Genomic DNA, 138,048 nt, shown 5'->3' with positions numbered 1-138,048 from the left:
TGAGTGAAAGGACGTAGAAGGAATCACATGACAAGGTGAAGAACATTAATACAACAAACAAATAATAGATATATTAGATCTCTGAAGGCTTTCCCAACCTACTGAACTTTTCAGATATATTACAACTACAATGCCCAGAATTCCCAGGCAGCCTGGTGACAGCCCTACGAGGCAGACAAGACCAAGAATCAGACTCCACAGAAGACTAAAAACGACTTTTATTTAGATTGGCTATAGTAACATAATCTTGCAAGTCCCTCCCTCCCTCCCTCCCTCCCTCCCTCCCTCTCTCTCTCTCTCTCTCTCTGAATACTTAATACTACTCTGCAAAAGTGGAGCCAATGACTGCGGCAAAGACCAACTAGAGCGGTGAGTAGACCGATTCCTTGGAACCTCTCTGGATAAGGAGAGAACGGGAGATCACCTACAGTCCAGATGACTGCTCCCCATGAGGAGACTGCAGGATAGTGGGTTTCTGCAGGTTTGAGCAGCGGGAGATGATGGCAAGTCCCCCTCTCTCAAGGTCATCTTCTTTACACACTCTATATGGAAAAAGGCTGATGTGATAAATTCCTAGTTTTGATACAGCACCAGAATGCATCCTAAAGCATCTGAGTGTAATGGTTGCCTATTCTAAAACACTATCAGACTCATGAGCAAGAATTCAAAGATATCTGATTTATTAAAGAATAGTATGCAGGATCACAGAGAAAGCTGAGAATGATAAAACCACGCCAAATGCAAACTAAAAACCCTCAGTGTAAATGAGATCCCTCCCCCTGTAGAATCTTCCCAAGTTCACAATCCCAGGTGCTCCTAACGGTTTCTGATGGTCTGCGGGAAAAGTCCTTGAACAGAGAACATAACCCAAACACATTCCATTGTAATGAACACAGATACAGAGCTTGGTACAAGGTTTCACAGCAGCTCCCTCCCAAACAGAAATGCGCGTCAGCGCCATGGCATGTGAGACGTTACGATGTATACTATACATTGAAACAGTGAACATGACATACTGCCCCCCAAAAAGAAAGAAAACACTCAGCAGAAGGCTTTAAAGGATAAGCAAGGTGGAAACGGCGAACTAAATCAGGAGCATTAACATGGCAAGCAGACACCCATTCAGGATGAGGAAAATGTTTCCATCGGACCAGATACTGGAGGGTGCCGTGAAGCTTGCGAGACTCAACGACCTCTTTGACCTCAAAGTGCTGTTGGCCATCAATCATGATCGGAGCAGGAGGAGGAGGTTGGGGATGCCAGTGGGAGGAGTGGTGGACAGGCTTGAGCAAGCTGCAATGGAAAACAGGGTGCAAGCATTTCAAATTGTGAGGCAGGTCCAATTTAACAGTAACTGGATTGATAAGACCAACAATAGGGAAAGGACCAATGAACTTGGGAGCAAGTTTTTTAGAGGGTTGTGGTGACTTGATAAATTTGGTAGATAGATACACCTGATCCCCAATCTTGAAGTCATGTTGCAAGGAACGATGCTTATCAGCTTGAAACTTGTAAGCAGCCTGGGCATCAGCCAAAGCTTGTTGAATCACCAGCCAGGAATCAGCCAGCTTAATAGCCCAGTCAGAGGCAGAACATGTTTGGGAAGGGGGTTGTGGCAGTTCAGGGATGGGAACAAAGTCGTGACCAGAAACCACACGAAAAGGGGTTTGCCCAGTGCTTTGATGGACAGCATTGTTGTAAGCCACTTCAGCAAAAAGTAGTAACTCCACCCAATCATCCTGATGGTAGTTAATGTATGCTCTAAGAAATTGTTCAAGAGTGGAGTTCAAAATCTCAGTAGAACCGTCAGTCTCAGGATGGGAAGACGTGGATAGTGCTTGTTTGGTGCCAATCAATTTTAAAAATGATTTCCAAAACTGGGAAGTAAACTGTGTCCCGCGGTCACTGACCAAATGGGAGGGGCTACCGTGGAGGCGGTAGATGTGGATGAGAAATAGGCGCGCCAATTGCGGGGCTGATGGGACAGATGCACATGGAATGAAATGTGCTTGTTTGGAAAAAAAATCTTTTACAACCCAAATGACAGTTTTCTTCTGACTGGGAGGAAGATCCACAATAAAATCCATAGAAATCTCGTCCCAGGGATGGGACCGGCTGGCCACGGGCTGTAGAAGCCCCTGTGGTTTCCCCCCCTTATGCTTTGACATTGCACAAACAGGACAGGAAGCCACATAGTCTTTTACATTGTGTCTCAAGGTAGGCCATCAGAATTGACGACGAACCAAATGTAATGTTTTGACAAAACCAAAGTGCCCAGCAAGTTTATCATCATGGGAGCGCTGTAAAATCTCAGCTCTTAAAGTTTCGGGTACATAAAGGCGGTGTTCCACCCATGCCAGACAGTTTTCGAAGGAAACAGTGTCTTTATTAGCTAGCAATCAAGTGTCAGATTTCAATGCCTGGAGAAAGTCTTTCTGTAACTGACAAGGAACTTGCACCTTCCACTTCCCAGACTGGGCTGGGGGCGGGGTTGCTTGCACATGGGTCTGGCTCCGAGTGACAGCAACCAAACCCAGTTGTGTTTCAGTGAGAACAGTCCCAACCACATCTGCCCCCTGGTCAAAATCCTGAGGTAAATGTGACAAAGCATCGGCCAGAAAGTTTTTCTTTCCTGGGATAAATTTTAACTGGAAGTTGAAACGACTGAAAAACTGAGCCCAGCAAATTTGTTTAGGACTGAGACGCTGGGGGTGCGGAGGGCTTCCAAATTCCTGTGATCAGTCCAAACCTTGAAAGGGCATTTAGCGCCTTCGAGGAGGTACCGCCAGGCTTCCAAAGCGGCTTTTACAGCAAACGCCTCCTTTTCCCAAACATGCCACCGGCGTTCAGTTTCAGAAAGTTTTCTGGACAGATAAGCGCATGGTGTTAAGTGATTTTCAGAATCTCTCTGTAACAATATAGCCCCAACTGAGGAGTCAGAAGCATCAACTTGGACCACAAAGTGGTGTTCCGGATTGGGGTGCTGTAGAATAGGCTCAGCAGTGAAAAGGGTTTTTAATTTCTCAAATGCTGCCTGGCATTCAGGCGTCCAATTCAACACTGCCCCAGGGTTTTTTACTTTGCATGTCTCCCCCAAGCCCTTGGTATGGAGTAAATCAGTGAGGGGCAAAGCAATCTCAGCGAACCCCTGGATAAATTGGCGATAGTAATTACTGAACCCGAGGAATCTTTGCAATTGCCTCTGGGTGCGGGGATGTTCCCAACTTAAAATCGCCTGGATTTTTGCAAGGTCCATTTCAATGCCCTTGTCAGTCACCCTATAGCCCAGATAGTCAAGTTGGGTCTTGTGGAATTCACATTTGGAAAGTTTGGCATAGAGTTTGGCATTTCTAAGCTTGCGTAACACCTGTTTGAGGAGCCGTTCATGTTCTGTTTCAGTGTAAATGAGAACATCATCTAAATAAACCAGGACCGCTTTAAACAAATTATCATGTAATACTTCATTAATCAATTGCATGAAGACTCCGGGCGCCCCTGCCAACCCAAAAGGGAGGACTTTGTATTGAAATGAATCCAATGGGCAATTAAAAGCAGTTTTCCACTCATCTCCAGCTCGTATGCAGATGCGGAAATAGGCTTCACGAAGATCGAGCTTGGAGAAAATCTTGCCCTTAGACAAATGAGCTAACATGTCTTTCATGAGCGGAAGAGGGTACTTGTTGAAAATTGAGACGGAATTTAACCCTTGATAGTCCGTACAGAGTCGAAGCATGCCATCTTTCTTTTCCCTGAATAGCACAGGGGCCCCAACTGGGGAATTTGCAGGTTCAATAAACCCCCTTGATAGATTTTTGTCAATAAAGTCCCGTAATGCCTCAAGATCCTCCTGAGTCATTGGATAAATTTTTGGCTTGGGCAATTGAGCATTGGAAACCAACTCTATCGCACAGTCAGTTTTCCGATGGGGGGGTAGCTGATCTGCTTCCATTTCCCCAAAAACATCTGCAAATAATTGGTATTGAGCAGGCAAGCCTTCTCAATGTGCCAAGTTAGGGCGCAGTGTGGCAGCCGCAGCCCTTCCAACCCCTGTACGTGCAGCTCTCTCCGCTGTAGGAGCTTGGTAAAACCCATCTTTAAAAGTCACAGTTCTGTGTTCCCAGTTTATATATGGGCTTCGATAGGTCAACCAGGGGATCCCCAGAATTACCAAGGGATTGCCAACAGGTGCTACTATGAATTTTAAAGTCTCACGGTGGCTGCCCATTTGCATTGTGACAGTTCCAGTGAAATGGGTTGCCGGCCCCACCCTCGCCATTGAACCATCCAACTGTGTGAAGATCAAAGGCTGCTGGAGGGGGAAGCTAGGCAGGTCCAAAGCAGCAACCAGATCAGGGTGAATTAAACACCTGGAACACCCAGAGTCAACCAAAGCCCAGACCTCTGTAGTTTTTGTGCGGGAGCCCAATTTCACTTTTACTGCTAAAGTGGGACAGTCAGCACTCACCATAGCATCCTCGCACCCATCCTCCTCCACCTGCCTGCAGGCGCTCTTCATGGCAGGTGGTTGGCATTTCCTGCCGGCTCCTTAGAGTCGTCTTCAGCCTCTCCCGGGAAGTAGAATACTTCCTCAGCGTTGGCTGCGCCCTTGGCTGCTGCCATCCGCTGCGGGGGGGTGGGGACGATTTGGCCGGCAGCTTGCCTGTTCGATCTCCAGCCTTGGCTTTTGGGCAATCAGCTGCTCGATGCCCTTCCTTTCTGCATCAGAGACACTGACCCCTCGCGTAGTGCCGATCTCTCTCCTCATCCCAGGCTCTATAGCCTGGCCAGGCAGCAGTCACAGCACTTCGGGGTCCCCTTATGGTGGCTGGTGGTTTTTCAGGTCTTCTGGTTTGCGTGAAGGTATGCTGAGTGTGCTCAGCCTTGCCTGCCAGACAGATCCATTCATACAATGACTCTGGGTCGTCCCTACACAATGCCCACCATAGGATGTCCTGGTTGAGTCCCTCTTTAAACCGTTCTATTAAGGTTGACTGAGACCAGTCGGGGATTTTCCCAGCTAGAGCCTTAAACTCGAGGGCATAATCAGCTACAGACAGTTGGCCCTGGGTAAGATCCTTCAGCGCCTTCTTAGCTCTTGCCTTGGCCAGAGGATCCTCAAAATGTAACTTTAATGCCCACATGAAGTCCTCAAAATACTCAAGTTCAGGGGAGTCAGCCTCACTTAACTGAACATACCAGTCAGCTGCTCGACCCTTCAACTTGGTGGCAATGGCAGTTATCTTAGCCTCTTCGGAAGAGAAGTATGCTCCAAACTGCCTCATGTAACTTTTAGCATTAGTTAGAAAGAAAGATAACTTGGTTGGATCCCCATCAAACTTGACAGAAAAGTCTCTCACCCCCACTCCTGTTGGAGCAGAATCGGTGGCTGCTTGAGTGCTTGGGCCCCAGGTTACAGTAGCTCTCCCTCTTTGGGGTGGGGACACTGGTGATCGAACCCTGCAGGGTGGAGATTCATCCCGGAGCCGTCTCCGGCCCCGCTCCTCTGGCGGTCCGGATGGGAGGATGGGGGATGGTTGTGTGAAGCTGGGATCTCCTCCGCGCCTCCCCTGCCCCCCCAATGACAGAGACAGGTTTCTTAGCAAATACTCCATCGATTCTATTTTGGCCTCCACCACTCTTAGCCTTTCAGGGGTTTGAGATTCCTCCCTCCCTCACGTGTTAGGCTGTCTCTCTGTTGATACTGTGGTAGATTCTACGTCTGTGGTCAGCGGGAACCGATACTTCCAGGATGCCTGGGACGTCCGTGGCTGGGGTTCTCCCGCTTCATCCCAGGTGATCAACTCTGCGGGCGATTCGCTGGGTGCTGGTTGCTCTGGTTCTCCCCCATCATCAGATTCCTCTACCTCAGGACTGGAACTTGATTCCTCCCGGAAATCTGAAGGTTCTGGGGTGAGGCTCAGTTCTCCGCTCTTGACCGTCGACTCGGGCATCAAGCTAGCCATCTCCTCGAGTCCCCAGGTTGTGAATTTTGACTCAGCCATCGTTAACTATTTTCCCTCACAAGAGACTGATCTTGGTAGGAGCTAACTGTACAACTTCGGGGATTCTCAGCTTTATGTAATGGTTGCCTATTCTAAAACACCATCAGACTCATGAGTATGAATTCAAAGATATCTGATTTATTAAAGAATAGTATGCAGGATCACAGAGAAAGCTGAGAATGATGAAAGCGCGCCAAATTCAAACCAAAAACCCTTGGTGCAAATGAAATCCCTCCCCCCAGAGAATCTTCTCAAGTTCGCAATCCCAGGTGCTCCTAACAGTTTCTGATGGTCTGTGGGAAAAGGTCTTGAACAGAGAACATAACCCAAACACATTCCATTGTACTGATTTCACATACAGAGCTTGGTACAAGGTCTCACAGCAGCTCCCTCCCAAACAGAAACGCGCATCAGCGCCATGGCATGTGAAATGTTATGATGTATACTATACATTGAAACAGTGAACATGACACTGAGAAATTGACTATGTTCTGAGAGGCCTGAATAGACAGAATTCAGTTTTTCTTTCTTAAAAGAGTCTCTGTGATGTAATCCCATTTATACAAGGCAACTGGAAAAAAACAGACTCTGCCTTTACAATTCCATCAGAGGTTATCAGGAAGTGGGCTGAGCCCCTAGATGACCTCTGATTTGTTAGCTGGATCTAGCAGCAGAGATGGAGGACTGTCCTTGACTGGGCAAAGCCAGTCTTCCCCAAATCCTTGCAAATTCTGTAAAATTAAAGGTTCAATGCTTGGAGGGGACCAGAAAAGATTTGCCTATGAACAGCTAAACTGGAGGGCCAGATGTTGTCTCTGCAATAAACATGTGCTGAAATCTAAGAGTTTATCTAAGGAGGTAATAAGAAACTAGATTAGCTAGATTGATTCTATTGATTTTGTGTTAAGTCATTTGGCCTTTCCCCGTTCTCTCTATATTTCCCTTTTCTTAATACAACTCTCTTTTATATCTAAAGAACTGGTTTTCTAAGGAAATTTCTCATGAACCTGCTCCCCATGTGCAAAACTTCATGGTTATACAGCTACCTCTTTGGTTTTAGAATTGTCAATGGTTTGTGAAGTATTTCTGGGCTTTGAACAGGAAAGATCCAAAGCATTTTCCTTCCTAAGGCTTGGTTGTAGAGAGAAGTAACAGAGGGGAAGGTCTAAGGCAGTGTTTCTCAGTCTCAGCAACTTTAAGATTTGTGGACCAACTCCCAGAATTCCCCAGCCAGTTGAAGTCCACAGTTGCTGAGATTAAGAAACACCAGTCTAAGGGCTCCTCAACTGGGCAGGTTAGGGAGCGTAGGAACACAGCAAAACCTCCTACGGAAAATCAGGCTTTGTTTAACTGGCCTCTTTGATGATCCACCAGCATCATAATCAGAGTGTTTCATACTCTGTTCAACACACATCAAAACTTGGCTATAATGGTGGGAGCGGAACAGTTGCAGTATTCTGACCAGCCAGAAAGCACTTATGAAACATGAACAAGGGCTTGCAGAATTAGACAGAGCAGGGGATTAAACTTTGCAGACAATATGCAGAAGTATCGGCATGTCCTTGGAATGTTTTCTCCTGCAGATTGATCCCTACTCCAGAGAGAATCATGCTCTTTGAGAGTTCTTTATAGCAATTCATTAAGAGGTGCTTCACACACAGACTCAGGAGAGCCATCTTCATGGATAATCTCCAAGCTGGAGCACCTTCCCTGTCTGAATCAATTTCCTCTTCTCCTACAGCAGCATTGTTAGTGACTTTTTCAACCAGGCTAATACATAGTGAGCTGCATTATTCTATGCCATAAAGGGAAGAGAAATCCAGATTTAGGGTCCACAAGATTAGCTGCTGTTGAGGCTATAAAACAAACCTCATTATGGCTTAGCAAGTATGACCTCAGCCAGAATCTAATGCATAAATTAAAAAAGAAAGATGAATATTTCCTTAAGCTTTGCCTTCTTCTGACAGTAGGGGAGGATATTATACATATAATTGCAATGTTCTCTCCTGCTAAAGCAGAGAGAGAGGTCCAAATGGTTTCACTGGCTCAGTGGTACTACAACCTAATCTTTCTGAAGAAACTGATCTAATATTAAACTACAATGCAGCTCAGATGTTCTGGTTTCTTTGCAGGAGTGTTTGGCTGCTATGAGCCAGAGGGAAGACATGTTGGTGGCAGGAGAGAGAGAACCTGCAAAAAATGTGAGTGACAGCTACTAATGAGTCAGCAGTTGTCACCACTAACTCTAGGTCAGTGAGGAATTGGAGCAGATTGCAAGCTGGATTTATAGGTGACATGAGTCAACACCTTGCAACTCCCACAAGCCTTTTTTACACAGTGAATGTTTTCTGCACAGATGCTGGGCATTAACCTTTGTTCAGCATCCAAATAGGAGCTGCAAATAACTCTATTTGAAACTGAATTTCTAAGCATTGGCAGTAGGGCCACCAGCTGTTGAAGCAGCACTTTTAATTGGAGACTGCAGTCCTATGCAAATTGGTCTGGCAATCACGCTGAATGAATTCACATTGGAATTCACACATGCCAAGCAGTCACAACAAGTATTGTGTGAACTTGGACTCAACCACTGTGATCTGTAAACCATGGTTTATGGTTTAATGGATTAAGACTCAGACCACTAGGGAATACTGGGAGTTGTAATCTCATCTCAGATAGAAGGTTGGTTAAGAACGCTATGCAGTGTGTGGTCTCTTGGCAAAGGCATATAATGTACAAATACTAAAGTATTTATTTATGAGAGTTATATCCTACTTTTGTTCAGGAGCTCCAGGCAGCATACAGAATACTCTGTTCACCAATTATTCCCCACAACAACAACCCTGTGAGGTAAGTGGCCTAAAGTCACCCAGGCAGTTTCCATGGTGGAGGGGAGACTAGAATCTGGGTCTCTCTTCTAGTCCAACACTGGACCATGCTGTGGTTTTTTTCACTTGTTGTGATAATGTGATGAAGATGTGGTGTTTGGGTATTCAACTACTTAAACGGTTCAGCAACAGTCAGTTTGGTATAGTAGCTAAAGGCACCAGGCTAGAAACCAGGAGACCGGGAGTTCTGGTCCTGCCTTAGGCACGAAGCCAGCTGGGTGACCTTGGGCCAGTCACTCTCTCTCAGCCCTAGGAAGGAGGCAATGGCAAACCACTTCCGAAAAACCTTGCCGAGAAAACTGCAGGGACCTGTCCAGGCAGTCTCCGAGAATCGGACATGATTGAACAGATTTAAAAAAAAAGTTCAGTAAAACATAAAAGAGACAAGTACATGTAAGCGCATAGCAAAATACATATATAAATCAGATGGTGTGACTGAAAGGTAAATCCATTGCATGTTGGAAGATCTAGGCTGCAAAAACAGCTTCATGAATTTTATTTATTTATTTATTTATGGGGCTTATTCCTGGCTAAGTGTTACAGTTCAAGAAATGAAGGAGAAGGAAAGTATTGAACTATGTGTTGCTTTTTAAAAGGAGATGAGGGCTGCCATATCTGGGCTGCAAAACTCCAAATGGTGATTTGATGGCAGCAAAGCATTAGCGCTTTCTGTATCTCTTTGCTGCCATCTAGTGGTTGTCAAGCTTTTGCAGCTCCAATATAGGAGCTCTAAAGTGGGTAAGAGAGCCTTTTTCACCACCCGCCTCCAGACATTCTTGGGCAATAAGGAAGATCTGGGAAGATTACCTGGAACTCAGCTAATGTGCATAGCACAAGACATCTGCTATTCTATTTATAGTGGTATATGTACTAGAGGTCCCTGCATAGGTCATAGGAACTGATGATTCATACTAGTCAGTGTTTAACGTTAGTTACGGGTTCAAAATGTGAATTGCTGCCATCTTTTACAGTAATTATAACTCATGTAAGGCATAATTTTCCTGGTACTTTCCTGGTAGTTTCCCTAGCTGATCTACCCATCATTAATGCTATATTTATTTCTGTAACAACTAAACAAGGGCCATTTCATATATATAGTACTGCATATGAAAAATATATCACTTATGTTCACCAATGTATTTTAAACTATCATATACAATGAGAAGCAAACCAATGTATGTGAATGCTTAATTCCACCAAGCAATAAATTGACATATTCTGATAAATGTCTGAAAAAAAATGTTTGATTAACAATACAGCACAATCCTATTGTGCTTTACTTAGAAGTTAATCCGGCTTTGTAATCTAGATTAGCAAGAATACAGCCTCAGTTCATTAACTAAAGTGGGAAACATAAACTTCAAGTCCACTTGGTAATTACATTTCAAATGCAGTCATGATTAAATATGCTAAACACCTTTCTGTTTTGTTACATGGCTTTAGTTTGAAAATTTGCAAAATCTGTAACCAAATGTTGCAGATCTTATTAAAAAAAATGTATATACAATGGATTGTGTCCAGAAAGAAACATTCTCTAGACCAGTGTTTCTCAACCTCAGCAACTTTAAGATATGTGGATTTCAACTCCCAGAATTCCCCAGCCAGCCTATATTCCTTATTGTATGCTCCCTTTGTAATCCATCTGCATCTTTTGTGCCTGCATTACTCCTCTTTTCACAGTTTAAAAAACTTTTAACTCCCCAGTAAAAGAAGATGGTTATGTTTGTTGGCAGAACAAAAAAGAAACTGGTTTAATTTTGTACTTTAGCTACTTAGAAGAGCAAATAAAATTATATGAGTTTGGATGTACTTGTATCTTGACTGTCTTGAATCATCCAAAGAAACTGGTTCCTACTGCAGTTATATTACTCTGGTTACTATTTGTTTAGTGTTGAGTATTGAGTTGTTGAGTTTATTTTTAATCTAAGTTGAGCTCAACTCCTGGTGACTTCATAGCTGTACTCATTAATTTCTGGGAAATGATAGGAAGGGTTTTGACCCTTCCTTCTTCTAGGATTTTTCTTCCCCCAACTTCCTAGTCTAGGCTACAGCTCAGGATGTCCTGGTGGTCTCCCATCCAAGTACTAAGCAGGTCCAATCCTGCTAAGCTTTTCAAAATCAGCTAAGATGGCTAGGTAGTACCATGTAGCTCCACATATGGAAATTAGCATTAAAGATGCTCCCTCTATTTCTTTTTATTTATTTTTTTTGTAGTGCGATATGCTCTTTCCATACATGTACTAGATGTGGCTAAGGAGCAAAAGCTTAAACTTTCTGTCTTCATGTTATGCAATTATGCAGCATATGATGATTGATTGATCAGCCATCCCACTGTGTGATTTCTGATTAGGTTCTAAGAAGCATATTAGAAAAGGGTGATGTTTAGCTTGTAATTATTCCTGTATACTCTATGGACACAATCTTGGGTTGTGTGTGTTTTTTTTTTATAAAGTTACTTTAAAATAAATATACAAGACTGCCTTAAATTTAGTTTTCATTTAATGTGAAAATGAGATTGATACAGCAGAAATGCTGATTTGTCTTTATTGGACACCCAACTGCAGAGGATATTTAATTGGGGTGTATTACCTTAATGAGAAGTTGGAACCTTAACTAACATGGTTTGTGATTGTAATTAGAGCAATACTTATTTTACACATGAAAAACGGACATGAATATGAGGAATAGGGGATACATTGATTTAAGAAGGAAACAAACTGAGTATTTTCAAAGGGACTATGCTTTCTGTTTGAAACGACCAAAGGAAGATTATATCTGTCACTGGGTTTTAGCAAGTTGATTTATCCTATTTTATTGACTTTCAGTTGGGTTCATAATTAAAGTTCATAGAAAGACTGCTGTTGAAAGACATCATAAAAGGCATGTTAATGCAAAGTGCTATCACTAGCCGTGAGCAACCATCAAGGATGGAGTCCCAGCATAGTCTGGATAATTCTGTGGTGGGCTGATCTAACTCAGTGCTGATCTAACTCAAGATGAGTAAGATCATCCAGTGAATTTCATAGTTGAGTAGAGATCTGAACTATAGTCTTCATAGTCCTAGTCTGACAATTATTAAGGATGAAATAGCCTTACAATAAAAGTACTCTAACCAGTTTGAGAAGTTGGAGTCATCCCTGTGAATGCAGGATATTATACCTTAAGGTCACACACCCAAATCAATACCATTCAGAAAATGCAGTAATTAAATGCAATATCATAACATTGTAAGAGTGGTCTGAAAAATCCTGGAACACCAAGGCAAAAATCTTATGGCTTGACTCACCCACAATGTGAAGCCTTCATGTTCTTTGTTTAATTTTGACTGAGTGTAAATCTATCCATTATGTGCAAAATCAAACTGCTATCGTTTGTTAATCAACCCATGTTGAGAAAATCCTAGGCTATGTAAGAACCCAGGAGAAAGAGTTATAAGTACTTTTTTAATAGTAATTTTATTAAGAATTATAATTACAACAGTAAAAACTAATAAAAAACCTACAAGAATAAAAAGAAAAGGTGAAAAAAGGAAAAGAAAGAAAAAAAGGAAAAAAGGAAAAAAGAGAAAGAGAAAAGAAAGAAAAAATAAAATAGTAAAGAAAATAGAATATAGTAGAATTTGAATTCTTGAATACCTCCAAAATTCAGGTTGCTCTAAAAACAAATTCAAGAATATAAAGAATATAGTAAGGAAAAAGAAAATAAATATATAAAGAAGTGACTTCCCACCTTCATCACATCAAGTATAAACAATTTTAGTAACTTATCACCTTCTCTCAAAATACAACAAATGATTTCTTCTTCCCATATCCCATCTCTTATCTATAAACTAATCCATAAAACCTCATCATTTCAGTCCTGATGTCAGCAAAAGTCCATAATGGTTCAGTAAGTACTTCATGTAATGCACAAGTGACCGAGATATTGCAGTAATACGGGAAAATGCTAGTATAGGTCGTCTTATAGCTCAATTTTCCCCAACCCGTTACATTGGAATTATAAAAACGTAGAGTTGAGAAGTTCTGAGAGCTGTAGGTCCAAGGCATCCAGAGGAAATACAGTATGTAAGCAAACCATTATCAGATTCTTCATTTGATAAACCATGAGAACCTATCAGTCTGCTTCTGACATCTGTATTGTTCTGGAATGGTAAATTTACATTTGCATGCAGGATTTCATCTTTGAGCTGGGAGAAAAAGAGAAAGTCAATATTTGCAGAGAATTTCAAGCAGGGCCATCGACAAAACTCCATGGGATAAACAGCCAGTTAGGAAGCACTAAGTAATGTTGGCAGTAATGGATGAAACCATGAGTGCCACTGCTAAGCCTATTGTCAAACATCTGACAAGACTCAAGGATCCATAAAGGAGACCAGCAACTCTTGTAAGCTGAATTCTTGCTTCCAAAATGCAGGTTACTCTAAAAACAATTTCAAGTGGTAGATGCTGTCAAGAAGGGGACTCAGGCTAATAAAACACAAGGAGGTACTAACGTGTTCATGGAGAATTAAGGGCTTTCATGGGGTACTTAATGAAGACTGCACATTTTCAGAAATGATGGGATATTGAGTGACAGTTGGAGAAGAAGACTAGACAATTGGGATGGAGGTAGAAGGATGCACTGTCCTAAAATATGTTACAATAAGATAGCTGGCAGTATTCTGAGGTTTTTTTGGTATTAAGGCTAATCTCTAGATCCTTATTCCATTCAGTCTTTAAAATTTGCAACTCAAATCTGTGCATTGATAACAGATATTTATAAAGACTGATTGTGGGCTTATGCCAGCAAAAATAATATTTTGGACTTATTGGACCACATTGTATAGGAAAGGGAAGAGTAAACCATCATGTTGTTGATTTTCTTTAATATTTTAAAAATATTTTGAAAGAATATAAGAAAGAAATGTATAGTTAATGTAAAAGAAAATAAGATAGAGATAATTATTTCTCTTCGACTTTGAACAAAATGTACTTGGTTAACACAATACTAATCAGTGACAAAACTATAAACAGTAATTGATAGGTAGACAATCATGTTGTTGGAGATGCCACTAGAATAACATTTCATTAAAACAAATTTTTGCAATATCTTAAAGTTGTTATGATCCGGGAAGAACCAGGAGGAATCCAGTAGCTCTTTGTACAGTAACACATTTTATTAAAAGGCATTAGCTTTTGCAAGCTACAACTCACTTTTGCATGTATCTGATGAAGTGAGCTGTGGTTCGTAAAAGCTTATGCCTTTTAATAAAATTTGCTAGTCTACCAAGCTGCCACCAAACTTCCTCTGATCTTTTGGGTAACATAAACTAGCAAGACTCTCCTACAATGTTCTGGGCAGAAGTAATTACATATATTAATCTGACTTGGAGAAAAAATTTAGTATTTTGGGATGCAGATATTATTTTGAACTACATACCTATTATATGGAAATTGACAGCTGGACAATGGAAATGAAATCTCTCTGCCCTTATTATGGCCAAGAGATTAGTTCTTCAGCATTGGACAGACAAATTTGTGGCCCCAATTCCCAGTAGATTACTTGATGTTATTTGCAATTTATGAACATGTTGCCTGTAAAATATAGATTATGTATGGATGTTTACAATGAAACATGGTAACCTTTTACTCAAACTTATGTCATACATTTAGTTTCATTTTTTATGAGTGTACTAAGACTGCCAAACTGCAATCCAGCAATAGCAATTCATCCTGTACTTTTAAATCCACCAGCACATTTGGAAACAAAGTTGATTGGGGCTTCCAACCCTTCACTGGACATATTCAGTGTAGGCTGGGCAGCATCTTTTGGTTGTTTTAGTTTGGATTCCTGAAAGAAACCTGGTCCTATCCAAGTCTATAATTCTAAGGTTCCCAGCCCACCTCCTCTCTTCCCCCATTCTTTCATCTGATATGCCTGACCCCATAGTGCAATGTGCTAAAAGAAGAAAAAAAGAAAAATCAGCTGTTCCCACCTTAACTTCTGCTACACTGGTGGATTGTGGTCACAGTCTAGCAACTTGACAACGTCAGGAGAAAAGATCACACTGTTGGCTTTTTGCTTCCAACTCAGCTCTACCTCTGCCCATCGCTAGAATGAACTCCAGTGGCATAACTAAGCTAGAGACAGGCTAGTTGATGACCACGTTTTGACCGTACGGTACAGAATTCAGTATGTTAATGCATAGTGCTAAGCAATAATCTTGTTAGCAGTGTGTCAATCTAGTCATTGCGGTATTTATTCAGTCATGCATAGCCTCGTGTGGCGCAGAGTGGTAGGCAGCAGTATTGCAACCGAAACTCTCCCCACGGCCCGAGTTCGATCCCAGCGGAAGCTGGATTCTCTCGGGTAGCTGGCTCAGGTCAACTCAGCCTTCCATCCTTCCGAGGTGGGTAAAATGAGTACCCAGCTTGCTGGGGAAGGTGATGACTGGGGAAGGCAATGGCAAACCACCCCACTCTATAGCCTGCCAAGAAAACGTGAAAGTGGCATTCCCCCAAAGGGTCAGACATGACTCGGTGCTTGCACAGGGAACTTTTCACTTTCACTTTTCATTCAGTCATGCATGATTAAACAAAGCATGGCTTGGTGTAATGTATCAACCTGGTAATAGCCAGCAGCTGATGTTTGAAGGTCACATCATCTTGTGCTATGGAGTTGTTTTCAGACAGATCAGATTGGTTTGATTCTTCATCATTTAGTCTTTAGAGCAGTGACATCTGTGGAAGATGGAGATGAAATGGGCAAGATGGAGGCTGTAGCATTGCAATCAAGCCCTACCGCTTTCATATGCATCCTGTACACACACACACAACAGGCAGGACTTGCATTACAACACCATGTAACCATCTTGCTGATTTTGACCTCCCTTGTGGACATTCCTATAGTGCAATAAGCATCCAGGTCATCAGCACCAAACATTGCCCAGGTTTACACAGGGCATGAAATTTCAATGTTGTTTCTTGGTTTTGGCTTAGTGTCATGAAAGAATGTAGCCACTGTTGTTTAAACTGTGCGTTATGTTTTATAACATATGATTTAGTGACAGCAAAGACTTGGCACATGATCTTCTTTCCTGGATATTTCTGCAACAGACATTGAAAAATACATTTCAGTTTTTGTGAGCTAGTATCCCTTACAGTATATGTGAGCTCTTGACATGTTATTATGGTGGTATTCTTATGGAGCAGCAGAAATCAGGGTCACTTCAGATCATGCATCTGCCATTTTTTCCTGACCTATCTAGGTCCAGAATAGCTGAGTTGATGTCAGGACTTCTACCCACATATCTTATTCTCCATATCAGAAATAATAACAATAATAACAATAACAATAATCATGATGATGATGTTTCTAGAATTTGCACTAATGGCAGGTGAAACTTTAGATCGTCCCAAGTCTGCTTTTCCTGAAATATCTAGGGTCTTATGACAAGATTTAATGTTTGAAGGTCATCTCCTGCCTGTTTACCATTTTGCTTCTGGATTAGAGAAAAGGAAATAATTATTTTTTTATTTTTATTTTTATCCCGCCTTAATTATTTTTTATAAACAACTCAAGGGGGTGAACATACCTAATACTGCTTCCTCCTCCTATTTTCCCCACAACAGTGGCTCTTGTGCTTGTTATAGTCTTTTTTGCAAACGTAAATTAGGGTGCCTTCATATCCAACACAAGGGACATTAATAGCTCCCTAGAAGAAACCTAACCCAGCCATGATTCTCCTGAGTCATTCTTTTAAAAGCAAATTATCAAACATACTTTGTCTAAACAGTTGAATAGTTCATTTATTGATGATGAGAGGGTATTGCACATACTAGTGTTAAACTGAGGACTGAGGATTAATCAGCACTAAACATGGGCATTGTTTCAGTATTGGAAACAGTTCAGAATTGGAAACCTGTTCAGAACAAGGTCAGAATAAAGAGGGTCAGAAATACCCCCTTGATATATTGTTATCTGCTTATGCTTGGAGGGGGAAAAAAAGAGGCTGAATTGGAAAATCAGTGTCTAATCAGTATGCAGATGAAACCAAATGTTTTACAATATACTTCTGGCAGTTATAGAACACATGATTTGAAAAGTCTATATGTACAAGGATCTGTGCACACAGAGCTATGGCAAATGCAGTGCTGGCTGGTTCCTGAGAAAAATAGTGAATAATAATAATAATAATAATTTATTAAACTTGTATGCCACCTGGTTCTCAGTGACTCTGGGCGGCTCACAACAAGCAAGGAAATCACAATAAAATCAATAAAACATATGATGAAGATAAAAGTTGGCAAATGCAATGAAACAAGGGATCTATTTGGAGCAGTAGCCTCCACACATCTGGAGGCTCTTGGATAGTACGCCCAACACATCTGGAAGATCAGAACAATAGTCCCAATACATCTAACAAATAAATGATATGCACCTTCTGTAACCTGGTTGCCTCCTCCTGATATGTAGCATTACAACTTCCATTATCTTCAGCTAACATAGCCATTGGGTGTTAGTGCAATGGAGGACTGTTAAAATTTCTTCTACAATTGAGTAAAAAAATCCTTTAACCATAAGACATTAATATGGATTATGATCAGGAGCAGCCACCAGGAGATAGTCCAAAAAGTCAAGCTGGCAGCTGAAACTGTGTGACATTTATGCATTATATTAAAAAAAAAAATGGGGGGTGGGGGCTTCAACCACACATTCATAGCCACCATCTTTTGACTTTCTTGATCTTCCCTGTAGATGCCTCTGATAGGATCTGGGATCCTGCTGTTACTTCAACATTACAGACAGTTCAAGATACAATCCTATTTAAATTTATCTGGGAATAAGTCCCATGCTACTTTGGATAAAGTTGCCCAGGATTTAGTATCAATTCATTCTACTTTACTGTATTTTTTCTCTATTTAGATGTGTTCTTACTTGCTTTTTACTGTTAAAGCTACCCCAAAAGAGGGATCCAAGAATTTAAAAGTCCACAGGATGGAAACCCCATCCCATTGAACACCAGTACAGCAGTATAGCAGTACAGATTTAACCAAATCCATGGATGAATCGAAAGGTAATTTTCAGGTATGTAAATTGTGTAGCCTATTTCTTCACAATTTTTTTTATTATTTATCTAGATCAGGGGTGTCCATGCTGGAGGTAAAAAAGTCAAAATGGCAGCCACGACTGGGACTGAAGTGCTACCATGCACGATTGAAGCACACATGTAAAAAAGGGGTGAGGCTTCAATCACCAGGCATGGCTGCCATTTTGACTGTTTTGACACCTCCTATACGTGTCCCTGATCTAAAAGCTTATCAGGCCATACAAAATATGCATATATCTTTATATCTTTTCATAAACGAAAACACTGACATGTTAAATTCTGTTATCCATTGAGTATGTTAAGACATGGCTGCAGATGTTTGTATTGTTAAATACTCTTTTGAAAATTCAAATCATCGATTAGCAAAATTTGCAAATATCCAGGAGTGATATCAGACAAATCAAATATTGGTTTGGCCCTATGTTTTTTAAAATGCACCATAATATTGCTATTAATCTGAAAAAAATCAGTGCAAAGCAAAATAAAAAAAACCCTGTTGAATCAATTTAAACCTGTGAGATGATGTCTACTGATGTTTTAACGTTCTTTGAAATGATTCTTGTAGGATTACAAAATTTCTGGCTGGATTACCTTTATTTGTCCATCTACCCAGTTATATTGTTTTTCATTTGCTGGCCTTCTGTAGAAGCATCAGACTGTAAAGGAGCTTATTCCAGATAGGTAACTGCTATTTAAAAAGTGATACCAACCAGAGATAATAATTTAGCACAAGAAACAGTTCTCTTCCCCCTGTATTTCTGTGTGTATGTGTGTGTACCACTATTCAAAGCTGTCATTTCCCTGTATGTCACCAGAATAAAAGAAAAGGGTGTGGGAAGTGTTTCCTCCTTGGCAGATTCCTACTGTAAGGGCAGCTTGAGTGAAATATGAGAGGGAAGTCAGATGAAGAACAGCAGAAAACCTGGCAGTCAAACAGCTAAGAGACTGGAATAATGACAAGACTCAGAAAGCTGAAACAAGCGCCTTAAGGTTGGACCACTTTAATAAAAGTGAGTTTCATCAGCCCATATAGAACAAATGGAAGCTTCATTCAAGGAAGAAATCCTGTTAGTTGGCTTTTTAACATTGCAGAGTTCTCTTTGATGGGGGAATTAAATGAAACACAAGAATATCTATTGCAGCTGATTTTGAATTATTTTCTTGTTGCACATGTACAGCTGTTTAGAACCCCCTTTTTCCTTACAGAATGGGACCATGGGATAAAAGCTCCTCCTAATAAGGTGTGTGTGTTCTCTGCTCCTGCCCCCATGTCTGCTCTTTCCCAGTAGATTAGCTGATACCTTAACAAGGATCATTCCCTAGTTCTTGATTCATAACAGGTGCATTTTATGCGAGGAAAGGGTACAAGGCTCTGATGGCAGGGCACCCAACAGTTTCCCAGGGCCAAGAACATCTGACTCACCATCATGTGAATGCACACCCGCTCCCATCACCGGGATGCAAAAATATAAAACAACTACCCATGATCACTCAGGAAGGGACAGAAGGATACTGTTCACTTCAGCTGAGAAGTAGAACCAGGGAGTGGTTGCTAATGCTGGCTTGAAATGATGAGGTATGGTTTATCTAGACTGTTTGTACTGTACGAATGATAAATCGAAGGTATCTAGTGAAATCCTAAACTAACTTATCTGGGAACTATGCCTGTTGAACTCAATGGAACTTAGTAGACATATATAGGATCATGCTGCTGCTAGAGAGTTTTGCAATTAAATGCAATTATTATATATATATATATAGACAAAATATCCATGAAATCAAGAGCAGAATAAATGTTATACATTAAATTGAACAGTAAAATATAATAATAATAATAATAATTTATTATTACCTAAATTCACATTAATTTCCAGAATAGTCTTGTAACTTTAGTATCTGTGGCTGTCAAAAGTGAATATCAAAGGGCCCTTTGATGTAATGTTTTCTTTCTGTCTAGTTTATTCTTTTTTCTTTTTAACAAATTCTATAATCACAGGGAGAGGCTTTCTTGCACTCTCCTTAATCATAATGTATTACAAGGGAGTGATATCTTATCAGTTAAGGGCAGAGAACCAGTCTGGACTAGTTGTTAAGGTGTTGAACTAGGAGTAGGGCGTCCTGAGTTCTAATCCTGACTTAAGGATGAGAGCCAGCTGGGTGACCTTGGGCCAGTCCCTCTCTGTCAGCCATAGGAAGGAAGCAGCTAGGGCAAACCACTTCTGAAAATGCTGCCTAGAAAACTGCATGGAGTCATGTCTGACTTGAAGACAAAATAAAAATATTAGGGCTACCTCATCTGGGCTGCAGAAATTCAAACACCCACTAAATGACAGCACAGTCTATTGATCATCTAGATTTCTGCAGCGCAGTTCTGGCAACCTTGCTATAAACATTGTTTCAGGTCTATATTGTAAGCAGATATACACAATACAGAAGATCAGTGATAGAATTTCAGTTTACATAAAGCTAGCCTGTTTAATCTTACAGAGAGCCAGTCTGATGTAGTGGTTAAGGCATCAGGCTAGAAACCGGGAGACCGTGAGTTCTAGTCCCACCTTGGGCACAAAGCCAGTTGGGTGACCTTGGGCCAGTCACTTTCTCTCTGCCCTAGGAAGGAGGCAAGGGCAAACCACTTCTGAAAAACGTTGCCAAGAAAACTGCAGGGACTTGTCCAGGCAGTGTCTGAGAATCAGACAGGATTGAACGGATAGAAAATAATAATAATCTTATGCATGATGGAAGGGCACCCAAGAGTTTTCCCACAATGATGATTTTGCAGCAGTCCCAACTATATCTAATAAGTGTGCATGGGGAATATAGCCGAAATCACAAGAAACTTCAACTAAAGTGGCAACAATGTCTACCTTCACTAATCCATTCATCCAGTAGCATCCAAAATGCAGTGAAAGGGCCCTTTAAATGTGAATAGGAGGCTCTGCTGAAAGAATTCTTCTGCCTATCACACTGCCCATCCCATTTGGGCATTATCTTGGGTTGGGCATGAAGCGTAGTTGAATAGGAGAATTCTGATTGGCTACATTCACACCACATGCTTGGCTATTATTAGCTCAGCCACGGTTTACTCAGTTAAATTAATTTTCTTGGTTCACACAGCACACTGTGTAGATGCTTTTTAAAAAAAATCCTCTATATTTTTAATGAAACAGAAAGAAAAATAGCAACAGAAAAACAGGACGCAACAAAAGAGCAAAAAGTATAGACATGAGGGCTTATAGGTGTACAGCGTATGCACGTATAAGGACTTTGGGGTTCTGAAAATGTTGATAGATAAGTTGCTTTGGGGAGAAAACTGCATCTAAAAGCTGAGAGGGACAGTTTGCAGCAACAGAGAGACAACTGCTCAGTGGAACTACTCTGTACAATGAACTCCGCACAGTACTCTGCATTTGAGATCAGAATTAACTTTCTGTGGGACATCCCTGACAATCATCTTAGTTAACAGAAATGATTGTGAGGCTGTCTCACCTACCTGGAACACTAATAATAAGCTTATTGCTCACCAGTCAAAACAGTAGAAGCTGGCCTTGGGGACCCAGTGGGATAACATAGCTGTGCATCATCAAGGAAAAGATGATGATGTACCATGAAACTATAGTAAAAAGGCACTGTTGTGAGCCAGTCATGTCATCATGTAAATGATGTTAAATAATTTGTATCATGAATTGTATGATGTCATTTATGGATTACATCATTTTTGCAATGACATCTTTGTGGCTTATATCGGAGACCTATGCGTGTAGATACTCCTTTTGCAAACAACCAGAGAAACATATTTGCACACAAGAATCAGTGTAGAGCTCTAGATGCTTCTCCAGGGCACCCCCAAGAAAATGCAACAGCTATTTTTCTCCAACCTACGCACTACTATTTTCACAATTCGTATTGAATCTCAAAATGATACCTTGTGCCGTTGTTGCATTCTGAAATTTATTTTAGCTCCGGTGGTTACATTTAGTCAACTTGTCTAACTAAGCAAGACCGGACCTAGCCAGTACTTAGATGGAAGGCCACGAGGAAACCTCAGGTTAGACGAAAGTAAAAAAAAAAAACACCTCAGAAAAAAGCAGTGGTAACAAACCAGTTCTGCCCGGAAGACGGTACGGTCCTCCATGAAGTTTTTTAAGATCGACCAAGGCCAGCTCCGTGCTACTTTCTACTTAAGTGTCCTGCGTAAAATTCTTTAAATATAGTTTTATTCCTATGCAGTTACATAGGCTCAAATGATCTTGTTTGATTAACCCGTGAACATTTCAGCCGAATCGGGATTATTAATACGATGAGAATTATTTATTATCAATCCGATGAGAACCCGGCTCAGAGGAGCGCAGCAGAACGGAGCCCCCAGTCGGCAGCCAACCCTTACGGGCGCCAGATCCCGTAAGATCCGTCTCCCCGGGACTCCCGGACGGCTTCCCGGCCCGGAGCCGTGCCAATCAGCCGAAAACAGGCGGAGCCGCGCGCGCGGAGCCCGGCCCCTTTGCGCGCCGAGGATGCAGCCGACGAAGGAAGGGGAGAGCCGTGACGGCAGCGACGGCTGCGCAGCGCTCTCGTCACGGCCTTGGCTGGGGCGCTGAGGGGGCCTGGCGGCCGGAGCACCTGCTGCTGCCAGCCCCGCCGCGGGGTTGCGGGCTGGCGTGAACTGAAGCGCTCTGAGGCGCCCGCGCTTGGGGGAAGCTGGTGGCGGGCTCCCACGCAGTCCGGCGACGCTGCGTCCCGAGGCGGCGGCGGCGCCGGCAACAACGCTCCGCGGGGCGCGACGGTGGAAGGGAGCCGAGCAAGGGCATCGCCGGACTGGCAGCGTGAATGAAAGTTTGGTCCGAATTCCGTGCAGGGTAAGGAACAAAGCGTCCCGCCACTCCCGCCCTTCCTCGTCGCCCGCCGCCGCCTCGCGGCCACGGAGAAACGCGGAGCCTCTTCTCCGCCGAACGTCCTGCCCCTCGCCCAGCTTTGCTCCCTTCGCCGCCGCTGGGCCTCTGCCATCCGGATCGAGAAGGGGCCGCCTGCTCCCCTCCCTCCCGGTCCGTCCCGTCGCCGATCCCCTTGGCGCCCCCCTTGGCTTGCTCCAGCCTCAGCCTATCCCCCAACCCTTCCTTTTTGTTCCCTGGCTCGAGAGTGTCCGACTCCGCAGGGACTTTGGGAAGCCGCCCCGCCATCATCTCTGCTGCACAACCAATGGCTGTAACGCTTTTCCATTTCCCTGGACGTTTGGGCACCTTGTTCCTGGGCTTGTTTAGCTTCCACTTCGGGTCCTGAAGTTCCTCAGGTTCCGTGGCGCAAATCCTCCCGACCGCCGTTCCTGTTTAGCTCAGCTCCCTAATCCGCTGCGGTGGTCTTCCCCTCCGCCCCCACCGTGGGCAGGAAGATCCCCACTCCTGGGCGCCTTTGCTACCTGGAAGGGATTGGGGCTCAGCAGTGGCGAGTTCCAGGGATTTTTGGGGAGAAAACGGTGCTTTTTGCCTCTTTTGACCTCATTCTACTGCCCACCGGTAACCTCCCTCCACTTTGTTGTTGTGTTTCTCCCCCCCCCGCCCCCCATGAGGGACAAAATCTTGCCTATATACTTTTGATAAACAACTTTCTGCCCCTGCCACTGTCGCTGGGTCTTGCATTTCTTGGTCTTTCCCCAACATCCTTCCATAATTAGAGGACATTATTTCCTTGCTTTCTTCCCTTGATTTGACCTGGACTTGTAGTCATTATAGGAGGCATCAAAGTAGTTTTCTTGGCAACAGCATGGAAATAGGTTGTCATTACCTTCTCCTAAGATGTTTGACTTTCCAATCTAGTTGACAGCTTTAGCATTTCCTGGTGGTATCCTGTCCAAGGACTAGTCAGATCAAATCTGTCAAGGTCAGCCAGATGCTACCATCTGCTGTGACTTGCTTTTTCATAGGTTAATATGAGGTTCTTTTGGAAGGTGTGGCTAAATGTGTGAAAAAGCGAGTTTCTTTTAAATTCTGCTCTCCAGGCTGAGAGCAGATAGAGCTCTTGAGGGGGGGGGCATGTAATTGTTTACTTCTTGGAAAGTTCCTTAATTTGTATGTTGTAGAGCTGGAGGGGCTCTGACAGTTTGGTTATTTAAACTTGGGGGCTGGGAGAAGTGATTTGTGTTTGTTTTCTCCCCCTGAAATGTGTCTCCAGTTACAATTTGTAGTTTATGTTGTTCTCCTTCTGCACTTCCAAGCTTTCCAAGCCTGGTTGGGAAGGCAGGATTGCCATGGCTGGCAGCTGTGTTAGCAAAATTTTGTTTATGAGCTAGTAGAGTTGTGCTGTGCTTCAGATTCGATCTTGGAGTATATATGAAGTGCCTTTCTCTAACAACTTAAGCTGGCTGTACCTTGAAAAGAGGCACCTGGGCTTTAAGTTGTTGCATACAAGTCCTAGGATCATGTCCAAAGTGTTTGGAAGGACCTTTTGGAGACTGAATCCAAAGCATTGCCCTTCCCTATAAATAGTGGTGTGCAGTGCTTGGATCTAAAACAGGCCAAGTGTTGGCAGCTCCTTAAAGAAGCCACACCTTTTCCTGGGCTGTGCATGTTTGTGTTCAGAAGATCTTATGGAGGCAATGACAGGATGCAATCATGTGTCATTCCCTATTGTTGCTTCCTGAACTCAAGCATGTATCTGCCTAAGCCCAGAAGGACCTGCTTACAGGTACAGTGAGGGTACCCATGCTAAATCTGAAGCATTGTTGCCTGGTTCAGATTTGAATACTACAAATCACTAGGCTCTACATATGACCTGGTAGTTGTCTTACTTTTGTTTCAGAAATCAGTGATACGAAGTATAAGATTGCAATTATTCTCTCTTAGTCATGAGAGAGAGTTCCTGGGAGCTGGCTGTTAGCAACATGGTTGGAGATACCTGGTTCCAATGTAAATGGAACAGCATTCTGCAACCTGTGGTCTGCAGATGTGATGGACTTTATTCATTATCAGCAGGGCAAAAGAGCACATGTTGCATTTATTTTATTTTATTTTATTTTATTCCTGCTTTTATTATTTTTATAAATAACTCAAGGCAGTGAACATACCTAATACTCCTTCCTCCTCCTATTTTCCCCACAACAACCCTGTTAGGTGTTAGGCTGAGAGAGAGGGACTGGCCCAAGGTCACCCAGCTGACTTTCATGCCTAAGGTGCGACTAGAACTCACAGCCTCCTGGTTTCTAGCCCAGCACCTTAACCACTAGACCAAACTGCATGGACAAAAGTTGAAGTTCAAGCCCCAGCACTTCTAGATAGAGTTGGAAAGATTCCATGGTGAAACCCTGAAAATCTGGTGTCTGCGGTACTGGTTCAATGGACCAGTGGTCTGATTCAGTGGCTTGGTTCAAACAGCATCCCAGGTCATCATGTGGTTTCTTAGTGTGTTGCATGAACTTGGCCAAATGTAGATTATTCAATAAACTGTGGCTAAATGAATCATCACTTAATGGGATTTGTGAACCCATGCAGTCTAAGACAGTTGATTTTTCTGGAAGGCACCAGTTTATGGGAGTTGGTGATAGAACCTGGATCTATTTCTCTCTTCCTCTCCCTGTATTTTTGAGAACAGAGTTTTTTTGGTTTATTTGGAAAACCGCTGCTGAAAACTCAGCTCAGATCTGAAGAGCAATGAACGGCCTTAGGCAGGTTCAGTGCCGGTCTGCTGAACTTACTTTATGGGGTTGTTATAATGTTTTAGTTTCCTTGGAAGCAGGGTAAATACTAATGTAATAAATGCTTATTATTAATCTCTGCCTGGCTTATTACTCTTGTTGAATGTATTTGTATGATTATAGACAAAACAATTCATTTCTTTTACATTGCTGGAGAGAATTTTGTTTTAACCTTGGAATAGTGATGGAAGACATCATTTGTAATGTCTTTTTACTGGAGTAGTGTAATGGCGTGCTTAATGCACTTTACAGATTAGCATAATATTCTTAACAGATCTCCATTAAGCTTTGATGGTGGTAATAATTTTCATTATAACCACTGTCTGCAGCAAGTACTTGTAAAACACAGGATCACCCACCCTTATCTATGCATTACTTTTTAAAAAGCAATATAGAGAGATGAGCAGGTTGTTTACAGCATTTGTGCAAGGCCTGTGAGACCAAAATTAGGTTCTTTCATCATTCAGCTATACAGATGAAATGAAATATTGTCATATACTTACTTTTATTCAGGTAGTAAGAAGAAGTGGACCTTCAGCCTGTCAAAAGAAGCAAATAAATTCCTCTGTACTCACATTTCCAGTTGGGCAGCAGGTCCCATGAGAAGAATCTGCTTGCTCATATCACATGTCTTATACAGTACATCACTTTAGCCAGGAAAGATGGAGAAGAACAAAGGAGAATCTCCTTTGGGGGGAATAAAATGGGAGGAAAAGTGGGATATAAATTTAACAAATAAAGAAATTGGGCCAATGCTCCATCATGTCCAATGTTCTGCTCCCATAGTGGCCACCCAGTTGCCTATCTGCAGGCTCGAAGGTGAGAGGAAAGGCTCTGTAGATTTGTGTATTTCACTGTAATTCATTGTAACTCAGTGTTTCTCCACCTTAGCAACTTTAAGGTATGTGGACTTCAACTCATGCTGGCTGGGGAATTCTGGGAATTGAGGTCCACATATCTTAAAGTTGCTAAGGTGGTGAAACAGTGGTGTGACTATAAATACAGTCAAAATGAACTTTTGTTCTGCTGCTACTCACTGCCGTTTAGAATGTTCCCCCCTCTTGCATGTCCCTCAAAGATAAAAAAAGGATCATTGCCGTGGAAAGATTCTGTAGCTCTGAATTACAGAAATGTCACTCCTGGTGGATTTGCTCTCAAATTGTTGAGGACCATCCTGGCAAATATTTTCATCAAGTGTCTGGTGATTCTGTATTACCCCCAGAGATATGCTGATTTTGCAGATTTTGTGTAGGCTCATCCTTCATTACTGTGTAGCAATGCAATAGTTTTGTGCCTACATCTCTACCCAACATGAGGCACCTATGATTCCTGTATGGCATAGCTAATCGTGCTGTAAATTGGGAGAGAATCTGGGAGGTTGATCTAATGGGGGTCTAAAATTGGAGGTGTGCACAAAAAGTTTGAAGAAACCTTGGTGAAGCTGGCCTGGAAGCTATGTGCTGTCTCTCGCTTGTTTGCTTATCCTAATCTTGCCTTTCACAGTCCTCATCACGTGAGGTTTCTTGCTGCTGCTAGCATTCCTTGATGCACTTCCTTCTGAGCTTTTGTTCTTGTTAGAAGTCAAGGGGAAATGGAGGCTCTCATAAAAGCCTGGTAGAGATAAGTGTTGGCTGCAGCAGACAAAAGAGAGAAATTGCAACTTGATCCAATCAAATAGATATTGACTCCTGCAGGAGTTGGCGAATGGGGGGAGAAGGATGGTTGGATTCTGTCTTTATTCATGCCAGTTGAGATACTGATATGCGCATGTTTGTGACAGTGAAGTCCAGATGCTGTTTTGGTTTCAAAGTTAACATTGAGAGGGTACAGTTGAGAGGAGAGAAGGTCAAGAGAGAAAAACCCAGGGGTTCTCCCCTTGTAACACCCCAGGTTAAGCCGAAACAATCTGATTAAAATCTTTATGAAGTCACCTTATTCCAACCATTATTATGTCAGCATTTTGGGTTAGCAAATCTATACCAGGGATCAAGGATAGTGATTTCAGAGAGAGAAATGAAGGAAGGTCAGTCACTTGCTGTATGTGCTCTGCATGCAGAAAATTCCATGTTTGACTCCCGACATCTCCAGTTGACAAATAAAGGAACGAAACTTTGCCTGAGATCCTGGCAAGACTGGCTTAACTGGCCTAGGACATAGCAGCTTCTTGCATTCTTGAGAAGAAGAGCAAATTAAAGGATGACCCACACCTGTGTTATCCTTGCTTTTCAAAGTAAAAAAAAAAAAGCTGTATCAATTTCTCACAAAAGCTAATTGAGGCCAGATTGCTTTTTTGACTGTTACATAAAGCACCGTCTCTTGCCCATGGTAAATGGTAAATGGTAAATGGCTTTTGCATCTGTATGTGCTATTACATTGAAATGAAGGCATTGGCAGTGAGAGACCATTGCAATGCGCCAGTCAGTAAAGAAACAGGCCTTACAACCACTTTACATCCTGGGCAACCACATTGTCTTGCACACCACTGATACTCTTTCCATTTTGTTACGCTCTGCAGATGGCAGCCTCACAGAAAGTTGAGGCCAACATTTAATCTCCTTTGCTGTGACTCTGCATGATTTGTGACTGATCGGTTCTCAATCCTTTTGTATGCTCAGTGGGCTTCCCAGACATGCAGTAAAAAGAGAATGTTAATTTTGATGAGTTGCATTCAGTTTGGTAGGTATTTTTTTCATGCTGCATATATTGGTGCAGTTTTCCTTGTTCTTTCAGGGAGGCTTCAGATTGAACTATTTGATTAAATCTTGTACCAATCCATTCATGCCTTTTTCCTCCTTGCATTAAGTAGTAATAAACAGTTTGTTCTCCTATCAGTTATTTGTAATTATGGGTAGACTCCTGTTTTTCTACACAGATTCATATGAGTATGTAAATAACCTGCATTTCTATAACTAAATGCTTGATATCTGTCCACTAAAAGGTATGAATCCATTTCATCGAGAAGCATATTTGAGGTCAAGCTCCATCCATGTGTTTAGATGGATGGTTTAGAGATGATCATCTGAAATTGTAGGGATTAAGTGATATAAATATCTATTCATTTTCTTCCAAACTTCAGACAGTGTTAAATACTGCTGCTGTTGAAAATTGGGACACAACAGGGTGATGAGGATTTTTAGGACTCATGCCATTGTTGGCTCATGTTATAATTCTCAGCAAGTGGCAGACTTGTGCAGAAGAATAGTTTCATTTATGCACAAATGAATTCGGCCATGCAGGACAGTGTGCGACTCCTAGATGAAGAAGATGAGAAGGAAGAGGAAAAATCAGTGGCAGAAGCCGTAATTCAGATGGTACTGCCAAGGTTCCCCTCCTGACCTATGAATGTATGGATTGTTTAAGGCAGTGTTTCTTAAAGTGTGGTCCTAGGGCCCCAGGAGTCCCCCAAGACCCTCTCAGGAGTCGGCGAAATCAAAATTATTTGCCAGCCTACATTGAAAAATACAATACAGTATTAAAATAATACAGTAATAAGTACATTATTAAAACTCCATCAAACAATTTTGTTCCAAGACATAGCGGCAGTGAATGCATCAATTTAAATTTTTAATATGGTGAATATTTATAAATACAACCCATACAGGCAAAAGCTGTTTTGGAGTCCTCCATAATTTTTAAAAGTGGGAAGGGCTCCTGAGAGAAAAATGTTTAAGAAACATTGATTTAAGATGCACACACATACACTTTTCCCAACCTGGAAACTCCCAGAATTCCCCAGCCACACATCTTAAAGCTGCCAAGGTTGAGAAACCCTGCTCTAGCCCACAGTGTGGCAGAGATTTGGAGATACTATTAAAGGGAGCAGGACCATTAAAAAAGTGTAAAAGTCATTTGGTTTGGAGGAGCATAGAAGTGCACACTATTTAAAAAAAAGGGGGATTATGTTGTTAGTTTTTGTGATGTACTCATCTGTAAATGTCTGTACTCTAAGATTATACCATGATGTTGTCTCCAGTCAACTGCAGAAATGAAGATATTTTGCTCCCTGATGCGGCTCAGGGATTCCCCCTTAAGTCCAGCTTTCTCTCCCATTTGAAACTAGTTGTTTACCCTCTCTTATTGATTGTTGCTTAACAGTGGATCTATCTGGATCAAATATAATCTCACTGAGGTAGATAATCTCCTACTGCTAGCTAGTCAGAATTGTATGTGATGTCAGTGGCTATATTTGTGCAAATATACTGTGCCATAATCCTCTTCCTTTAACAAAGAAGGCCAAGAAATTGGTTTGTCATGATCCTTCTTGTGTAAAATAGCTTGAAGGCCAGGCCAGAACAGTTCACATGATATTTGCTAGGCAGCTAATATTTTAGGTAGGCAGATAGGAGATGACTACAGGCTGGTCAATGACCAGGGGTCCTATTTTAATTTTAATTTTAATTGGTTGGGTCAGATGTCACCCTACTGAAGGTGATTTCCTGTTAAGCGGAAGAAGAGTTGCACTATTGAATTTGTTAGCAATTTTCTCTAGTTGTTTTTATTGTTGTTGTTAGTATTTATCTTTTTTTATTGTTTATTCGTTTAGTCGCTTCCGACTCTTCGTGACTTCATGGACCAGCCCACACCAGAGCTTCCTGTCAGTCATCAACACCCCCAGCACCCCAGGGACAAGTCCGTCACCTCTAGAATATCATCCATCCACCTTGCCCTTGGTCGGCCCCTCTTCCTTTTGCCCTCCACTCTCCCTAGCATCAACATCTTCTCCAGGGTGTCCTGTCTTCTCATTATGTGGCCAAAGTATTTCAGTTTTGCCTTTAATATCATTCCCTCAAGTGAGCAGTCTGGCTTTATTTCCTGGAGGATGGACTGGTTGGATCTTCTTGCAGTCCAAGGCACTCTCAGAATTTTCCTCCAACACCACAGTTCAAAAGCATCTATCTTCCTTCTCTGAGCCTTCCTTATGGTCCAGCTCTCGCAGCCATATGTCACTATGGGGAATACCATTGCTTTAACTATGCGGACCTTTGTTGTCAGTGTGATGTCTCTGCTCTTGACTATTTTATCGAGATTTGTCATTGCTCTTCTCCCAAGGATTAAGCGTCTTCTGATTTCCTGACTGCAGTCAGCATCTGCAGTCATCTTCGCACCTAGGAATACAAAGTCTTTCACTGCTTCTACATTTTCTCCCTCTATTTGCCAGTTATCTTTAGTTTTATTAAAAAATAAAATTTGAACCATGAATCTCAATTTGCAGAAAGAGCTTTCAGTCTAAAACTAAGTGGTGAGAGATACAATGAAAGGAAAGAGGATGATCCTTAGCCCATGTTTCATTTGGGGGTGAAGACTAGAGGGTTCAACTGTAGCCTGAAGGGGAAAAAATTGGGGGGGGGGGCTTCAGCCAAAAGACTTTTTCTCCCCTCCTACATCCCCTGTGGGCTGCTCTGGGAAGGATTCTGGCTAGAATAGGGATCCCCAAACTCTTCAGCTCATTGACCCCTTCATGAAGTTTCAGATTCTTCATCAACCCCCAAACATTTATTGCAGTGTTTCTCAACCTTGGCAACTTGAAAATGTGTGGACTTCAACTCCCAGAATTCCCCAGCTGGCTTCGGTATTCTGGAAGTCCAGACGTCTTCAAGTTGCCAAGGTGAGGAACACTGATTTATTGTATGAAAATAATTTAATAAATAGGACTTTAACAAACAGTACTACGATTAATAATAATAATAATAATGACAACTCAAGGCTGTTCTCGCTGGTGGTTGACCATCCAACCCAAGGTCACACTGCCTCGCTGCTAGCCACCTCACCTTCAGGACTAGAGATTGGCATGGAGCTCTACAAAGACTCGAAAAGATTAACTGACCCCAATTGACTTTCCATCATTTATCAACCACCTATTGACCCCCAGAAATTTACTGACCCCCTTTTGATCTCCAGACATTTATTGACCCCTTGGATAGTTCCATCAACCCTTGGGGGAACCCTGGGCTAGAGGGATTTTGTTGGTGGCCTTCATTTTATTAATGGCCTTGAGCTCTGCTGGATATGAATTGAACTGATGAACAGGTAAATAAATAATTAAATGTAGCACGACACAGGAGACAGGATTGGTCTGGGGGGATCATGGAAAATCAGTGTAGGGTTGGGTTTTTTGTGAAGGTAAATTTAAGTGTCTGAACTAATAGAGAAAAAAAGTATTATTCTAGATTAGGGTCTTCAGTTTATAATTACAATGCCATGTATGGTTTCCAAGCCTTTTTAAGGCTTTTGGTGCCTCCTCTGACTATTTTTGCTGAAAATGGAGGGTCCAGTTTCTCATCACATTGAGTCCTAAAAACAAAGACACCCCCCACAGTTCCAAATCCCAGCTGTGCATTTGACAGAGTCGTTGCAGTTCCTTCTCACACTGTAATTCTTGCCTCCCCAAATCTTAAATTTGACCTTTGGCCATCAAAAAATTGCAGGCTCCTTCTCTAGAAAAGCATGAGGGTGTTCTTATTTTATAATTTGTCTTTCTAAAGCGAAATGGTGCTAATATGTCCTGCTGTGTTGTTGTTCTTTTGTTCTGTGTTTTAATGTAGGAGCTGGGAAGAATGGTTGTTTTATTTGCTACAGCTGTTCAACATGGCATGTTCTTCTTTACCAAATGGTGTTATTGGTTGTAACATCCCAACTGTTGATTTTAGCATCCAATTATTTTTCCATCTTTTGAGGCCCAGGAAACCAATGGCAAGAAATGAGGGCCAATAAAATCTTTCCAGAAAAGTGGTTTTAAGCCTCAAGTATCGCATTGTGACCCACATAACAGAGGAGTGTCATTTTTTTTAGTTTCTGCTGCTGCTGTATCTGCTTCCTATTTAGTCTTTTTCTTAATAGCCACAAGGCCTACGTGTACTGGGCAAAAGAAAAGATAAAGTGACACATAGAGTCTAGGCTTACAATACTATAGTAAACACATCCTTTTCACTTTTTGGTTAGGCTGCTTGTTTTATTTTCTCCATTGGATAATGTTGCAAAAAATCAGGTAAAGGTTGCTTTAATGCACAGTCTGCAAATAAGATCTGTTAGATAAATACTTCTGGAATACTTCTGGAAATGGTTTTGGATGGCATCAATGAATAAAGCCTCTTCCACTGGACTTGGGCAGACTTCAGGCACATGGGATCTGTTTTGTTTTTTATTAGAATCCAAAGCCTAGAAGCCTCAGGCAAAAGACCTACATGTAACCAGTAGAAAATTCAGGTTTCAGGAATTTGAGTACAAGAATCAGATGGAGCCACTGATTGACAAGTATGCAAAGATACCAAAATGTTCTTCATTTCACTAATACAGTTTAGAATGGAGTAGGAATTTATTTATTTATTATCCCACCTTTGTTATTTTTACAAATAACTCGAGGCAGCGAACATACTTAGTACTCCTTCCTCCTCCTATTTTCCCCACAACAACAACCCTGTGAGGTGAGTTGGGCTGAGAGAGAGTGACTGGCCCAAGGTCACCCAGCCGGCTTTCATGCCTAAGGCGGGATTAGAACTCACAGACTCCTCGTTTCTAGCCTGTTGCTTTTATTCTAAGGTTAAAAACAAATAGAGTTCAAAATCCTTAGGGTTTTTTGTTTGCAAATCAAATGCTGACTTTCCTGTACATTGAAATCAACCTTCTGCCCTTGGTAGATTTGTATAAAGGCAGGGTAGGTAGAAAATGGCTTGGCTGTAGCTGAAGTGGCCCAAGTCTTGCAGTGGCCCTCTTTCTAGCCTGATGGTCTTGTAAGCCAGTGTTTCTCAGTTGGTGGTACACAGAAGAAACTTGTGTGGGACACAGCTCACCTGCTGAAGTCCATACCTGGGAGAACAGAGAAGAAGGCCAAGGTACTCTCTCCCATTGAGTGCATTGAGAAATTGGCTTGTTGATCATGGCCTTGTTATTGCAGTTGACGGGAAGAACAGATATGCTATGCCCTTATTGCTTATTTGGGGATATATTGGAAAGAGGCAAGAATTGGAAGGAGTGGGCCTTGGGAGTGGCTGGCACATGGGTATTGCTCACCAAGAAGTGCAATCCAGGGTTTGAGTAGTTGTTAGGATAGAGCATTATCAGATTTTCTTTATTAGACAACACACACATTGCATTAGATTGCTGTAGTGCAAGGGGCAATTTGGACTGAGTGAAACAAAAACTTAATTGCACTGAGTTACTCTAGTATAAGGAGAGATCTGGATAAGGAGCATCTCATTGTGCTACTTCACTGCATTTTGCTACTTCGGCAACACAACGGAGCTCACTTCCTTTTGACTGAGATGCTAATGAGATAAATGCAACCACAGGCTTCTCACATATAAACTTGTATCAGTATTGCGGCTTTCTGGTGATGAAATTATTTCTGCATTTTATGCTTAGTAAAAGTTATTGTTGATAGTATTATTGTAATTTTTTTCTACTTAAAACTAATCATAGCCAATAAATATAATTATATAGTTTATGGAAATATTTAAGTATCCTTCTTGGGGAAAAGTGGTCTTTGTGTTGATTTCTTGGTGGGACCCAGATTCTTTGATGGAGTGAGGATCACGGCTGCATTCAGCAAGCCCTGATTATGTCAATATGATAATACTTGTGCCATGTTACTATGACCATCATGACACAAACTCTGCCCCTTATGTTCTTTTATGTGACTTTGTATCCTAAGTACAAAAACAACAACTTCATGATAGTTTTTTTCATGGATTTTAGTGTTATAATGGTTCTGTACTTTACATCAGTAATTTTACTGTTCTGTTATTCTAAATAATTGCTTAATTGCCTCATTCAAATTGCATAATGCTGTACTATATTAATTTTATGCCCAAAATTCTTAAACTTAAATTTTACTTGTATTGCTATATGATCTTATACCTTGTTTTATTGTAGTCAATTTCTGTGCTGTATAGGCTGTCTTGATACTTGGCAAGTTAAATGTGACTCTGTTTTTCAAAGATCTGTTTTGCTGGTTGGTGACCGAAATAGAATGACTGACTGATACCAACTTTGTGATGAATGTTTCACCGTTGATCCTCCTCCCCAGACACCCATGATGAGAGATGGAACTTAAGAAATAAGAAGTTGAGAACCACTGCTGAAAATCATGCCGAGGTGTGTTTGTGTGTGTGCGCGCGTGTGTGTTAGGATCATTATCTGAGTCACCACTCTTTTGGTGGGGATTTTTACTTTCTTATATAAACACCTAATAACTTCCATCCATTTCTTATACTGGAATCTTAAATCTGAATCTTTAACCATAGTTCCAGACTTTTTAAAAAAAATATTCAATGTATTTGAGGTATATGCTGCCTTTTATTCAGGAGCCCAAAATTGCTCTCTCCTCCATTTTTTCTTCACAACAACCCCCTAAAGTAAGTTAGTTTGAGAAGTCACCCAGTTGCCTCCTGTGGCTGAAGGTAGAGTAGAACTTGGATTTTCCTGGTGCCAGTCCAACAGGGGTATCTGCCAGGGGGTAGTGGTTAAAAAAATCAATATAGTAGTTGTGACACATGTAAAAAAGAGTTGGGGCTACAGTAATGCAGGTGCACCTACTATATTGACCATTCTTTTCAGACATCCCTGCAGTTCAGTACTTAAACCACTATACCACGCTGGCTTTTAGTTGTATCATGATCCTGATATTAATACCACCTACTTTCACAAACTGAGTTAGATGCGTGGTGTGACTTGTTTGCCTTTTAGTGTATGGATATAATTAAGCATATATAATTTTGTACATCTATCGATCTCCTTCTCCTTTCAGTTCAAGAAGAAAGAATTTCTACACTTAAAATACAATGGTCCTCATTCTCCATGGCCTCATTAGCTATGTTTTTGCATGCCTGCGGTTGAAACATACCTTAAATCTCAGGGTTTCATGTATCTGCAGTTTTGGTTGCTTTGAGGGGTATTTTACACATGTGCAAAGCGGTGGATGGGCTTTACACAAGCATTAGGAATGCTTATCCATGGCTTTTTGGCTGGTATGGAACCCTTGCGAATAACGAGAGCCGCCAATAATAATAAAACATTAAATTTATATGCCACCTGACTCACAGTGACTCTGGGTGGTTTACAATTGTTAAAACATTTAAAAACAAAGAACAGTACAATACAAAAATACAAAAAGAACACATATTATTTGTGTCCACACTGTTAGTAGTCAGGTTCTACTTTTGCCTTGTTGTTATTAAAACTTAGAAATAAATATTGAAATTCTTAATTGTAGTCCTGGTTTTGTTTTGTTTTGACCTCTTTGCATCCATTCCCTTTTTATTACATTATTTTATTGTTACTTCATTATATTGTATTTTATGCTATGCTACATTGTTATAACAATGTAGTCTATTAAGTGTGCAATAGCATTATATCTAAAAAAACCAGTGTATATATCTTAATGAAACAATACTTTATTGCTAAAAAATGCAAATCAGTTGGAAAAAATGGTGCTGATAGACTTGCTTGAAGCAGGGTTGCCGCAAACCTTCATTTTGTAAAAAAACCCACATCTGTGAAGCACGATAAAGCGAGTTAGGCCTGTATTCTGATACTTCAATCAAACTGCCAAATATTGGGTGATCTTCAGGCAGTGGTTCAAAGTGGCAAACTTGTAGTAGTGAGGAGACAACTGTGTGAATTAAGTAGGCTCTTTGTTCTATGGGACACATCTCCTGTGTTTCATGGCAGTTTGGAGAAGTCATGGGAGTAGTGAAGAAAAAAAATTCTAGCCTGCTTGGGATAGTTTTGTATTCTAGTGGGTTGCTTTTCTCTTTCATCCATCTTGCATTTTTCAGAAGATGAGACAGAAACATCTCAGTTTATTTGGGTGCTGGATCAGAAAACCGTGCATCTTGTAGAATCAAGAAGGCTTTGGAAAATCCTGTTTAGGTCACCATAAGTCACTGCTTCTAAATGCTTTATTGTTGTGCAAGTGATCTGTCTTGAGCCAACCAGACAAATACGGAGTAGCTGAAATTATCTTTTAGCTGTTCTAAATCATTCTTTGGGGAGTTTGTTTTATTCTAGGTCTCACCCAGATAGTTTTCTGTAACCAAGAATTGAAGACTTAATTTTGATCAATTATGGATTTTCTTTTGCCTTTCAGCCCCAATGTAGGGGTGACTGAGTTAAAAGGATTCATGTGGTTCTGACTTCTACTAGACATAAAGACACAATTATGATAGCATTATCTTCAGGTCGCTTTCATGTCTGATCCTGTTCACAAACATCTTTTTCCACGCTACCATCTGTCAAATGTTGAGGAATCAGCCCTCGTAGTCCTGGGATCTGTGACAATAACTGCCATTGATCTTGATGATTCAAACTGGGACAGAAGAAAGAAATGCAGTAAGCATTGTGTGGCGGGGGTGTGTGTGTGTGTTTTGATACCCTTCGCTTAGCCATGTTGCTTGTTATAACCTGTGCTTAGAACAAAAGTATGTGTGTTTACATAGACAAATACTAGATTGATATTTTTGTTAGTACAGTGGCTTGTTACAGAACACAAGTACAGTAGCATATGGACAAATTACTACTACTATTACTACTACTGTACTAATCTTTTCTTCATAATACACTCTCTGATATCTTTTCCTTATTCTGGTCATTTCTTCCTCTAGTTATAGGAACAAAGTGCCGGATGTGTAGATTTTTTACTCAGGGATCTAGAAAATCTCCATGAACATGGGCACCTCTGTGGGTGTGACTGTAACAGATGTAGCCCAGTCGTCTTGGACTACGAATCCCATAATCCACAGCCAGCAAGGCCATTGTTCATGCTGGCTAAAAGAAGATGGGCATTGTAGTTCTATACATCTGGAGGACTGGAAACTGGCTCAATCTGCTGCTTAACTGGTAACTCTGAAGAGGATTGGCTTAAGCTCTTCCAGTTTTCTGAGCAGAAAACAAACCATGTGGGTGAATTAAGGGAATACTTTAAAGTTTTGGAAGCTTCAGGTTAAATGGAGAGGGCAGACTGACAATAAGAATGAAATAAGTTACATATACAGACATATTCACAGATACAGTCTCTTTCATTTTGTCATGGTTCCTGTTTCAATGTTCCTGTGAACATTGTAACTAGTTCCCATGCCATGCTGGTGTTGACACGTGTTACTGTTTGGGAGGTGGCTGCTCTTATTCTTTGTACCAGGCACTGTTGTAGAGACTTTGGAATGTCTATTTGGGTTATCTCACCTGTTCAAGGACACTTTCCCGAAGACGGGCAGGAACCGTTAGGAACACCTGCAGGGAGTGGACTCTTTCTGATTCTGGGGGGAGATATTGGAACTGTTTAAGCTTTAATCGTTTGAAAGACCCATGTTTTTGCCATTCTCAGCTTTGCTCTTGAATTTGCATACTATCCAGTAATAAATCAGATATCCATAAGCTTCTTGTGTGAGTCTGGTTGGAAACTTGGGTAGGACATTTATATATGTCCACTTCTGTGTTCTCAGCGATAACCTTGTCTAAACACCCAGTGTAACAGTGTGAACTGAATGCAGGTAGCCCCATGGATAAACTGTCATTTGTGAAAAGAATAATGTTAGTTCTCTCAATAGAATAGCTGCTTTGATACTCTTTCGGTCTGTTGTTGAGTTGACCTGAAGACTGCCCTTTGCCCCTTTTTTCATCTACATCCTGAACTTTCTGTTTTATTGCTTTTGCCCTTTTCCTTCCTCTCCCTTTTCTGCAACAGATGTTTTATCTCCATGCTCTGAGTCACCCTTCCTTCACCCACACAACGTTCTGTGTCAGCCTTTCCCAACCTTAGCACCCTCCAGATGTCTGGATTGTAACAGACAGTGGCCATGCTGGCTGAAGGATTGGTCCACACTTCTGGAGAGTAGACAAGTTGGGGATGTTTGTTGTAGTTTTAAAGGCAAAGGTCACACTGCTTTTCCATCCTGTTCTCTCTCAGCCTTAATTCTTCAACTGTGGCTCAGTCTGGTTGTCCTTTACTTTTTATGCCTAAAACGTTTAGAGACCCATCACACCTGTCTGTAGTGTTATGTCATTTTGATGAATTGGTAGGTTTTTGGGTCACAGTTTTTCTCAGTTCTTTGCTGAATTGCAGTGATACATTTTCTCCAAGATATACAGATACGGTACACATGGGTGCACGTGTGCGCGCACACAGTGCTTTGTCAGATCTTGCTTACTACTGTTTATTTTTTTAAAAAAGGAAGTAGTTAAATGCCAATAAGTACTGCTAAATTAATTCTCCTAATTTAAGATGTGGTGTGACATGCATATGTGTGCACAAATAAGGGAAGCAATGAAGATTTATGATGTTACAGATCTGGCAATTGGAAATCAGGTATAGATGTGAGTGAACAGAATTACACAGTAATTTATAGACAATGGAAAATTCAGCTTTAAGTTCAAATAAAACATATCAAAATACTGTCTTTTGAGATTATTTAAATATTTGCAAAAAATCAGCAAGAAATGCCCCATGTTCTCAATTATGGAAAACAAAATTATGCACTAAAGCAACTTTTTTTAATAGCAGTTGCATTCTCACTATCTAGAAATTCGTTGCTAATTCACCTCTGTCACTTTTTAATAACCTCATATTCAGCATTACATGCAATCTTCTAAGATCATGCATTTACCTGTAAACTGTCAAACTGAAAATTGATTTCAGTATCTGTTTGATTTAGAGGGCCTTTGCGCAGCTTCATGTTGTGCACCAGTTATGCCCTTTCCTGGATCAAGAAGCCCTTCGAATGGTCACTCATGCCCTTGTTATCTCCCAGATAGACTATTGCAATGTGCTCTACATGGGGCTCCCCTTGAAGAGTATCTGGAAGCTACAGCTGGTCCAGAATGCAGTCGCGCAGGCTGTTTTTGGCAACCCTAGAAGGGCGCATATAACACGTCTACTACGCGAGCTGCACTGGGTACCAGTTTGCTTCCGGGTCCAATTCAAGGTGTTGGTTGTCACCTTTAAAGACCTACATGGCACGGGGCCAGGTTACCTGAGGGACTGCCTCTTCCCCATTACATCAACCTGTCCCAGCCGATCATGCAAAGAGGGCATGTTGCGGACCCTGTCGGTAAGAGAATTCCATCTGGTGGGCTCCAGGAAGCGGGCCTTCTCTGCAGTAGCTCCCACACTCTGGAACATCCTGCCCCTGGAGGTGAGGTTAGCCCATTGCTCCTAGCCTTTCGGAGACCTGGCTCTGCCACCTGGCCTGGGGCAGGGAGGGGAATAGTCATGCCTGGGGATGGCTAGTGCCCTACAGTGCTCGTCCCACACAAGGACTGAATTAGATCATTGCCATCTGGACTTCATTTTTACCTATATTTATTGTCTATTTATGTACTATATTTTTATATATTGTAATTTATTGTATGTTTATTGTTTTATTGATTACTTTGTTGTAAACCACCCAGAGTCCCTCTGGTGGGAGGAGATGGAGGGTGACATATTTGATAGGTAGGTAGGTAGGTAGATAGATCTGTTTGATTTAAGTTAAGGTGGTAAGACTTTTTCCCCTTGTTTTGCAATGCGATTGCAGAGATTTGAACTGAGTTAAGAATTAATCTTCTTATTAGCACCTAGCTGAACTTGGCTGATCTCAAAAAGCTAAGCAAGATCAGGCTCAGTTAGTACTTGAATGAGAGACCTCCAGAGAATGCCTGATAGGTTAGACTGGAAAATAAAACAAAATTTCCTGGAAGAAGGCAATAGCAAATCAATTCTGCTTCCTTGTCAGTCACTATGATCAACTCAGTTCAACTCTGCACTTTGTATCATGCTCTTGGGCCTAATTTGCAAGTAAAAAGATCCTACCTACCTATTTACCTAAACAGCTGCAGTTAACTTTGCCTTAGAGCTGTGGTGCTGACAGTGGATTTTTAATTTTCAGCCTTTTTTTATCTGAACATTTCCCTTACTGTTATCTTATTAGCTTATAAAAGAAACACACACACACACAAACGGGCCCCTCCCCTTCAAGTGATTAATCAAACTTATGGGGGCTGATCTAAAACATTGTAAGCACAATCCATCCCCTTCCATAGACAGCTTTTAATCAGGAAACAGATGTTGGGATCATTAACCATTAAGTTAGTAATTAGGGCTTAAACATCAGGTAACACATGACTGAATTCAGTGTTGTTTACATCTAAGTAGGTATGCTTAGGAGTGCGATGTGTGTCATGTTAGACTTTCGATTGGTGAAAAAGTTACCATTGACCTGCTTTTATGATGGCCATACTAAGTTATCATTCTATAATTGGATTTCTCTCTCAAATGGTTTCTGATTACTTTTTTTCAGGGAAAGGGCTGTGGCAAATGTGAATAGGAGGGAGTTTCCATTTATAGGTATTTACAGAAGACACTATTAAGGACATTTCAGAATGAGTCTGGTAGCACCTTTTCAGACTAATAGATTATTATGTTAGTCTGAAAAGGTGCTACCAGACTCCTAATTTTTGGGTTCCATAGACTAACACAGCTGTCCTCCTACAGTGTTAACAAGGGAATGGTGGGGAAATGTGAAGGGCTGCAAAATTTGCTATTCATGTCTCTGAATATTAGGTATGACCTACAGTTCTTAAAAGGTGAGGAACTCATATCTGCTGCTTGTCTTTTGTTGTTGTTGTTTATTCGTTTAGTCGCTTCTGACTCTTCGTGACTTCATGGACCAGCCCACGCCAGAGCTTCCTGTCGGTCAACACCCCCAGCTCCCCCAGGGACGAGTCCGTCACCTCTAGAATATCATCCATCCACCTTGCCCTTGGTCGGCCCCTCTTCCTTTTGCCTTCCACTCTCCCTAGCATCAACATCTTCTCCAGGCTGTCCTGTCTTCTCATTACATGGCCAAAGTATTTCAGTTTTGCCTTTAATATCATTCCCTCAAGTGAGCAGTCTGGCTTTATTTCCTGGAGGATGGACTGGTTGGATCTTCTTGCAGTCCAAGGCACTCTCAGAATTTTCCTCCAACACCACAGTTCAAAAACATCTATCTTCCTTCTCTCAGCCTTCCTTATGGTCCAGCTCTCGCAACCATATGTCACTATGGGGAATACCATTGCTTTAACTATGCGGACCTTTGTCGTCAGTGTGATGTCTCTGCTCTTGACTATTTTATCGAGATTTGTCATTGCTCTTCTCCCAAGGATTAAGCGTCTTCTGATTTCCTGACTGCAGTCAGCATCTGCAGTCATCTTCGCACCTAGAAAGTCTTTCACTGCTTCTACATTTTCTCCCTCTATTTGCCAGTTATCAATCAAGCTGGTTGCCATAATCTTGGTTTTTTTGAGGTTTAGCTGCAAGCCAGCTTTTGCACTTTCTTCTTTCACCTTCATCATAAGGCTCCTCAGTTCCTCTTCACTTTCAGCCATCAAAGTGGTATCATCTGCATATCTGAGATTGTTAATGTTTCTTCCAGCGATTTTAACTCCAGCCTTGGATTCCTCAAGCCCAGCTTGTTGCATGATGTGTTCTGCATACAAGTTGAATAGGTAGGGTGAGAGTATACAGCCCTGCCGTACTCCTTTCCCAATCTTAAACCAGTCCGTTGTTCCGTGGTCTGTTCTTACTGTTGCTACTTGGTTGTTATACAGATTCTTCAGGAGGCAGACAAGATGACTTGGTATCCCCATACCACTAAGAACTTGCCACAATTTGTTATGGTCCACACAGTCAAAGGCTTTAGAATAGTCAATAAAACAGAAATAGATGTTTTTCTGAAACTCCCTGGCTTTTTCCATTATCCATCAGATATTGGCAATTTGGTCCCTAGTTCCTCTGCCTTTTCTAAACCCAGCTTGTACATCTGGCAATTCTCGCTCCATGAACTGCTGAAGTCTACCTTGCAGGATCTTGAGCATTACCTTACTGGCATGTGAAATGAGTGCCACTGTTCGATAGTTTGAACATTCTTTAGTGTTTCCCTTGCTGATTGCCTAGTTATTGTTAAATTCTTAGGTGATAACTAAAGTGGTCTTCCTTTTCTTCATTTCCTTCCCTGTCCAGTTCCCTTCAAATAAACTCCAGCCAGTGTTCTTCCACTTCCTTCCCACTGCAGCCGCTCCTTTTCCGTGTCCATCCTACTCCATGTCCACCCTTTCTTCTCCTATTTTGCTGTTTCTGCTGGAAGGCAGTATTTATGACTTTCTGTGTGAGAGAGAGGATGGTTGATATATGCTGATGGTGCCCCTGTTTTACAGGCAATTAGTTAATTAATTTTAATTAGTAGCTATAAATCCAATTCACACCAATATTATTTATGTATTTATTTTACTCTGGCCTTTTTTGGAGTGTGGTTTCTGACACACACACACAGATTTATACACCTATATATTCAAGTGCCTCATACACATTTGTGGAAGGGGGAGGTGTCTCCCCACCTGCCTAACCTGGTTTGAATGGGGATGAAAGATCTTGAAATTCATGATCTTGCTGACATGTGAGAAGCACATTTGTATACTACTTTAAGCTAGATGAAACAAAAGCATTTTATTTCCATGAGTTTTACTGCTAGCATCCATGGTGCAAAGAGGCCACTGGACTGTGTATTCTTTTAATCTGACCCATTATTACTGTTTTGATGTTCTTAAATTTAGAACCTGTGGATTACTATGCATAACCTTTATTGTTGAAAGTAATGTACCTCTGAATACCAGTGGTTGTGGAACATGAATGTGAATGGGACAGTGCTTTTGTTCTACATAGGAGCTTCCCATTGGCAGGGAACAGAATGCTGGACCAGATCAATCTTTGGCCTGGCTCTTGGTATTAGTTTTAGGAGCTCCCCTACAAAAAAGGTTTCACAGGGTACTGTTTTGGGTTAATCTTTAGATTTCTTGTCTCTTAAGCCTTCTCATAGGCTTTACAGAGAAAGGCATACAGATGGTTTTAATGTGGCAGGAAAGGTGATGTGCATGATATCTAGACTGGGGTGAAATCCTTGGAAAACAGATAAAATTAAAGTTTATGACAAGAATCTTTTCCTAACCTCCATGGAGAGTTTGTTCCACATGATGGATACCACTGGAGAAATGCTACTTCTGTTCTAGAGGTTATGATATGGTCAAGAATTCTTTTTGGCATTGATGATGTAACAAATATTAAATTGGGTCTTTTTCCACCCTCTCAAACTCATGGCATTGCTTTGTGTAGCTGCTTCCCTTCAGGTCTGCAGTCTTTGTTAAGATGCTTTGTTTACCACCCATCTCTTCATTGCCCTTTCCTGTAGAACTAGAGGTTTTCATTCTCTTAGTAGGCTTTAGGTAAGATACTGTGAGTGCATCAGACTATTTAGTTGTCTAGGCTTGACTTTCTTGCTTTTTCCTTCCTCATCTCTCCCCTAGAACTTTGTGTTCATATAGTGAATGATGTTGGTGTCACCACATGTACCAGCTTTTTTATAAAGGCTTTTCATGGTCTTGTCTTTCTAAACAACTATTCTCTTCCAACTTATTTGACCCTTATTGGGATTAGCAGCTTGGATATTCTTCTCCTCACCCAGCTTGCTTGCTTGATTAGTTAGTTAGTTACTACAATTTAGAGCACTGTTTCTCAACCTTGGCAACTTTTAAGATGTGTGGACTTCAACTCCCAGAATTCTCCAGCCATAGAGGCTGCTTGACTCCACATGACTCTGGGTCCTTACAATTTTGAAGCTTTAAAAGCACAAGTACAATACAACAAAAGCAAAGATCATACACATCCAGAAAGAAGCAATACATGACAATCAAACAAACAATTTTATAGGGGGTCATCACCCTCCTTGCTTTCCCAAAGGTTCATATGCAGCTTTTGCCCTACTTTCAGCTCAAAAAAGCATTGAAATATAAGTAAGTTAAATGAAAATCAGTCTTACCATAATTAAAGAAACTGGGCCTTTGTCACTACAGCAATCCCATTTTTACAAAAAAAAAATTCATGGCATATTTATTGGGAGCAAATAACAGATCTCTTATTTTAAGTAACTTTTAGTGGAGTCTTGAGTATATTAACATTTCTGGTGGTTGAAAATTAAATTACAAAGATGTTTGATAATGTCTCTTATGCGGAAGGATCAAGGCATGCTAAGACCTGTATTACTTTTGCTAATTTGTTCCATCAACTGTATATATTAATGTCATAAGAAAAGTATCTCTTTTTAAAACTATAGAGTGCTCTACTTTCTCTGTTTGCTCAGAATTAATTTATTTGCTGTCCATTGCTTGCTGTATCACTTGGCTTGTTAACTCCATGCATATGAAAAACATAGCTTGCGGTGGCATGAGACGGAAAGTATTATCTGCATGTGATTTATTTTATTTGTAATGCCTGTCATCCCTGTCAAGTCATGGGAACACCCTGCAGTTTAAATATGGAAAATGGGGACTAGCCTGTTTTTAATCTCAGAGTTACCCTTGTAAAGCAGGAGGAACATTTGGAGCCCCCCAATTCCCTTTTTTAGTAGCACCTCTACTTTTTTGACTGTGTCACTGAATTTTGGTGGCATGATTTCTGAAAAGGTTTCCTGCCATTTTAAGGAGATATATTAACACTTTAAACCTGAAAATAGTTGTCAAGCCCCCAGCATCCACTCACCACCAAGATTCTCAGATTTATTGAAAGGAAAAGGAGTTGGGTCACACAGTATTGGAAAATGGACAGCATCCCATTAGTAAGCTTGCTAGCATGATGATTCTTTGATCCTCTTGTTGACTTCTTCCTGAAGCAGTGGGGATATTTCTACAGGTAGTCCTTAGTTAACAGACATTCGTTTAGCGAGTGTTCAAAGTTACAAGAGTGCTGAAAAATGAGACTTACGACTGGTCCTCGTAGTTGCGGCCATTGTAGTATCCCTGCGGTCACGTGATTGTGATTTGGGAGCTTGGCAACCAGCTTACAATTCTGACGGTCTCAGTGTCCCATGCCAAGTGATTGCCATTTGTGACCTTTACTGCTGGCTTCTGACGAGAAAAGATTAGTTCTGCTCACCAATAAACCTCATTTGTGCTAAAAACTGAAGATGCTTTATAAGTGATGGCAGCACCTTGTGCTTCTCACACTCTTTCCTAATTGAGACCACAGATATTCCCAGCACTATTGACTGTGCTAGCTGAAAATTATGGGAGCTGGCTTTAAACCATACGGAAAGCTTCAGATTGGAGCCAGCTGAATAGACAGGCCCACTGCTTTTAACATGTTTTTTTCCTTCAACTCTCTCCCTGTTTAATGGTGTCTGCTGGAGCTGTTCTGTTCCTTGTTAATAACCCTGTTGTCCTTACTGCTTCTACTGAAACGTGTTTATAAATGGGCTGTGTGACCTATGGACCTTTCGTATGAACTAACTGAAGTATGTAATCACAAACTCAGAATTCTTGCGTACTAGCAGTGTTGTAATCTGGATATGGTTTCCAACTTTAGGAAGGGAAATAAAACCCAGAGGCTAATGAAACTTGCATGGAAACAAACAATACTTATTATGGATATGTTGGAGAAATTTTCCCATCTGTTGGCTTCTATGTTTTCTATCTGAGGCCTCCGCGTTTTGCCTTTTGTGTAAATTTTACAAGCCACCCTTCCAAGACCTGTTGTTGCACATAGTTATTAAGCAGGATCTTACTACAGCATGTGATTTAAAAAAAAATATTTTGTAAAGTCTTTAGTATTTATTGCTGATCCTTTGAACTGGTGCTGTGCTGAAACATTCTTTGCATTTTTATGATCCATAATCATTGAGGGTGCTGGAAAAGAAGCAGCTTCTGATTATTTTTCCCCAAAGGAAAATAAAAATTTGACAAGACTCCCATGGGTGAGAGCTATGTAGGGAGGAATGCCCATTTTTTTCATTGTGTAAGTCTGTCTTGGCTTTCAGCAGCCTGCCTGACTTCCCATTATCTTCAGTTCAATTTCAAGGGAAATTATCAACAACAGTCTTTCTAGTCGTAGACCAACATAATATGAACTACAAACTTACACAAAAATATGATGAAGGAGCTCCTTCATGGGATGTTTGCTGTAGAGATATGTAATATAACATATATCCCTTAGTGCCCTCTGCCACCTAAAAACAATCAGAAGAATCACATCTCAAAACCCAATACAAATACAATAATAATAGCAATACTTAAATAGTTTTAAAATGGGTAAAAACCTACATTCATTCAAAAGAAAATGAGAAAAATAAATAAAATAACTGTTCCATTCATTTAAAATTCATAAAGGGAAGGCCTACATTAGTCATCAGTAGTATGTGCAGAATATCCCGTGAATATTCTACAAATTCTAGAATGTCTTACGGACTCTGCTGATCCATCTGTTCTACTAGTGTCCATCATTTTTCTGAAAGTAAACCTTCCAGAACAGTTCACTAAATGCTATTGTATTGGAAGATTTACTTCCATATAACTGCTGGGCCACCCTTGAAAATGGCTGGATCAGTATGGTCCATAGAGAAAAATAGAAGCTTCCAGAATTCCTAGGAAATTTCCATTGCTGTTGGTGCAGTGTTTTGCCATTTCTAAGCAATGGACACCTAAAGGACATAAAAATAGGAACCTAAATTATCTTTTTGGGGGGAGGGGACAATTTCAGAGAAATTGTACTAATTGTACTAAGCTAATAGTAGTAATTGTACTAAGCTAATAGTAGTACATAATGGGACAAAAAGAATGGAACCAGGAGTTTATAGTTTGTATCTAGACTTTCTGCAACTTTAAAAAACTGAAGAACAACATAATAAATATTTATATTTCATTTCACTAATATGTGCAGCTTAATTTTGATGGGTCATTATTAATGGTATAAGAAATGAAAGACTTTCTACAATGATCTTGACCAAGTATGCAGTATATATGAAATACTGTATGCCATGCAGTTCAACAATTTTTCTCCTTATAGATGTCATTTCAAAATGTTTCTCAAACTTTGATTCAGAAGGGCAGCTTATATTGAAGAGAAAGGAGTAAAGCATGGTAGTGTAATTCTAAGTATATTTCATAGAGAGCAAGCCCCACTATGTTCAGGGAGGGTTACTTCTGTGTAAAATATACATAAATTTTCTTTTTTCTTTTTTAACCTATATTGATTTGTGATTACAGTTACCATTTAAACTAGTTGGATTGGACAACTTGAATGTTGGAATATATCCAAGGTGGAAATCAGCTGTAAACCTTCCCTTAAATGTTATAGAAGAGCATCCATAAGTTACATTGGCTGTCCTTCAAACCTTTAAATCATGTCAGGATATACTGGCTTCTTAAATGTTGGCAGCAAAAAGAATGTTTCATTTTAAGAACAGTGGATTTATTCCACAGAGTTTGACATGTCAGCTGGTTGCAGCAAAGCACCCTGTCATAGTTTACAAGATATACATGCTTCTTGGGTGTGAGTTTCCGTAAACAGGTGGATGCTTTCCAAGATGCATGGACTTAAAACCATATATTTGGAAATCAAAAGAATGAGAAAAGAACTCTTAAGTGGACAAAGTTGTTATAACTGGAGGCTGATCTATTTTTTGTGTTTCTTTTGTGAACTGGAGAGAGCTGTTTTTTGAAAAAACTATAACCACCATCTTTCTAAAAGCCTTTTTGTGGCATTGTATTTTAGGTCCACCTGCTATGAAATAAATCCCTCTGTTGGGTTAAGAGACAGATGTTGCTTTGCTTCTTTGTAGACCAAGTAAATGGGCTGCAGTAAGGCACATGATGGGATGGTGGTGTTTTGATATTTTCACTGTGTCCTGGATAATGAGTTTGTTTTCTACTCTGATGGTGTTCTTGTATGCATTTAGCTACCGTGTCATATGTACTTTGGTGGAAAGTACACTTGAGGATTGGGCAAAATTTGATCTTCATATTGGCTGGATGTAAAATGAAAATCAAAGATACACACTGTGTCTTCTCATGACATGGGAACACGTAGATCTTCCTTCTACCTACTGAAGTGTTAGGGCATAGTTTATGATGAACTTTCAAACTACTTACAAGCATAGAACCTGAGACAGATAGGACTATGTGTTGCTGATTTGGCAGGAGTCCAACTAAGAAAGGGGGTAGGGAGCATTACCAAATTTCAGTCAATTGTAAGAGATTATAGGAGAATGTATTCAAGTATATGAATAATGTGTTAAGCATGTGTGGTTGTGTTTATGAAAATGTCAGAGTGCCATAAAAGAAGAGACAACGACACAGAATTTATTATCCACAGGAATACAGATCTGCAAATTTTACAGTCATGGTTTGTTTTAAGGGTCTGAGCTATTTTGCTCTAAGCAATTCCCAAGATTGCAAAAATGAGAATTTCCCCCTTCTAATTAGTACATTATGTTCCCACTTGTAGATTTTTCAGTTCAGATTATACTTTGGTTTCGGGACATGGGTATGGGACAAAAGCTTTATGTTCTTGTATGGTGGGATTGGGTCTTTGCATCTGTCTTTGATGGTGTTGTCTATGACATCCTTCTGGACCATCTGCAGGGGTTGGTTGTAGAGGACACTTTTACTGTGGTTCTCCTTCCTAAGCAGATTGTTATGAGTGATGGTAGTGGGGGTAGGAGAGGTGGGATGCCATAGGGCTCAACTCTTTCCCCTATTCTGTGTAATATCTACATGAAGCCAGTGGGAAGGATAATCTGATGGGACATGTGAGGTCTCATCAATATGCTTATGGTACTCAGTTATATATTTCCAAATAGGAATTGCAGTTAAGGTCTTGTTCCAGTGCCTGAAGACTATACATTTTGGAATGGGGAGAAACAGTTTCACTTCAGTCTCAGCAAGTGTGTGGCTGTCAATATGGAAGCCTATGGATTCCAGTAGAATTCCATCTTTGATCCTGGATGGGTTTATGCTCATTTGCCATCTGGAGGATTTACTGTGGATTATTGTGATTCTTTTCATTTATAAGTTGGATAATTGTGAATTTATTGTATTTTAATCTTATTACTGGAATGCTGAGTGTAAGCTGCTCAGAGTTGTTGCACATAAGTCTGAAAAAATAAATGAATATATCTGGCCTATTTTTTTCTCAACTTACTGGCCCTTTTTTGGCATTTTTGTGCAATTTAATAAGACAGTAATAGTTACATTTCTCTTTGGAATTATTTAACTGTTTCACTGATGCTAGCTTACTAGTACTGCTTCTATTAACAGTATTAGCAATACTGATACTGTTATCTCTATATTCAGCTGTGCTGGGGCCAAGTATAAGTTTGCCTAAGGCTAGATTTGGTGAGAACTAAACCTAGGATTTCCTAGCTCATACACATAACAATAGGGACGCGGTGGCGCTGCGGGTTAAACCGCTGAGCTGTCGATCGGAAGGTCGGCGGTTCGAAACCGCGCGGCGGGGTGAGCGCCCGTTGCTCGTCCCAGCTCCTGCACACCAAGCAGTTCGAAAACATGCAAATGTGAGTAGATTAATTGGTACCGCTTCGGCGGGAAGGTAACGGCGTTCCGTGAGTCGTGCTGGCCACATGACCCGGAAGTGTCTATGACAACGCCGGCTCCAAGGCTTTGAAACGGAGATGAGCACCGCCCCCTAGAGTCGGACACGACTGGACTTTACGTCAAGGGAAACCTTTACCTTTACCTTTTTTACACATAACAATAACTGGATTCCAGATCTTTATAATGAATGGTATATTTTCATATTCTATTAAATCAACTGAAATTTTGTATTGGTGGGAATGTGTATTTGATTAGATGAAATACACACACTTTGACCCAACAGCCATTTTCATTATGTATCTGGTGGAAAGGAATTTGGATTTGATACAGATTTATTTAGTATTGACTCACTGAAATCAATGTAATAAGTTAATCTAATGTATCCCATTGATTTAGTGTGTCTGGTCTAAATATGACTGAATCTGAATTCAGCCTGATGCTTTCAGGGCAAAAAGGATTGCCTTTGTATAGTCACTTTGTAAAATAAAGAAAATGTAAATTCAAATTAATTTTTGAAAAACATGGTTTCTGAAATGTGATGACTTTTTTTTTATTAGCAGGGATTTAATAATAAGAGCATATAGGTAATTCTCACTTAACAATAACAACCACAATTGGGACTGGAATTTAAGTTGGTAAGTGAAGTGGTCATTAAGCAAATCCAACCCAATTTTATGACCTTTTTTGCAGCGGTCATTAAGTGAATCACTGTGGACATTAAGCAAACCACTGTTAAGCGAATCATGTGGTTCCCCATTGATTTTGCTTGCCTGAACTCAGCTGGGAAGGATGAAAATAGCGATCATGTGACCACGGGACACTGCAACAGTCATAAATGTGAACCGGTTGCCACCCAAATTGTGATCATGTGACCATGGGGACACTGCAATGGTCATAAGTGTGAGGACTGGTCATAAGTTGTTTTTTCCAGCACCATTGTAAATCCAAAGTGTCACTAAATGAATGGTTGTTAAGTGAGGACTTCCTGTACTGTCTAATTACAATATTCTATTACAAGTGAGGGTCACTTTATTTATTTATTTATTTATTTATTTATTTATTAATTATTTCTGTTTATATAGTCTCCCATCTGGAATATATAATTCTGGGCAGCTCACAGCAATCCAAAATAAATCTGCCCATCTTTTTAGGTGTTCAGGAGAAGCCCTTCTCAAGGTGCTGTCTTCATATGAAGCAAGGACGGTATGGAACAGAAAACAATCCTTATTGGTTGTGGCCCCAATTATATGGGACATGCCATCCCTTGAAATATGTTTGGCCCCTTCCTTTCTTGCTTTTAGAAAGCTTTCGAAAACCTTCCTTATTTGAGTCCAAATGAGAAAAGAAAGTGGTAATCTTTTATTGTTGTTTTTCTGATTGTTTTTATTGAAGTCACTGTATACCATACGATTGCTTTTGATACCATAAGACTGATATTCTTGGGCACTGCCAAGTGTTGTGGCATTGATGCAGTATAGAACTTAGGTTAAATAAATGCCCTGACAATAATCTTCCATTTCTTCCCTTTGTGTTCTTCAGGGACCCCAACCGTCATGTTAAGATAAAGCAGAAAGGTGCAGTGCTGAACATGCTAAAGAGGCTGGACAAAATAAGGTTCAGAGGACACAAAAGAGATGAGTTCCCGGACTTAGCAGAGTCTCCCAATGCTTCCGACACTGAATGTGGGGATGAAATCCCTATGAAAATACCTCGTACATCAGGCAAAGACTACGATGAACTGAGAGACCCTGTAAGTCTTTGAGATGCTTGTGCGTTTTATTGCTGCTGCTTATTTTGAAGAAACCAGGGTGAGCAATCCAAGTGGGTGGAGAACCTGTGGCAGAAGAATTATCGCATTCAAGTCTTTACTAGGCTTAGAGCATGGAAAGCAAAGGTGGATGGAGCATTTTTGTCTCGTCACCTTTCATCAGCAGTCTCTTTTGGGGGAGAAGGGCTATTCAATGTTCTTTCCATTATGCCTCTAGTTCTGAGAACAGCTGGGTGGAGAATGAGTGCTTTGGAACGGATGGGTACAAATCTTTCCTTGATCTATCTCCAGACTGCTTCCTTTTTGCCATGTCCACTGCTTTGAGTACTGTGAAGAACAACAGTGGTGGATCTTCTCATTAGAACTATGAGCTATATTTCAAGGGCAGGGTATTTCCCTTCTTGGCCCGTAAAAATAGAAATCACAAAATCCTATGGCTGCTTGTGAGCCCTCCTTGGGGCCATAAGATTACATCCTTACAATATCAATTAAACTAAAATTATGCTTCTTAGTTTAGTTTTTCTTATTGGTCCCAGCTACACATAATGGTTAACTATGGTTTGTTTTCCTTAAGAGTTACATTTATTGCCTATCCAATATTGGCTGGGATTATTGGGAATTATAGTTCAATATATCTGGAGATTTTCTTGCAAGAATGTTGCTATACCCAGACTTGACTATGTGTTGATTGTGTTTTGTTATATTGATTCTGTGTTGTCTTTATCTTTTGATTTAAAGAATGGATCTAAACAAACTGATTTAGGTAAAATATAATACCTTTATTTTCTTTGAACGAACATGGACTTTAAATCTGAATCAGCCAAAGGCAGCTGAATTTTACTAATACAATAAAGTTTTATATTCAAAGGACAGTGAAAGTAATCAGATCTCTCTAGTGGCTGTTCTAAAATGTTGTAGACTTGCTTGTTCCAAACACTTCAGTTAAAAATAACTTGCTCTCTGCCATGTCATGAAAAGAAAGTGGATAGTTGAGCTCTTACATTGACCCCATGATGTGACCTTGATATGTGAATTGGAAGGCTCATCAAAGCAAAGAAGCATTTTCAAGGCTAGTATCCAAGTTTGTTTTCCCTGTTGCTGATTTTGTCACAAACCTAAAACTTTTTGTTTCTTCCTGGTTATTTTGTATGTGTTTAAGTTCATGAGTTCATATTTTGTTTTATTTATTAGCTCTGGGATTAGTTGACAAATCTTAATTTTTTTCTTCCATAAAGCTTTATTGCAAAAACTTTACAGACCTCGAAATATTTCTTTAAATGACTGGGTTCACAGATCTCACTAAATTTCACGGAATAAGCCACAACTGCCTGGGTTCACATATCACCATATCTCATAAACCAGCGTTGGTTTATCAAGCACAGTGGCTGAGTTTATTTAACGATTAAGCCAAAGCCAGACAACTCACATAATAGACTCAAGGCACTGAAAGTACCCAGGCAATACTTTATTTATTTATTTATTAGATTTGCCGTATATCCCGCCATTCATCCAAAAACTTAGATGCTGTATTCCTTTTTCTCATTTTTCCCTACAATAACAATCCTTTGAAGAAGGTTGAGCTGAGTTAGTGACTGGTCACCCAGTGAGCTTCCGTGGCAGACATTTGATTGAACATGGATCTTCTTGGTACCAGTCCAGCATCTTAATTCACTGCATCTCACTGGCTTTTTTATATTTATGGTATAACTAAAGCTGTTCCTAACTTCCAAATCTCTATGTGGCTTAGCCTCTGTATCTCCAGAACCAGTTGTCTTATCCTCTGCGTTCATCTCAAGAAGGAAAGGTAAAGGTCCCACCCTATGTGAGCTGAGGGATCTGAAAGCAGTTCTTCTCAGTAGTGGACCACACTGGAACAGTGTTCCATAGTGACCTCCATCTGGCTAGCCTTTCTCAAGGCTGTTAATACTCCATTAAACGTTTGGTGTTGATGGGGGATTCAGGCTAACCTGGTCTTGTTTGTTGGGATTTGTTGTGTTGGGGATTTTTGTTTGTGTGGGTATTGTATTTTAATGGCCCTGAGTCTCTGAGGTGGGGGGTATCCGAAGTTTGTATGTGTGTATAAACACATACATAAATAATTCTTCAAGTTACATTGCTTTTGTTGTCATATCTCGATGCTAGTAAGTTCCACCAGTATTGCTACATATCAGCTGAGTGAAATTTCTCTTGCAGCTTTTGAGACTCCCCCACTCCTGTATCCTGGCTTTTGAGAATCATTATATAATATGGTAGGTGGATGTGACTGGAGAAAAGGGTTAGTTCCACCGAATATAGAATAGAGGCTTGTCGGGTATGGAAGTCTTCCAACATTTTGCTGACGCTTGTTTTAATTAATGTTGGTGCTGCTGGATTTAATTGCTCCTCTGTCTTTTAAAATTGTACATCGAATAGTTTTTTCCCCCCTTCTCTGGCAAGTTGTAACTGAAGGGTAGAATATTAGTTGCTGAAATAATTCTTTTCTGCCTTATAGCTGGTACATGAAGTGCTAAAAAAAGCATCCCAATCAGAAAAAAACATGAAATTTATAAAACAGCAACAGTTGTAATGTTAACTTCTGGGGCAGTACGGTGCTTGGATTGAGGGTAAAAAGGCTTTGGGGAACACGTCAGGGTGTTCACTTGGCACCTGAACGCAGTTCCTTAAAGCAGCTGCTGCTTTTCCTGGAATGGTGCAATCATCCTCTGCAGTTGAAGCAGTGTCCGGAAAAGACATGTTTGATTTAAGGTCTTGGGACAGGGGCTCCGTATGCACCCTGGCATGCTCAGAAGAATGTTTTTTGCCTTGATTCCAACTGCTACTCAGCCCTATCAACTTCTGATTGAGCTGTGTAAGTGTAGAGAGTAAAGAGGATAGCCTTAATGGAGAGAGGGGAAATCCGTTACCAAAGCAACAAGGAGGGAAATATTGTGCCTAAACAGTGAAGAAGATATATGTAAACGTCTTAGACAGATGCCCCCCTAATTCACATGAGTATAAGAAAAGGAGGAGATGTCAACTCTCCTGGCCCCAGGGGGGGCAAAGACCCACAATCGCTCTATCTTGCTAGGGTTGAGTCACAACTAGTTTCTCCCCATACAGGCCCTTACAGCCCCTAGACACTGAGCAAGCACCTGAATAGCATCACCTGCCTGGTATGGCACAGAGATGCATAATTGGATATCATATACTGAAGGTACTGAACCCCATGCCACTGAATGACTTCACCCAGTGACTTGTTAGAGATGTTAAATAGGGAGAGACATCCAAGCCCTGAGGCACTAAACATGACAGGGACCTAGGGTTGGACCTCTCCTTCCCTACCAACACCAGCTGGTACCTGTTGGTATATTGTTTTCTGCTACAGAAATTAATGTTACCATGGTAATTGAGTTCTTCCTTAAGTATCGGCAGGGTGAAGCGGTTGAACTTAATTGTCCTCAATTTGGTTGTTAAAAGCTACATTGCCTGGGGGAGGAACCTTGCCTGGACTTGTTTTAGTTTCAACTTCCTTCTTTCTACACAGCCTCTGTTCCCAGTGCTCTCTGAGCGCATGTGAATGCACAGCTTGTAAAATATGTTTTTGTGCTTTCTGTAAATACATTTATTTTTATAGAAATGCCTGGTGTGCGATTTTTCTGATCTCTTGGGCCAAATGCTTTCCAGCAATCTGCCACAGTACCGGCCACGGAAGAAGGAGGAGAACCACTCTAAAACAGTGGCCCCTCATTGCCAAACCCTGGAACCCAGTCCAGCTATGGATACTATGGTAGATGGTGTCAAAAGCCACCAAGATATCCAGGAGGGCCAGGATGGACACACCACCCTCATCTCAAGCCCTCTAGAGGTTACCCACAAGTGCAACCAATACTTTTGTGGTACCATAGCCTAGCCTGAATCCTGACTACAAATGGTCTAGATAATCCATTTAATCCAGGGCCCTCTTCAACTGGAAGCCCACCACCCTCTTGACAATCTTTCCTAAAATGTTATCCAAAACTGTAGGGTCGTAAAATGTTATCCAAAACTGTAGCCTTTTCAAGGCCTTGTGGAATGTTATCAGGGTGGGAGCCCCATGGATCTCTGGGGGATCTCATTCCAGGGGGCAGGGACCATGACAGAAAAGACACTCTTTCTGGTTGCTGATAGATGGCATTATTTAATTAAAAGGAACCTATTACATGTCAACTCAGCCAGCACTTACAGGCTTGGGAGAAACCATAGGCTTAATTACATCAAGTCTTATGTAGGGCTTATATTGCAGTTTTCATGTGATCCCCAGAGAAAAGAAGGTGACTCTGGAAGAATGGATTGTTCCTGCTAAATAGTCTGGCTTAGAATTAAGCTTGACTGAGTTCATTGAGACCTACTCCTAGATAAATCAATATAAAATTGCAGCTTGGGAAGCCATTGAACTCAGGGTACTTACTTCTGAATAGGCATGTATAAGATTGTACTGCTAAGTGTCCCTTTCCTCAGCAGTTATGTGGAATTTTTGCCTTCATTTATAATTCAAAACCATTTCTGCTTCATCTCTTAAGAACTCTGCATTGCTGTGTCTAAAATACTGTGCAGTTAGATTAGCATCTCATGGGGACAAAAATAAGTGCTGAGTGTAATGTTCCATTTGTGTGGCCAGTTGTGTTAATCAGAAAATGAAAATGGTTGGGTATGTAGGAATTTGGGGTAAAAATAAAAGCCCAAAATACAATATACAACTTGATGCATCACTTTTATTGTTGAAACATTGCCTCTTATAGTAGTTAATAGGGGTTGGGATTAGAACTGGGTGTGGTGTTACACAGGACTAAATGCTAATATCTTCTTTCTGGATTACCTGTTGCCTCCTCAATCCATATTCTTTTAACCCTGATTTCAGCGTCTGAAACACTTGCGATTCCCAGTGGCTGCTTTTGAAGTATCACCATTTCTCAGAACACAGTAAAGCGTTGAAGCAGATAATGGAGGGCAATTTTGGCCTTTCAGGATATTAGCCTATCTGCCCATTCACTGTTAGGTCAGCCATTGATGATATGATTTGATTTCCCACAGATGACTGCTTAGCTAATCTTCCCGAAAAGGTGTGGGGGGGAGACAAAAACATGGGTGTTTCTGATTTACTGTTTAACACACAGAGGCTAAATAAAAGAACTGCATGGGAATTCAGATTCCTAAAATATTTCTAAATGTGTGTGTGTAAAATTAAACTCTAGAAATATGTATATTGAGGGTATTGACAAAAAAAAAATCCTCTTTAAAATAAAAGGCTTTCTAGGTCTGAAATTTTTGCAGTGTATTCTGAGTTTAGCTTCACTATATTTAAATGTGCCATTCCCTTTGTAAGTGAAAGCATGTTGCAAATAAGGATTATGTTACTTAGCAGTACTCTTCAGCTTTGCTTTCAGTCTTTGTGTAAATATTATAGGTTAAAAAAGTGAGGAAAACAAATTATTCCCCAGACAGTTCCAGATCAAAGTATATGTTTTGCTGGCAGATCTGTGGTTGAATTTTCTGACCTATTTTTTATTTCTGAAATGGAGCTTTCACAGGTTCATTCTTTCTAACTGATCCACATCTCAAACTACTGTTTTCCCCCAGGGGAAAAATCTTAATTATCAATGGCATTAGATTTACCTCCAAGTAATACAGTTTTTAACTATATTATAACACACCGATATGTGTTAAGGCAAACTTTATTGTCTACGTTTATAGACAATAGATGCTCAGCAGGCATAACTATTATCAGCTCCCATAATCCCTAGGGACATGTTCTGACCTTGGATGCAGCTTCAGAAGCAGTAATTTGTAATACACATAGATTGATAGCTGTGAGCTGGATTATTACCTTCTTCTTGATCTATGTCATGCATAACCATCTATTCTTACAAAATGTTTGGTACTTGCTTGCCTTCTTATATAGGTGTATCTCTTCTTTTGTTTAACTTTATATAGCTGCTGTCTTGCTTGGAAACTGGTTCCCCCCTCACCCGTGGCAACTTATTTTTATTGATACCCAAATTTATATGAGAATATAAATCTGTCCTGTTCTTTGCAATGTTGCCTTATCTGCCCTATTCTCTCTATGCATTTTTCTTAAAGTGGAAAGTTGTATCTCAACGATGTTAGAGCTGTAGGAATTTTAAACTTCACAAGTTTTTCTCCTCACCCTCCCTGCTTCCTTTCCATCTTTCTTTCCCTGTGCTGCAAACTGTATTTGAATATGCATGAGAAAGGATTTATCCTGAGTGCAGCACATCCGGTTTACAGCCTTCATAACTGTTTAATTGGCCCCCTTGAAATAATGGCCCATAATTGACTTGGAAGGCCCCTTATTTGGAGCAGGTTTCTAGCCAATCGGAGGGAGTTTAGATGATGACGGTTTGTGCTGCAGAACTCAAAGTCTGTGCATAGCTTTGAAGGTGTGAGCAAGCGCAGTGATGTGAGACACCCTGTGAGGGATACGGTTTCTTTTATAAGCTTCCATTGATTCGTTTCAGCAACCTAATGCTGCACAAAAGGTTTGTGGGCCTGGCCAGCTCTTGGCTTACCCAAAATAAATTAATAAATAAAAATAACCATACCTTATCTCCTGCTTTTCATGTTCACTCTGGAGTGTGGGAGGGTGTGGATGGGTATATTCCTGCTTCTGTCACTCCATCAGAGATTGGTTTCTGAGCTGCCAGCATCTTTTCTTATCCCCCTCCATAGGCTGGTCCTGGGACTGTCATCATGGCTACAGGAGTCCCGGATTACAACAGAACGGAGTCTGACAGATTAAATGAGATCAAAGGCCACTTGGAAATTGCCTTGCTGGAAAAGCACTTTCTCCGTAAGTACAAAGAAATTTATCGACTGTGTTTAGTAATGAGTTTGTGACCCAGGTATTGTAGAGATGCAATTGTTCCCCATTATTAGCTAATATCATGTTTTTAATTGACATTATACAGTCATTCTGGCAAAGGTATATTTTAAGTTTACTTATTTATAATTTGACGTCGTGATTATAAAGGTCTTTTCAACAATGGCTCGGGAGAGAAGCTTTTCTTTGTTTCATCAGAAGAATACGGTACACAATAACCTCCAAACTAGTTTGCTTTCCATTCAGTATGAGTTCAGAATATTTTAATAGTTGAATAACAGCAGGAATTGGATTATGATAATAGAACAAGCCCATTTTTTAGATGCCGTTATTAGCATGATCCTTTTTGGAGCAGTAAGGCTTTTTGTGTAACGGTTTAAGCATTGGGGCTTAAGTCGTCTAGACTAGCCTGGTTTTGTTTAAATTGTACATGCACTTAATTTCTGTTTATCAGATGTATTAGGTTCAGTGCACACAATGAATTCATGCATTTGATACATTTTCAAGTATACTGTTTTAATTATATGCAGTATAAAACTAAGCTACAAGCATTGAAAAAGCAGGCAAAGAACTGCTGTCATTGCAATACCTAAAACTGCTTGCAAGTCAAATTATACAAGGAGATGTTATGTTGATATAACATTTTGGATAACTAAGTACATTGCAGCTGAATTAAGTAAAAGAGTTTTGAAGCCAAGAATAGTCCAGTAAGCTTTGGAACATCCTCCCAAACACCATAAATCTCTGGTTGGAATGTACAGGGTAAACAAGTGATGGCATCTAAGACATTATTGTGGAAACTGGAAAGGGATTCAGCATTACTTTGTTTAACTATTTCTTAGCAAGTTACAATTGATGTAAGGAAAAACCCTGCACAAAAATGGGAAAGGTACAAGTCGGCTAAATAAAAGGAATAGCTGGGTTGATGTATTTGAGTCCACCATGTCACTGAAGGGTAACCTCTCCAGGATTCAGCCTACGAACATCTCCAAAATTTATCTGATAGATACCCAGCAGCCATCCTTTTATCTGCCTATTTGATTTGGAGAGGGGACAGTATGTCAGCCCTTCAAGGCAGTCCAGACAGGAAACCAAAATCATGAGTACTAATACGACCTTTATTGTAAGGTTACAGTAACAGAATCTTGCAAGTCTGAAAGCACTTCCCCCCTCCCCTGCCTTTCCTTTCCAGAGAAGTAGGGAGGGTCTCTTCTGAGATGCTTTCTCCACCCCATCCCTCCGTTGGACTCAGATTTCTCTTATCAGACCATTCTCCAGGCTGCGGCTCTTCCTGCTGTCTCCCAAGGTTATTCTCACAGCCCTTTACACAGTAACAGTGTATTTTCTACCATCTTTTCATCTGTTCTAAATATCTGAGTTGGAAGCAGGGATCTCTCCCTGAAAGCATGTATTGATAACAGACCAGAAATCCAGAAGAAATCAATAAATACATATATGCGTCTGCCCTTCGAGGTAGACCAGACTAGAAAACCAAAGTTATGAATGTTAATATTAATTTTATTATAAGTTTACAGTAACAGTATCTTGCATGTCTCAGTGTGCCTCTCCCTCCCCCACTTATCTTCAGGAGGGCTAGGGAGGATCAAGTCTGAGAAGTTTTCCAGATTACATTTCTGTCTCAGACTCAAATTTCTTTTGTCTGACTGCTGCCTTGGTTGTGGCTCTTCCTCCTGTTCCTCAAGGTTATTCTTACTGCCCATTACAATATGTACTGTATATTGTTAGTGCAGATATTTAGGCAGTTGCTCTCTGTTTAAACATAAGGGAGATTTTGGCTGAATATAGCAGCTCCATTGCCAGAGCAGCAAAGAGTAAAACACTTTTTAAGTGTAGAACATTCCATATAATGTTTGGAAGCAGCTCAAATAGATGCCTCCCTAATTCACTGAACTATAAGAAGGAAGAGGAGATAGAACACAATCAGACCTGTAAGATTCTGTTGTTATAGCCAGTCTCAATAAAATTAGTTTTAGCCTTCCCATGGAACTGATTTCTTGGTCTGGTCTACCTAGTGGGTCTGACATCAATCTTGCAAGTCTCCTTCTGCTGTACTTCCTTCTCCTCCTTGTTCTAGTTCATCTCTGTCAAGGTCATCATCTGTCTTACTCTCTATAAAAAGCTACACAGACACTTAATCTAACACATCACTACACATGTTTTGTGAGACAACAGCTTGTTGCAGAGTATGGCACCTTGAAGATTGAACCAGGAAGCAGACCACTTTGTATGCACAATTTCTAATCTATTTGAGGATTCTGTGCAAAAGCCAGCTTTTAGCTGGATTGTTGAATTAACTTATATCATATGCAAATTGCTGATGAGCTGCACCCAGTTGTTGTAACATGTGATGTGTTCCTGAGTTAGTCTGTTTTTAATCCATCAATAACAAACTGCCCAGAGTAGTTGAAAGCTGGGTAGCATATTTCTGGAGGAGGTATGTATGTATGTATGTATTTATCAATCAATCAATCAATCAATCAATCAATCAAATTTCTGTCACCGCCCATCTCCCCCAAAGGGGGACTCTGGGCGGTTTACAACAGAATAAACAAAACCATAAAACATAGATTGCAATACAAAATCTTATAAATAGATAAATATACAACCCTTGTGGTGAAAAGCTCTCATTCAACAGGGAGGGCACTACAGCGCCAACCACCCCCAGGAAGGGCTATTGCCCTTCCCATCCCAAGCAAGGAGGGAGAACCAGGTTTTAAAATTCTTCCAGAAGTCTGGGAGTGAAGGTGCCCGCCTTGGCGAACTGTAGACAGCTCTGTAAAATCAGAGCAAACGACTGTGGCAAAGACCAAGGAACTGGTCAGTAGACTGGTTCCTTGGAACTCTCTGGATAAGGAAAGGATGGGAGATTGCTCACATGTGCTCTGGATGGCTGCTTTTCACGAGGAGTCTGCAGGACAATGGTTTTCTGCAGGTTTGAGCGCCAGGAGACAATGGGATCAGCCATCTTGCTCATAACTGTGGTAGAGCCTTTTAAAGGACACTAAGTTCACAAACCTCACTTTCTAGTCACTTTCGGAAATTGCCTGTTAACCATCTGTAACCAGCTTGGGGGTTAAAGTGTTGGTGAAACCGTCAGAGTGCCAGTCTGGTTCCCAACTGAGAGGCAGTGACAATGTTGGAACATAATGCCTGGAGTGCTGGGGAACAGTTGCAGATGTGTCTGTCAGCCTGTTTAGTGGGAAAGAAACATGGCACCATGGCCTGAGTTACAGATTTTGTCCTAACTATAAACTTTTGGGTGGCTTTAGTTTGGCAGTTGCCATTTTGGCAACTGCCTTATCTATCTCATGGAAGCCTCTAAGGAAGATTCTGTGCAACTTGTAGGAGGTTGAGTTGGTGGCTGATAATATAGGGCTGCCTTGAAACATGAGTACCCCAGTCAGACTTTTCTGACAAAACTGCTTAGATCTGAGAGGAGCTAGACTTCAGCTGGATAGTGTCAGTGGAGATGATTGGGGCCTCATCTTGTAAAATGATCTGGGATCATTTGAATCTGTGCCTCCTGAGGTAGTGGGTAGGGCCTTCTCCAGTGTCAATTCTCCTACTTCTCAGTTGGATTGCTGATCTTCAGGGCTGGTATAGGCCTCCTGGGAGGTGGCAGAAGGTGGATTTGAGCAGTAATCAGTGCTTCTTTGAGTAGGGAGGAGTTTCCGTCACTTCTGAAGGAAGTGCCCTCTGCTCAGAAAGGTTTAGCTCAGTCTGACTATTTTGGACAACGTTAGACTTGCCTCCAACTCTCATTTTTTAGGAAAGGCTGTGGAGAAAGTGGTAGACCTGTAACTGTAAAGAGTCCTAGGTGAAGTGAATTATTTGGATCCTTGGCAGTTAGGTTTCAGGCCAGGATACAGCATGGAAACTGCATTGGTCATGCTTGTGGATGACATACATAAAGACCCAGTCTTGGGAGGTGCAGCCCTCCAGGTCCTCCGAAATATTCCAGAGTTTTTGATACCATCGACCATAGTATCCTTCTGGACTGTCTCTAAGGGATTAGAGCGGGGCTGGGGTGGGGCTGTTTGCTGTGGTTTTCCTTCCTGAGGGGGTGCTTCCAGATGATGGTTGGTGGGAGAGGAGAGATCTGCTGCAGACCTCTGCTCTGTGGAGTGACTCAGGGATCTCTCCTCTCTCCACTCCTTTTTACATCTTCATGAAGGTACTAGGAGAGGTCCTCCATCAGCACAGGGTTTGTATCGCCAATAAAAAAATGTATTCTATAAGAAAATATTGGCCAGGTAGAGAGGTTAGAGTGCTATTCAGCCAAATATTCTGTGATACTTGGTTTCATCACTCTCAGCTCTCCAGATTATCACTGTTCTGTACTCCTTGAACATTCCCATTTCTTATCTCAGTGAGGTTATTGCAGATTTGGAAGAGGACTATTTTTCAAGATTTTGTGTATTTTATAAACTTTGGCTCTACTCTTGCTAGAGCTGGCTTGGTTCAAGCAAAATGTCGAAGCTGTTGAAGTCACAACATAAAAATTGGCCAGGGATAGTATGCAAAGCAAGCTTTTAGAACCTGCCAGATGTTGCAAACTAAGTCACCATATAGTGGGGGGAAAAAAATCCAATGAATTATAAAAGCGGATGGGCTCATATAGGCCATCAAGTCCAATTCCATGCTTATTGCAGGAATACAGATCAAAGCATCCATGACAGATGGTTGTCTAATCTATCATTGAACTTACTCACTGAACAGGAAGCTACCACCTCTCTGATAATTGGTTCTACTGTACTTTTGAACTGCTGTTATTGTTAGGAAATTCTTACAATCATTCAACCAGAATCTGCCTTAACATTAAATGAATAATAATATTTTTGTAGCACAAATTATGAGAGAGGGGCAACTTCATTACAGTATCTAATAATAATTTTTATGCAGTGCTGCTAATATTTTGAGCAATGAATTAAATTATTAGAATATTTTCCATCCTTTAGAATAATGGTTTATTAAAGGTAACAAACCTCCCTAGAATTCAGAAGAACAAGACTGTTTGTTCCTTGGTCATATCTCCAATGCAAAAGAATCTCGTGTGTATTTAGGATCATTGTAGACATAAGAGTTTGCCTTTAAGCTATATAATGAAAGAATGCACCATTCATAAATCTTTTGTTTTTGTATTCAACTAGCCTTCCCAGAAACTTCTCTAGTTAAATTAAATTTTGGCTTACCTTCCCCCAAAAGTTTTAATCTATCACGTATCCATGCCAGTAGATATTTTACATTTCTCTTTCAGAACCCTCTATTTAGGGTTCTTGGACAGAACTCTGTTAAAAACTTAACAGTTTGGAGGGATATGCAGAACTTGTAATTCCTTCAAATTGCAAATGATGTCAAAACTTCCGAAGTTCCTGGAAAGCTCAATTAACATGCTTGTAGTAGTCGTTATTTCAAAAAAATAGCCTCTGAATAAAATAGCTGTGCTTCCAAAAGAGTAATGGTGGCTTCTGACGACAAATCAATTCATTTTAATTAATTTGAATGTTATCGTAGCATCTTATTTGTGAGATGTTACTCTAATTGATGTAACAGAAGCTGACCTGTAGTTAGGGAGACAGCTCTCCAAAATCTAAGTTTTGCAAATTAATACTATATGCAGAAGTTTCGGTGGTTAAATTTTAAAGTTTGACATTTCCTATATATAATTTGGGATCTTTGTTTTATTTACTGTTAGTTCTAGGAAAAAGATAATAAAAACTTCCACAGCACAGGATCACTGTCTATTGGCAAAGTAGGGCAAAAGCATCCTCAACTTGTGACAGCACTTCACACAGCTTGATCTAAAATTTCTTGTGGAAGTTGAAAATTAGCAGGTCATTTTTCTTTCAGAAGGGAAATCATTGGTTAAAAAAAGTAGCCTCTTATAATCATTCCTCTCCAAAATCCAGCTGAAACCAAGTTCTGAAATGCAGTTTGAAAGGAAAGGCTGGTGATAAGCAGCCCATTAAAGGGACAAAAGGAGAATATGGTTTTTGATTTCTTAAAATGAGCAAGGAACTAGCCACATAAATGTTCTGATGCTGTTTTGGCTGCCCTTTCACTGACAGATATATGAAGAAATCCTGAATTTATGTTCTTCTAGGTTATAGGTCCAGTGGATTTTATGTATATGGAATTAGAAATTCATTGGAATACAAAACAGGCAAACATTAAATTGTTGTTGTCAGTGTTGTTTTGTGTTGTGTTTAGTTTATTAGGTTTGTTATGGCCACACATTCCAGAAGACCAAAACAATGTTACCTAGGCAAGACCGATGGCTGGTCAAACATATACATTGGCCTTCTGTGTGTTAAGTGGAAAAGATTGTGCAATTTGGGAGAGCCAGATGTGTTTGAGATGTTTGGTAACATCTACCTTGATGTAGATTGAGTAAGTAGCCTCATATTGAAAAGTGTCACCAAACACTGGTGAGGAACCTCAGTTGGTTTTTAGATGGCTAGCTCTTGAAGGATATGTGACTGGCTTCCACACTGTTTTGTTTTAAATGACAACTGAAGACATGTTTGTTCACCCAGCCATTTGGAGGCTGACAACTTCTCTAGGATTAGTCTTTTTAACTGCTTTTTAAAAATAAATTCTATTTTAATTGCTATAGTCTTGTTTTTCTTGTCTGCAGAAGCAGTTTATTGAAGAGGCTTTTTTTGTCCTGTTGGTGCAATGCACTGCATTCCTCTGGGAGGCAGGACAGTATAAAAAAATCAAATCAAATAATAATGAAATTATTTATCCCCCAAAGTCTTTAAAGTTCTTTATACACTGCACTTAATATATCTTCTGAACAGCTTTTATCTGCTTCCTTTAGTCTCTTTGTTTGATATATGTCGTTTCTTTTTCATTCTCTTTAATTGTTAACCATCTAGAGTTGTTGTGGAGTTGGGTGGCTTCAACACTGAAAAATTAAATTAAATTAAATTAAATTAAATTAAATTAAATTAAATTAAATTAAATTAAATTAAATTAAATTAAATTAAATTAAATTAAATTAATTAAATTAATTAAATTAAATTATGGATATGTGCTTATGGATGTAATTTTTAATTAGTGGGCTGTTACAAGAATGCCTTTGGAATGAAAAATAATTATTTAAGCAAAGGTTGGACAGCTGTGTGGAATACTGAACTGTACTCTGCAGTAAAAGAACATTCAGCATGTGAACACAGGCTCAGATAAGATGATCTCCCAATTCCTTTCTTCAGTCTCCCAATTATTATGTGTGATAAGAGCAAACAAAATCACATACTCTTTGGAAATCTTCCATCTCCTAGTTGTTGATATATCTCATTGATATTTCCTCTGCTCATTCAGACCTCAGTGTTCCCTATCCTACAGCTCGCTCTGTTCAAATGGAATCCTGGATGGATTTTTTGTTACTGCTGAGGCCACCTTTGATGGATCAGTTGACAGCTAAGCATCTCAAATAGAGTGATCCGGCTTTGCTGACCTACATTACCTCTTTGGCTCTCTAATGCCTGGCACCTCACCAAACAGAGTTCTGCTACAGAGCTAGGATGCTGTTATAGATACAGTACTCTATTTTGTCCTTCTGCTTGACAAAAACAGTTGGTAGCAAAGGAGTAGAATTCATTGTGTCCTCTTCTAGAAACCAAAGATGAAGCATTATGCCCCTGCCCAGCATGGCCTAACCAAAATAAGGACAGTGAAGGCCAAATAAAACTCATCACTTCCTTAGAAGCCCTGCTGGATTTCTGTCTGGGAAAACTCCAACACATCTTGAAAGGCATTACAGATATTCTGAGTGTGCCCTTCTTTGGGTATTGTCAGTAGAAAAATATCTTAAACATTTGTAGAAGAGATACGAATTTATAAAACAGAAAGCTTCTCGGGGGGAGCAATATTTTGAATATCTCTCGAGATATAATGAGCACTGACTTTATTTTTCTTTTGCTGTTTATGAAATTGTTCAGGTTCACACAGGCAACGTAAACTTTTAATCTTTCTTTGAATTACTTGGGCTGAGTTTGCTGCTTGAATACAACTTAGGCTTCTTAACTTACATTTTTATTTATGTTTATAATATGCTCAGGGACCCCTTGTGCATGAAGGATTTATACATTTTCAAAACAATATAATTTTTGTTTTTTTCCACCTCCTGCTTCAACTTTATTTGAGTGATGATCGTCTGCCTTTCTCAATTTCACACCTCTCCATATAGAATCAAAACAAGAGCAAAACTGGAAGTTTGGTGCATCAGAAGTTTGATTGCATCAGTTCAAGGTCCAAGAGTTCCATCACATGTAGCTATGTAGATCTAAGCTCACATAGGCCTTCCACAACAGACTGGGATGTTCTGTGTTTTGATCCTTGTTTCCTTGACTGCTTAGTGATTACACCTTCTTTATAGAACCTAGACGACATAATCAAATAAACAAACAAACAAACTTATTTCCAACATTAGCAGGAGAAAAAGAAACCATCTCTTAATTTTAAGAGTGAGCATGCTGATTAATGACTGCAATAAAAGTCTTTCATTTCTCATTTAAGAGCGAGAAACCAGGCCTGTATGCAATAGCACTGATGAGCAAATGAAAGCCTGATGTATGAAACGCTGGCAGAATCCATGGAGTTAGGTAGGTAGAACTGACTGATACTTGTTGAAGAAGGACTATGGTGAGGAAGGAATAGAAAGGGTTCACAAATGAACAACAGATTATTCATACTGCTGAACAACTAATTGAATGACTAAGCAGCTACATATGATGAATAACTAGCTACATGATTCTGTTTCCAAATGATTCTCACTGTCTATCTCTAGCATTCTGGGGAAGTAGCAGAAAATTGCTGCTGAACCTGCTGCGAAGAAATTAATATAAAAGCACCACTTGTCAGCTGTGAAATCTGCAGTACCGTACTGCTCGTTCTTCAGGCTGCTGTTGTAAATCTACTTTCCTGTGTACAGTCTCATTATTAGTCAGTTGTGGATCACTCTACCCTATTTTGGAGTGACAGGTATCCTGACGTAAGTTAGTTCAAATGAACTATCTGCTCTTGAAAAGTTGTAATGGGTTAGAGGTGGTTACCATTTGGATAGGAGATCACCAGGGAGCCCCAGGACTGTAGGTCAGACTAGGAAGTTGAAAAACATCCCAGAGAAGGTGGTGACAAACAACTTCCATATTTATGCCAAGAAAGTTACGTGACATCAGGAGCTGAGCTCAACTCAACTTTACTTTTGTTCCAACAAGGGTAAGGAGAAAAAAAAAAACCCATGAAAAAACAATGCATTTTTCTGGTTATTTGAATTTCAGGGCCCTCTCTAATTTTTAAAAAATGTATCCGCAGTTGTTACATTTTGGTATCCAAATGAATTCTGAATGGTTTGGTTTTCGTTAAAGCTTGTTATGTCAACCACGGTGTCTCCATATGGCACAGCAAACTATAGCTAATCTAGAATGGAAGCGAAAGTGTTGAGGTTCCTTCTGGTTCCAGCAATGTCCACAGGAACTACAGTAACACCAAAATGATTCCACACAAATGATGATTTCATCATGCAAATACCATCTGATGTTGGGATACATGTATGTAAATAATGGCATTTGCGTGACATCATTACACATGTTTTCTCATGTGCCTCCTCTTGCCCCTTCTGAGGACTCCCATGCCTATTTTCATTGCAGTGGGTGTGTGAGCCCCTGTGGAGGGTAGGCTAGCTTTCATAGTGCTAAACCTTGATTTAAGCACCACCCCTTTGTTGGAAACGAAGTATGTTATGAGTGAAAATCATTTGGCAAAGGTGGTGAATGCTTCCTTATTTACCAAGCGTTGATCAGTAAAGCTGACATGAACCAGTTTGACACTGTAACTGTGGTTGATCAGCTGATTCAATCCCAATTACATAATACATGTTTTATTATTTTTGAAAAGAGGCTACAGAGAGATTTGCCATAATTAACATGGGCTTAGTAAAGCTCCTATCTTACGTTTACGCAAGTGGATAGTATATTATGTCCTTACACAGTGCCATTTGACTTTCCAGTGGCCTAGATGTTCAGTGTTATCTCTGCAAGCAAAATATTATGGTCTCAAGTCCAGCAATGTGTTGGACAATAATTATCCTGATACTTTTTATTTCATTTGAGATAATGTACAGAGATTAAAAATATGGTTACTTCAGCCAGGTAAAGGCCTGAAATACAGGCCTTTATTTCATAACACTGGGGAAGTCGTTTTCTTATTCTACTTCTGTTAGATATTTAAAAATAACTTGGGTTGGTTTTTGTAATATTCACAATCCCTGCTGTTCTAAAGTGGTTTATTTCAAACCCCTCAATTCAGAACTGGAAATGGTATGTGAAACTACCCTTGTGTCGATCAGTTGAAGAGCTACTAAAGTCTATAATGTGGCAAGTTTTGTTTTTTTAAAATTGTGTTTTAAGTTCTAAAGAGGATAACAGAAGTTCTCTTTGTAGTAGGGATGGATAGATTATTACCAGTATATGCATTCCTCATCTTTTCACTCATAAACCTGTTCTTCCTGTTTTAGCATTAAGTTCTGACTTTATACAAATTCCCTAAGAACTCATGTTTAAATATGCTTATTTTAAAATAAACTATATTTTTATATATGTTTTGAGCCAAAAACATGGCTGAGAAAAGTGGATTCTTTCAGATTGCAATTCATGAAGATTAAAATCCAGAGGCAGGTCCAGGTTCTACTAAATGATGCTCAAGGATCTGTCTTGCTCACTGTTGTGTTTCAAACATTCCAGTATACAATGATTTGCTTCTAAAACCTTGATACACAATCCTGTCCCTTTTGTATCCTGCACCTACTACTTTGAGGTCTAGCTTTGGAAATTGATTCTAGCTTGCAAGTTAGTATTGACTCATATCAAATAATGCACCTTCACAAGACCCAGTTCTATATGGATCTAGCTGGAAAACAAGATTGGGAAAATGTGCAGTGTGGTTTGAGGAATTCTTTCTTGCCCTGGATCCTGTGCACCAGAGGAAGAACAAAGAGATTTAGAATGAAACAGTTGCTCACATTCCAAGCCTCTGCCCCGCTGGATCTCCCATAGAGAGATACTGGGGGGATTTTTTTTTTTTTTCTCTGTAGCTCCTAGCCAGATTTGGCCCATTTCTGGTCCTGCTCTGTAGATTTCAAATAGTTATTTGATGACAGAGTCCCGGACCCCTTTACATAATTTTTTTCCAACATTCCATCAGGTTGGAAAGAATAACAAGGCAGGACAAACACACAGGGCATGGCTTCTGGAATTATTTCTAACCCCTTCCTGAGGGACTAATTGGTGTGTCTGCTAAGTATTGCCTCGGTGTACATGTGTATCGGTTAGGGTCTAATTAGGACCGGTGGATGTGTGTTATGCCTTTGTGTATTTGCTTGCTGCTTGGCACTGGGAAGCACAGGGAAGCCTGCATAGGCTCCTCTCAGGGTCATGTGATGAGGAAGGAAGAGGGAGGAGCTTAGAAAGGTCAAGTCAGCTGTATTTTGAGCTGCTGTCCATCTGCACTGAGGACTTTTCCCCCCAGGATTTTTTTTTTCTTTACAGTCCCCAGCCAGAACTGGTCTATTTTCAACCTCAAATTTCCTTTTGCTGGCTTCTCTTGCTGCATCGGATTTGGTCCCATTCAGATTTTGGACAGTCATCCTGCTGATGGAAAAATGAACGGACAGAGTCCTGAGTCTGGTTACTTAATTCATTTCTAACATTCTTCTTGGGTGGGAAGAATAAAGCTGCTTAAGAGGACCCATCCTTGATTATTTCCCCTGTTTGAAATGCCTTGCAAGCTAGTTCTTTTTAATCTGATTAGACGTTGCCAAATTTCTTTCCGTGGGTCTTCTGTAGGCCAAATGGATATCTTAGTAGCATCTGATTAAGAAGACTTTTGCTAAAGGACAATTCATGCCACAGTAAATGAATTGGTTTTACTGAAGTTTTAGAGAGATCCCTCTATACTCCATAGTATGCTTCTGAATTATTTTAGATTGCCAACCTGTTTACAGATTGTGACAGCTTTTACCATGTTAGAGATGTAGAAAATCATAGGCCAGTAGATTATACAAGCTGTGCTTAATGAAAAGTATCTTTGTCCTTTTGCCTTCATTTTATTTTAATGACCGTAAAATAAACAATAATTGTTTGCTCAGCTACTAAGCTTATAAAGGTAGAAATGAAACTAGTTCAGGCTACCTCTGAATCATCCCAGGCATGATGTATTAGTTCTGAGATCTTCATTCTGATGCCACGCTGGCATCTGAAGTATTTCACATGGGTCTGGGGAAGCAACATTTTTTTAATATAGAGGGGAAGAAATGATGTCAAGTATGCTTATGCACTGCAATTATGCTTTAAAAATAGATTTTATTTCTCTGTTCTAGTTGCTAGTCATTAGTGTATACCCAATAATGCTGGAACACATCCTACAGATGTCCCCTTTATTGCTAGCACTACGTCAGTTTTTCTTGACCTGATATCAACCATTGCTTAAAATGTGTTGGACATTTCTTATGAAATCAGAAGATACCTATATAAGATGTATGATGTTACTAATCTGTGACACTGAGATATTCAATTCTGTCTGGAGGTTTTTCTTGTAATATTGCACAGGGCCTGGCTATCTGAGGGACTGTCTGCCTCCCTTAGTATCCTTTATAATCCAACAGAGTTGGCACACTCGGGATCCCATTGATTAAACAATATTATTTGATGGGGCCCTCAATGCCAGCCTTCTCTGTTGTGGCACCCATCCTATGGAACAGTATTCATATTGCTATAGGGTTGGGTGGTCTTACAAATTTCATAAATACCTAAATATTACATGATGGTTATATGACGTTTTCCCAGGTTTTAAGGTTGGCAACCCAGGTTAAAAAAACTATAGATGATGCCATTTGGCACAAAAACAATTGCTCTTTTGACTTCTGCATTGGGTCACTCTTAACACATCCAGCCAGCAGTTAAAACCTGAATATAGTGAATCAGCTTATTGATGTTATGTGTAGTGCCATCAAATTACACCAGGCTTTAGAAATGTAAGAGCTATATTCCTAGCAGTGGGACCAAGTTATCTGTTTCATTCTACTCCTAGACAAATCACAGTATTTTACCCACTGCTGTAAAATAAGAAGCAACTATTAATAATTGGCTCTATAGTTCAACTACAGTAGTATCTCTGACCAGTGGCCTGATGTGTAGTTCCAGCAGTTGCTTCAGTCTTCATATGAATGGCAAGATATTCATACATCTCACCCAGTATTGTGACTGGCAACAATAATCCAGAATATTAGGTAGATCTCCTTCTGCTTCTTGCTACTCCTTCCTTCCTTCCTTCCTTCCTTCCTTCCTTCCTTCCTTCCTTCCTTCCTTCCTTCCTTCCTTCCTTCCTTCCTTCCTTCCTTCCTTCCTTCCTTCCTTCCTTCCTTCCTTCCTTCCTTCAAGAATCCAGGGATTAATCCTTCTAGAAGCAAAGCAAATGATCTAACCTTGAGCTATGGGTTTCCTTAAGGTGGCAAGAATCACCCAAGAAATGGTCCTGCTGTTAAAATGACAACCTGGGTGTAGTTTGACCCATTTGTAGCCTAAGGAGGCAGCCTGATGTACTGGAACTTGATGCAGAAAATGGACGAGTGATACAGATTATGTAGCAATGTGATGCTTTGACAAATGCGTGCAAAGCGATGCTGTCTGTGTGTCTAACAATATTTTGTCTCTCTGTTCTGAAGTGATGTAGAGGCCTAATAATAGAGTTGTAAAGTCCATAACTTCATCCTTTCCCTGAGTGAAGTATGTGCGAGTATGTTTTGTGATATAATTTTTAATTCAGTGACTCAAGTAAAGGATGACCCTATCCCTATTAGTTCGGAGAGCAGTGCAGTCTTGGCTCTTAAATAAGGCTTTCTGGGATGGAGTGGAGGGGTGAATATCATTCCCAAAGGAGTTTATGCCAGGATGATCCGAAGGTGTACCGGTGAGGATTGTGGTTTGTGTTGTGTGGTTTATTTTGTTAAGATATATTGTGAATTTTTTAAACTTTAACTACTCTTATGGAAGAATTGTAAGCCACCTAGTGTCTGATTGTTCAGAGTGGCACAAAAGCCTTTGTCAGGAAGTATGTAATTAAAAAATAAAGCCTGAATTATTTTTCTTCTCTTTTTAACAGAGGAGGAGCTAAGGAAGCTGAGAGAAGAAACCAATGCTGAAACACTGAAACAAGAGTTAGAAAAAGAACGCTTGAGGAGGATAGAACTGGAACAAAAAGTCAGCGAAATTCTGAAAGCAAGGTAAGGGGGAATCTGTCTGCAAGGTAGAGCATAATTTGAGTTTTAGAAGAGAAATGTCTGTTCCTGGAGGCAATGCATGTAAATAATTCAATGAATACATGTTTGTATCCACCCCCTTATTTTTGTAGGTTGCTTTGTAAGATGTTCCATTTTGAAAAGTGGGATATGAAGGCAAGAAGCTTGCCTTCCTTTTTTCCCCTTCCCTCCCATTTTTCTACCATGGAGATAGAGCAAAAAAATACTAAATAGCACAATGGACGTGAATTTTAGCAGATTTTCTATGAGGATGCACAAGGACTGCAATATACTTAGAATAGCATCTGCTTCAGGGAGGCATTTTGCCAAGAGAACAAATGTCTAAATGATTTGAAATGGTCTGATCAGCCATTTGTTTGGTGTAAATTACATTCTGTCACTACTTGTGCTTTACAAGCTGTGAGCTAGTTTTATCACATAACACAACTATAATTAATGCTAGCAGTGCCTTGTTGGCAAATTGGGGGCTGTAGTTGTGTTTGTTGTTTCCTATATAACTTCTATTTTTAGTTTTTGGAGTATGGCTTATTCTCACTTTCTCTGTCCCATATCCAGGGGAAGTGAAATATTTGTCACCAAAGTGGTGGACTGTCTTCTCTAGAGATTTCTTAGACAACCTGCTTTTTGGTTATAAATGCCATTCTTTTGGGTGTTTTGTTTTTCAGGAGTAGATGTCTGTTCTGATTTTCTTTCTAGACTTGAGTTTCAATAAGGCACCACAAGAAATAAGCTAATAGGGCACGGTAAACATGTTTATTTTTAAATAACTCAGTAATTGTACATTCATTAACTCTGTATGTCCTTTGCCTATGATTGGGCTCTGCAATGCTGCTAATTATTCTTTGTGATTACAATGCTGCTTTTTATTCTGTTGCTTTAAATAAGCTTTTGTTTATCCCTTTATTTGAAGATGTTTTCCACCTTTTTGGAATATGTTTGTTTTCTGTAGTAGTTTCCCTTCTTTTATATACTATATATGGAGAGGAGAAGAGAATTCATGTAGGAATTTCTATATAAGGTTATTGGCTCTTCATTGTTTTCATGCATACTCACTTTTTCAATACTATTGAGCATACTTGGGCTGTGCACTCACAATTTTAATAAGACAGAATTATGGTGGAAGTTGTCAATTGAGGCAAAAAAATAATGAGGCCATTTTCTCTTCTGGCCTATTTCTTAGCCTGGTAACATTGGTAGTATTACAAGGTGAAGATGTTGTTAGTAAAAGCTAGATGTTGACCATTTTTGACCACATCTAAGAAGAACAAGTTGACCTGGCTTACATAGCAGAGACCTTGCAGAGGAAGTGTAAATTTCTGTTTGATATGTCTATCAGGATGCTTGTGCAGCAGGAAACATGGCTTGAATAGTTGGGGTGGTGGAATGGCAGTGATCCACAAGGTCAAAATTCCTGTCCAATAGTAAATCCCAGACAAGTCTGGTGTTCTATTAATATACTAGCTACCTTGGTACTTAATAGTATCTTTGTTTTGGCTGAAGGAGATGATGATGAGAAGTTTCGGTCTTTTTGATTATGTGCAATCTGTATGTAAACCTATACTTCGCTGCTGTGTAAAATTATATGGCGTGAGCCATTCATGGCCGGTGCTAATTTCATGCTATTCTAATTGCAGTGTGTCAAAATGGAAATTAACCTGAGCTGGCATTGCCACCAATAACTTTATAGAAGTGGCATTTTTTCAGTTAGAAAAAAAGTAAGATGTTAAAACAGATATAGTGTTGTTTTATAAGAGTTAACTTGTATAGAATTTGGGGTGACTTTTGATGGCATATTGTATACGTTTCTGGCCATGCAGGGCTGCTCTTAAGGTGTTTCAGTTAATATATTTTTATTCCTGTAGCAGATCCCAGGTTATATCATCAACTGATGGTGCAACCAAGTATCTTTCTTGAGTGCATCCCTGATTAAAGCCTCCACTTCTATGCATGATTTCAGAGAAGACGGTGTCTCATTATAGACATGCTGCCATCACTCAAATGTTTATTTGAAGAGGGTGGGGTGATTGCTTTTCACATATTACATCTTCCCAGGCCAAACATACAAAGAGTAGCATGCAACTGTACCATAACTTGGAAGAGTAGAATGCTGAAGGTTTATTTATTTATTCAATTTATATAGCTGCCCATCTTGCCATAGTGACCCTGGGTGGCAACAAGATATTCAAAGCATACAAAATGGCAACAAAAACCAACCAACGTACAACATTTATAATGACCACTGAAGTAAAAACCCAATTTAAACTAAAAACACCCCACAGGCTCCAATTACCTCCCAACCCATCTGCCTCAGAACACCTCCAAGTCTTTAAAGTTTTTTTTTTTTTTTTTGGAAATCCAGAAGGCTCAGGGCCAATCTGATCTCAGGGGTTGTGGGGCTCCAAAGAACAAGTGCTGGAAAAGAAAAGGCCCACGTTTTGGTTTCAGCAAGATGACATCCTTTAACTAATGGGACCTGCAGCATGCGTCTCCTTGCCAGACCTAATGGGATGAGTGGAATCAATCGGGGAGAGGCGGTCCTGCACATAAGCCAGCCCCATGCCAAGAAGGACTTTATGTGTGTCAATCAGCGCTTTGAATTCCACCCAGAAATATATTAGGAGCCAGCAGAGCTCGCAGAGCAGTGGTATAACATGAATGCATTGAGATGCGCCACCCGTATCTGCCTGCAGTGCTGAATTCTGGACCATCTGGAGCTTCCAGATGTTCTCCAAGGGCACCCCCATGTAGAGCACATTGCAATAATCTATTCAGGAGGTGAGCAAGGTGTGAGTGACCATGAGCCTGGGGCCTTAGATGCAACTGAGCATTTTTGTCTTTCACAATTTCAGGATAAAGAATTCAATTCCACTCTGATACTTTTGACAGGTGGTGAGTCTAGAGACTATTCAAAAGAGGTGTTCATAACAGAGCATATTAGCATGAGTGAAGCAGCTCTCTCAAATGGTAAAGCAGCCATGGCCTTAGAAGGCTCTAGAAGAGCTGCTTTGAAAGTGTCCCCAGCTTGGCTGTTCAAAGCAGATGTTTTCGTCTATCTTTCTTTGGGAGATTCTAAAAAAAGTGATAAGAAATCCTCCCTCTGTTCCTTTGACATACTGACAATTTTTTGTTTTGTTCAATGAATGTATTCTAAATTGCACTTGTTTTCTTAATTTGTTTTAGAACAGACGAATCACCTCCATCTACTCAGCAGCCCCCCAAAGCACAGAATGGAACAGGTATATCTGGCTTCTTACTAAAACTGTTAATGATTATGGATGGGATTTACTCCAATTGTAGGAGTGTAGAAGAACAACACGATCAAGCATGCCCCATCCTACTAGTAGAATTTTATAGATGAAATATCTAGCAGAATGTGCAGTTCTCTGTCTTAACACATTCTGTTATGTAGAGATTGCAGCCCCTTTTTATGTTAGTAAGCAAAGTGAATAAAAATAAAAACCAACTTTGAAAAAACCTAGATTTCAGTTTTTTATTTTTGAAAAGGGTAAAGAGAAACTTAGCTAATCCATTTGCTTAGCTCACCATATAGAACAGAAAATATGGTGGCTAAGAACTGGTCAAATTAGCCACTGTGTTTTCTGTCCCATGTTCAGAAATTGAGTAATTGTCAGACTTTACATCTGTCTGTCAGTCATAAGCATTTGGGGTGGGATGGGAAGGATGCTGTTTATGGGAGAAGAAAGAATTATTCCAAGTGGAACATGGGAAAGAAAAAAATATAAAATTTTCTAGTGTAAAAGTTTGTACATTCCCAGATATAACATATGAAATCTCCTTGGTGATACTCATTAAAAAATATATTACAGAAAATGGACTCACAATTATCAATAGAGCCTGATCAGCTGTTCGAGGGGGAAGGGATTTGTGTTATGTGACATCTGGAAATTATCCGGCTGAGGATTGTTTTAAAGGCCTTCCCTCTGCTTTTAAAAAAAGAAGGAAAAACAGAGAAAATGCACAGAGTGATTGAGCTAAATCAAGCTGTACCAAAATCTACTTTGTCGATAGGGCCTGTTTCCCAAGAATCCTACAAATAAAGCAGGTTTTCTTTCCTGAAATTTACCATGTCTGTCATTTGCAAATAAAGCACGGGATAATAGCTACTCAGCATTCTTATTTTCCAAGGATGTTTGTGGAGTCTATGTAGACTCCAAGGACATGCTTGGAAAATTTTGGAGGCAGATGTTTTGTTTTGTATCTTACCAGCCTCCTGGTTAATTTTTTGTTTGTTTGTTTATATTAAAGAATGCTTGTGGAGTCCATGTGGATTCTGGAGACCTTCTTGGAAATAAACATGTGACCAGCTTCTTGGCCGCATACTATGTTTTTACATGATGTTGAATTGACAATTGGTAGTTATAGTTTTACCTTTGCCTTCATAGGCTTGTTGCATCAAGAAAGTAAAAAGGAGTGCACTTCTAAACCTGAATGCTAAAGTCCTAAATCAATGTCCATTTGAGTTTGAGTTTGAGAGGCTAGTACAAAATACAGCATGATGTCAGAATTGAATTCTATAGTCAATCTACAAAGCAGGGTAAGAACATGAGAATATGAGAATAGCCATGCTGGATCAGGCCAAGACCTGTCTTAGTGCAGCATTTTGTTTCTCACAGTGGCCAGCCAGATGTCTCTGGAGTACTCCTAAGCAGGAGGTGGAGACATAGCCCTCTCCTGCTATTGCTCCCCTGCAGCTGGTATTTGGAGGCATGCTACCCCGATCTTGGAGGTAATCTTGTGTCTCAAGACTAATAGCTCTTGATAGACCTGCATCGATGAATTTCTCCAGTTGCCCTTTAAAGCCATTGAAGTTAGAGGTCATCACAAAATGTAATGAATTCCACAGATTAATTATGTTCTGTGCTTTCGTTTGTCTAAATCTCCTTCCAAGCAGATTCACTGGAAAAACCCTAAAGTTTTGAGGCGATAAAACCTTATCATTTTCTCCATCTCATGCATAATTTCATACTCCTCAGTCATGTTCCTCCTCAGTCGCCTTTGGGGAGCCAGGCATTCTACACTTACCTCGTAAGGAAGTTATCTCACACTCCCTAAGCATTTTCTTCTTGTTCTGCATTTTTGCCAGCTTGGTTAGAATCTTTGTCAGACAAGGTGTCCGACCAGACCTGTACACAGTATGCCAGATGTTACAGAGAACCACAGAGATGACCTTGAAGATACTATGTGATAGCAATTAGAAAAACACGATTTAAGCCCAGGACAGGAACAGAACATTAGAAAGAAACTTAAAAGGTCTCCGCCTTAACTCTCTTTCGTAAAAGAGGACTACACCAAATGGGAAGGGAGATGCTGTCAAGCATTCAGGATTCTATTACTGTAGGCCATATCAGTAAAAAAGAGTTCCAGTCATTCTTAGGGGACTGTTCCCTGACCTGGCCTACATCAAACAGCTGTACAGTAGCATATGATATGGATGTGCCATAGATTTTATTTATTTATATTTTATTTATTTTATTTATACTTCCAATTTAGTCACCGCCCATCTCACTCAGAGACTCTGACAGCATTTTATACAGACATTACAAGGGCATTTTTATTTTCAGTCCCTTTCTTAAAGATCCTTAGCATGGACTTTGCCTTTGTTTGTTTGTTTGTTTGATACACCGCCCATCTCACTATAAAAGTGACTCTGGGTGGCTTACAACTAAAAAAATTATAGCTGCTATGTAGTGAGTCAACATCTTTATTGAATTGTCCACTATTATCCCAATATATTTTTAGAATCCATTAGATTTTCCTTCAGCAAGGTTTACTCCTCTATATGTTTGATCATTTTTTAAAATGATCTTTTCACCAATTTCTCTGGAAGAGAAGCCAAGCTGATTAGCCTGTAATTTCTCAGATGCCCCCTGGATCCTCCCTTAAAAATTGGTGCCCGGTGGATAACCTTCCAGTCCTCTGCCACTGAGCCCAACTGGAGGAACAAATTACATATTTTTACGAGAAGGCCACCGAGTTTTTAATTTCTTTGAGGACTCTGAGGTAGAAGCCGTTAGGACCCAGTGATTTGTTACTGTGTAATCTCTAAGGATGCCTTAAGGTACTTTGTCTTGTTATCACAGTTGGTTTTGTTGTTCTGATTCATTCCCACCAAAGTCAATACGAGGCTCTGGTATCTGTCCTATATCCTCTGTAATATAGGACAGATGAGAAGAATTCATTCAGTTTTCCATATCATATCATATCATCCTTGAACTCTTTGTTCATCTGCTTCCCTGCCTGTTTTCTGCTTCAAATATATTTTAAAAAATTCTTCCTATTTCCTTCAATGTTTTTTTTTTATTCTTGCCTTAAGTTCCTCAAATTCTTTGTTTTGTTTCATTTCTCCATTTCTTATCACTTTACATTTCTGCCAGTTTGTGTTCTCCTATTTATTCTCATTTGGTCAGGCTTTCCATTTTTTGAAAGAAGCCTTCTTAACTTGTTGACCTTCATGGGCACTATAAGAAAGCTGTGCTGGGCTCTTTCCATACTTGTTGACCTTTTCTTACATTGTGGAATACGTTCTAGCCAAGCATCAATGATTGTGATTTTTAAATAACTTCCTGGCACTATGAAGTGATTTGGCTATCTAGACTTTTGATTTCTTTTTCACTAGTTTCCTCATTTTTCTGAATTCTTCCTTTTCGTAATAATACTGGATTTTGGATCCTATGGCAGTTTTCTGTTTGTGTATATGCTAACAGTAGTAACGTTATGGGAACTGTTTCCTACAACACTTAAGTCTTGCTCCAGATCATGATTACCACTGAGGATTAAATCTAAGGTTGCCTCTCCTTTGGCCAGCTCCAAGACAGCTGTTTTGAGACACAAGAATTTAGGAGATCTGGGAGTGGGTTTTTTGTTCTGGCCTGAGCACGAATGTACTCAGTCTATGTAATGGAAATTAAATTCCTCCATTGTTACATTATTCGCATACCTCTCTGATTTCTTTCACTGATACCCTGAAAGATACTTTCTAAAATTGTGAAAAATTGCACAAGCCTCCTGAAAGATATCTTTCAGGAGGCTTGTGCAGTTTTTTACAATTTTACAGTTAGTTTGCTAAGAAAAAGCAACCTACTGACCTTTTGATATGGGGAGTATAAATGGAGCAATATTAAAGAATGTGTCACAGTAACCCACTGCTCCCTGTTTGCATAATACATTTCCTAAGACATTGTTTAGAAGGAAGACCATTTATTACAGTGTCTGAGGTCATAAAAGGATCACGTTGAAATAAACTGACAAAATTCCAGGATGCAGGATTGCAGTGCATCATCCTATCAGTTGTCAGTCTGCAGGGTAAGTTGCAGTTCTTCTTCATTTTAGAACATGCCAAATTAAGCATAGTTCGTCTCCACATAAGACTCAAGAATTCCAGCTGGTTAGCAAAAAGACTGTTACTAGTAATGCATTCAGACATGGATGGAACTCATTCCAGTATGAGATGTTACGGTGAGCCCTTTTGTTAATGGACGAGTTTAGTTCCCTGAATGTTGTAGGGCAATAGATTCTGTTAATACCAATTATCCTGCCCTCTAAGGATTTCTGGTTGTGTTTTCAAGTGATTGCTTCCCTTGGTAGTTTTGAACTGACTGTTTTGGAAGTTGCTTAAAAATGTAATGTGTTTTTGATTATTAGATAAACGCAGCCACATGGTGTGTTCAAGAGTTCAGAAGTGGATTTATGATAAATTTGGGGAGTATATTGAAGACTTTAGATTTCAACCAGAAGAAAACACAGTGGAAACCGAAGAGCCGCTGAGTGCTAGACGGTAAATTATATTGGAAGACCCATTTTCTTATTATATAAAAACAGTAAACATAAAAATCCCTGGGATCAATGTACATAGGTAACAATCAGTATAATGCAGAGTTTCTCTGCAGAGTTACCATGGCAATGTGTAGACTTCAACTCCCAGAATTCCCCAGCCAGCATGCTGACTGGGCAATTCTGGGAGATGAAGCCCACACATCTTAAAGTTGCTAAAGTTGCTAAGGTTGAGAAATACTGGTATAGTGTTAATAGAGGTTTATTAAAGGCCTATATTCTATATTTTACATCTTACAGTTCTTAATTTTTACATTTATATTTGATTTATACTGAAATGGAATTTTAAAACTTCTACTTTTGTCAAACGTATTTCTCTCTGTTTCTTTCTCACTCATTTTTTTATGGGTGTGTGTCGGTGTGTATCTGTGTGTGTTTGTATTTCTGTAATCAATAACAGCATGTATTACTGTTCCATATTTTTGTTCTGACTCCTGTCTTGGGAAGATCTTCTAACTTATCTTTAAAGGCAGCTCTAAAATGAATGTGTCAGTGCATATCGTTTTAGAATCAAGTCTGCATTAGATGTACTAACAGTAAACAGAAGCACATTCATCTTCCAAGGGGCTTCTCTAAATGTTTATTCTTTACTTTCAGGCTAACAGAAAATATGAGAAGATTAAGTAAGTATCTAACACATGTTTATTCTAATGCGCTTAGAGGTTATATAGTACATATGTCTGTAATGGGCTGACAAACCATATGCAAATAGGCATGAGTGACATTTCAGTATCTTTTGTTCACTCTGAGAGCGAGGATGGGGGTGGGCTAGGCCTGGAGTGTGCTCTGCAAGCAAGCAGTAGATTTGTCTATTTTGTTGCAATCCCCTAGACTAAGAGAGGCAGTATAGTATAGTGGTTAAGGATTGCCAGCAGAGAAACCCACATTTTAGGCTACCAAGTTTTAGACTCTGGGCCAGTAGTCTCTCTCTCAGCCAGTTTATCTCACAGAGTTGTTATGGGGGGGGGGGAATAAGGAGAGCTACAGTATATATGCCATCTTGAGAAGTGAGAGAAGAGAGGGATCAAACAACAAATACATAAATATGATTTAGGATGCTTCAGATATGAATAATTTGGGGACAAGTTCAAATAAACATGCTCATTGCTCAGAAGTTGCTACATCAGGGGGTGATTTGCACATGTGAAGTGGATCATAACAACAATGGCAAAGCTCCATTATCATGTTGTCTCTTTCATCTGTTTTGTTCAATAGTTTGTAGTTTAGGAAGTCAGATGATGTAAATCAGTGGATTATTCAGCTTGAAACTTCTGGACTTTCCAGAAATCACATGGAGCCTTGCCTAAATAAGTATTTGTAAATGGGTACCTATGGGTTATCTGTAAAAATATTCTGAATGACTTTTTATTTGATTTGATGTTTTAAAAAATTAGTTATCTCTAATTTTAGACTTTGTATGTTTTCCTTCTGCGATTTTGAATTGTGCTATTGTCGCCTGTAAACCACTCCTAAGTAATTAAAAGTTATATCTCTATATTCTGCTCTGCCTAGAGAGAGGTGCCAAACCTGTTACGAATTTTGTGAAGAATCTTTCTGCCTTATCGGACTGGTATTCTGTCTACACTTCTGCTATTGCCTTTATTGTAAGTTGTTCTTTCTCAGTCAGGTAACATGCAATATGCCTTTTGTTCAATATGGAAAAGAGAATTATGAAAACCATTCACAATTCTATCAATGAAGTGGGTGTTAGATTTGTGAAGAAGAGGAACTTGGCTAAATAAATATCTTGGAATTTGACCTTCTTGTAAAATTCTAGGTTAAGGACTATGAGACAAGTGAGTCATGCCCCTTTTCTTAATGTCATGTAGCCTGTAAAATTACCAGTATTTGCAAATGTTCATGGTTTCTTTGAAAAGGTGACTTAGTATCAGTCTGATCTGCTGTATTTAGTGCATATAACCTGCTTTGCCAGATTAATAGCAAGGTCTCAGCATTGCTAAGATTTGTCTGCTTGTATATAGTGCAGGATGAGGGAGAAAATCATTTTGTTAATCAAGACTTTTATTAAGTACCTTAACAGATCTTTTTCAAGTAAAAAACCCCCTTTTAAATATAATAAATACTTAGAACATAATATTGGATGGTTTGTCCTTGTAAAATATGATATCAAATTGCTATCAAATCTTCCTTTTCTCTTCTCGCAGAGCTAGCCTATCTTCTCTTATTCAAAACAATGAATAGTAATAATTATTACAATAATTATATGAATTGTAATTGGACAGCTGGGACATCTACAGGGCAGTTAAAAAAATGTCAAGCTGTGGGGAGGCTGATGTTAGGTACTTTCACCTGTGGGTAATGCTTCTTTATAGAAAATTATTTCTACCTTTGCCTCAGTCATTCCAAACAAAAGAGGGCTTAATGTATCTTTAAGGAATAACACTTAAAGAAAACGCTTGAATTGACCAAGTATTGCCTCTGTTATGAGATGTTGTACACCACTCAGAGTCACTTTCAGTGAGATGGGTGGCCATATCAAATAAATAAATAAAATAAAATAAAATAAATGTTGCCTGTTTCTGTTTAGTTTAAAGAAATCTCTACCAGCACATAATCAGCACATTTTCAGGGACGGAGAATATCGGGCCCAGAAAACCTTGCTGATGTTCCTGATATGTCTGATACCCATTACTTTGTTCTTCTGTTTGAAATGACCACTATATTCTCCTTTCTAAATCATATGGTATTTAAGTGGATTTTTATTTAATTCTGCTTTCTGTGAACATTGAAAAATATAGTATGGGAATCCATAATGTTACTCACATGGGAATTTGTGGTCTCTGGGTATAGCGGTAAAGGTCTTAGACTGGCACCAGGGAAGTTCACGTTCAAGTCCACCCTAAGTCACAGAAGGTCACCGAGGGACTGTGGATCAGTCAGTCTCTTGCAGCCAAGCCTACTTCACAGAGTTGTTGTAGGGAACAGTGCGAAGAGACAGTGATATGTGAGCTGCCGTGAGCTCCTGAACAAAAGGCAGGATAGAAATCTAACAAATACATGACATTTCATTAGGAATTTTTTGCTTTTAAATTTACACAGTGAACCTAACGTGACTGATGTCTGAGTCAAGATATGTAGGATTGCAATTCATACCCATTGCTGTTAATGTGCTTTTTTAATATAACAATTGCAAAGATAACTTGCGTTGTTTATCTGTTCTTTTATTTGTAGATCTACATGAATGCTGTATGGCATGGCTGGGCCATTCCTATGTTCTTATTTTTAGCAATTTTGAGGTTGTCCCTAAATTACCTCATAGCCAGGTAATCACTCTTTAATATGTTGTCAATACTAGGTATGCCTCAAATACTGGAGTATATGCTGCCTGATCTTATGTAATTTAAAGTGGTTTATGAGCCTGTCTGAAGAGAAAAATAATATGTTTTATCTCGTCTTCCCATTTAATACACTTATTTTTTAAATTGGTAACAAAATAAGAAGTTCCAGTCTTTGATGCTCTAGTGATTTAGAAATTAGGGCTGTACAAAAATGTTGCACCACACGTGGAAATGCTCAGTTTCTGGCTTTTTGGCTGTCTCAGCAAATAGCAGCACCTGGCCAACCACACCTGTGCTTGGCAGCTAAGCAGAGTTGGGCTTAATTAATATGTGGATGGGAGACCACCAGGGAAATACCAGAGTTGTTCGCTAGACTGGGGAGATGAGAAAACCCCTTGGAAGAAGACGGTGGTGAGCTGTTGCCATCCTGTGGGTAGTGTTAGGCTTCAGGGTTTAGTGACAGTGATCTAGGCAACAGATTTCCTGATGTTTCACCGGCAACTGTGGCTGGCATCATCAGAGGCAAAGTGGTCTGCTATACAGACCACAGACAACTGAGCAAGGACCAACTGGGCTCCTGTCTTTATAGTCAGGTGTCATGGTTGCTGATTGGTCTTTAGCTGAGGTGGTTTCCAATTGGCACAGGTTGGTGAGGGCTGGTCTCCCAACCTGTTTCCATTCCTGTTGCCAAGAAAACTGCATGGATGCCCCCATCTAGTTACCGGAGCTGAGCTTGACTTGAGGGAGTGTTTATATACAGTACTTAGTGTTATAGATCTCCTCCATACCAGAAATATGTTAGGATATATATTAGGATATATTATATTCCTAATATAATAGGAACTAGTAGCTGGTAGTGCTAGGGCATAAAGGAAAAGATCTTTCAGAGGCTGTTCAGAAACTCCCAACCTTTCCTAGAGAGTAAGAATCTGAAATGTTCTATTACAAAGAATAAATAAATTGGTCTTGGTCTTGGCTTTCATCCAGGATTTTACTTGATTTCTACTCTAGTACGACACTGTAAGGCACTGTGCATACCTATCATCATGATAAGCAGATTTCGATCATCCTTGCAAACAAAATGTCATTTCTGTTTGACCTTCAATATTATGTTTAAAAAGAAAGGGGACAACTCAATTCAATTGTCTTTCAGATGTTTGGGGAATATGAAATTCAGCACAACTGTTGTTTCTTTACAGGTTATAATAAGAGGAAGAAGTAAACCAGAAACCCACAGAATTTGAATTGTGGGTGTTGGCAAATCCTTCCCCAAATCCTTGTTCTTCATCAGATTTTCATTATCATTGTGCCAGATTTATTCTTAATGTTATGATTACTTCTACTTACTGTTCCTGCATTTCTTGGAATGGAATGGCTTAGAGTCAGCCAGCAAGTGTGTTCCATTGAGTTTTTCATAGCTCATTCATATTCATGGTCTGCGACATTTCCTGCCAGTGTCTGTATAGCTAAGCCATGCATTGAGAATAGTTAATCTGCAGAAGGGAACATTGTAATCAGAAACTGTGACTGAAATGATTGCCAGATTCATGTGGATGTCCAGAAAAGATAAACTTTGAAATGTGGCCCCATTTTCACTTGTATTTATGGAGATCCCTTAACACAGTGAATATATAGTAGGAGGAGTTCCAGTTTTGTATGTTTTTAGGAAAGTTGAAATATAATTTTTTATCACTATATTTTTATAGTGCGAAGGACTATTTTCTTGAACATAATTAGCATGATGATAAATTCTGGCTACACAGTCAAATATAGTAATCTGCACAGAATCAGTGCCTTGCGTGCAGGAATATTGTTGCAATAGCATAGCATAACTATTTCTTTTTTTCTTTTTAAAAAGTCCTGCCTATGTATTTTATGCAGTTATTTGATCTACTGCAGTCTTTTGAACATTCAGGACTATGAGGTCCCTTTAAGCTGGATGTCAGAACTATATTCAGGAAAGTTTTTAAAATTGAAAATAAATGTTCTGCTATCCACACAAGTTGCTTTTTAAAAACATTTATTCTGTTTTCTTGCTATGGAGCCACAAAGAAAAGCCAGTGGTTCTGTTTAATGTAAATATTATTTTTTTTAGAGGATGGAGAATACAGTGGAGTATTGTGCCTGAAGTTTCTGAGCCTGTTGTAAGTCCAAACGATGCTGAGATATCTTTGAAAATGTTGATATGAATGTTTTAATGTGTTTTAAAATCATACTATCTATGAGGTGTTTTCTACTCTGACAGTTTTAATCAGCTCAACTTCAATCATACTGTAACTGCATTGTATAAAATTGTATTTATACAATTGTATAAATTGTATGAAAGACCATATTACATAATGTTTAGTTAAAGAAGAAACATGGAATACATTTTAAGTCTTATTTTTATAACTTATATCTCCAAGTATCAGGAGCCTAATATATACGAAATTCTGAACAATGATTTAATATAATTTGCCCATGTCAGGACATTTCTAGTCCAATCACTTCTTTTTAAGGGCAGCTGCATGGTTGAGGTCATAAGCTTTTGCTTCTGTTTATAACAAGCAAGATATGTTAGCCAAAACGAAGCCTGATTGCCTGCATAAAATTTAAGAATCTAAACATAAAATAAATGCATAAATTCTGCCTGAGAAGTTTAAGAGAACTGTCAGATCAGCACTAAAACATGTATTTTAATAGTTTATTATAAGTTCATAGTACCACAGGATGAGTTTAGTTCATTAGGCACCAAGATGTCCTTCAAATACTCTAGTTGCAGTAGTTCCAGACAATGAATCTGTTTTAACATAACAGGAAAGCATGATCCTTGTGGTCATACTGGTCAAAAAATCTAACAGAAGCAGTCTGGATTGGATTCAGGTCTGCAAAATATGTGAAACAAATGATATTATTCAAATCGATCTCCACTTCTTTTGCTACTGTTTTATATCTGTGAAGCTGGGATGTAGATTGTGGTCCAAATTCTCCAAACTTTCTAAAGCAGACATGGTCCATGGAGCAGAGGAGGCTGCAGAGTGAATGCTGTCCACCAGCTGTGTTCATTCTAGCGGTGAAAAGATAATAGTGGATATAGCCCAATGTATATTCACAAAAGCCGAATCTGGCTGTCACCATAAATTATGATTTTTTATTATATGAGTGAATAATACTTGGTGAGCCTAGGATGCTTATTCCCCCCACTCTCCCCGTCTTAGGGGATAGCTTTGAGAAATATATTTGATGCTTTTGTTCCTTTTTAAAGTAATCATAGTTTAACACTAGATAAACTAGCTAGTTTTTAAAGTGCAGTTTATGCAGCTGCCTTGTTTCAATAAATTATAGTAAAATTAATCACATTATTGCAGAGTATTTTTCCTTTCTTTAAATAGGAAGCATGAGAGCCAGTTTGGTGTAGTGGTTAAGGCAGGCTAGAAACCAGGAGAATGTGAGTTTTAATCCTGCCTTAAGTACAAAACCAGCTGGGTGACTTTGGGCCAGTCACTCTCTCTCAGCCCTAGGAAACAGGCAATGGCAAACCACTTCTGAAAAACCCTGCCAAGAAAACTGCAGGGACTTGTCCAGGCAGTCACCAAGAATCGGACATGATTAAATGGAGTAAAAAAATAAATAACAGGAAGCACGTTTTAAGCCGCAGTTTCATTTTTGGATGACGAATTATTTTTATTGTTTTAGGAACCTCCCAAAGAAGACTTAACAGTGTCAGAAAAGTTCCAGCTTGTTCTGGATGTGGCACAAAAAGCACAGGTACGAAATCTTTGGCATCTCCGTTTAGCAGCTGCAAGTAGGAATCTGAAAGAGATTGGTAGATGAGAAATGCTGCCATGAAAGTATGGCATACTGGACTAGAAGAACATTCCATGGAAGGCAGCTTGTAATAATCACAGTGGATTTTCCTACATCAGTTGAGAAATAGCATAACATAGTAAATGTATAGGATCTGCTCTTGGGGGGGGTCCCAAGTCAACTTTTTAAACACTTTCTTGTCACACACACACATATTCCAATCTGATACTCCTTTTCTTCATGTCTCTTGATTACAGAATTTGTTTGGGAAAATGTCAGATATACTGGAAAAAATTAAGAAGTAAGTTTTTATATGTTTCCCTTCCTAACAGAACATTATTCTGTTAGGAATCGCCCGATGGTGATGTGATTAAATGCTGCCTATTTAACTCTCGCTCTCCCTCTCTCTCCAGTTTGTTCATGTGGGTCCAGCCTGAAATAACGCAGAAGTTATATATTGCCTTATGGGCAGCTTTTATTGCATCCTGCTGTATTCCTTACAGGATCATTGGTCTTGCAATAGGTAAAACTATTATATTTTCACGTTGCACGTGTTCTTAAATGTTAGAATTCCATATCCTGCTCAAACAGGAGTGATCAGGTTGGCTTCAGAAACCACCCATACAGTTTATGCTTTAGATGCCACACTACCTGGGGGTGGTTTTTCAATTTATCTGTTCCCTGTTGTCAGCAATGTCCCTTTTATCTCCCTTTATTTGTGAGTTAGTCTACCACATTCAGATGCAGGTTGCTGAATAGGGTACAAAACTGATTAATAAAGATAACGACAATAATTGTTCATTTGAGTCAATGACCAGTTCAGTGTGGCAACAGAAATACAAAGACGTTCAACAAACAATGCAATAAATGAAATATATAGCACATTATCAAATTAGAGGATGTGAGGCCTATATGAGCTGTTTGAAGTATATCACCTGCCTGAGGCCTAAAATCAAATCAAATTGTTGTTAATATTGTCATATAATAAAATAAAACATGCCTTAACATTGGAAAATTGTGTAGATGAATTCATGTAACCAATGTAGCCATTGAGTGGGTAACATTGGTCTATAGGTCTAACTGAAGATGAACAGCTCTTCTTTTCCATCTGGTAGATCCTTTAGGAGACGAGAGATTAGGGTGACATGTAGGTCCCTAGAAAAGTAATAACAGGTGGACCACACCCTCAATTGCCTGGGAGTCACCAGGAAATAACATTCCAGAAAAAGGATCTTACAATGTCTGTGTTCAATAACAGTGTCAAGGACAATGATAAATTAGGCATTAGTTTCAAAGTCCTAAATTGTGTATTCAACAATGCGTATAAGTTGTCCAGTTTTACTCTTAAGGTTCTTAGATGGTTTTCCCAATCATGGTTTCTTGTGGGGCTGCTCTCAAAATCTCTTAATAGAATCCTGCTGTACAGCAGGTTTAGAAGCTTCCAGAAATTCTGGCTTGGCCATTTGTTGCAATCAAGTTTGAAACTCCTATTTCTAAATAGCTGCTATTATAAACTTTGGGCAAGTCACTATCTCTGAGCCTCTCACCTTGCAAGCTTGCTTTCAGGATGAATGTGGGCGTGGGAGGCCCAGCAACTATGTGGATGTTTGTTCCAAACCAACCATGTAAGCCTGGAAAAAGAGGCAGCTGCTTTTATGATCCAGAGCAGGGTGGGGAAGTCTGGGTGTTGAAGTCCACACATCTTAAAGTTGCCACGGTTGAGAAACTCTGATCCAAAGAAAGGCTCTTGAGATATGCTCCTGCATATAGCTGAAGATCTCTTTCAGAGCATTTGCACAGACCTAATATTTATAGTATCATTCCGTTTTCGTAGTTCAGTTCTGACACTTCCTCATCCCAATCTTTGACTTTCTAACTATGCAGGACTTTATGCAGGAATTAAGTTTTTTCTGATTGATTTTGTCTTCAAACGATGCCCAAGACTACGAGCAAAGTATGATACTCCTTATATCATATGGTTGAACTTGCCTACGGATCCTCAGCTCAAAGAGAGGGCTAATGCTACAGTATCAAGACGGGTAACTCCTCCCTTCCTTCCTTCCTTCCTTCCTTCCTTCCTTCCTTCCTTCCTTCCTTCCTTCCTTCCTTCCTTCCTTCCTTCCTTTCTTCCTTTCTTTCTTTCTTTCTTTCTTTCTTTCTTTCTCCATAACACAGGTCAACAACATCTGTGTGGCTTCAGTGAGTAGAGCACATAGAGAGGGCTAGTTATTAATGGTTTGGATCCAATATTTACATTCCCATGCACTAATTGCTTACTGCTCCTGCCCACCTGTTTCTAAAACCTTCAAGCATAAGAATATGATGCTTTTAAAGTAAAAGATTGATTGATTGATTGATTGATTAATTAATTAATTAAAGAGATTTATATGGTCACCCCACTCATTGTTCAAGGGAAAAAAAGACATTTTCTAAAATTTAGAGAGTGCCAGGTTTTTTAATTAAAAAGAAAAAGCTTTCCTCTAAAAAAAACTTTGCCAGTGTCTGAAATGCTGTAATAAGTTATTATCAAACTTGAACTCATAGAAAGAAGGGAAAGTAGATTTGGGGGACATGAGCAAAGTCCAGCTAAGAAAGTTGTCTCTGCTTGTGCCACTGTTCAGTGTAAACTAATCATTAACTTTGCTCACTATGCAACCATAATAGTGGCATATATTTGGAGTAATGATAATCTTGGCGAGGTTTATGGAAAGCAGAATGCAACCACTAGCCAGGTCAGTACCCTGGGGCTGCACAGTTAATCCATGTGACTTGTCAAGAAACCAATAACTGCTGCTTTGTACTTCAGTCTTAAAGCTATAGGCCAGTTGTTAAGACATTGAATACATTGTTAAGAGCTAAAAGATAAGAATTTAAAAGTTCTTCCTGTTAGTCCTGAACAAATGTTAGGTGTGTCTGCAATCAGATAACATATATAGTAAAAAATGGAAATCTCTTTTATTTTTAAAGTAATAAAATACTTCCAACCTTAAATCAGGGATGGGTAATTGGTCTCTGTTACAGTCTCTTTCACCCTCTAAATATGGTAGCTAAAAATAGACATTAGTTCTTTGATGTGCAACAGATATAATTGGGGGATTTGGGGATGTGTTCTTTTCCACCCACATCTGAAGTGGGACTAGCCTGAGAAAATTTTATCTGACTCTTTTTTCTGAATGTTTAAAATTGAAGTCCCATCACTTAACAATGGAGCTTCTGGTAGCTACTGTATGTTTCAATCCTTGTTGTCCACCAAAGAGATCTATTAATACCCCTGTCAGCATCTTCCCCAATTTGCCTTATTCAGCTAGTGCCGAATTATAAAACAAGTGAAGAGCAACATTATATCCATTATAAGGTCATTTGTTCCTTTCAAAATCATTCCTTTCTTTTTTAAAAAAGGCCAGAGATACATTCTCAATTATTTTCGTGAATCCATTTTAGCTAAATTGTCATCATTCGAGAAATTATTAAAGACCACTAACCTGTGCAAAGCAGGTCATGAGCAGAGATGGGAAAATCTAGCCAGGCAACCATAGGTTTAATAAATTCAAAAGGTGTGCTCCATCCATTGATCCCTTTTATTAAAAAGTCAATTATTGTGTGTGGTCTTTTGGCATGTAAAAAAAGTCTTCCCAATTCACTCAGTTCATATTTTTATTCTGCATATGATACAATTAAATTGGTTTTGCCTTTTTCTTTTGTCATCATCACATTGTGTTTGTTTGTTTGTTTTCTCTTCCTGCTAGCTGTCAGGTCATGAAAAGGTATGGATCTTAAGAGTGGAACATGTTCTGTCTTTCAGTTGGATCATTTATGTTCAGAATGAGCTGCCATTTCTTTTTCTCTCCCTCCCACTATCTCTCCCCCCACCCCCCGGTTGTGTATGTGAGCGTGCTTAAGTGTAATGTTTAAATTTGTATTAATTAGATTAATTGGTCTTGATTTGAATCTGAAGTCCCAGACATCTTAATGAATTAATGGAAGAAAACTCTAGATGCATATAACAGTATTAACAATATGATACAAATTCAAAATGAGTAATCATGAAAGCCCTCCTACTATAATCATTTACATGTTATTTTGGAAAATGTTTGATGCAGAAATGGAAGATGTCTTCATTTAAACATTGTGATAGACCAATCTAGTTGCCTTGGTGGCTGGGAATGTTGGCAGTTGTAATTCAGCCGCAAGGCTACATGTTTCTTACCCCTAATTTAGATTCTGTGTATATTGGAATCCTCTGAATATATTTGCTGTGTCCAAAAGTTAATAGCCACTTGATACAAAACAGCAAATTAAGCATTGAGGACCATGGGTCAAAATGCATAAAGATGAGAAAGCAGTTTGTGCTTTTCTGCCCAACTGTTTTCCCCCTTACACCGCTAAACATTAGGAGAATATTGGTATATATTAAACATTCCTGAATCATTGTTGAGCTTTTGCCTTTTAAAAACTGGATAGAACTTGGCCTAATCAATGGGACTTCATATGTAAGTGGGAATGTGAATGGGACTTCCCACATAAAAGCATCTATTATCATCATCCTTTTTTTCAATAAAGATTATCAGGTTGGCTTGCAGTAATATTTTGTTGCCTATTTTCCACATCTTACAATTATTGTGCTAATCAGTTTTTTCTGAAAATAAAATCATGCCAAGTGAATTTCTTGTTTTCCTGAGTTTGATGAGAAAAGAGGTCCTACCAATGGCTTTTGGGCGTTTTGGGAGCATATATAGCTGAAGTGTTTTAAACTGCACCATAGCAGATGGCTGATTTTCCCTATTGGTGGCAGATCCCACAACCTCATGGGAAGCTGCTCCCTGAAATTTTGATAGTTGAGGTTGGTTTTTTTCATGGACAATGCATTACCTTGCCACTAGAAAGGATGTCAGAAAGTCCCAAGAACATGCACTGTTTGGGGTCACATTTAGTCCTGTGGAAGATGTAGCTGAAAAAGTGCAGCTCTGCATGCCAACCTTCAGAAACGATCCTGTATTTAGTAAACAGTTTATGTATGAAAGAGCTATGTTGGAATTCACCTTCCTGAGAATTCATATCCTATGATGATTCTGAGCCTACTGATCGATCCTAACTCATAGTCTGATGTGATGGTATCTTTCCCAAGTTGATCAACCCTGGACGTTGTGGAGAGGGATTGCAGCTGTATCATGCATGGATTTCTAGCACTGAAGCAGGGCATTTCCTCAGGACAAGGACAAGATAACATAACTGAGGCTTGCATGATTTCTACATATGTGTTTAGTAAACCAAGTTTGTGTGGTTTCAGCTTCAAACAGCAGCATCCCGAAGCTGTGTAGGTTCAAACGCCTCAACAGGAGTGAGCCGAGACGAGGAAACCAGTCGCTTTCACAATACGAAGAGAGGAAACTTCCACGAAGTATTTAACTTGTCAGAACATGAGCGTCCGTTGGCAGGTATGTGCAAAACTCTAAACCTTGCTGGTGGGCATTAACTAATGAGCTTTTTAAAAAGAGAGAGAGAGGCCCATAAAGTAGCATTATTCAGAAATGAATGATACTATAACGTCACCTGTTGTTGGATTCCATGGGCAGGAGGTCAGCATTAATCTTTTATCTTGCAGTCAACAGATTCTCTGTGCAAACGTGATGCCCGGTTTGACCTTTGTGGGAGTGTAAATATGAGAGGGAGGAAATGGAGCATAAACCTGTCAGAGGAGTAACTTCACCCTAGCTTGAAACATATACTTCAGTGTTTAGAACAGTTTCTATGCACTTTCAAGACTTAGGTTCGGTTGTTTTGGTGATTTTAACAAAACAAACAAACAAACAAAAAGACTTGTCGGTGTAAATCAAAGTTTATTGAAGATTTCACTCCTTTTATGAAAATGTCTTCTTTGTAGGAGCTTGTTTGCTAACTCTGCATATAGAGTTTTTAGGTGTACCTGAAATATAGCAATATTACAGCTGCTGACTCTATAAAAATAACATGGACTAATTGTACTATTTTGACAGTGTGTGAAAATGGCTGGCGCTGCTGCTTGATCAACAGAGATAGGAAGATAACCACTGATTATATTAGGAATGGAGTTCTCTATGTTACCGAAAAGTAAGTCTTTGCATGATTTATAACAAAATGTTAATCCCAGTGTTTCTCAACCTTGGCAACTTGAAGATGTTGGGGAATTCTGGGAGTTGAAGTCCACACAATTTCAAGTTGCCAAGGTTGAGAAACAATGGTTAAAGCAATGGCTACCAGATCTGAGCTGCAAAAATTTGGAGGATCACTAGTTGGCAGTAAGGAGCTACTTTCCCCCCACCCACTAGTGTTGTCCATATTTTTGCTGCCCAGATCTGGTAGCTCTATTTAAGGGGGGAAAAAGAGAAGTTAACAGTGTTTTGGTAAACTGTAAAGAAAATAACTTCCAGAGTCTTTTATAAATCTATAAAAATGTCCACATTACTGAAGAGGAAGGTTGAAGATGTCTGGCACAAGCCCTTGCAAGCAAGACTGAGATATAATATAGAAGTTAATGGAAAAGAACATTATGCAAGGCTCGATAAAAGAGTGAACTTGTTTTCAGTGGGTTTTCATCTGAGATCTTCATTGGTTTGCAAGAGGGCAAATTCTTAATGTGTGATAAGGGAGAAAGCCAGTTTGGTGTAATGGTTAAGGCATCAGGCTAGAAATTGGGAGACCATGAGTTCTAGTCCCACCTTAAGCACAAAGCCAGCTGGGTGACTTTGGGCCAGTCACTCTCTCTCAGCCCTAGGAAGGAGGCACTGGTAACCCACTTCTGAAAAACCTTGCCAAGAAAACTGCAGGGACTTGTCCAGGCAGTCGCCAGGAGTAAAAAACTGCCTCGAAGGCAAAAAGGAAAAAAGTAATAAGGGCACGTCATGAAATGGTAAGAATGCCAGAAAATAAGTAAATTGGACTAATTGGATCAGGCAAGAGGTACCAAGGTTCAGCCGTAATATCTTGTTCATAGATTAGCCTTTGATTGCTCTCAAAGGTGGAAGGTTGTCAAGCTTCAGTTAAAGAATGAAATGAGGAGTCTGAGTTACTGTAGTTTCCAAAAATAATGAAAAGTACTGCAGAACTCACTTTTGACAGATCCTTATACATTTCCGATCTAATCTATCTATGCCTCCAATATAATCTGTCAATATAATCTATCAGATATTAAAGTGATCTTGAAATCTACAGTCTGTGTGTGTGTGTGTGTTTATATTTTAAAGGTTGAACTTAATGGCAATGTTTTAAATCATTTTGGTTTTTGCTATTGTTTATATTCTTTCTCTCCTTGCCTTTAGTTACTTATGCTTTGAAAGTTCCAAATCTGGTTCATCTAAAAGAAATAAAGTTATAAAGCTAGCAGATATAACAGATATTCAAAAGGTAAATCTTTGACGTTTCTTTAATGTTTTGCTTTTAACTGCTTTTATGTTGAAGAAACTTATTATCTATCATGTCATGGTAAAAATTTCTATTATAAAAGACGATATTAAATAGCAAATGGATACAGTGAAATTCCATAATATATAAATCTCAGATTTACTGGGAGTTAATTGCACTAATTAGAACTAAAAAGACACCCATTCACAGCTGCCACCTGGACATTAAAGTCCCAAACCTTGTGATTTCTGGCTAGTATGACCCCATTTAGCATTAGCTGTAGGACTGTCCATGCCTCAAAAATAAGTTGGAGGGAGTGCTTCAGTACTTTCTCCAAGTGTGACCACAGCACCTCTCTGCTATTCCTTAAGTGGATTGGGTTTTTTCCCAGACTTCTGTGCAAGCCTGAAAAAAAAAGATGTAGCTGCTTTGAAGAGCTAAGTTACCCCTTTTTTTCAGGATCCCAGAGAACCTTGAAAAGAAAGAGGAACTGTTTTAGTGAATAACAGTGATTTGCTATGCTCATATAAAGCCTGAAGTAGTTCTTTCAAATAATTGTTAAAGTATGTACAGCTGCAGTAAATGGTGCCCCTACACGTGAATTAATTTTTCTGCTGGTCAGAAGATTAATTCTATGTTGGAATATATACATAAAAGGTAAAGGTTTCCCTTGATGTAAAGTCCAGTCGTGTCCGACTCTAGGGGGCGGTGCTCATCTCCATTTCTAAGCCTTAGAGCCGGCGTTGTCATAGACACTTCTGGGTCATGTGGCCAGCATGACTCACGGAACGCCGTTACCTTCCCGCCGAAGCGGTACCAATTAATCTACTCACATTTGCATGTTTTCGAACTGCTTGGTGTGCAGGAGCTGGGACTAGCAACGGGAGCTCACCCTGCCGCGCGATTTCGAACCGCCGACCTTCCGATCGACAGCTCAGCGGTTTAACCCGCAGCGCCACCGTGTCCCTCAGGAATATATACATACATAAATTAAAATGTTCCTTTATTTCTGCAGTTAAGTTATATCATAGTTTAACTTGTTTGGTATAGTGGTTAAGGTGCTGACCTAGAAACCAGGAGTCTGTGAGTTCTAGTCCCGCCTTAGGCAAGAAAGTTGGCTGGGTGACCTTGGGCCAGTCACACACACGCAGCCCAACTCACCTCACAGGGTTGCTGTTGTAGGGAAAATAGAAGGAGGAAGTAGTATTAGGTATGTTCGCTGCCTTGAGCTATTTATCAAAATAATAAAGGCGGGATAAAAACAAACAAACAAACAAACAAATAACTCTTGTCTAGCACCTGGAGATTGTGAGGGTCTGGAGGGGAAGCAACAGACTGTGACTCAACCCTAGCAAGACTGAAGAGCTGTGGTTTTTGGGCCCCCTGGATCTGGAGACCTCCCATCTCTAGCTCTGGATGGGGTAGCATTTCCCCAGACAGATTTGGTGTGTAACCTGGGGGGCCCTCCTAGACTCACAGTTCCTGCTCAAGGAACAGGTGGCAGCCATTGAGGCCTTCACAAATTCATCTTGAGCACCACTTGGGCCTGTTCCTGATTGGGAGCCTCTTCTGATGGTCACTATGTTGTAGTCACCTCTTGATCGGCTTACTATATTGGGCCTTACATAGGGCTGCCCTTGAAAACCGTTTGGCAAGTTTGGCTGGTCTGGAATGCAGTAGTGCACACAGTTGGGGGAGCATCAAGATTGACCCATGTGACATCACTGTTGCACAAGCTGTACTATTTCCCAGTAGTCTTTCAGGTGCAATTCAGTGTGTTGATTACCACCTTTAAAGCCTTCCATGGCACAGGGCTAGGTTACTTGCAGTGGCATCTCCAGAGGTTTCAGCCCGTCTTACCAGATCTGGCAGGGTGGGCATGCTCTGAGTCCCTTCTCTGAAACAATGTCCCATAACAAGACCCAGGAGATTGCCTTTTCTGTCACAGTGCCTGACCTTTGGAACAGCTTTACCCCTGAGATCCGGAAGGCTATGAAAACCTGGCTCTTTCCTCAGATGTTAGAGTGGGACATTAATGGAGCCCAATATGTTTGTTGTGTTGTGAGTTGTTCTGAGGAGCCCTGATTAGAGTATTATGATGATTCTTCTTTGTATTCTGTATTATTTTATGTTGTTTTTGATTACCATGTCTTTTTATGTTCTGTTTGGTAGCTGTCCAGAGTTACCTGCTTAAGATGGGCAACCATATGCATTTTCTAAATAAGGAAATAGCAAAATCACAGAATTGTAGAGTGGGAAGGCATCACAAAGATCATACAGTCCTACTCTCTAACCTTAGCTCTTTTCTCTAAATGCCTTTTCACTGAAGGATCTTTATGGATATTGAATCCTTGGCATGCCCCCCAATGTCTTTCATTTTATGAATGTATGACTTGGTTTCCAGAAATGCTAAATTTTATGCTTAGATTGTAATTACTTTGTTGTACCAGGAACAGCCTACATTGACACATTTTTAAAACTTGTTTCTAATTTTTGTTTAATACCAGAGAGAAAGTGATTTATTTTCTGTTTCGGTAACATAACATAATGAATTTCCATGGTTAGTGTTTTCCATCCTGTATGGAGTTTGATCTAGAATAAATCCTGACCCACTGAACCAGTGGAACAAGTTAGTCATGACCAACCTGTGTCCAATTATTTTGATGGATTTGTTCTGTGCATAAGTACATCTGACACAACCATTCTGTTTAAATGGTAGTATCAGGTTACCATTAACTATGGTATAATAAAGCACAGAGGTTTTTTAAAAATTGCATGATTGGGCTGTTCTGATCAATAATCTGTTACTGTTTTTTAAAATCTTTATATAGTCCAATGGATGGATTTTACCACTGTGTGGAACATAATTCTGGAGCACACCTGCTTGACAAGAGAACAGTGATTCTCAAGGAGAAAGGCTAGCACCTTTTGCTCCTTTTCCTCCACTGCAACAGCAACATTCTGAAATGCCTATCTCAAATTCGGGCCATTCTAAGTTACAATACACTATTTTAGTGCATCTGTTTAGTGCTCTGGGTACCTGGATATAATATTGTTGGCTAAATTTCTACACTGGTCAAATGTATTTTTTTCATGTCTCTGTTGCTTCTTGGCATTTTGGCTAAGATCAAGTGTAGTAACTGACAGATTGATGTCTCTGTTGCAAGTGAAAGTATTCAGTATATAAAGAATGGTTTTTCTTATGTTTGTTTTTAGTACAAAGTACTCTCTGTTCTCCCAGGATCTGGGATGGGTATTGCAGTATCCACACCATCTACGCAAAAAGTAAGTAGTCAAATCTGAAGCGTGCATATTTCATTTGTATTCTAGTTGCCATCACGGTCAATTTTACCTATCTGGAATATTGATTCTATCCATTTGGGGGGCACTTCTTTAATTTGAGAAGTATGAATCATTTTATTAATAAACTATTTTTAATGTAATGAAAAATTAAAACCATCACCTGAATAGCTTTATTTCCTCCTCTCTCTTCCTCCATTTTTTTCTTTTATGTCCTGTAACTTTTATAGTTTACATTTGGACGATGGGAAGGCTGGCTTGTTACTGATCCATCAGCCATCTTAGGAGACCTCTCAGCTGAAGAGTAGAGTAGACAAAGTATGTACATGCAAAATTCACCAATTCAGGAACATAATATTGAGAACTCTGGAGTTCCCTGTTCCTTTTCCAGACCATGCCAAAGCTCTCCAGACTGTGCTGCTCCACAGTCAGTTCAGTAGTTCCTTGAAGGAAATGCTCTGCAGTTCAGTAGTTCCTTGAAGGAAATGCTCTGAAGTGGAAGCCTGTTCTCACCCTAGATCACAACCGTTCTAGTTCAGAGTATTGGATTTCAGAGATCGCCAGACTAGTCCCGAACAGCACAGTCTTTGGGGGAAGGGAAGGTTCTGAAGTTCTCTGGGACATCCTGTTCCTAAATTGTGGAGTTCTGCATGTATCTAGTAGACATATTTTAAATGTGTCTAAAACTGAGGTGAACACCCTTTTGAGTACTGTGTAGGATTCTGCTATTAAATCTTACTGATGCAGTATGAATATTCACATTTTAATCATTCTTTTTATTGAATTTCTTTGGTTTCTTTCCTTCCACCTGAAAGCCACTCGTGTTTGGTGCCATGGTACACAGAGACGAAGCTTTTGAAACTATTTTCAGCCAGTATGTGAAGATAACTTCTGCAGCATCTACCAGTGAAAGCTAGTATATCACTCTTGCTGGTTTTCATAGGAGACATTATGAATTTTACTCACTCGGTGGTGAATAAAAAGGTGGAACATCCTTCATCAGTCCTGCAATAATTTCCTTTGTTGCATATGTCTTACGTTACATAAGTGTATTTTATACATGGCTTCCATGGTTTCTGTTGTTTTCTTACTGTTTTTTGTAATAAAAGGAAAAAAACAGCGAAAATGCTATCAGCACTGTTAGCCTTGCACATTAAGCACTTTTAATGTTTGGTCACTGACATTAAAAAGCTTAGGAAGACTTAGCAAAACTAGCTTGAGAGATAGGCCAAGGACACTGTCTTATCTTAACCAGACATCCCAGAGCGCTGTGGTGCATCCTACACTTCTTTGGCTACGGGTTCTGCACACTCCCACTGCACAAGTTCCATTGATTTCAGTGGCATTACTGTATATATGAATGGGTGCAGGTTTGCAGTTGAACTCAGCAAAACCTGTCAAGAACATGATTTTGAAGGGTCTTCGTTTTCCTAAATGAGATGTAAATAATAATAATTGAAGGTACGAGTATTTGAAGCTGTGCTTCCAGAAGACTTTCATACTACTTTATCTTTTCAAAAGACATCTATAGTTTAGAGACAGTTGGGAGATGCAATTAATCTTCAGTCCTTTGAGAGTTGGTATGCTCACTTCTTTTTAGTCTACTTTATGCATCTTGCTTTGTGATTTATCTTATGTCACTGTGTTGGCATAATAAATGTTCCCAGTGTTTTCAAGAGAAAAACAACTTTTCAGAATTATTTGGCGTGTTGCATTATCCTGTATTTTCCTTTTTTTTCCCTTTAAAATATTGGACAGACCAGGGTTTCTCAACCAAGGTTCGGTGGAACCCTAGGGTTCCGTGAGAGGACACTAGGGGTTCCTTGGGAGATCACGATTTATTTAAAACATTATTTCAAATTTGGGCAACTTCACGTTGAAGAGATAAGTTTCATTCTTTATTTTTAGTTTAAGAACACTGTTAATGCATATATTCAGGCCTACCCATGAAATGAACATAATTTTGTAACGTCTAACCTATATTTGAGCCTGAATATGCAGGGGTTCCCTGAGGCCTGAGAAATATTTCAAGGGTTCCTCCAGGATCAAAAGGCTGAGAAAGGCTGGGATAGACAATATAGAGCTTTTAAAGTTATCAGAAATGTGTCCATGGGAAGGGGGAGAGGGATGATGAAAGTAATGTTGCACCAATGTGCCACAAGCTGTGCACCCTTTGTAGTACTTTGACATGTCATATGCATGTAAAAAATGAGCGGTGCAATGTTGGATCAACATAATTTTGACGAAACCACTGGATCCTGCTGGACAAGTCCATAATTCTCTTTCTTTGGTGTTTTTATTTGGTAAATTTGGTATTGCATAAACATCAATTTGCAGTTGCTGGTCATTTTAGCCTCTTGAGGGCTATATCTCTGCTCTCCGTAGTAACGAACTTTGCATGTGGCAGTCTTTAATCGTGAAAAGGAATTGAATAGATGCCTAGGACTCCACATGCCAATTTAATGTTTTGTAAAGATGGCCATAATAGATTAACAATGGATTCTTTTATTTCAAAAGACCAATCAGAGTTTGAAGATTGGATGGTTCTTAACAGAGAAGCAGTAGATCCTAGAATCTATTCTGTGCTGCAAATGATCCCCTCAACTGCTTTTGTTATGTACATAGAGTCAGTTGTTTACAAATGTGATTGGATCTGTCAAGCAGGAAAACAGAGTTGCTTCTCTGCTGTGAACTTGTCTATCCCAAACTTTTCATTCCTTGATTTAAATTCTGTTATTGGCTCCATTACATACATTTGCTTGTAACATGTTGCTGCAGCTCAGTTAATCACCATACAGTATATACAGGTTTCATAGGAAGACAGGCTTCTGTTGGCATCGAAAAGAATTCAGAAGTCAAGGAAGTAGGAATAAAATTGTGGGTAATAAATGCTGGAAAAGTTTTGCAAACTGATTTATGTGTGGAGAAAATCCCTTCTCAAAAGGATTAAAGCACACTTGAAGTTAATTATTGGTCTAGAATCAGGCTCTGAAATGCTTACTAGAATGCTCATAAATTTTCTATGAGGTAATTTCAACTCTGTGGTACTGTGACTCCCTAAAATGCTAAATGAATTTATGTGACCCTCCCCGATGAATAAAACTCATGATTTCAGTGGGGTTAGGGTAGGGCAAAAAAAAAAAAAAATAACATTGATTTTTAATAATTAAAATGTAATCCATATAGAATTAAACCGTAGGAGAAGATTGCAACTTTATAACATAAAATAGGAAATAAACTGGAAATAAACCATAAAACAGGCAAACTTAAAACCATATTTTTAATGGGAAGAATAAATTTGTTTACTTCTGCATGACCCTTGAAATCTGGCTTTCATTTTTGAGACAGTCACTCTCATATTTTGTTCCACATTTATTTTGGATTAACATTTGCCTTCTATAGCAGCAACTGTTAAAAATAAATAAACCCTAACTTTGCTGTTGGCTAGACCAGACAGAGCGAGAGCAAGTTCTAGTAGTGATCCTGCTTTGCATGCACACAACATTTGCAACATCCCTCAAAGTTGCTTATGAACCCTGGAGGATTGTGGCCCAGTTTGAGATCCCCACTGTAATGGAAAGAAATGAGCTAGTGATGGTAACATGTCAGCTTTTCTAGTAATGCATTTCTTTCTCTCTTAAAATTTTGTGATTTATATAAAATGTTGAGCAAGTAGGCTATATAAACTTTTGAACAAATAAGGATTTTGCAAGGCATAATTCCAGCAAGTAAATGTATTGATAGGAAAACAAGCATTACGTCAGCTTAACGTTTTTACTAACCTAAATCAGAATTGTAGTACATAGAATTTGTCTTTTTTTTCCCCCTCCTCCTTTTTTTTAAGCCCCTTGGATATTCATATTTTTCTTTTTTGGGAAGAGGATAGGTTATATTTTTTACTGAGCAAGCTATTTTTCTTATTTTTGTATCATTTTCAAGTGTACTTTTTAACCTTCACTCTGATCATGAAATTAGTGGTTATGGTGAAAATCAGATAACATTTTTTACTTTCTCCCTGTTCTGGTCAACCAAAGAATTGTTCTAGAACAGTGTTTCTCAACCTCATCAACTTTAAGATCCGTGGACTCCAACTTCCAGAGCTGGAGAATTCTGGGAGTTGGAGTCCACACATCTTAAAGTTGATGAGGTTGAGAAATACCGTCGTAGAAAGTGTTCGCTTGAAATCTATTTGTGAGGTAATGGTTATGCCACAGCAGTAACCTTTTGGTACTTACATTGTCAGAATGAAACAGTACGTGTAGTGGCTTTCAATTTCTTCCTGTTCTTCTGTGATCTTACTAAGACAGATTTGTTCCGAATAAGCTATACTTTTGAAAATACATCCCGTATAGAAAAGTTAGGTTAGAACCTGTGTTGCAAATTACAGTGCAAAGATAATTTCTGTTTCGTGTAAATGAAAACGCAGGTATGTAGGAACAGGTGAATTTATCATACTCCATTTAGCTCAGTGTTCAATCCTTAATTTTATCCTAGCCTACTTCTGCATGAATATATAAATTCTCCCACCAAAATTAGAAAAATGTCTCAATTTGTGTGCACATTTTTCCTGATCTCTCCTTTTCCTTAATATACACATTTTAGAGTGTGTATGTGTATATTTTTTACAAGTGAATGTCATCAAAAGTCTACAAAATTAGACATTTCAGCATTGAAGTGCAATCTAATTTAGTCAGCATTTGGGGAGTTGAATTGGGTAAATACACATTAAAATGTGGACTAATTTTTCCCCCTTTGCTGCAGCCACGTACATTTTCCTATTCAAAGAACTAATGCATAATTAACTTCTGTGCTTTGCGATATAGGGTATTTGATATAATGCCCTAAAAGTAATTTTGGTGTGCTGGACCATCTCAGTGGTTTTATTTTTCTTATATCCTAAAATGTTAAACATTTGTCAGTCTATTCTATACTCAGGCAACCACTCTTAAGTTTGATCTAAATTCATCTCTTTCCATGGGATTTCCAGTATCTACTTACTGAATGTAGTTCCATTTGTGCTACTAATACGAAGTGTTACCTTAAAGTAGCATTTTTAAAAGAATCAGTTTTATAAATTTGCTGTGCTGATACATATATTGGTTTCTCCTGTGACTCATGATGGTTTTTTAATATTTAGTTGAATAAGCCCTTTTCCTAGAAACATGGTGATCAAGTTGGAGAACCTTTTCTCAGCATAAAGGGAAATGAAAACTGATCACATCTTTTGTTCCCTTCCTAAACTGCCAGAATAAGAAATTCTATTATATTAACATATTAGCTTTGCAGGATCTGACTATAGGTAAATTATGTAGCACCATAACACAAACGTCCTCCAGAGCCAATGGATGTGCTGTGTAAACCAAGTGAGGATATGGTAGAGATCTGGGAGTGTTATATTGACCTGTTGACCTACAAAAGCAAATCTGGTAGATTATAACTATTTGTGTACATTTGGGCAGATTTTTTTTTCTGCTACTAATCATTAAAAGAATGGATGTGAAATACTTTTTATGTCTGAAATTGCAGTCTATATTTTAAAGTTGTAAATAATGCATTAGCAGTGTAACTTTTGTTCAAACAGAGTTGTACTGTATGAAAAACTGAACTGAAACAATTTGCCCTGTACATTTTTTAAGAGAACTTTCTTTGTTAAAAAAAGGGGGGGATGTCTTGGTATAAATTATAATTTTTATTTAAATAAACCCTAAAAATGCTTTATGCTCTCTGATTGCTTTTCTTCATAGGATATTTATTTATCTATTCATTTAGCATATTTATGTAGTGTCCCATCTCAGAAACATGTGATGCTGGGTGGTGTACAACACAACAACAGTTAAAAACTGCATAACAATCTAAAAACAATCAAAAATAAAATAAACATATAAAGCAAACCTATAAAATAAACAAAACCCAAGAAAGTGAGAGAACAAACATCACTTATCTCATATAGCCACTTTGCAGGTTCTCCCTGGGATCCCCAAGGCTAGTGAAAAAACATGTTTTAAGGGCCTTCTGGAAGGCTAACAGAGATGGGGCTAATCTCACCATGGGGAATGATATTCCAGAGGGCAGGGGCCACAGCAGAAAACACAGGCTTCCTGGGTCCCACCAGATGGAGCTCCTTTGGGGATGGGACCTGCAGCACACACCTCCTGCCTTGACTTGATGTAATTGGGAGGAGGCGGCCCCTCAACCTGGGTGCCATGTAGGGCTTTAAAGGTCAAAACCAGCACTTTGAATTGTACCTGGAAGCAAACTGGCAATGCAGCTCACGGAACAGAGGTGTAATGTCTGCCCTCCTAGGGAAGAATGCGTTCTGAAGCTTCCGGATACCCTGGAATCACGCTGAGACGGGGATTAAGTCTCTAGTGTTTTATTACTGCTACAGTAGAAAATCCTACCAAACTGAAGAAGCGTGAGAAAACCCATACAGATAAACCCCAAAAGTCAAGGCGGGTCTGTTCTGTGTCTCTTTGAATGACAGCTCAAATTCTCTCTACTACGCATGCGTTTTCCCCCCTGAATAGGGGCCCCCTCCTCACCATCAGTGCTCATGACGTCCCAGAAAAAGAAGACCCCAAAATCCAGTCACTCAGTCTTGCCTTACTTCGCCAACCATCAACAATCCATCCACCAGGTGGGATAAGCATAGCTTGCTTTGTTCACCTCTCTTCTAGCCTAAGTTTCTCAAGTTTTCCATAGGAGAATATTTGAATGGTTTTTTATTAAACCATAAGTGTAGGCTAGCACAGCCACATGGTATTTTATGCTGTTGAATTGTAGGGATGACTGGGAGTCCAACAACATCTGAAAGGTCACACCTTGCCTAACCCTGATTCTAAGGGCTGCCCAGTTTGAAGGATTTTATTGGGATGGAAAATGCCTTAGGCTACCTATATATAAAGCATTGGGTACCTCATATGGAAAACAGCAGGATATAAAATGCAATTTCAAGCACTGTCCCTGTGGTTATCAATGGCATTAGACCCCCCACCCCCCACCTCAAACTACTTGAGAACTCCTGAGAACTCTTGAGAACTTTCATTAGACTAGAGCAGTGTTTCTCAACCTTGGCAACTTTAAGACATGTGGACTTCAAGTCCCAGAATTCCCCAGCATGCTGGCTCAGGAATTCTGGGACTTGAAGTCCACATGTCTTAAAGTTGCCAAGGTTGAGAAACACTGGAATAGAGTAACAGCTGGCTCCAAGCTTCCTTGTGTTGCATTCAAGTGGCAGTGCAATCAACCACAGGGAACCCTAGGCTTCCTGATCCATAATTGTTGCAGGCATAATGATTCATCCTTCAGGGTCCTGTCTTGAACCCAAATGTTCACTGTCTAACCCAATATTTCTCAGCCTTGGGAACTTTAAGATGTGTGGACTTCAGTTGGTTGAAGTTCACACATCTTAAAGTTCCCAAGGTTGAGAAACACTGGTCTAACCTAATATTGCCTGCTCAGAGAAGCAATGAATTCCCTGTGTCAGGTGGAGGTCTTACCATCACCTTCTCACTTGATCTTTTTAATGGAAGATGAAAATGAACAAACTGAAACCTTCTCAAAAATAGGCTTGTGCACTACCACCAAGTTTTTATTGCCTCTCATATATCAGTTGCATCATTATGACAGTTTATCTTTCGGCAAGAATAACATAAGGGTTTTTTGTTTTTAGATTTTTTATCCCACCTTTATTATTTTTTATAAATGACTCAAGGCAGGGAACATACTTAATACTCCTTCCACCTCCTATTTTCCCCACCAACAACCCTGTGAGGTAAGTTTGGGGTTGAGAGTGGCCGAAAGTCACCCAGCCAGCTTTCGTGCCTAAGGTGGGACTGGAACTCACTGTCTTCTGGTTTCTAGCCTGGTGCCTTAACCACTAGACCAAACTGGCTCTTTTTTCCCTTCCCAGTTATAATTAATATTTATTTCAAATTTTGTCACCGCCCATCTCGCATGAAGTGACTCTTGAGCTGCTGTTTCTTTCCAATATTGTCTAGTTTGCAATTTTTTTATTTAAAGCCAGACAGAAGCAGTATGGTTTGTGTATCTCTTTGATCACAAACATTGTCCAGTCTACAAATGATATAGCAAAATTACTCAAGGCCCAGGATTTATGTTAGTGCTTTGTCCCTCCCATCAACTTCCCAGCACAGATGCAAGGGCTTCTGGGATTAGTAGTTCTTCAGACAGCAAGCCCCACTGGGGAAGCACATTGTCCCTTCTTTTTTGTACTACAGTGTCTTAATTATCTATATAAGGAGCTATGCTAGAATTGGTTTTCTGTGCCTCTTTATTGTCCTCTAGTGATCCTTGAGACTTTGACCAGCTAGATCCATTAGCCCTACAAGCTTTTTCTCCCTTCCAGAAAAAGACTGCAGTTCCTTGTGTGATTTTATTCCTAAAAAAGGAACACTTCCTCTAAATACCATTGAGATGCCAAGCTAAGGACTCACCCCTTCAGCCGCTGATTACTCTGTTGTAACAAAAGGGCTGGCTGTTTCTGGAAAATCCCACAACTTTTGGACAACAGGGACGTGCAGACCATCTTGAGAGAAGATGGGTGAGGCCAGAAAATAATTTGTAGAATTATAAAGTATATCATTGAACCTCAAGTTTTTTTCTCCACCTGGTATTGCAATGACATCCTAATCAGAAGCTTTCAGGGCTTCAGGCCCTGGAATAAATTGCTGTTGCTCCTTCCTGCTGGCAGACATTGAAAACAGCCAATGCTGTTCTTTGGAACAATATAAGCTATATGAAGAGAGGCCTTCCGCTCTGTCTCACGAACAGAAATTTGCCCTAGCTTTGAGTTAGATTTTGTCACCAAACCTTTTTGCAAAGAGGCCGGCCCTGCTTTAGGGCAGACGGGTGGAGGTCCTCAAAGCTTTCATGCTGGAGACACAGCTCCCCTCCAGCCATGATTCCCACAGAAAAATCCTCTGCCCTCACTACACCATGAAAGGGATGGCCAGAGCTGGTTGCTGTGTGAGCTACGGACATGGTTCTCCCAAAGAGCTCAGCCTTTCTCCTAGGGTGAAGATGGGCTCCTGGTGGTGCTTGGAAAAGCTGAAGAACAGATTGTATGCATTCATTCTTCATTCACTCTTCCACACACATATTTGCCACATATTTCCCAGGGCATCGGGGGTGTTTGGTCAAAAAAGTCACAATGGCATTGCAATGGTGCAATCAAAGCTGTATGTAGATGGCACATAAAAAAACTAGTAGGGCTTCGATTGCACTGTCACAGTGCAATCTTGACCTTTTTGACCACACTTTGTGGATGCCCCTGGGGTGCACAATTCTTTGCTCTCTTCAGAGGGGTTAGGGTATTCCTGTCTCACTGAGGCAGCTCAGCACCTGAAATACCAAATGAGTTTTTCCTCCATTTATTTGGGCCAGCCTGAGAAGCTAAAAGCATTTCTTCTTGGCCACCCTTGCATTGGAAATGAATAAATAGAGGAGTGAAGGTTGCAGAAATGGTTGCCAACAGGTGCTGTAGCTGCTTAATTGCCTAGCTATTAATGTGAAATATTAGGCCAGTATATTATTATTTCTTTTTTTAAAACAGGGAATCTTGATGATGTAAATTGAGATCAACTGCTCTTTTAAAATGAGTAAGAGTGCCTTGAAAACCACTCTGTAAATGCAGCTAATAAATATTGGGGCTTGAGGGGCATTTACCAATGCTTTAAACTTTTAGTTTGGGTGATACAGAAGTTTTCTGCACAGCTGTGTAAGGAAATGCCACCATTTTATTTGCTTAAAAGTTTGCTGGAAAGGCCTCACTCTGTTCTTTCAGTACAAAAGGAGAGGGGGCTGTGATAAAAGATTTTAATCCAAACAGATTTTTCTTGGTTTAATCCAAACCATTTTTTTCTTACGGTTTGCTATGGGTATTTAATTTAGGTTTTTTTAAAATTAAGTCATTAACCAAATTTTCTCTTCAAGTTTCCCAATCCATGGTCAAAATAACATCTGAGGTAAAACAGTAAATTATTCAGAGGCCTACATTTTCTCTTCTATGACTGGTGATAATAAAAGAAGTGTTGCAGTCGCAACTTTGAAGGAATACAAATAGGTCACGATTAGTGTGCCTTCGAATAGTGCAATATTTGATTTAGTGAGAATTATAAATTGTTACCAGGTCACGTTTAATGCAAGCCAAAATTCAGTCACATTTAATGCAAGGCTAGTGTGTGCATGGTTGAGGCTAGTGGATGCACTGTTGCCATTGGGGTTTTAAACACAAATCGTAGTTTGTGCAAAATGGAGAAAAGGAAGGCTCCATTCAAGGAAAGCTCAGAAAAGAAATTTTGAAGAACTACAGCAGACTACAGGAGATAGCAGGTATGCTTTGGATATGGATTGATTCTCTTTTACTGTTGTACATTATTTCATTAATAAACATATAAAAATTTATGTTTAAAATTTTCATCGCATATGTCTGTTGAGCTGGAACCAATTACCCTCTTTTCCACAGAAACATCACTTTGATAGCACAAATTCAAATAACGCTACCCTTTTGTGCGCTTCATTAACTAGAAGACCTCTTCGTACATCTTCCTGGCTGACACCTAAATGACATTTTCTGCATTAGCATCTTTTGAATTTAGTCTGGAATAATGTTTTGAACAGGCTAGCCTCCCGATCGTCTGCTTGGGATTAGACTTGGTCCATCCATAGGGAATAGGGTAGCTTCAATTTAGGCTTCAAGTTCAGTGAAACATTAATGATACCTCTGAGATGATCTACCTACCTTTTTTACCTGGAAAAAGTATTGCGACTGTTGCTTTAATAGTCAGGATTCGGATGTTTGAAACTGCAGCTCTGCTCAGGATGTTGGATTTCTCTGAAAGAGGAACATGTGCTCCCTAGCATTACCACACAAGGAGAATGGTTTTATTTGGGAATGAGATTAAAAATAAAAAATAAAAATTTTTTTTAGAAGGGATTGGTTTCTTTGTGTTTCTATGCAGAAGTTAATTATGTTGGTATTCTAATGTATTTGTTTATTATGTCAGTAAACTAGGTTGGGGTAATAGGATGGTGCCAGAATATCAATCACACCTGCAGTTCTTCATTTCGTTGAGTAAGAATTATACAAGTAGCTGGAAGAAGTTTTGTTCTTTTGTTGCAGGTTAGGTGAAGCAACTGCAGTGCAAACAGGGTGGATTTGATCAGGCTGATATGCTTTTATTTTAAGTATACTATTTTTAGTTACTCTGTTGAATTTAATGTTTATAAAGCTGTGTATAGGAAAAGAATGATAACAGCAGATAGCACCAGAATTAAAAATAGTACATGATACTTTGCAACTGCTCCAGACATGCAAACTAAGATCTTTAGTCACTTCTGTGCCAGGACTTTGCACTAGGGATGTGCATGCTTTGATCTCAGAATGTTCTCCCCTCAAAACTGCAGTGCAAAATTTACTTATCCAGGAATGGATCATTCCAGAGACCTCCAGTGTCTGTTTCCTTTCAGACCATGCTGTTCCTAGAAGTAAATCTCCACCAGAAGTGGTTTAACTTATTGCAGACACAACATTCCAGGTGAAAGATGGTCTGTTTCAGGGCTGAACTGTCCGTGAAACACTTTGAACAACTTCCAGTTTGGAGGATTTACTTCCAAAACAAACAAACAAACGAACAAAAAGCCAAAATGTTATTTTGACCTAGTCCAAGGGGGAAGAGAATGTTCTGGAATTTTCTGGAGTGACCCGTTTCTGAATTGATGAGTTTTGTGAATTTCTAGTTTTGAGTGTGCCAAGTGTGAAATGAAACATGTGTTTTAGAGTTTTGCTTGAAAGTTAGAACAAAACACGGGTTTTTTTTCCTTCGATACCAAACCTGGCCACCATGGTTGTTTTTCACAGAAAATAAACTACAAACCTTGTCTACTCCAAGAGGAGTGGTTTTAAGTGATCTGACAAAATTGGACTGTTGTTTTGTGGCTTGTGATTGGAGATGTTTTCATTTTTTTTCCCAGCTACCCAGCAAGGCAGTGATCATGTCCCTGTTGCTACTGGTTTGGACTAGATGGGGCGATGCAGAAGTGGAGGACTGAAAGAAAAGAAACAATTAAGCATATTATTGGACAGAAGGCAATGGTTTGCTGTTCTGTATCTACCAGCCTGCCTGACAAATTATTGCTGTTTGTTTTTAAAATGCAATGGAGAACTTAGAGTTAATTTGGATGGATGGATAGGTCCCATGTACATTGTGCTATGCTTTATTTTGCAGGGTGGCTATACGTGTACAAATTTGCTTTACCCACAAGCTGCTAATGCTGTTGAGGCTGTATAAAGGTATTAGTACCATGTTTTGACTACTTCGTTAAACTTTGTGTGAGTGTGCATGCTCTTCTGTTTTGTCGTATGGTTAATGTTTTTCATGCCATTTAGAATTACCAGTTGTTGTTTTTTTGCAGTGAGTAGCTAGCCCTATGTACAAGCAAAACACCTGGATTGCAAGCTGCAAATAAATATAGTCTACAAAAAACTGGTTACAGACATTAAAAGAAAGAAAACCTCATAGGGATGATGTGCTAATGGAAAGGAATGCTGGAGTTCTGTTTTCTTTTTCATGTAATCTCTAGGTTGAACAGCCGAAAGAATTTGCTTAAAGAGCCTGAAAAGGCCTTGAGCTCTTCTTTCCTTACAAAAGGAAAGGGGCTGTGATAAAAGATTTTAATCTAAACAGATTTTTCATGGTTTCATCTAAACTATTTTTTTCATGGTTTCCTATGGATAGCTAATTTAGAGTTTGTTTTTTTAATTGTCGTTTACCAAATTTTCTGCAGTATGGGTAGTAGGCAGAACTGAATGTGGGTTATCACCCTACCTACAACTCTTCTGATTCTGTAGTGAAAAATAAGAGAATAGCAGCTGGGCCTGAGTTCCATTGTTCCCTTTGATTGGAAGTCGACTGTTCTGGAGTTTTGTTCCAGTGCAATGCAGAACAGTCAGTGTTCTGAGTTTTGTTTTGATGGAATACAGCCAGCTAACAATGTTTTAATGGAATGTTTCCCAGGTGTGAAGCAAAATTCATTTTCTATTTTACGTACTCCTTTATTTTGTATCAGGCCGTTGTGTGTTTTAGGGGAGGTGCATCAATTCCTGGCTGCTCTGGTTATATGAAACACCTGCAGAGCTGTTGAGTGTTGAGGCTCTGCTCTCCTTGCATGTGGTCTAGTTTTCCATTGATGAGATTCTTGCCTCCTTGTCATTCCCAGCACCTGGGCTTAAGCCAACAGATACTCTACTGTTACTCCAGTCCTTTAGAGGTTGAGCGTCCTCTTCTTGGTACTTGCTTCTCCAAGTGTGAATTGACTCCCTTTTTCAGATCAGTCAACAAGCAGCCATGGTTAAACTACTGGGAAAAGTGCATAAGAAGTTGCTAATATGCTAGTATTTTGTCTTTATTAGTCACGGGGTCTTTTAAATGCAGTAGAGGAATGATGGTAATACAGCTAGGAAGGGTATATGCGATTGTAATTATTCTTTTGCATAGCTTCACCTTGAGGCAGCCACTTAGGGTTTTCTTTTTTTTTTGCAGATCACCCCAAAAATACACACAAATTAAAGTAGTGATTTTTAATAAATTGTTTCCTTTTTGGGTGGTGGTGGTTGGGTTAGGGAATGTTTTGGTCCAATAGTAGCTCAGGAAGTGGAGCACAATTACAATTATTATCTTTGCACAACCTATCGGTCAGCTGAAGAGTGCTCATTTGAGCATTTGTGTTCCTAAATAGTTCTCTGTTTCAGGTTCAACAAAAATGAAAATGATAATGAGTCAGATTCAGACTGCTCAATAAAGGATTGTGTGTGTGTAAACCTTGGCAATATGAAAATGCCACAAATTAAAAATACAAGTAAAGAGAAAGTCTTTAGGCTTACTTAAAGCCTATACTGTAGGGGTGTGTCATGAGTAAGGATGGCGAGCAGGGGGCTCCCATCCAGGCTGTAAAGCGCATGCGTAGTACTGAGGAATTAAGCAGCCATTCAAAGAGACACAGATCAGGCCCGCCTTAGCCTTTGGGGTTTATATGTTTGGGTTTTTCCCATGCTTATTCAGTTTGTTAGGATTCTGTTTATGTAGCAGTAATAAACATTAGAGTACTACTCGTCTCAGCGTGTGTCTCACTGTTAGGACAGGGTGAGATGTATGTCTATTGAAAAAGAATCCCAGTTTTGGTGTAGCCATCAAGAAAAGCCTATTTTCTTGTGCACATTAATTAAACTGGTTAGCATAGGAAGCTTAGAGAATAACCCAGAGGTACAATTATATGGCTAAAGAGGGCTCCTTGCATAGCTTGGTCTCCAGTGAATTAGTACTTTAAAGTTAAATCAGTACTTTGGGAGACAGAAGGTTACTACTTGGTAGTGCAAGGAGTACAATATCAGAATAAGATGTTCAAATTTTGGGTTCCCAGTGGCATTTTGGCAGCTGGATTCTACAATGGATGTAGTTAATGGACTTACAGAAACAAACTCATGTAAAGCACATTGCAGAAGTGTGAAAGAACATCTGGTGAAAAGTAACTGTCACTGATAAAGCCATAGTTCTGACTTACCCAACTCAATGCTGTCCAGGTATGTTAGGACTACATTTCCAACACTGGTGAACAGACTGTACTTCCAACACATGCACGGGTACCGGATTGGCCGGATTAGGGAAGGCCATCACAGACCATGAATCAGATACACAAAGATTTGTATCAGAAATTAAGTAAAATAAAGCCTTTACTGTATTACTATGAATTCATTACTTTTGAACTCATGTACTAATTCAGTACCATGGAAACTGCTATCATTTGTACCAAATTAAATGAACTGATTTGAGATTTGCCAGATGTAGAAACAATTAGATTGGCTATTTTATGACAAAGAAAGGCACTTTTGGCTACCCCACTTTTTGTAGATGACACTATTAATGTTCCCCATTATCTCTTGTTCTTGGGCTTCAATAACATCAGCCAGACTGCACTGGAGGTATGCGTATCCAGCAAATATTCTTTCATCTGTGATGTAATTGTTAGTCTGAGAAAGAAGTTTTGGGGAAGGGGGTTATTGCCCCATAAATGTTCCAGCCGTTGCTCATAAGGCTGGCAATGCTCCATCTTTTGTATGATATCTAAATAATGATGTACCATATCATGGTGGCTTAAGACATTCCTGAATTCCAGGAATGCTTAAAGGCTGATAGAACTTTTGTCAACATTAGTGCAATATCTCACAAAATCACTTGATGGCAGTAGCTCTACAAAGAAACTTAATGAGATGGACAAAGCAGCTGAAAAAAAGAATTCTCACCAAGCATAATTTGTAACAGGAGAAATTATAAGAAACTTATTTTCTGTATTCATTGTTGTTGTTATTAGACTTTTAGAAGAAGTATTGCATCTACTGAAGAGATGTAACAAAGAAGTTAACGGGTGCTTGTGTTCCAGGAGGAACAACACTATCAGACAGAAGCAAAGCCCTTTTGTTTGAAAGAAAATTGCAAAGGGATGAACTATAAATCTGTTTCTTTGAAAAATCTCAACCATTTAATCCATTTCCTTTCAAATGAACTTGATGTTGTTTTGTGCAATTGATTGCTTCTAATTTATATGCAGGCAAATAATGGTTTTGCAGGAGGGGACTTTATTTCTTCCAGAACTTTTTGATGCAGAAATAGCAAATCTAAAGTTTTACGAATGAATAGCCTAAACAGTAAAGTCATTCTGAAAAATGGACTGGGCTGTAGTGCTAAAAGAGGTTTCTCTAAGGTCATGTTGAGACATTAAATTCAATTTGGTAAGCTGTTAAAATATTTTTAGCTGTTCTGAGACTAGAGTTGAAGGCCTAATTCTGATTAAACAAGGGCCTCCATTGTAGTTTGTTCTTCGCTATTTAGAAAGCTAAATGTCAGGGACAGAGTTCGCTCTTTTTATTTAATTGGAGAAAACTTTTCTTTTAAAATGCAAACTTTCATTACGCGAGATTGCTTGTATCTGTTTGGGTCTTCTTCAGGCCCAGCCTTACTGTTAGAAAACATTTATTAGAAAATTTACAGCATAAGGAAACACGAGAAGACCTGAAAGAAATAAGAGATGGAATACATTTAGTTGCTTGCTGTTCAATCTTCTAAGGCGAACATTTGCTACTTGATGGTCCAGCAGGAGTAATTGCCACCCAAGGGCAGGTCATTGTTCATAGATAACATCTTTCTAGTAGGTGGACTGGCAGCCAATTTTAGCGCTCTGTGTCGTAGCACCATAGCTATCTGTTGATGGCAAGTAGATGAAGTTCCATAATGTCCTAGAGGCTAAGACCCTTTTCACAAAGCCCGCAATCTGATGAATCAAAAAATAGGCCTCGATTAGAGACAATGACAGATAGGTGTTTAATAGAGACTGATGTTGGAGACCACTTAAAAATGTCATTATTAGCTCTGGCAGCCCATACTTAGCCATTTTTAATTCCCAGTTTTCTTTCAACCTGTACCCAGATACTTCAGAGATGTTGAGGATCCAAAGCTGGTTAGCCTTCTTGACTATAAGGTCATTGTCAGCACCTGATCATTCGAGCATTCACAAATAAACAGTCAAGAGGCTGGATCTCTTTAAACTGTTTTAATGAAGCGTAATGAATGGTACAGAAGGCAAGCTGCGAATAAAGATTTCCCACTCAAAGCTAATTTAAAACTACATCCCCTTAGTTAGTCCCCTTTCCCATGAAGCTGTCACTCCCCCTCCCATCCAGATGGTATTCGTGTCGTATCTCAACTCCGCGTCCTTGATGTGCTCCATAGCCATAATAAACCTCTTTACACTCCAACTTCACACCCCCTCCCCTCTGGCAACCTGAGAGAATGAAATGATGGGAGATGCCCTGATAAGGGTTTCTGTGAAACCTTTGATTGGGGGATCTGACAGTCATGTTTTATGAATGAAGTCCCAGATAATAGGCTCAACCTAAGTCGGTTTACTGTCTTTGCATAATAATTCTAATTGCCGGACAATTTGATTATGTCAAGCACATCTTACATTGTGCATTAACTCACAGACCTGCAGGATGTGATTTAAGGTTTCAGGAGCCCTGCAGGTGTCTCTGCATAATTTATTTGTAATGGCAATTGATGCCTCATGTACTTTTGATTTTTTGGTAATAATCCACCTCTCAATTGAATTCCTCACAAGTAGAGGTGTGGAAAAACCCAGGATGGGTTCAGTAGCCACTCATGGCTGGCTGGATCAACACCAGAAACACTCAGCAACCTCCCATCAATTGATTGTACCAATAGATTTTTCCATTCCGTTCTCACTTCTGCCTTGGTGGAAACAGTGAGACAATTGAGCTTACAAGGCTTATTAATAGATTTCTCTAATGTGCGAAAGGCACTTTGATGCTCGATGGTGTTGAAAATCAAATTAGATTTCGAAATAATTTTAGAAAAGCAAGCTGTTTGCATGCATGGTATTGAAACTGAAAAACAAGGAATACTGATACCATCATCCTGATATTTGCATGAAAATAGCTAAGAGGTTGCCACTGGCAATCACAACCAGCACTGAACTGAGGAACAGATCATACAATCCAATTTTTTCAGAGTGTTACAATGAGAATTTCCTAACATTACTTTGTATGTGAATTTAGGCAACAAATAAGCTCTTAACAATTTTAGCCATGGGGGGGGGGGGCTTGAGGGATGTTTTAGAAATCTCCTGAAGCATACTTTTTAACCTACCAGTATGTTTTGGGGGTTAGCTGATCTTTCCAATTAAATTGGAGTCCAAGATATCTAGTGGATTCATCAGGGCTTAGGGGTTGTATAGATGGATTTGTGCACAAATAGTTGGAAGAAGGACCATACATTTCCTCTTCCCATCTGTAATGATGGTAAGACCTAAAGATTTCTTGGGGTTCAATATCATTCTGGGATCTGGCTGAGTGTACGACTCTAATCAGGTGATCTAATTTTTCCTGCAGCCTAGTAGATTTTTCAGCTAACAAGACTAAGTCATCAACATAGGCAAAGGAGCCGATCCATACCCCACTGAAGTCAAACCTGATACCCCACTGAAGCCAAACATTGATTTCTGAATGATATCATCTATAACCATGATAAAAACGAGAGGTGGTAATGGATCTCTCTGTCTGACTCCTTGTCTGCACTTTGTGGGGATTTCATCTAATTTAATGGTGGAATTCTCGTACAGGTGTTGTAGATACTTAACAAAAGGAGAAGGCGGGTCAGCTGCAGTAGCTACATGGAATAAGATATGATGAGATATTGTGTCAAAGGCCTTAGAGACATCCAGAAACAGCATTGCACATGGTATCTGGTTGTTATGGATTCTTCTACTGTAAAGATGGAATGTAACAATGTAGTCACCTTAAGACATCTGTCCTTTTTAAGAAAGTCACGATGTAATGGAGAAAGAGTCAGGGTATCATGTAAACACCAAGCTAAGATCTTGTGAAAACTACATAGAATAGTGGAAGTGATAGATATGGACCTAATTCATCTGGACCAGAAGGTCTTTTTGTCCTTGGTATAAAAGTCACTTGAGAACAAGTGAGATGTTTAAGTGGTTCTTCAATTGCCAACAATAGGTTAAAGTATGCTGCTAGTGAGGGTTGACACCAGGCAGCTAGTTTAGAGGCAGTTATTCGGTCTAGTCCAGGAGCACTAGAGCCCATATCCCGCAAGCCATGGTTACTTCTGATAGGGTGACAATGCCAAGAATCGGCCATAGAATGGTAGATGGTTGAACAGGTGTTTCTGTGTCAATGGTGCTTGGAGTCTCGAAGATAGATAACCAATACTGATTCATACCAGGTGTTGTGTTCTTATGTCATTTTTCCATTGCCCAGACAGGACACTGGAGGCAGCATCTTTCCATTGGAGTTTATAGAAATGCTGAATAGTTGCATAATTATCTCTCTGGATAGATTTGTTAGATTGATGTTGAGTGGTGGAATAATGTTGTGTGACAGACAGTTTCCACTTAGAAAGAAACCATCGTCTGGCATGATCTTCCAATAGCTCTACACTGTGCTGCAGAATGAGTTTGCTAGAGCGGAGGTCACTTGCAATAGAAAATAGGATGTCTGCTCTCAATTTGGGTTCCTGAAGATATCTAATGGCATAGTCTAAAAGAGTATTCTGCCAGTTAGATGTAGAGTTGGATACAAGTGATGTAGGGATCAGTGGGCAAGATGGTTCTGAAGGTTGTGCCGAAGGGACCCATTTTATGTATTGAATATGTTTCTTAATAGCCCAAATAGAACACCCCAGGAAAAATCCGGTCAACAGTTAATAAAGGTCCTCCTCAAACGTCCCTTCTTGCTATAGTCGGTTGGCCTGTCTCATTAATCTTTCATTGTCTTCTTGGGACCAATGCAGTTGTTTTGATGGAAGAGCTGAAGCTTGGTCAGCATTCAGCTCCTTAGGATGATGATGGAATTTATACATACTGAGGCTTTGCGTAGATGGGCATCTCACACCACAGAAACAAAGAAATTGATTGAAGCCAGTGGTGCTGCTGCTAGAGAGATTGTCCATGCTGTGTTTCCATCTCTGCTGTCATCTTGGATTCCAGAGGGACCAAAACATTTTCTTCTTCCTTGCTGGTTTTTAGCAAACAAAGGGTGGTTAGCCCAACAGGAGGATGGCCTGGATCTTAGTTCAGGTACAACACCAGACACACAGACCTAGGAATGTGCATCCTGATATTGCACCCTTTCCAACGTCGCTATGAGGTGCCCATGCCATTTAACATGACTAGGAGAAATCCCATAGTCATAGTTACTCCCACCTTCATTATGTGAGATTGCTTGTATCTGTTTGGGTTTTCTTCAGGTCCAGCCTTACTATTAACATTTATTATTGGAAAAAATACAAAGCAAGGTAACCGAAAACAACACAAGCTTCGAGGTCCTTACTCAATTCCTCCAAGGCAATAACTCGCTAAAGACAGTTTTACGTGGCTATCATAGCTCTTCTGTTGGATCTCAATTGAAGGTCATCGGACCCCAGCAAAAGTTCCTCGAGTATACACGTTGTAGCACTTCAAGGACCCTTGGATTGTTTACAAACAGAGGTCCATGATATCACGATGTGATAGGCCCAGAGCCTGAAGACCGCACCCTGAGGATTTAAAGCACAAACCACGGTTAGAGATAACTACTGGTAACTGTTTAAGACTTGCAGAAGGGAGCACCAATTTAGAATATCACAACTGCGAACAGATGACCCATATTTGCTCACTTTCAAGTCCCCAGTTTCACGAAACCGTGAGCTGGCAACAACTGAAACATCTAGTATCCATAACTGGCCAAGTTTGGATTCAATAAGGTCTGGTTTGATAAAGGAAGAAGCTGAACAGATAATCGATTCAACCCATGTTTTTGCCCCGTCTTTGCGCACTAGCTGTTCCAGTCTTTGCAGAACCCTATTGTGCCTAGCATACCTGGCGTCATGTATAATTTCACATGCCTGCAATACATGGTGAATTGTTTCCAAGGCCCGGCAGGGACCCCTACGCTTCTTATCAGTTAACTGCTGATTCTCTCCTCGAGTACTCCTGGCTCTAGTTGGAAGCACCCCACCCCTTCATTGGATTCCATACAAAAACAGCTGAGGCAAAACCCTGAAGGGATCCCTAAGCCAGTGATGACTGGCTGGATCTACTTCTAACATAGACAGATCCCTCCCATTGATAGTGGATTGCACTAAAGCCACTCTGCCCGCGATTCATCTTTGGTGGTAATTACAGTAGTATTAACCTTGCATGGGTAATTCACAATATTTGAGATGACTCGAAAGGCCTCCTGCCCCTTCAGAATTTCAGACAGGGCACTGGTTTGTGCAGCTAACTTTGCAAACCGATCTTTCTGTGGTATCAGAATGGCGGAGGAAAAACAGGGGATCCCTATTCCCCCATCTTTGATGGAGGCATGCAGGAACCCAAGGGCAGTATCCTTAGGAAGCCTAAGCCACTGTCGGACTGCCAAACTTACCTGTCTAACTTTCTCAAGGTGTTCCTATGAGCTACTCCCAAAACCAACTCATACATAAATTTTGGGACAAGGTAACCTGTAAGTATTCACAATCTTTGGTAGGGCTTCAAAGGTGCTCTAGAGATCTCATTCAGCATCCCTTCTAACTTGCCGGTATGTTTGATCTTAACCCGGCCTTTCCAATCAAACTGAAGCCCTAAGTACCTGACCGATTCCTTCAACTCCAGAGGCCTAATGGAATTGCCCATATAAGTATAAGAGGTGGAAGACATTACTGCTTTCCTCTTCCCATCTTTCACTATTGTAAGTCCAACAGATTTTTTGGGGTTCAGTGCCATTCCAGTAAAATGTAACACCTCACCTAACACATCCAGCTTTTCCTGAAGATGAATAGGATGTTCCGCCAATAACACTAAGTCATTGGCATAGGCCATTGCTCCCAGACGTTTGATCTTATCACCCAGGCTAGAGTGACGTGGGATACCGTGTTGAAGGCCTTAGAAATATCTAAAAACAACATCGCACATGGGGATTTTATACAGTGGATTCTCCTTAAGATGGAGTGCAAAAGGGTGGTAGCTTCTAAACAACCATCTTTCATTAAAAACACAAACTGAAGTGATGACAATTTCAGGTGCTCACGAAGATGCCAAGCTTGAACTTTATGTAGAGCACAGAGGAGCACAGAGGTGATCAATATTGACCTAAAATCCTCTGGAGATGATGGATTTGCAACCTTAGGCAGGAACACCACCCTAGAATGCGCCAGGTGTACCGGAGGTTCCTCTAGCACCAGCAGGAGATTGAAATAGGCTGATATAGAAGGCTGGTGCCAACAAAGGAGCTCAGACGCTGTCAGGCGATCCAGTCCTGGGGCGCTAGATCTCATGCTCTTTAAGGCATTCGTCACTTCTAAAGGAGTGATAGCATCCAGAAGTGAATGGAGCATGACTGTTGTTGCTAATGGAGACTCTGTGTCAACCACACTTGGAGTCGCAAACACCTTGGACCAGTGTTGCACCATACCCGCCACCTCATGCTGGGGCTGGTAAGCTGTATGCCACTGCCCAGAAAGCACACTCGCTGCCTCATCTTTCTGCCTCCGGTGATAAAGGCATTGAATGGCTGCATAGGTCTCCATAAGAATTGCTCTATTAGATTTCAGTTTAGATGTCTTCTGCATCCATGGGACAGATGGCTTCCACCGATAAGGGAACCAACAACTAGTATGGTCCTCCAAAAGCTCTACCCCCGCTGCAATAGAGAGCTCACTCAGACGAAGGCTGCGGGCCACCCAGAGTAATGTCTCAGCCCCCATCTTGGGCTCCTTTAGATGTTTAATTGCTTCCTCCAATAAAACCTCACTCCAGTTACCCACATCAAATTTGGGAACTTGTGTTGTTGTTTCTGAGGTAGCAGATGTACCATACAGAGGAGACCTTGATGTTAATGAAGGAGACCATTTAATATGTTGGAGACGCTTCTTTATGGCCTCTACTGAGTGACCCGGGAAAAGATCAACCAGTGTGGTACAAGGCTCCTTATTCACCATCCCGGTGTTCCACAGCCGATCTGCATGCCGGCGCAAAGCCTCATCCTCTTCCAATGACCATTTAAGCCGTGCTGATGGTCGCAACTGCAAGCGTTCTACGTTCACAATCTCGGTGCCAATGAAAATTATGCATAGTGAGACTCCGTTTAGAAGGCCAAGAAGTGCCACATGCACAACAAAACTCTGTGGGATCCATCATAGACCTCCCCAACAACAAGGCCCTGAAAACAGCTGCTGTTGTACCTGAAACCAGAGGGCTCAGGGACTAAGCATTAATTATTGTTTTGAATACCAGCAGAGAGACCTCCTAAAGGGTAATCAGCCCCGCAAAGGAGGGTGGCCTGGATCTTAGTTCAGGCGCAAGTGCCCTATCCGGCGGTTGCCACGAGGAGGCGTCCAGGCCATGTAACTATGACTTAAGAGAGTCATAGTTACTCCTGCCTTCATTATGTGAGATTGCTTGTATCTGTTTGGGTTTTCTTCAGGCCCAGCCTTACTACTAGTAAGTTACTATTAGTGCTGCCTTAGGCAGCAGATACTGAAATGCCATGTCCCCCTTTCTCACAGTTGCTATTTCTGAGCTCCTCAGCTTGTACGAGCAGCCATAAAAACATGAGTACCTGTAACCGAATGTGTTTGTGCATGGTGCATGGAAACTGATAGGACTGGATGGTTCAAGGGATATGCTGTAATAACAGGATGCCAACTCTTGGATTACAACATTCTGGTATCTGGGTTTTTGCATAACAGAGTCTTCAGTTGTTGAAAGCAGGAATCCTAAACTGTTTTGGTTAAGTGCTATATTGGTAGTCCAAGAAGGATATGTGGCTAGAACAAAACTAGTAGCTTTTAATGTAAAATATAAAGCATGCAATTATTGCATATTCCTTTACACTGTCCAGAAATATTAAGCTGACTCAGAGCAGCTAGTCCACACTGCTAGCATGTAATTTGCTATTCAAAGCCATAGACTTCAAGCCCATGCAGGACAGACAACTCAGACAGATGGGAAATTGAATATTCCCAAGGAATTAAGTAATCAGCATTAACTAATTTGGAGAAAGCTGAAACTAGTCCTACTGAAATCTGTGGTAGAGAATATATGGAATCAAGGATAATCAAGTTAATTGAAAAAGCAACCTAAAATAATCTAGAGACTAAGTCATGATTTCTGTGGTGAAGGAAACATTTCACCATTGTATCAATACACTTATTCTTCCAATTGCAATGAGGCAGGTGTTTGTCTTTCTCTTTCTCTTTGGCCCAATATTCAGAGTGAGCTTGATGAACATGTTGATGCTGAAGTAGTGAACTTGGCTGGTTTTTGGAGGTTTGAAGCAATATTTCTGCTGTGCTCAACCTGTGCATTTGTAAATAAGCCCAAATATTGCAAAATGCTGAAATAAGCATCCAATGACAGCACTGCATGTTTTTTAAAAAATGAGTAAGTGTTATCTTGGTTGAATTTCTCACACCTTGAAGAAAACACCTAAGCACATTACATAAACAGTAGAAATGAAGGGCATGTTACGTTTTTGTAATTTGCGTAAAGAACTCTGGCGGTTGTTTGGATTAGAAGTAAAATCCATATAGTTCTCTGACAGCAGTCTTTCATCACGCTGGAAACTGGGAGACCATGAGTTCTAGTCCCACCTTAGATGCTAAGCCAGCTGAGTGACCTTGGGCCACTCTCTCTCAGCCCTAGGAAGGAGGCAATGGCAAGCCACTTCTGAAAATCTTACCAAGAAAACTGCAGGGCCTTGTCCAGGCAGTCGCCAGGAGCCAATACTGACTCGAAGGCACTAAAAATAAATGTTGCTTATTTATTGCTTATGTCTATTGAAACACAATTCTGCTGAAAGAGTATGCCTGGTTGAAACTGACATGCACTTCACAATGGCAGATGCTGCTGAATAAGCTCATATTCTGAAGAAAGTATTAAAAATGCTGAGGACGCCTTCTTTGTGAAATTTGGTGTGTTAGGCATTCCTAGGTCACTACAGCTGCTTTCAGATGCTTGAAAAGTAAATTTTGGAGTTGCGGTCACTCAAATATGTAAGTTCCAGGTTCACACTGTACCTTGTTGAGTAGGCAGTTTTCATGATGGCAACTCAAAGTTCATGCTATCCAACTGTCATGCTATCTATGTACAGATGTCTTTTTGCTATGTGGAGAAATTGGGTTGCGCTATAGCTCATATATATTCTTGGTTCATTCGCAGCCACCCATTCTCTGAAAGAGAATGTGGAAGGTGCAGAAACAGAAGCTGGATATATGGTGGGTGAATTTGATTCAGAATCAGGATAAAGGCCTTCAAGCAAGAAAGAGGAAGCATTGCTTGCTGATTTTACAGTATCTAAGAAAGACCATATCCATGCCAAAATACCTGAAGGACATTACAGAAGTGGGAAAAAAAAGACACATTTAGTATTTTATAAACATCTTTGTTTGATCTGTCAGAGCTGATTATTGCTGACTGGACATTTCCCAGCCAATAATTTTTTATTTGTTCTCCTGAGAAATCCTCAAACATTTTAAATTTGATTTAAAGAACTTTCCAGGAGTAAATTGAACATACTGCAGAGAGCAGTTCAGTTTCATGGTCAATTGTCAGTCAATAAAGAACAATAAAGATAATTTCATTTTGTGGTACTATCCTTGTATATTTATGTTTCAGGTGGATTTTTATAGTTGTGTCACAACTTCTAAAGGTGTTAGGGACTTTTTCTATGATTAATTCATAGAACTATTTGTTCCAATGAAATCTTATCTGAAATGAGAATATAAAAGTAGGCCTGCCTAATATTTAACCTAGGCATGGTTATGCTACATAATTGTGAGGCTGCCTTACCATGGTAAGGCAGCTTTTTTTATTGGGCATCCACCAAATGGGTTGGACTAAAACTCGCATAATACCTCACCAGCAATTGTAGTTGGGAAAACTAAAACCTGGTTTTACAGGTTGGATTTGACAGGTGGAGAGAATTGCTGTTAGCTTAGTACTGATAAATGTCTAGACCAAAAGTAACATTTTTTGTGCTAAAGCTTTTTAGAAGAAACATGGAATCAAAATATGCTGGTGGCTATTAAGTCTGCAAGGCTGTTCAAAGAAACTGTTTATCCTTTCTTTTCTCTAGATAGGATGCTGGGGTGACATCAATTTTTGCGGGATTCACTGTAAAGCTAGAGATGTAAAAGAAATCTGTGAAGCATTTCTTTTTGTGCAAAACATTGCTTGCCAAAGCAGGGTCTGTTGTGTCATAGACACCAGTACAGAACGAATCCATTTGTATCTGTTTGTCAAAAATAAACCTCATTTGGGTATGAAATACTCATCTCAAAAGAATGTGTGTTTCTAAGGGTTGCCCAAAGAGATTACAGTAGAGAAATGTATGATACAAAGAGTGAACCAGTTAATGTTTTAAAAAAGAGTTTCTTGTGAAAAGTATGCTTCAAGCTATGTAAATCAGTTGTTTAAAGTGACTCTGAATGCTAGGGAGACTTGTGAACATAAACAGTTGGAAATTTTCTATAACCCTAGCCCTTAAAAATAAACCCACATCCTCAAAACAACAAACCTAAAACAGAACTCAACAGCTTGTAATATCTAATGTTAACAGTATGTTGCCTAGATTTTTCAAATTATCTGCATATTCCTAGATGTGGTAGGCGTTCAATGTATTTTTTTAAAGCTGGTTCCTTGATTTGCTCCTGGAACACAGGAAATTGTTAACTTTCTGATTCAATTAATGTGGCTGAGCCTCCCCTGACCTTGATGACCTTCAGATGTATTGCCTGGTGTTCACCCAGCTGCATGTTACCTTGGCCAAGGAAGGCTATTGTAGGACTCAGTGTCCTGTCTTATAGCCTAAAATCAACAATTAGACACTTTCAAGAAGCCATGTAACTGGAATGTAACAAATTTCAAAGTATTTACACAAGAAGGGAGACATTTCCAAAGTCAGGTGTGAACATTTAGGAAGGCAAAATGAATTGAGATACCAAACCAAGGGTATTTCTAAAACCATTCTTGGTCAAGGTAGGAAGGTTCAAATGAGTCCATGAATCTGGGTTTACATCAAAGCAGGCAGGACTAAATTGACAGGACCAAGGAGGCATTGATTTTTTGTAGTGTCTATACGCTGGAAAGTAAATCTAATGCACACTGAGTTTTATGGCAATTCGAGATTTATCACTTCTCCTAACCATTGATGAATATACAGGAGTGTCCCTTGTCTTTTATAGTGTCTATTGTAAGCAGATCCTGCATTCTCAGGAGCCTTTCCTTTCTGGAACTGGAGGTGGGGGCTCATCAGATTTGGCCATGTATTCTTTGCAGAACGGCCTTGGCCAAATACCCCATTCAACTGGAACAACTGGAAGATGTAAATCTGCATATGCCTCCTAGCTTCTGATCTGCTTCTCCTTTAAATGAAAAATCCAGGAGAGGCCTGCAGTAGATGGCTCCTTTTGAGAGATGCTCGCAAACTGTCTAATTCAGAACTCAGTTTTTAGATGTCTGACCAGGGCTTGTTGATGGGACTGTCCCTTTCACCTTCTGGAGTGGAAGACCTCTTGGCTTTCTTGCCTTTCTGTAGAGGATGCATTTAGTTTAGGTTGAGGTCCTCCTGTGTTTTCTCCAGCAATTTTAGCTGGCTGCAGGGCTTCTTTCCATCTGATTCCAATGTTTCCCAAGTCGTCGTCTTTCACCTAGTCTTGAAGGATCTGCCTCTTTTCCCTCCAGGAGGTATTCAACACACAGCAGTCTTTGGATAATGCTTGTCCAGCAGATGTAGGCTGTGTCCAGCAATCTACTGGGATGTGTGGTAGGCTAAATTCCCTGTCAGAATGGGACAGTTTCAGAAGAAGATGCAAGTTGTTCATTACATAGATTAAGGTTAAAGAACTAATGGATAATTGAATGAGGGGGAAAAAAAACCTAATGGACCCTGCAGGTTTAACTTGCATCTAATTTGCATGTATGAATACACACACACACAATAGAGGTAGATACCTGTAGAATACCTTAAATAGCTCTAAGGACACAAGAAACTGCTCAGAACAATGAAAATTATATGTAAATCCTAATAATTATCTAGCTACATATTTTCCATAGATGGCTGTTTGCTTCTGATTTGCCAACTCTTCTGCAAACAGGGATGTGTCTCTTACTTGGCAGGAGCCAGACAAGGGAGAGATAGTATCTCCCCACAACGGAAGGCAGAATAACAAAAGCCAGATGGTCCCTTCCTCTTTTAAAAGTTTACCTGAGAGAAAGAGAGAGAGGAAACCTTTCTGCTTCTCTTTGGTTGTCAGAGTTTGAGTTCCTTAGGCTTTGCTGGTCTCTGCCCACTATAAAAATTGGCTGGTTTCGATTAGATTGATTTTCATATCTGAACCTCTTGGAATGCCTTCTCCCCCTTCACTACAATTTTGCTGGTTGGAAGCTCTGAAACTTGTAACCCAATGCATGTGGAATGTGTCAGGTTGAGGAAAGCTAGTCTATTCTAAAGTTTGCATGTGTATTTGTCTGCAGAAGTCCTCATTCTGGTGGGCGTCCTGTCTAAATTGTGAAGGGAAGGGAAACAAAGGGGGGTACTTCCCCCCCCAGCACTCTAGTTGGAGAAACTTCCCCAAGAACGTTTGCTTGACTCCTATTCCAAAGTCATTTTGGCAAGAGGTTTGAAAATTGTGTTTATTTTCTCACATGCTTTATAAGTTTCAGATGTAACTGATTTTTTGCTGCATAGCTGTATTGTTGTACCGGCTCAATCTGGAAACAGACCAAAAAGCTTGTCTGATCCTAGAATTTCTGATTTAGATTTTTCTACTGGCAGAAAAACTAATGATGGTCTCCTGCACTTGTGAGCTTTCTGTGAAAGTACAGGAAGTTTTGTAGGTGGAAGTGTCATCCCCCACCCCAGAGGAAAGCTCTTCTGCAGTATCCTGTTCCCCTCTGTTGGCCCACGACAAGGCTTAAATCAGGGCTACCAAACTTTTGTGGGTTGTATCTACCTAATAGGTTTTGGATGAACATAATGAGATCTGAACTTCAAAAGTGAACAGGGCCAAGACCTGTTTGAGGAAGTGATTTCAGAACTTTCAGGAAGGTTAAAACAGGTACCTTGAAATATACCTGATTTTTTTTTTTAGATGTTTTATCCTGCCTTTATTATTTTTATAAATAAGATGGGGAACATACCTAATACTCCTTCATCCTCCTATTATCCCCACAACAACCTCCCTGTGAGGTGAGTTGGGCTGAGAGAGTTACTGGCCCAAAGTCACCCAGCAGGCATTCATGCCTAAAGCGGGACTAGAATTCACAGACTCCTGGTTTCTAGCCTGGCGCCTTAATCACTAGACCAAACTGACTCTCACTGCTTGGTGTCATGCTGTGGTTTTATGACATTGTTACTATTATTATTACTAATATAATACTATCTTGAATCTATAGTATTTACTATTTTTATTATTAATATGTCTAATCTGGATAAATTTTGATTCACAGTTGCAGATGTATATGTATTATATGTTATGGTGTAAGCTGCTTAGAGTTGTATGACTGAAGCAACACAGAGCATTTGAAATTCCTCTTTGTTCCTTAAAACCCTCCATTCCTTTCCTGAAAGGGCTGAAATGTTTGATTCCATCCACTCTGAGGACCAAAATGCCACACTTTTGGCAACCACTGGCTATATACACAACAGGAGGATAAGCCTTGTTATATTTCAGAAAGGTAGATTTTGTAAGAAAATTTTCCACTGTTTATAGTGTTGGCAGGTCTACATCATAACTGACCTTTTTTTAAAATCTCTTAATTATAGTTAAGTCATTTAAGGAAACGTTTTCCTCTCATGTATATTTTAAATGTAATTCTGTTTTCTCAAAAGAAAATAAGCTTGGCTCCTCAGAAATCTCTGTGTAGTATAATATTTGTAGTTTACAGAAATCGTTTGAGAGAATGAGGGAAATGATTCCTTCTGTGTAAAGAGCAAGTCCAGATTCTTGAATGCCTGTGAAATCTGGGTTGCTGCCAATACAGACCACTCAGTGTATGGTGTGCTAACAACAACAACAACCACAATTCTCAAGAGCTTCTCAACTTCTGCAGAGTTGAATGTAGAGCTAGCTGAGTGCAGAGTTTGAGGATGCAGCATATGTCAGAAATAAAAGATCTGCAGGAAGGGATGGCTGGAAGAAATATTATGTACAATGAGATTTCTGGATATTTCTGGATAATGATCTATGGTACTAGCAAGGCCAAGTATCTGCAAAGCAAGAAATGAGATTTGTTCAGCAATCCCCTTGTCTACCCTGGTCTAGAAATAAACAAATGAACTGCAATTTCTACTGCTTAGCAGGTATTCCTTTCTGTCAGACGTGAACATCTTTACGAGCACATTTCCCACGGAGTCTGCTGCATGAAGCAACGGGAAATGATTGTTCACTAAGAGATTTCTTCCTTCCAAAGAACAGTTCTAGTAGGAAGGAAGCCCTTGTGAATAGGAAAGGCTGTATTACTTTAGCTTTGGGGAGACATTCCAAAATTTGGGCTGATGCTAGTATTCAGGCATCACACAGTATCAATTTGTCCTCTGCTGGTGTGGGTAATGGGGGAAAGGGACTACTTTATTACTGACCGTCAATTTTTCGGTAAATTGGGACTTATTTCTTGGAGGATCACATCTGATGGACACAGAACAGAATTGTCAGCATTTTCTTGTTGATGACTTTCTTGTTCCATCAGAATTTATCCTCAGATGTAGAAATTGGTGATAATATCATGTTTGTGTGCAGTGAGTAAAGCACTCAACTGAAATACTGTGACCCATTCTCAGTGACTCACAGCAGTCTCTGTTGATGGGACTTGTATTGCTTGTTCCAACTCCTAATAATTTGGTATCAGTGCCATCATTCCCAGTGTTCACAGATGAAAGAGGCCTCCCTACCTGAGATTATGCAAAGTATATTGGAGGTGTGAGTATGACCGCAGTAGACAGTTATTCCTTGAATAGGACTTTCATGGTATAATACTTGGGCTCTCATACCCTGAAAAATTGCCTGAGAAAGAAATGTCACAGATACAACATAGAGAAACTGTACCAGTTCTCTCTTCCTAGTCCTGTGACAGAGCAAAAATGACCCCCCACAAAGTGCCTTTTGAATGCCAACTTACTATGCCATTATTCCTGTCATGACAGTTAGTGAACAGATACTTAGTATTTGTTCAAAGCCTCAGGTATTAGTTTGGGAGACATGTAGTGTCTTACCTTACATCTTGCCCCAAAGTACCTCTCATTTGTAATGTTAACCATACCAGAACTAGGATCCCCTACATGGTGGGGGCACCCTGCCTGCTTGCAGACTTCTCGCATGGTATCTACCAAGCCTCCAGCTTAACTATGTTTTTTTTAAAACATTCAGCAATAAACAACTTTAAAAAGGAAGCTTATATGTTGAAAAATAAGTATCAGCCAAGAACATGCTTGGATTCCATATCAATCCCACGGGCATTTTTACAAAATAAAAATAGTGAGTGCATGCCACTCAGTGCATCCTTTATAAATGTGTCTACCTACCCAGAAAAAAGTGAAAGATGAGGAGTTTGTAATGAGTATTCTGTGGGACCAGAGAGAATGGCAGGGAACAACCTCATTAGTTTTAAGAGCTAGTGACTGCTGGTGACTATATGAATAAATACCTCCTATCTGCACTTACCTTTTGCAATAACTTTAAGTTTTTCCAAGGACATTCCAGTAATCTCTTTGATTCCATCCATTCACTATAGTCATTTGTCTTACCCTTCTTATTTCTTCAACATTGCCAGGCACAGTCATTGTTTCTGGACCATTATCTGCTTGCATCATATGTCAAAAGTATGTGAATTTCTTTTTGCTCAGATGAGTAGTCATGGACTGATTGATCTGTTCTTCTTTAACTCCGTGATACTCTTAGTAACTGTCTCGAAACCTTATTCTTCCCTCCAGCGTAATTCACCCAAGGGATTACTATTGTGACATGATGAGAAGGGTCAGTGTTTCCAGTGCCCATGAGAAACTCTGGAGGAATTGAGTTCCCAGTATGGGTATGCTTGCCAGGAAGATCAAAAGGGGAGTGATGAAGCTAAGAATAGTTCTCAATGGGTGTGAGAGCAACTAGGACTCCGCCTGTATGAAAAAAAAAAGCCAATCTGGGAGGAGGAACTTCAAAATCAAACAAGGGAGAAGGCTGTGGCAAACCACTTCTGTATTGTTGCCAAGAACTCTGTATAGACATAGCTCATCAATATGCTGGCATATTGGTGTCTTGTAATTTACAACATCCACTGTGGCAGTCCTTTGTGAATAAGCAAGTAGTGTATGGCAGAATGCTCACTCTCTCAAAAAGGTTGATTTGAGGTTTATTTTGGGCATGGTCGGAAGCAAGCAGCCTGAAACTGGATTAGTTCATTATACTAACAAGGGACAGGTAGAAAGCCTTCCTCCTGCCGGAAGTGGAAGGTCTCCATCCTGTTGCACTGCACAGGTGGGAAAAAGCACAATTCACTGCAAATCAAGCTTGCTTTTTTAAAACTTGGCAGTCACTGGGATTCTTTCTTAATGGCTTTCCTATTTGTTGCAATAAACTTACTGTTTATTATATACCTGTGACCTTGAATACTTCTCCGTTGAACATCCAGCCAAGAGAAGCCTGACAGTTGGGGACCATTGGAAGAGAAGATCCTTACTCAGAGTAAAGGAAAAGGGGGGTGTAGTGGCAATGTGGAAGACCATTGTTATTTCGAGGAGTTAAGTGACATATGTTGATTTTCTCCCTCACACAAGGAAGATTAGAGTTTATGTTGAGTTATGCTGATGCGTAATTGTCTTGTTTTTATTTCTGTTTGGCATGTGGGGGGAGATAAAACCACAAGGTTGTTGGTTTGAGAATAAGCCCACTCCTCCAACAGCCCTCCAGAAAGTGTGGAGTGGTGGGGGGAGAGAGATAAGAGAAACCCCCAGATTGTTTTTGTAAATCTGTAAAACTTCCCAGGCTCTTGTAGACAGGTGTTTTAGGTCAGGTCTCGTAGCCTGCAACCATGGAAACATGGTCACGAGGTTGGAGGGTCAGACCCTGATAAAACCTCTTGGGCTTGTTTTTGGTGTTTGGGAGCCTGTGCACAGACCTGGGTGCTGTGTTTATCAAGCCACCCTGGGGTATCTCTGCTGTCCTTATTAAAGGGCTTCTGGCAGCATATGAGAGATGGGGTGTCACCTTGCTTAGGTATGTTATGATTTCTTTCTTTATGCTATGTTTTTTGTGCTTTTGTATAACCTGCCTAAACTGTGTTTTTGGTTTAAACTGTGTTTCTGTTTAACTTTGTTTGCTTAAGTTTATAATAAGGCTTAAAGTTTCTTTATCCACTGGTGTGCGTATTGTCTCTGGATCTAAAAGAACCAATTGCCTGAGCACCTGATCACTGCTTGGACACTTGGGAGAAAAGAGGGATGAGCATCATTGCTGACATTAAAGCCGTTTCTCCCCAAATCCACTAAATTCAACCTTTGCGGTACATTTATATCTTTGAAACTTTATGCTTCTCTTTTGGCTCTTCTTGCTTAAATTGATTATCCCTGCTAAGAGATTTTGAAAAAAAAGGATGAAAGGGAAAGAAAACATGAGCTAATAACAAAAGGACAATGAGGAAGTCTCAATGCTGCTGAAGTAAGTTTAATGAATTGTACACCTTCCCCTTTTAAAGGTCAGTCTGGAAATGGTGGAAGAGGTTAACAGCCTGGTTATTTGAGAAAACAAAGCTTCCTTGCAAAAACGTGAGGGTTCAAAATGGAAAGAAAAACAATATGAAGGTATACAAGAGAAACTCAAGCCAAAAATAAGGGATGGTTTCCCCCTCCCCCCCAAATATTTTGAAGAGCAGACTTATGCTAGCATTAAACTGGGGGGAAAAAAGCAGAAGCTAGGGATGACCGAGGCCTTCAGAAAAGACAGTTGCAGAAAAGCTGAATTAAATCTTGGCCTCTGTCTTTCTTGTAACAGACATAAGGCAGATGCTCATATCTAAAGTGAAATTTTTGAGAAAGGAGCCTGATAAATGAAGGAAAATACAGGTGCCAAGACATGAAATTCAACTCATTACTCAGAGACTATCACCAGATCCAACAGCAGCTAGCCAAAAATTATTAAAAAAAAAAAATGAAATGGCAGTTCTTGAAACAAACACTGCCCCCCCTGCAAATTTTGCAGGTGCCTAAGGCTCCCAGTCATAGCAGAGGAGTCTAAAGTGGTCAGTCAACCCTCCAAATTTAGACAATAGAAATTACAAACCAGATTTTTCCATTTGTTGTCAAAATGAACAAGTTAACAGTAAAAATGAAATCCTGCCTTTACAATTTATGCAGCTTTAGAATGTATTTTTAAAATGTATTTTATTACAGAAACCTAATTAACATAAATATTGCATATACAACAGCATTGACAATGTAGCGTAATATTAATAGTAATTACTAGTAATTACTAGTAATAGTAATAATATAGAACCATTTATTATAAACAGGTAAACTAAAAAAATGATGAAATTGCTTGAAAATCTTCCTTTTTTTCCTTCCTTCTTTTTTTCCCTCTTTGAAGGAGGGGGAAAAACCCTACTTCAAAAGCTGGCAAATGATAGATACCAATAGTCCAGGGGTGGATTTTTCCTCCCAGTATTGTATAATAACTCTTTGACCTGAAAAGTTCATAATTCTTGGTATCTTGATAAATTCCAAACAGTGTGGCTATAACAAAGTAAGTCATATGCATCTTTAACATGCAGTGGCCTATCTTACAAAGTAACTTATGTAGATAAGGAATGATTGTTTTGATAGACCCTCATCAATTATTTAACAAGCTTAGCAGTCATGAGGTAAAATGTACTCATGTGAGGGAGGGGATTGCCAACACCTCAGAAGACAGTCTCAAAGTTCAAAAGGATCTTGATAGACTTGAATTTGGGGAAAGAAATGTGAGGTTCTGTACTTAGTTTGAAAAACAAGCAGATGCACAGGTACAAGCTAGGCAATACCTGGGTTGGCTGTACTACTTGTGAAAAAGATGTGGCGATCCTAATAGACCACAGATTAAGCATGAGCCAACAGTGTGCTGTTGCCTTCCTGTTTCAAATATGCTTCTTGAGATTTGTTTTTATGGAGCATGGTTAAACTTCAGAATTATCTTGCCCTCTCCCATGATCTTGGAGCTGCCTTTAGAGAAATTCATTATCTCTACCAGATCGTTCTGCCCCTCAACCCTTGCCTTTTGATCAATATAGGGGCACTAGATGTGAGAAGAAGCAGTTCAGAACAGATCAGATATAACTTAAGACTCAGTTCATATTTGTCTTCTAACTGCATATGGAAATCAGCCTCTTCTTTCAAACTGAAATCAGTAGCCAGGCTCTTAGTGATTTCAGTAATCAGAAGCACCGTGAAAGTGAGCATTCAGTTCACAAAACAAGTTAGGGGAGGAAATTATTATCTTCCTTTGTTGTGTCTTTCTTCCGCAACTAGATCTCTTAGTCAATGTGACCTTTATTTTCCACTGACTCTAAAAATGAGCAGCAGAGTAAAAAATAGGAGTCATAACTTAAGCACAAGTGTAAGTCATAGAAAATAAAGGTCTAAGATGTTTTTATAGCCATGCTTTCTTGTGTTAACCTTCTGATAATTGGCAGGAATTTTCACTTATTCCACTCACTTGTTGCACAAAGGACCACTGTGTTGGCCAGCTGAGAAGCAAGCTGTTTCTACTACTGTTTTAAGGGGAAAAAAACATTAGAATAATAATGAAAAACTGGCTCTTTTTCCAACAGAAAGTAGAGATAATTTTGTGCCTGGTATCCAGTATTTACTGAAATTTGGCAAATGTCTGGATAATGTTGTCTGTAGCATCCTGAACTCCAAGATTTGCTTCACTCAAAACCAAAAAAAGCCCACTTTCGTTTCATACACATTATCCAGATCACTGTCCTTCATCTGCACTGACTGGGTTATATCAGCTATATTTATTTATATCAGAAAGAAGATATTACTGCCTGACCTAGAATAACTATTTTTAATAGTTTTTCAATATTGTTAATCAGTGATGAACTTACATATGTGAAGATTTGGGGAAAAACTGGAAAAATAGAGGACGTACCATTTTTTCTTATTCTTTCCCCCTCCCCCTGCAAAATCTTCATGTTTTTCCTCTGATTCTTTTAAGGAGTTTCTCCCTCTAAACCAATGTTTCTCAACCTTGGCAACCCTAAGATGTGTGGACTTCAGCTACCAGAATTCCCCAGCCAGCAAGTGTTGAGAATCACTGCTACAAACCTTCACATTACTATATAGGTTGATAGTGGCTATATAAACTTGATTATACTTTGCCACCCTGTGCCACTGATGTAGTTGAAGTCGTGTCCCACTGTCTGGAGGTTCTTGGTGCCTGGATTTTATGAAACAGGCTGAAGTTGAACCCAAGCAAGATTGAGTTGCTATGTGTACAGTACATGTGTACAATACTGCTCCAGTATTAACTCTCTACAGGATAGCACTACAGGTTTGTGATTTGGGAGTCCTCCTGGACATATGGATGGACGTATGGAAGCTGTGGCAGAATGTCAGCCCTTTGAGGTAGTCCAGACAGGAAACCAAAACCACGAATACTAAAATTACCTTTATTGTAGGGTTACGGTAACAGAATCTTGCAAGCCTGAAAGTACTTCTTCCTTCCCTTGCGTTTAACTTTCCAGAGAACCAGAGAGGATCCCTTCTGAGATGCTTTCTCCATCCCCATTTCTCTGTAGACTGAGATATCTCTTGTCTGACCATTGTCTAAGCTGTGGCTCTTCCTCCTTTCTCCCAAGGTTATTCTCACAGCCCATTACACAGAAGGACCTTTGCCCAGCTCTGGCTGGTGTGTCCTACCTGGAGCGGGAAAATTTCAAACTGAATTCTTATCACTACCTGGCCTTTAAAGACCACTCAGAAATAATAGTGCATGCAAAATGCAGCAGCCTGCCTATTAACTGGCACCACATGCCAGGAGCAGATGACACCGATGCTGCAAGCCCTAGACTGATTGTCTCTTATGTTTCCAGATAAAAATTAAAAGTTTAATTTTAAACCTGTGAAGCTGTATCTATCTTGGCACTGAGATACTTGCAGAACCACCACCATCTGGAATGCCCCTCCCAGGAGAAATTGCTGGTGGTCTGTGAATTCCATGAAGTTAGGGGGCTGGGGATGGGAGGAAATGATTCTCCCTCATGGTCTCCATATTATGGAGCAGCCTGCCCTTTGATGTCAGAGTTGCCCCAAGGCAGATTGCCTTCAAGAAATCTAGTATGACAGAGTTTCTCAGAAGTCTTTTAACTTATTTTCATTGAGTCACCTGGGATAACCCCATTATTTGACTCTGTTTTGATATGCTGCTCCATTTGTTATAGCATGAATGCTGATTATTTTTGCCTATGTATTATTGTCAACCATGAACATCTTATTATTTGTACTGTGGATGTTTTATATGGAGTACTGCTGAGAGTCCTTTGATTGTTGCAGTACAGAAATTTAATAAATAAATAATGATGACAGGACATATTTGGACACACAGAGGTGGGGAAAGAGAAAACCGAGTTTTATGGCTGGGAGGGAATCTTGAGTCTTCCCTAGTTCAAGTGGCGAGCTAGACAGCCCTTTCTCTGGAATGTGTGAATTTGGATTCCTGCACCAGTCGGGGGCCAAAGTGGCTCTTTCCAACTGAACCATATTCTCTGAGTCTATGATCAGAGTGGATGAACCACCAGCCTTACCAGCATCAACACGTCTGTTCTTGCTAGTATAGCAGTGTTTGTACTTTTCAGTGCAAATTCCCAGAGTTCTCATACTTGATGGGTTCCACTGAAAGGGAGATGTCTGTCTCAGATCAAGAGAGAGCAGTCTTTCATCTTGTGAAATGACTTTGCTGTACCACTGTGATTAGAACTCAGAAAAGTTGCTTTTAGAAATCCACTATCCTAATTGCTTCTGACCATCGTTTCCAGTGTTTTAATACTGGTGCTTTTGAATGTACTCAGAGATAAAATATAAATCACAGGGGTGATTAAAAGCTGACTTAAGTTAAAGTTTAGGGTCTCTGCACATAAAGGCATTATTAGTAGTTGAATTTTTTTCTCTTTGTCCTTTTCCCTCCCTTAATTTAGGAGGCATGTGTTTGAATTGAATTTCAAAGCCTCGCTTTGTGCAATGCATCCTAATCACCCTATCATCAGAAAAATGATGAAGTTCCCTAATACTCTTGGGTAGCTAAAGAGAAAAAAGAAAAGAAGAGGGGGGATTTAGGAATTTATTTGGTGTAATCTAGTGGGAAACAGCAGCTTGATGTCTTCTGTCAATCAAAAGATTGTTTTAATACCCTGTAGGTCAAAGTAATAACCTTAAATAAATAGATCACTTGTATTTACTTTGTAATAACTGTGCTTTTACAAGATTGACTACCTGGTGGGACTGTCTGTACAAATTTCATCATCATCCAAGGAAGCAGTGGGAAGAAAGCAGCTTTTGCTTGGTGTGCTGGTGAAAGGCGCTTTTGGTGACATGCTATGAATTAATCATACCCCTTGAGGCTGGAGGAGGATAATCATAGGAAAAACTGTACTGAAGTGACTCAGAGAGTGCCAATGAGCTGCACAGCATCTGGTCACTTTTCTACATGAAGAACAGCTAGAGCAAATATCAACTACTGCCTGAAAGAGGCAGTGATGCTCTTCCCTTGGCACAGCTATTCTGGGGAGTCAGAGCTGAAAAAGCAGATAAGTTCCTAATTTAGGTTTATGCATGCAGCCTCATGGACAAATTGAGTGAGAAATGGATTCTGACCAGAGTCTCCTACCAACTCCCTTGACCACTTCTTCTACCCTGGAAGTTAATTCTCTTTTACTTGGTTGCTCCCTCCCTCCCACTGATTTCTGAGGTCTCTGTGTGCCTAGCTACCACTTTCCTCAACTTTGTTACATCAAATATTCTGCTGTTATTCCCCCAACTAAAATAGATAGTTAGGATTAAATTGCAAAAAGCAGGATTTAAAAGGTAGTAAACATTCATTTGGACCAATAATTTGCCTAAAGTAAGAAAGACTTAATAATGGCTTTTATAAAGTCAGGCATCACTGGAGAATGTCACAGTGGGTGGGGTAGCATGTAACTGAACTCAAAGAAGCTAAGCCGAGTACAACCTGGTTAATACCTGGATGGGAGACCAGAGCTGTAAAATACAGTGGGACATAATAAAAAGAACAGAAAGAAGCATTGGTAAACCCATTACATATTGTTGCCAAGGAAACAACATGGATATGCCCATGAAGCTGCCAGCAATCAAGCTTAGCTCATAGAATATTTTACCTTAACATTGGAATACATTCCCCCCTAAATAGTTTTCAAAACATTCTAATAGATTTAGCCCTGCTGAGATAACTTTTTTAGCTCTGTCTGCTGCCACTGTATTGTGTTTGGTGCTGTTATTTATCTACAGTGCGAATAAATAGTTACGAACATTTCCAAAGGTTCCCCCAACCCCCAGCTAATTTAACTGAATAAATAGTTGAGTGATGCACTTGTAATAGAAAGACAGGACAGATGTTTTCATTTCAGTGAACTACATGACAGTTTGTATTCTACAGTTACATTCATACATAGAAATTCTGTTTGTGAAGCAGAGGACTTGTATAGCATGATACATTTTCCACATTTCATCTATTTCTGAAGTGCCGAAAGTTGATTGATTGAGCTTACCTGAAAATGGGACAGCATGTCCAAATCTGATCCCAAGCTTGCAAAAGTCATGACC

The 138,048-nt window shown here is 39.8% G+C and overlaps 1 protein-coding gene and 1 non-coding gene across 2 annotated transcripts; both read left to right on the top strand.

Moving 5' to 3' along the window:
- The first annotated feature begins 22,503 nt into the window (after nt 1-22,503).
- Nucleotides 22,504-99,769, top strand: GRAMD4 (GRAM domain containing 4). Its single transcript, XM_063307952.1, has 19 exons — nt 22,504-22,828; nt 51,580-51,790; nt 58,514-58,634; nt 72,849-72,969; nt 76,186-76,241; nt 80,668-80,800; nt 81,454-81,479; nt 82,369-82,460; nt 84,049-84,140; nt 86,251-86,299; nt 87,831-87,902; nt 88,199-88,242; nt 88,355-88,464; nt 89,826-89,980; nt 93,229-93,376; nt 93,935-94,028; nt 95,237-95,321; nt 98,535-98,603; nt 99,434-99,769. Exons 1-19 carry the CDS (start codon nt 22,800-22,802, stop codon nt 99,533-99,535), a joined length of 1,809 nt encoding a protein of 602 aa, XP_063164022.1. The 5' UTR covers nt 22,504-22,799; the 3' UTR covers nt 99,536-99,769.
- On the top strand, nt 98,420-98,601 carry LOC134501675 (U2 spliceosomal RNA). Its single transcript, XR_010068372.1, has one exon. It is a non-coding gene; the product is annotated as a U2 spliceosomal RNA (small nuclear RNA).
- Nucleotides 99,770-138,048: the final 38,279 nt, after the last annotated feature.

Source organism: Candoia aspera, chromosome 7 (genome assembly GCF_035149785.1).
Source record: "Candoia aspera isolate rCanAsp1 chromosome 7, rCanAsp1.hap2, whole genome shotgun sequence".
Taxonomy (NCBI): domain Eukaryota; kingdom Metazoa; phylum Chordata; class Lepidosauria; order Squamata; family Boidae; genus Candoia; species Candoia aspera.
This window is presented reverse-complemented; position numbering and strand designations above follow the sequence as displayed.

What these genes read in the sequence shown, in the direction of transcription:
- GRAMD4 (XM_063307952.1), top strand. Translation starts at nt 22,800, where the DNA reads ATGAAAGTTTGGTCCGAATTCCGTGCAGG. An exon ending in ACGATGAACTGAGAGACCCT is followed by an intron (nt 51,791 to 58,513) that starts GTAAGTCTTTGA and finishes CCCCCTCCATAG; the next exon opens with GCTGGTCCTGGGACTGTCAT. An exon ending in ATGTGGCACAAAAAGCACAG is followed by an intron (nt 87,903 to 88,198) that starts GTACGAAATCTT and finishes TCTTGATTACAG; the next exon opens with AATTTGTTTGGGAAAATGTC.